Source organism: Fringilla coelebs, assembly GCF_963513975.1.
Source record: "Fringilla coelebs genome assembly, chromosome: 3".
Taxonomy (NCBI): Eukaryota; Metazoa; Chordata; class Aves; order Passeriformes; family Fringillidae; genus Fringilla; species Fringilla coelebs.
The window spans coordinates 39,658,480-39,802,658 of NC_140030.1; the positions used below are offsets into that span (position 1 = coordinate 39,658,480).

At 37.6% G+C, this 144,179-nt stretch overlaps 1 protein-coding gene across 3 annotated transcripts; it reads left to right on the forward strand.

The window, feature by feature from the left end:
- Window positions 1-10,314: 10,314 nt before the first annotated feature.
- FUT9 (fucosyltransferase 9) lies at window positions 10,315-114,485 on the forward strand (the record flags this gene model as incomplete). 3 transcript variants are annotated; one of them, XM_084202874.1, is made up of 3 exons in its annotated part: window positions 82,227-82,261; window positions 91,914-92,078; window positions 113,398-114,485. In XM_084202874.1, the coding sequence occupies one exon, from the start codon at window positions 113,406-113,408 to the stop codon at window positions 114,483-114,485; it is 1,080 nt and encodes a 359-aa protein (XP_084059000.1). The 3 variants fall into 3 exon arrangements, with proteins under 3 accessions (XP_084059001.1, XP_084059002.1, XP_084059000.1); XM_084202875.1 differs by lacking the exons at window positions 82,227-82,261; window positions 91,914-92,078 and adding an exon at window positions 10,315-10,459; XM_084202876.1 differs by lacking the exon at window positions 91,914-92,078 and having other exon boundaries at window positions 82,195-82,261.
- Window positions 114,486-144,179: the final 29,694 nt, after the last annotated feature.

Below are 144,179 nucleotides of genomic sequence, written 5' to 3' on the forward strand. Positions count from 1 at the left end.
AACTCTCTATCAGCATCCTCATGATCTTATCCCCCAGATGCAGAGGTTTTCACATACTGGAATACCCTCAGCATACAGGAAGGTTGCCATCAATAAAGAAAACTACTACATTCCACATGCAGCCCGGACAAGGGTACAAGTGGGAAGATTGTTGCTGATGGTCCTCCAAATCAAAGTCTTCACAGGGGTAACACACCAGAACACTGCACATATTGCTCATTTTTCACCTTCTAAAATGTTGCCGTGCTGGTGTAAATCACTACAAACTCTTAAACACTTTGGTTGACATGAAAAGGTGGAGACAGATACTGCCTACACCCAGACAAGCAGGAAACCACACAGATGTACCAGCGTGGCTTACACTTCTTCCTGCAAGTGGCCCAGCAAAGATCCTCCTTCTCTTGGTCTCATGGTCCAACCTGCATTTATCTAATAATTTATAGCAAAGCTTGGGCCAACGTTATCTGATGAAACGAATCATTCCTTAGAGTCATGAATTTAGTCCAAAAAAAAAAAAAGGAAATTAAAAAGTCAGTCTGGTTGGTGAGATGTAAATTCCACCTTGCGACTACTGCAGTAGGAGTTTCATTCTTGGAAATTCATAGGAAATTATTCAACTCTAGGAATTAAAATGTTGGAGAGCTCATAATATTTTTAAGATCACCAGCTATATTTGATTTCATGATTGGTACAACCCAAAGAGCTCTGAAACTGTATCTTTACCATGATTAGTATGTCAGGCTCAGGAACACACATTTTGCTCCTCACCATTGGTAGTAGCCTAATCCTAGACTAGTTGTAGCCTGGTCTCCAAAGCCTAGGTTCACCTAATCTAATTTTAGATTCTCAAGTAAGATAAATAGTAGTCAAGTACATGCAGTATCCCCATGGCTAGTGACAGGTTACAGGTTTTTAATAACTGCAAGGGCTCAGGATGGGGTTTTTCTGACTCCTCCTGTCTGCTCTTGCCTTTGCTGGTGAAAAGGTTTATTCCAGTTTATGCAGCTGAAACTGCAATTGCCTAATGACCAGGTGGACATCACCTAATTTATTTTGGCCTTTCTTAGTTCTGCATAATTTCCTGCTACAGCACTTATTGCTGTTATAATGTTGATATACATCCTGTAAATAGTAGATATTGGTTGGAGGTATCTATTTTGGTAGTTAGTCTGAGTAGAATAAAGCGTCTATGGCTCCAGAAAAACAATGTGGGCAATACAAGTGCAGGAGTGGCCACAGAAATGTGCCAGAGCACAGAGGCTTCAGGGCTCTGCATGGCTTGCCTTTTATCCACTTTTGAGCACTAAAGGAATGGCACTCTTGGAGCTCAATGACACTGGTTTCAGGAGTCACCAAGAGCACAAGTGGTGCACCATATAGAATTAAATTTAGAAGTAGTTTGAATTTGCAAGCTAAAGATGAAAGACCTAAGTGTAGGATTTCTTAGAAAGCCACAGTAGACCCAAATTTACACTTGGTTGAGGAGGAAGAAACTACCAACATCCCTCTTGTCATGGCAAAAGACTTGAGATGCTGCGTGTTCAAGTAATCTGACTATTGAAATAAAGAGGAAAAGCGATGGCATACAGTGACTGAGTGGGGTGGGGGGGGAAGAGTTAATGAGTAAAAGGTAACTTAAATAAAGAATTTTTTAAGTATTCAACCCGAGACATGTGGAGACTGATAACAGTACTGAGTGTTCACATCTAGAAGCAAAATATACTTGACCAATGTTGTATATATACAAAGTTCTGCAGTAAAGCTAAGTATTGTGACACTAAGGCTACAAGGGCGATATTTTAAAATATATTCAGGTACCAAAAATTATGCCTATAGGGATTTTCTCAGAAGACATGAGAAATTAAATCCCAAACACCCATGAGTCAGGGTTACAATATCCTTAGGATAATGATATCCACAAACTATTTTGCTTACCTACACCTTTAAAATTAAAAAAAAAAATCTGTCTCCAAGTATGTGAAAGTTAGGAGCTTGAATTTATGTTTTTGACAGTGCTGTCAGGAAGAAACATCAAACTAAAGGCTTTGAAACATTCAGAAAAAGAGTGAGAAAGCTATCAAAACATCTTAGCACCTGATCATGGGCAGGTTTACCCCACAGTAGAATGGATAATGCAGAAAAAACACAGCTCAAGCTATGGCTAGTCAGGAAGATCAAGCCTGTGAAGTGAATTTTGAGGGACAGGATATGTGATTTTCTTCTTCTTCTATTTTCTTAAGGACCTGCAAGTACAACTAAAAAAAAATTATGAAGAAATGTATGATATCCTTAAGAAATTCTTCCAAATGTCACGCAATTTTCTCAGGCAGAGTGACTTCAACATCTTGAGAGACATTGTCAAGTTTTCTATCTTGATTCACAAACTACTTAGTGTGTCAAACAGAAGCTTAAAAGGCAACTTGATCACAGTTCATAAGAACCCAGAGGAAAAGACTTCGGATATTTGAGACACTTTAATCTGAGAGACAATATCATAAAAAGATTCAGATTCTGGGTAAGTTGATGATAGAAAAGTAAAAATTAGGGAGAAGGGACAGATTTTAGGAAGAGCAGTAATTAATCATTGTTGCAGCTTGCCAAGGTAAGTGGCAAATTTATCATAACTGAGTCCTTAATTCAAGATTGAATGATTTTCCAAAGGATGGGAGGCAAACGATAAATTTTGGTGCTAGATAGCAAAAAGGAAAAAAACTTCCTGGGGGAGAATATTTTCTGTCCTGTGATATCCACACATCCAGGCTAAGTCCATGGCACCCCAGGCTGCCTTTGATGATGAACAAGAGATGGACACATACCACAGGATGTACAGCATGCTTTCACTGAACTCAGTGTGGAGCACTTATCTTTTCACCTTGCAGTGTGCCTTTGTGTTTTGGGGTTTTGGGGGTTTTGTTTTGTTTTGGCTTTCTTTGTTTATATTTTTGTTGTTGCTGCTGTTGTTTTTGGGGTTGTTTTGTTTTGTTGATTTTTTTCTCCAAAATTAATTACAGGTAAGTATTATGAATCCTTATTTTCAACATTATATATCTGCACTGTTTCTTAACATGTATATATGCATTGTTTCTTAATATGTATAAACTCAAACACTGTCCTAGACTTCTGTTCTATCATTAATTGAATTTAAAAACTTATCAAAGATTAAGGAAAACTAATGTGTAGTGTGAAAATTGTTTACATTCAAGAATATACAATGACATTCTTGTTTTTGCTTCTGCTGATATTTGCTTGCATTTGCCTTCACTGTCTTTATTTTCAAATATATGAATGTTTTAGATGTTCGAGAGACTGTATTTCTTATCAGGGGTAAAATTAATAATAATAGTTTTTATAATGGCCTTTTCTCCCCCAGAATTAAACATTAAAAAAAAATATATATATATATACACACATGTAGAAGTAAAAGAATGTGAGCCACTAGTTTGGAAAAGTTTGTATTATTTTGTATCAACCATAAATTTACATGTGAATTGTATGTTCCTAAAATTTGGTGAAGCTTAAAAGATAGTTAGGAAGCCTTGACAGAGAACAAGTCATTCTATATTGAACACTCCCTCAGGGATATTTTAGTCAAATAAGAGTGGTCATAATTGAGATGGTAGCAACTGAAGAAAGGGGAGGAGAAGGAGATATGGGAGTACCACTTCCCTTCCAAATCTGTCAGTTAGTTTTGCAAGAGACATTTCCTTTTTCCACAGACCTTGCCTCTCTTACATCCCTAGATTATCACAACAGTAATTCTGCAAATTAACGTGCTTTTTTCTTTTTTTTTTTAATATTCTGACTCATCTTGTGGTTTGAGGTTTAGTAGAACCTCCTAGGCTTTTGGAACATGTTTCCTCAGGAGAGAGAGTTAAGCTGGAATATTGACATCCAGTGTGACTGATCACGTTTTGAACACACGAATGAAGTTCTGAAGTTTGTCAATGCTCAAAATGCATTAATTACTGGATGGATTTTATTGGGGTAGGTCTTGGTGGAAAAAAAATTAATCACTGTCCAACTTGTTCTTCAATCTTACACACTCAAAAAATTAGAAACTTTTTCAAATGTACTTTCTTAAAAATTTCAATCTGTTATGTGCCAGCAGATTTTGTCCCTATTGTTTCTCTAATGATCCATAAAGCATACAAGTGATATTATGTATTTAACTTCAAACAACATTCAAAATATTATCTTACTTTCTCTGCAAATTTGCAAATAATATTTAAACAATAATTTACCATTATCTGTCATGAAAACCTTTGACACTATGTATACTGGAAGTGGAGGTTTCCTAAGCTCCAAGTTCTTTTTCACCACATCTCGTGCATCTCCAGTGGTCAGCACAAAGGCAGCTTTTCAAATCCCTCTGTGGGCTACTAGCTTTGGCTTGTCTACACACACAAACTTTTCACTGCTGCTTCCCAATCCATGGCATGTTTTGTCAACATCAAAGGAATTTGAGGCTTTCCATATGTCCCAGCTGTCTAGCCCAGGTGATTATGGAATTTGGAGCTGATGCATTGTTGTTATTACTAGCTACTAGCTGGAACCATAGAGTGGACCACGATCCTATTGTCCTAAATACTGTAAAAAGTGAGAACAAATTATGGTTTGTGATTCCAAGGACTTTATAGTCCTTCCAGAGAAATGAGAGAAGGCAGGGATCTGAGATAGCAGTGCAAAAGAAAAAGTCAGGTCTGTAATTAATTTTTAACAGTTGCAACTGATACTGAAGAAAAACACTGAGAGAATAGAGGATTAACTCTCACATGGGCAAGAAGACTTTTAAAGTTTAATATGTCCCTTCAAGGACACTGTAAAATGAGTTACCATGGAGTTAAATGTTTGTACTTCTCTCCTTTAGTTTGGTCACCTGTATAGAGATCAGCCTGTTCTAGTGGAAAATGGCCCTGCCCAGCCCAGGGAGGGTTGCAACAGATCTGCAAAGTCCCTCCCAGCCCAAATCATTCTATAACTGACTTTATGTTTCAAGTAGAAAACATGCCCATTTTTCTAACTGTAGGGTCTGCCCGAGCAGACTGGGCTGTCACATGAAAAGGCTGGATTTCTATTCCCCTCAGTGTTAGCAGTAAAAATGGCCAGACCAGCTGGGTCCTTATTTTCTTCCAGTAATGCACTCAATAGCAATTACTATATTCTGCTGCCAGTTGCAACTTGAAATTCAGCTATGCATACATTGCAGACTTCTGTGGGCATAGCCCTGTGATCCACTGATATGGAAATGTCCTGCAGAAGCTCCTGTTATAAGCATACTTGCATTAAAAAAAGAAAAGCTAAACAAAACCACCCACAAAAAAACCAGAGCTTTTACCTGTTAAGTTTGTCCAGCTGCTTAGCTTGTTTAATTCAGAAGTGGTCAAATCAAGTATGCAATACATAACTTTCACAAAAGAAGGTGAATCCTTATTTATAAAGAGTTACTGCTATGGCACATTACTGTAGGAATAACTTTAAATCATTCCTAGTGAAGACGTGGCCCTTAATGAACAATTCTGTTGATGATGCACAGAACAGACAGAGTTTGCAGTGTAGTTGTATTGACTTGGTAGCACTGGGTAATTTTCAAAGAAATTGGTAGATTCTTTGTTTCCAAAACTACCAGATTTAACACTGACCTAATATAGAAACAAGTCTGTTGAAGTTTTTGTGCTCTTTTTCCTGTATTAAGCTTCCATTTAGTGTACCACCACTGAAATATATATATATATATGAAGTATCAACAATATAATACTGGTGCACAAGATAAGAGTCAAGGCAGGAAAGAGCAGGAGAAATCTATAATTAGATTTTTCTCAGTGCATCCATCTTCATTTATCCAAGAGGCCAAAGTCATTATTATTTACTCAAGAATCTCCTTGGAGAGTAGAACTGTAAAGATTTACTGCATATTATGAGAATCTGTAAGTATATTGAAGTTCCTTAGTTCAATTATTTGTCCCTTTTAAACTTGATTAAAATGGGAAGAAAGTTATACCAGTTGTATGCCATATGTTTGGTTTCTGATTCTATCTTCCCTCTCCTATGTTGTTCCTGTGATAGAAAAGGGGTAGCTGTATTTCAATTCTTCTCTCGCACTTTTTTCACCAGCTGATATAAGCTTACCTTTAAAGGTCTTTGTGTTTGGTAAGAGAAGATGACCAAATCTGTTAAGAAATTCATGACAGAAAGTCTTAAGTAGAATGATTGTAGTTTTCACAGCCATCCTTTGAGCTCAGTGGAGTTTGAGGTTTAGATGCAGCATGGTCCCTTTAAAGATTGTGGTACCCCAGCCCATTCTGGATTCAAGAATTAAGTCCTTGCTTTGTCTTGGCCTGTTGGAGCAAAACACTTTTTCAGGATCAATCCTATGAGTCATAGTGCAGAGGCATTTAATTTTAAATTTTAAATCTGATTATCCTGTTTAATGTGGAACTGCTGCTTAGCAAACAGTTTTACTTAACAAAAATGGTACTATGCACATACCCCAAATACCCCAAACCCAAATCCCGTAGCACCCTACATCACAACAGGTTACTTAATCTTGAGCAAACAAAATTTCCTGTGAATAAAAGAAAGCTGTAATATAACCTATTATCTACCATTCCATATAGAAAACATTTTAATAATTTTATTTTCTCTAAAATAAAGACATTGACAGTATAAATGTGTCTAAAAAGAGAGACTTAAACCACTCAGATATCAGAGTGTGTTCTGAAAGCATACAGTTCTTTCTCAGATTCAAATATTAACAACATTTTGTGTTATTTGTTAAACTTAATCAAACCCAAAGCCTCACCCTGGGTTCAGTTCCCACTGTACAACACAATTCTGGTCCCAGTCTAGGATCCTACTCCTTGCCCACAACTTTGCAAACTGCATCAAGGTCATTAAGGCTGATTGCATAGCTCCAGGTGCTGGCATTAGGCAACCCAGCTACAGAAACAGGGCCAAGCCTCAGGCAAGCCATACCTAATGAATGTCAAGAACAGCAAGCCAAAGGGTGATAGATTTTTTAATGATGCACTTAACCCCCAATCAATTGCAAATAGTTAAATGCTCACGGGACTCCCACGAACATGGGTTCCGGGTCCTTTAAAATAAGTATGGACAAAAAGAGGAGTCCTATCCTTGCAAACCCTGATGGGATTAACTTTATGGAAACAGCACCAGTGGAAGAGCAGACATTTAGGTAGAGCATGTAAGAATTTCAGTAAGCTCTTAAATATTCTTCCCTTAAAAACATCTCATGTAAATATTCAGATCATGTTAGATAAAAAATAAATAATTTTCTTTTTCTCCATGATTCTACTTTTGCAGTTGGGGAACTGATTGAGAATGGAATTGTTTCTTTTGTTTAATTTTTGTAATATTGTCCTGTTTCTTTTGACCCTGACAGTATCATGCTTTTTTACTTTAAAAATATCTAATATCCACGTTTTCCATTATGTGGGTAAAACCTATTACTGTGCTCTCAGAAAATATTTTGGAACCTTCAGACAGAGGATGGCATAAGTGTGTTTCCAGTCTGAGGTGGCAAGCTCAGCAGCCAGCATTTGCAAAGGCAATTTATATAGCAACAATATAATCACAAAGGGCTTACATTTTATCTTAAATGAGTAAGAAAATATTTACTGCAATTACAAAGGTGTTATGGAGGAGATGAAACCTAGTATCTAAGAATAAACCAGTTCACTACAATGACTTTGAAATGTAAATGTTAATATTTGTATTCTTCATAAGCAAAATTCTGCTATAACTTAAAAACAGCTAAATGATTGTACATAAACATAAATCCTTACACAAATATATGGAGCATGCAAAAATCTGAAGAAAGCCCTGTAACTTCCTGAAGAATTGACCAATTGTCAACATAACAATTTTTTGTGAAAAAACTATTCAGTAGGCATATACAAGCTTGCTTTAATGTAAGTTAAATTTGTAGTCAAAGATAGGAGAGCTAAAGCCATTCTTCTGAGGAAAGACAGGACTTCAACGGTTCATTTCCTATTCTGAATCTCGGTGAAAAAAATGTTTACACTCAGTCTCTCATTTCTCAGGAATGACTCTAACTACCAGACTACTATTGTATTGTCCCTACTGAAGTCATTCATCAGCAACTGGAGAGCAAGTGAGAAACAGCAAAAAAACCTAACTATATTAAAAACTACATGAAATATTTTAAACCCCTATCTTAACAATGTTAAAAAATATAAGCCAATTTCTTTGCCTCTCATGCTAGATAAGATGGAGTCATTATCTATACAGAGCCCAAATCTTTCCCACTGCCCTATTTCCCTTCTCTGACTACCTCCATTTCTCTTAACAGCCTAGATCCTGCTCTGGAGAATGCAAAGAGGAGGGGTGGAGGGACAAATGCAGGCAAAATAGCAAAAATCTGCGAGTTAGAATAGTGCTTAGAGCCAATCCCAGACTGAGACCAGAGAAGAAAAAAAAAACAAAACACAGAGATTAATTTCTTGAGTTTCTTTGCAGGCTGCAGTGGTTCAAAATGAAACATTAAGTTCTTCTCCTACTGACTTTAGTGATGCCCAGTGCTGGACCTGTAAGTTCCCTCCCCTTTCATTTTTGTATTTGATAGCTTGGTTAAACCTACAGCGAAGACATCCTCTAGCCAGGGGCTGCAACCTGCCTTCTAGTACATATTTTTTGCCAACAGCTGCAGGGAAACAGAGATAGGTCCCTGACCTTCTCTCAATAATCTTATGAAACAGATGCATATTTTAGTACCTTTTCCTGGAACCTGGGAGTAATTTTTCTTGTTCCCAGGGAGTTCTCACTAGAATAGCTGCACTCAAAAATACCTTCATGCCAACTGCAGGCTCATGGGGGTTTGAACCAATTCCCACCATGGTTATAGAAATATTTGTATTTGAAAGAGAAGCCAGGCCTCTCTTTCTGAATAAACCTGCTAGAATACCAGACCTACTCTCTAAGTGACTCTAGCCCTTACAGCAAATCAGCAGTTTGTGGAGCTACGTGGAAATCTACCCAATCTCTCTCTTTGCTGGCTTCACAAGTGGGAGCTGTTGATACCTGCACAGCTCCTGGTACAAGGCAGAGCAGAAGAGCACAGTAAGTTAATCCACAAGCCATTCAGAAACGTCTAGGACAGAGACAGTGACACCAGGGAATCATATGTCTGCACTGAAAATCGAGTAAATTGTTTACTTGGAGGGTTGATGAGAAACGTGCAAATGAACCTCTGAAGCAACTACTTGTCAGGTAAGGATACTAATGTGCTCTAATAAAAAGCAGTATGTTCTCATCATTGCAGTATCTTTTCCCCAAACGTACTTGCAGCAGTTTGTCAACATTATATAATGCAGGGAGAGTTCAGGACAAGGATAAAGAGTTGATAGCCAGCTTTTGGTGTGCTTGTTTTTTTGACTCACTTGATTCATAGGTCTCATCTTTACACAATGTACTTTGAGCTGTTATTTTCTTTTATATTTAATGACCAGTATTATTTTCGATCCTAAATAAACATCCAAGAAATCCTTTAGGTTTCAGGAGCAGGCTTGAAAGGCTTTTAAGAACTAATCCAGTTGTATGGTTAGCTTCTCCTACAGTCAACGATTATTGTATTCTATGTTTCCCTCTTGTTTACCCCCTTTTTCCCTACCACAGAACCGTTTTTTTTAATCTCCTGCCGTGTAGGAGGAAAAAAAAAAAAAAAAAAGCAGAAGAAAGGAAGAGCATGATAGGAAAGCTCTAGCAGTGCTTTTTCTTTAGGGATTGTGGCGGGAGTGAGGGAGCGGGGCTGGGGACCTCCTGTCCTTCAGAGGAGCAGGTCGCCCTTCCCGGGGGCAGGAAGAGGGAAGGGGGAGTGTGAATGCCCCGCGGGGGCAGCATCACGCCTGCCGTGGCCCCGGGGAGCTCCGGGAACACCCTGCGGCGGAGATCGAGGGGAGGGGACGGCGGGGGGACGGCGGCTCCGCGGTCGGGGAAGCGGAGGGGCTGAGGAATGGAGGGATGGACGGATGGATGAGGGATAACGGGTGGAGGGATGGAGGGGTGAAGGACGGATGGATGGGAAGATGCGGGATGCAGGGATGAGAGATGGAGGGAGAAGGGGTAGAAAAATGAGAAAATAAAGGCTGGAGGATGAAGGGATGGAAACGCCGAAAGACAGAGCGAGAGCCCGAGCTTCCCAGCTTCTCTCCCTGCGCTGCGCGCCCCCGCGCCGCTCCCGGTCCCCCCCTCCCCGCTCCGCCGCTGCGCGTGCCCGCGCCCGGGGCTGACTCTCCTTCGCATCCTCCTCCGGCGGCGGCGACGGCGGCAGCGCCGGGGATGGGCAGCGAGAGCGCGCCCAGGAGCAGCCCGGGCCCCGCCGCTCGCCCCTGCTCCCGCGCCCGCTGCTGCTCCTGCCCCGCAGCCCCCCGCGCACCGGGGGCAGCGCCGCCGCCGCGCCATCCGCAGCCCGCGCCTCGGACGGGTGAGTGACCGGGCCCGGCGCCCTCTCCCCGAAAAGCACCTGCCCTGCATCCCCCCCGTTCCCGCTCCCGCGCCTCCCATCCCGGAGCGGCCCCGGGGGTGAGTGCTGGGGGAGCGGGGGCCGCGGGGGAGGCTCCGCGCTCCCGCCCTGCCCCCGCCCCGGGGGAACGGAGGGTCCCGGCCCGGCCCGCGCCCGCTCCGCCCGTGCGGAAGGTCCGCGGGGCAGCCGGGATGTCCCCGCCGCTCCGCCGGGATGTGAGCCACGGGGCTCCCGCCCTGCCGCCCCTCCCGGGCACCGCTGCCCGTTCCCACGGGGATCTCCCACAGGCGTACGCGGACACCCCGGCAGCGCCGCTCCCCAGCCGGGGCCAGGAGACCCCCGAGCCCCCCGAGCCCGCAGCCCCGGGCGCCCGGGGCGGCTCGGAGAGGGGGCAGCGCCTTAACTTTTGCGAGGGACCATTTGGAGGTGGGGAGGGAGGACCCAGCTCGGCAGAATTGGCGGCTTCCCCGGAGTGGCCCCGGCGGGAGGTGGCGGAGGGTCCCGGTCCCCCTCCCGGAGCCGCCGGGTGACGCCAAGCGCGGCCCTTCCCGCGGGGCTCGGGGGGCGGCTTCGGGCAGGGCTCAGCGCTCAAATGGACTTTTATAACACTCCCTCCAACAGCATAATTAAATAAATAAAGTGACGGGGGAGGTGGGGGGTGGGGGGTGGAGGGGCTAGAAGTCCCTGCTTGCTCTTCTTTCGCTGCCCAGAACCGCGAGTGCAAACGACGGGATGCTGCCTCTGAAAAGGGTTTTCTGGTTTTTATGTGTCATGATGCACACGGCTGGTGGTAGCTAGTATAGTAACTATCTGTATCCCAATAGTTCTCTGTCGAAGGGTTGTTATGGCAGCAGCGGTCCCCGATTCTTTTATTTTTTTTTTTTTTATCTCTGGCACAGGGTGATGTTAAAGACCTGGAAACTGCGTTAATTAAAAAGAAAAAGAAATAAGAAAGTAAGGACTAAAAAGATAAATAAAGCAGCCTCGTGCCTCTTTGCCAAATAGACAACAAGTACAAATATAAGATTCACACTCAATCTTCACTCCCTTGTCCAGAAGCTGGTGCTGTGATAACGCTAATGACTGGAGGAGGCTGGGGAAAAATGTCTTTCCCCCCCACACCTAATTCCTGCTTTTTGCTAAATTTTGTTGGAATTTTAGCTTGATTGTGGCTTGTGCTTTTTCATGTGTTTCACTGATACTTTTTCATAGTGTTTTTTCTTGTAGAAAATTTCTTTAGTCCTGCATTACACTGGGTGAAGGGATTCAAGTGTTCTTACATACAAGTAAAGCACATTATTTGCAAAATCTTGTAATTCTGTAGATTTTGCTTTTCTGTACAAGTCACAGGATGATAGTTTTCTCCTTGTAATGCAGAGAGGAATCTCTATGAGACTCATCTGAATGGTTTCAGCACATCTTACCTGCCACAGCTGGTAGCAGTCTGAAACAATAAGATTTAAAGGTTATTATGGAAGTAAGTTTCTCTATCACCTTTAATGGTCAGCCTATTCTTAGTCAAAACACATATAGTTCTAAGGGAAGCACTCTGATTCTGACTTCAGTTTAGTCAGAATTTTTTTGGGCACAGCGCTTAAATCCTGAAACCATTGAGGATGGATGTTAAAACTCATAAAATTGGTAGTGGGCCGTACTACTTTGACATTTTTACTCTGCACTTTTGTAGATACCATTTGTTGCCTTCCACCAGAGTTTGCTCCTGCATTTTTATTTCCATCAGAATGTTTGAAGAATGATATTGATATTGCAGAATGAAATGTTATTGAATTGTGATATCTTGTTTCCAATTGTACATTTTGAAATGTTTGGCTTATCAGTAGGAAAGCAACACAAATGTGTAAATGTTTATTTAAGGATGAAAAAATGCTGTCCCAGGGTGATTCATGTGTAGAAACAGGCTAGATTCAGGTTAAATAAGTGAACTAAAATAATGTAGTGTAGGTGATCCATAACTAATTTTCACTGCTAATCATGAAAACAGGCACTCTTATCTTTGAGTTGGAATTTAGAGATGCTGGAAGAGAGATGAAGAACAGCAAAATACATATATTTAATGACAGACGGAACTCTTGAATAAACACCAAGTATTTCTGAGGGAATGCAGCCCATTTCATAGTGTAACTATCATCATGATTCTGATCCCAGCCAAATCAGTATGAGATTCTCCCCAGGCACGGCTGTGAGCAGAATCAAAGACAACCCTGCTATCCATTTTTGAGGAATGGGGACGTGAAAAGATCATTTGTATTTTTCCCCATTATCATAGCTGGAAGGGTTTATTTTGTAACTCATATGGAATATTCCACACTTTACCCTCCTAAGCAGTAGTCAGGCCTACAGCTCTTACCTGCCCGGACAGCTCAGCTGAGATAATTCTTGTGAGAAAGAGTAATACATGTTTTGCTAGGGGCAGCTTTATTGTGACCAAATAATAGTCATGTTTACTGGAAAAAGGTTTGACTTTGAATGATATTTTCATATCTGATACCACTAAAATTTCATATTAGGGAGTGGGAATAACGCATTTCTTAAAATGGCATTATTTGCTTTAAGGTTCTGACACGAAAGGACTAGATTAATTTAATCAAGATGCAGGGTAGATGTTTCTATCTTTAGTGATTAAAAATATCCTTAGTGATTTAAAAATAACCTTAAGTCATAATGAAGAAAAGACAAATTTGGACACCCTGAAAAGGGTTACAAATAAAGTTATTTGATGCAAATGAACCAACAGATTGCACTTATTTAACACTAGACAGTAGTAAAATGGAACAAAAAAGAAAGCTGGCAAAAACAAGACGTCATGGGAAAAGCACAGTATAAATCCTAAAAGAGTTGCAAAAATTGCCCAAGAGACTCCAATGTTAACTGTTTGGCTCCCTTATGGCAGTCAAATGGAAAAAGCCCCACTGACTTCAGTAAACATTAATAGCATGAGTGTATGCTAAGAGGGGAGATGGGTAATTCAACTAAATACCACGAGGATTCACAGTGATAGTTGCTGAAATCAGATTAGAAATGTATGGGCAAAGGAAGTCCTGACTTGGCTGAAAATGAATTGGAGGCTTGCTATCTATTTCTCAGGGCCAAAATGTCAACCTGAGAATAATGTTTCAAGTGACTTTTAAAAAACGTGGCACATGACAGTTAATCTGCTTTTAATTTGTGTGATATTGTATTAAAATGATGTTACCTTTGCCAAGCTCAAGTTATTAATTAGTTATTGCTAACAATTTTCCCTTTCTTTTTACATTTTTTTAAATGTCAGTTTTTCAGAAATGGCAAGAAATACAAAACAGTCTTCTTGCAAGACTGCACTTATAAGCTGAATAATTCAAAGCCTGTACTGTCATAGTGCAATCAAATTTTTAATATGATGCTGTCAAAGTCATAAAAAAAGAAAATCAAATGTGACATCATAGAAGACAACATATATAGCTGACATGACATCCAAATGTTTTAATTTCCCCACGTTATATTTAGTGGTTAATGAAGATAGACTTTTCTTTCCTCCCTCTGAGGAAACTCCTAATACAAGGTATTAAAGGTTCATAAAAAAACTTCTTTTATTTTCATAAAAACATATGCAAGTTTTGTGAGGATAAGTCCTGAGCATAAAGGAAATGCAATTGATTAAGAGATAATGTAAAGCCTTCACTGGGAAAGAGAACTGAGATTATTTGTGGATGATGAAAAAAAAATATTGTCAGACAAATTTTCTATAATATGGTAGGTATAATCTCAATAAAGGACATTTTATTAACTGTTCCTAACTATGGCTGACCCTCTGTCTAAAGAAAAAGACAAAGTCATCCTTGCCCTCAAAAAATATAGTAATTTCTTTCTGCAGGAAGAAACATTTTTCTGCTGTTTTTCTCCCTAAATTAAGTATAACTAATGACAACTGAAACTACAAAGTACCAGATTACCAGAAATGTAAAGTGAAACTGTTTTCACCCAGCCTTTGTGGAGCACAGGAAGCAACAGTGCAGTGTGGTGACCCCAGAATGATCTGCCATTTCACTAGCCTGGTTTCACTAGCCTCTTGACAAGGACAAAACATTTGCCCACTGAGATCTTCCAGGTGGCTAAGGACCAATTTGTCCAAGGGATCAATGTACTGAGGAAATTTGTCTGGAAAGGGATTTTAGTTGATAACCTCAGCCCTGGTTGTGGCTCTGTGGGGACCCAACTGGATCCTGCAAGGAGCTCAGCATCAGTGCTTTCAGAAGTGCCAAGTGCCTGCTCAGAATCCTCTAAGAAATGGAGTGAAATACCAGCTCATTTCACAAGGCCACAAACCAGCTTTCAAATCTCAATGATTTTCCATCACTACTGCATGTTGGCTGTATTTGAATCAGTGAACTAGAGGTGAAAGGCTCCAAAAATGTGATTACCAGTCCCCTGAGACATTTAGTTCTTCAAGGAGAGCTTACTGGAAATATTCATTTGTATTTCAAAGACTGGGGTAGAGGGAAATGAATTAACTACACACAAATATTTTATTTTGTTTTAAAAAGTACTTTCACTTTTTTGTTGCTTTTTTTTTTTTTTTTTTTTAAATTTTGTAGAGGGACTGTCAATGCCAGATATTTGATTCTGGAATACATATATAATCTGTGAGCAAACAGTCTCATAGATTTGCATTTCTTTACCAAATAATGCTGCATGTTTGATCTGACAGTAGAAAATTATTTAACCATACACTCCCATACCTGGCTAAGTTGAAACATTCTAATACTAATGTTTGGAGGCTTGGGTTTTTCTCCCCATATCTGCCACTAAAAGATCAAATTAACACTAAATGTAATACCAAGCGTAGAGTAAATAGACATCTGTTATTTGTCATGGATTTTTATGTAAAATGGCTTATTTTGTCTAATTTAAGCCCTAGTACTCTTTTGGGGGAAAAATCAACTTAAAACTATTGTAACCATTTTATGCTACAGTCCAAACCTACTTTGTAAATAATGCTACTGAATTAAGGACTACTAGTCACTAACACTGAAAATGAATATTAAATTAATAATCCATCTGTTCAAAGATCTCTTGTCTTTTCTACAGATGTTTCCTTTGTCTTAGTTTATCCAGAACAGCTACTACAGGAATTTCAAACTGAGAAAGTGTGCTAGAACTGAAACTGCAGGAAAGCCTGTTTTCCCATTCCAGTGTAGAGCAGAGGTGAGAGGTAGGGATCCATAAGGTCTAAACTTTGAAGGTCACAATGACATAAAACATATACTTCCTTCAAAATTATTTTTCTCTTTGAGGCAGTGAGTATAGGCTTTTTAAAACATGGAATATAGGGGTGGGGAAGGGGGCAATTGATATTTGTCAAGAGCCTTTATTTTTAAAATTAAACAGCATTAACTCCCTGTATATTCAAAGACTTTCTTCAAATGAGTCACCACATCTTGTGAAGTCAGGTACCAACAGCAGTACCCAGAGCAGATTACTAACCAAGGACAGATGGACGCAGGTGGCAAGGAGACCATGCCAGACACCACGGGGTGAAGCAGGCTCACAAAGCAACAAAACCAGTTTTCTCTGTTTATCAGCATGACATTTCAAATTTCAAGCCTCTCCTTTTGAAATAAAAGGCACAAATTTAGAAGTCCTCAAAAAATGTTTTATTCACCAAAATGTTTTGGGCAGAATAAAAGGTATTGTATGTGTGTTGCAATACACATACCGGCATATCAGAAACAATTTAAATATTTATTTTTTAAAATCTTCTTTTTTTTTCCTTTCCAACTAAACCCAGCAAAGTTATTTCAATTTTGGGAAGCAAAATGAGTGGAACTCATATTCTGACAAGATAGGATTTCAGTAAATTTTCTTCCACGGCTTAAACAGGAAAGAAACACCTTCCTTAAAATTAAAGTTGTGGTGAATGAAGGCATTGATCCTAAAATTATTTGTGAGGATGCAGAGCACAGGGAGTGTGTACTCCAATAAATTGATTGTGTATATCAAGTTACTCATGTGGCAAGTACTTTGAATTTATCAGAATTGAACCCTTGTTGTTTGGCAAAGCAGTGAAAATCTTGTCTTAGAGGGAGAGGGTAGAACTTTCGGTAGAAATTGTTCTGGATTTCTCCATTAAGATTATTTTTCAATGGAAATAGTTCATGCCTTGAAATTAGAATTGGCATTAGTGTGGGTCAGTAATAGAAGATCACTAATTTATCTTGAAAAACAGAAAAACACAGAGCTTTGCAATTTAGAATTTGAAATGGCTTAAATAAAATATTTTACAGCCACTACTGCTGAGTATTACATTTAAATGGAATAAGAGGACACCAAACTACACTTAAAGCAATTAAATTATTGCCTGTATGTTATGTTTAGAATAAAATTTATCAGCCAAGGCTCTCAACCTAGGCTATACTGATTTTATGATTTATTTAGGCTGACAATGGAAGATTTTCACAAACTAGCTGCTTAAGACTGTTGTTCAGCAGTTCTAAATACCCATAGTTTAAAGGCCAGTGTTTAAGCATAATGAAGTAAGATTGCTCTGACACAAATGCTAATTAGTTTCTTGCAACTACTAGACTTAAAAAAGTTTTTAAGCAACCTCATTTAGATGAATGGGAAAAGAAAATGCAGCAGCATCCAACAAATGGCTTTTGGGAACCTAACAAGCTTGCTAATTCTAGAACTTGTAATAATTAGGAGAATTTCCAGTGAGAAGGTTTGCCACAAACAACATTCACCTCAACCAGCCCCACTGAGACAGCTGATGTCCGACATCCAGTATTAGGACTGGTATTAGAGTTGGAAGGTAGGAGCTCAGGGAAGGGACTGAGCCTCCCTGCTTGGATGGTCTCCATGGTTTCCCTCCAGATGCTTACCAGCCACCCTTTCTGGGCAGTATGCCTGGTGAGCATAGGAACCACCAGCTGAGCTTTCTGGGGAACACAGACAAAATTCCCAATTATTTGACCTCCCTGAGCCTCAGTACTGTGTACATGGCTTCCTGACCTGCTGGACCTCCAGCACTGGCCTGCAGGCACACCTGCCACAAGCAGGCAGTATTTGGGATTCAAACTAAAGAATATTTAGGGAGAAAGTTATGAGAAAGTTTAAAACATAATTTAAAATATTTTGGCAGTTAAAATGCATATTGCTAGAAGTATGTTTCCTCAAGGCCCCATTGAGATGAAAAGTCTTCTTTCCACAGACATACTAGAGAAGGCAAGTGCAAATAGATAAAAGCATCTGCATTTTTAAAACAATCATAACAGAAAAAAAAAATAACAGCAACAATTGCATCTGGTTTATAGAGCTTTCCAGACAATAGACATTTCAGCCTTGCATGGCAAGTGGTACAAATGTTCAATGGGAAGGAACTCCAAACTGCTTGCACTGGAGTGAAACACAGCAGCACTGCTACGAAACTCAAGGCTGAGAATTTTTATACAGTCGATAAAATTCAGCATGAGCTTGAAAATAATTTAATTTGATTCAATCAATGAAATAAATAGGAAGATGGCTGGTAAGTATGTGCACATGCAAACTACAGCATGAATGAATCAGCTCAATTCAATAAAAGGACAGAAGTAGAGTCTGCTATGTTATCAATGAAGCCCTCGGCCATTTGAAAACATGATTTCATTTATGAAAATTTTACAGTTTAACCAGTTCTCCAAAAGAACAAAAACATAAATTGAATGTTTAAGAAGTGGACCTTTTTTTCAGTCAGCAATTCTGGTTTAGATCAACTTAGTGGTAGATAAATTTAAAAGATTGATTTTGATAAAACCAAACCAATTTGTTACTTCTTTAAAATGGAAAAAGGCAGTGCAGAGGAAAGGTATTTCAGAAGAGAAACCTTACAAATATACCTCTTTCAAAACAATTTTTTCTCGAAATTTGCACAGTTCTAAGATTTTTTTTTTTTTTGTGTAAAAATACCAAGCTGTCTTTCATTCTTCCCAGATAAATTTCATGCAGTTGTAGATCTACAGGAATTATATCACGTCCTACTAGAAGTTAGTGGAAAGCCTGCAGCTTTCTGTGTTAAGGTGTAAAACAGCAGTAGTTTAATCTGATGAAGAGAATCACTGTGTCTTAACCATATAATTGGTTTATATATGTGTGTGTGTGTGCCTGTGTGTGTATACACATATATATGCATATATATAATTCTTTAGTGTATATATACATATATACACATACATACATACATATATATATATAAAAGTATATATGTGTGTGTGTGTGTGTGTATATATATATATATATATATATATATATATATAAATAAAAGTATATATATGTACATACACACAAATATATACTTCTGTTCTTGCTGGTCCACAATAGCAGCTGATCTCCTCAGGTACCCTACCTGGTTAAAAACCATCCTCCCTGAAACTCAGCAGTTTTGGTGTTTTTTGTTTCCCAATAGAGCAATCTGGTGTGGTGGATTTATGAAGTGATTTTTTTTCCTTGAACTTTTTTGGATTGGCCTAATTTGTATTTCTTTTTGCTCACATTACTATGCAGATATTTGTTCCTTTCTCTGGGTTGTTATAGAATAAGTAATTTTGATGTTTGTGCCCTGTTTTTGTCATAATGCCATGTAATGGTTATGGATTATCTATGGTTTTCAGGTAGGTATAAAAAAATAACTCCAGAATTATCCCTCCCTGGGAGTCAGAGAAGCACAGCTACAAATGGAAGCCAAGGCTCTAATTTCCTAATCCCCAGCTTCAGCCATGCCTCCTCATATAGTACAAAATTAGTTTAGCACAGATTTTCCCCAAAATATGGACAACAATTTTAGTGCCATGAAGGGGAGGTAATGTGTGATAATAATAGGCTATTTCACCAGCAATGAGTAAATGCTGGCATAGACTTGGGAAGATAGTCACTGATCAGTCTAGATAGCTGTCTACTGGTATGTACACATTTGAATGTATAAAAACCCAATCCATATCTATGTATATTATATGTATATTTTTTAAAGCTTTCCACAAACTATTGCTTCAAAATAACATTTTTATTCTGATTCATTACCACCTGTTTTTCTTTCTAGTTTGTTCCCTCTTAGTCATTACTTAACATTTCCTTAACTTCTGTGAAACTTTCTTTCTGCATTTTGTTCCTCGCATTTGTTTTATTTCAGTTCTTAATTTCCATCTTGTCCTTTGTATCATTTCCCCAATTATTCCTTCTTACTTAATTATTTAAAATTTATTTTATTTGCCCTTGGGAAAAAAAATGGGGGAGATTTGAAGCTTTCACTAACAACTCTCTGTGATGAATGAGAGCAAAATCCACAGACACTTACAGCTCTGTAGAGGTTTTTATGCAGCAGAAAAAGTGACTCGGATATTTTTATCTGTATTAGCAACTAATTCAGCACAATAGGAGCAGACCAGTAGATCAAAGCATCTGGTATGGAGGTCCTTATATTTAAGCATGATCAATATGTTTTTCCACAGACTAGATCCAGTTTGCTGTCTCAGACAAAATGCTATTACCCTGAAAGTAGTTTGAGGCTATCCCAAGGACTAATTAGTTCAGATCCTTTTGTCCCCACTACAGGTTACAGTACATTTGGTACAGACTGTAGGCAGAGCTTCCAGTTTTCTTTGCTTCAAGAGAAATCTAATCCATGCCCACCACAGCTGCTTCCAAACCTGACCACTTATGGCAATTGGGATTCACTGCAAACCAACACCGCGTCTGCCAGTCAAGTGTCAGTCTCCTAAGTTCCCAACAACAAACTCCACCACCTTGTCCTGAAATTTCACATTCCTAATTCAGTTTTTAGCCTCGAAATTGTTATTTGCTCCTGTCTCCAGAAGAGCCCTAAGTCTTCTGAAAAGTGAACAAGTCTGAGAACTGTAAATATTTCATTGTTCTGGCTCATGGACCAAGTACTGCAATAAGTTACTCATTCCTCGGGCAGCTGTGCCAGGCACTAGGCTAAAGAGCCATTCACCCCTACTGTGTGGGCAAATAAATATTTATTTCCCTCATTCTGGTCATGGTTCCTGCAGGTGTGGCCAAAGTTTTCTCTCTGTAGAGTCTCTGGGAGTAGTAGGTTCCAGTATCACAGCTGCAGCAGGGAATCAGCAAAATTGAACTCAGGCTGTCAATATTTTGGCTAGCAAATCTAATCACAATATCATTAGGAGAACATCAGCACATCTCTTATCCTTTTATTTTAAATGAAAACTTGTTTCCATTTCTTTTTTCCCTCCCTCCAGTTTCTAAAAATAAGTTTACTTGGCTAACAAAGTCTGAAGCCTGAACAGATAGATGCATCTCTTATTAGTCTTATGCAGGGTGCTTAATTTCTGGCTAGGTAAAATTTAAAACAGACCTTGTGATTAACACTCTCCTCTATATCAAAGCTCCTTTTCAGTGCTCTGGGTTTCCCACTACCCAGTGTGTACTGCTTACCTTCCTGAGGGATGCCCATACACCTCATAAACACTAAAATATGGATGCTCCATCCAGCATGGGGACAAGACATCAAAAGTGATGTAGTGGATCAGTCTGCTTTTAGCTCCCTAACACTTCTCTGAATGCAACCATCAAGCATTGCAATGTTGAACTGACAGGTGCTTTGTTTATAAAGACTTTCTCTACCCCGAGTCAGGCTTCCTGCACAAAGCACAGGAGATAAAAGGCTAAAAGGGGCAACCAGAGAAATAATCAAGCAGAAGGAAGAATAGCTTCAAGAAAATATGGTGGGACAGTAATATACATAAAACCTACATTTTTAAGGTATCTCCTTTCAGCACTAGGGAGGTCTCTACTGCACCCTGAAAATAAATATATAAGACCAATCTGCCTTTTCTCCAAAATTATTAGAACATGCTGCTAATTGCTGCCCAAATATCCAGTAATTAGAGCACCTACCACTGAGGTAGATGACCTTTTACACACATAAACTCACTCCTGAGTTGAGAAAAAATTTCACTCATAGGCACTTTCAGGTCAGAAATGTGCCCTAGCTACTCACTGAATGGTTATTTTGGGATGAAGTTACTGACTTTCTCCTCTTGAAACCTTGCCAATTTGGATAATTGATTAAATAGCTAATGGAGCAGGAACTTAAACCTGACCCCCTTTCTTCACAGAAGAGCAGACTAACATTGGTCTGTGCAGTGAATTGCTTGCTATTTGGCTGAATAAATATTTAAAAGCAAACCAGATAGTTCCAAGAGGGGAAAATTAAAAAGTTGTCTTGTCAAATAACAAATACTTTCTGGTTAATAGGAACCTCCTGGGAGGCAGACAATCTTAATTCTTAAACTCTCTGTAGATCAGACAAAGTGGGCTTGTCAGTTACCCGAGAGGGAATTTAATTTTCTGCAGTTTCAGAAAATTATCTTTTTTTTTTTCCTCCCATGCACGTGGTATCTGCTCTGGCAAGTGTGTTCTCAGAAAAGATTGTGCTTCTCTCTGTGGGGTTAGACTGTGAGACTGCTACATCTTGAAAACAGGTTTGGGGTCCAAGAACCTTGGCAGGGCCAGGGCTTGAGGGAGCTGGTGCACGAGCACCATGAGCTGGGACTGTGCTGCTGTTGTCTGGAGGATGGAAAGTGTTGGTGGCGTCTGAATGCTCAACTTGGTATTGAGCAAAGTGGCTGCTGAATCCCTTGATACAGCTGGTAGTCCATTTTCGGGCATTAAAAAGCAAGCTTACAAATACAGGAAGGTACTAATAGTGGAAACATTTAGTAAATGTGACATTTTAGAGCAAGATCTTAGTATCCAGTTTGGGGAACTAAAGATCTCTCTCCTTTCATGTAGGAGATGCAGTGTAGTGAGTGATAGTATAGCTTTCCATTATTACTTCACCACTTCGTCTCTATTTATTGTCAGAAGGTATTCAAGTGGCAAAAGCATAAAATAAGTTAATGTTCAAAGGAGTAGAAAAATGTTTTAGTTCAGGGAATTAGGCTTCCGATGAAACTTGATATCACTTCCCATAAATAGTCTATTTTGACAGACTATTTACTCAAAAAGATCTTTACCAATTCTTGACCAGTTGCTCTTCCTATTGAAGACTTTTAAGTCTGCATGGGTCCTGTGTCCCAGAAATCATCTCCAGATTAATTTGATAGTTCAACTTAATCTAATATAGCTTTGACATTTTTATTTTACACATTTCTGTAGCATTGAACTGATTTGCTGATGTCTTTAAAAATATAATTTATTCAAGTTCAGCTAGGCATTCATAGTTCCTAATGCTCCTTGAGGAATATTCAAATCATCAATATAATTCCAGAGAAAACTCTAATGTTTGTAGTAAGTCTTCCCTGATATGGAAAAGGGAAGAAAACAAACCCTTGATATTTATTATTCCCTGTTTAGAAGGAAACCTTTCTGAAGCAGGATTAAGTTGACAAGAGCATTAGATTTCCCCAAATACTTTTTTTGTCAATGTCTGCAAAAGTATCTGCAATCTGTTGGTGGTAGGCAGGCAGTAAGCTGCCTTCACCTATTAACCTTTTACAACTTCCTCTAACCAAATGCAATGTGATTTCATGCAAAAAAAAGTATCTATGTAAGTTTTAACAGGTTGGGAAATGTTATTTTTCTGATTATGACATGTAGCTTCATTGTTGCATATACAATTCTTGGATAGACCAATTATGACTTGTGCTCTTCCTGGACTTACAGTCCAGTGACTAGAATATATCTATTCCACAGTCTATTAATCTTTCAAATTATTCTTGGGTTTTTGTCTCTCTGTGAGTTCTGCAAAGTCTGTCTTTTCTTTCTGAAGCACAGGTGTGCCAGAACGGTCATTGTTTCCTGCTAGAGTCAAATCCTCAGCTATGGATTGGGTGCACATTAATAGGTGTGGGAAAGCCAACTTTAAATATTTGCATTTCGAAATCCCTGAGTTTTCTTTAAAGTCTGTGCATTAAGATAGAGGTGTGCCTCTGACAGTTAAGTATTTAATTAATTTGAAAGACAGCCTAACCTCCCATGTGAAGACGCCTAAATTTTAGGTTTAAGTATTTTAATCCCAGTATTTTTTTCCTCCTTTTTGTTGCTAGTAATCTGCACCTTTCTCTTTTATCTTCTGTACCTTCCCATCTTTTTTAGAAGTATTCTATCACTCAGGGTCATGATCTTACTTGTAATATTATATATAATTGACCCAAAGTTGCGAGCCTGGAGAGGTTCAAAATGCACTCATGAGTGGTTTTTCCCTCAGGTAACTTTAGCCACCAAGAAGTCAGCTAACCTTCAAGAGTTCTGTAGTTAGTAGAGAGAAAGCCATCCCAAGAGGGCAATTCACTGCACTTTCTGGACCTGACTCTTCTGTAAAGGAGAGAGACTTATACAGCACTAGAGAGGGGCTTCAGTGAATACCATGGAGAATACGTAGCATGGAGACTTCTTTTTAAAATACGACGGCATTATTGAAAACTATAAATTATACTTCTACAAGACTTTCAGTTTCCGGTGTGGTTGGTGTAGGTTGTGTGTAGAGAGCAGGAAAGGAAGCAGATGAGTTTGCTGTGGCTCCCCTGCAGTAGGGAAAGCGGAGGACTGTGGCACACAGAGATTTGAGCTGCCAGCACAGAAGCCATTGTGGAGCAGCACAGCTGTGTTCATGCAGCACTGCACACTGTGTAAAGAAACACTGCTGAAACCAGCCTAATTCATCGGCAGAATGCAAAAATTCATGTGAAATTTTTTAATAGCAAGCAGACTAGAAAAGTCCACATATTTAGAAAGTTTTTTCCAGATTACCACATTCTTTCAGTTTCTGACTTGGTTTTGGACAGACCATCACAAACCTTCAGAGACATCTTAGATATACAAGCCACTTGCTACTACAGAGTACATTCTCTCCTGAGAAGCAATTCCTTCACCCTCCAATTTCTACATGTATGCACATCTATATTAAAGAACATGTCAAGCAGGAAAAAAGTGAAAACATCGTGATATTCAGTTCTGGATGAGTAATTCAACTTCACTGAATTATGGAAAAGTCCAATAGTTATTTTTTGTTAATGAATTCAAGCTGAATGCTAGTAGACAAGTGCATGTCATTAATTGCTCCTAAACCAAAAGGATGCACAATGTAAATTTTGCAATAAATGCTCCTAGTGCCCTTCCAAATAAAATTTTCTGAAGCTTTTCATGATGTATCAATACTTCTTTTAGAACTGCAAGACTATGGAGGATAAAACTGCAATTTTTCTGAAAGTCTGAGGAGCAAGTCTGGCTTTCTGTACAGTTATTATCATTTTACCAGCTGAATCGATTTCATTTAAATTAGACCCTGTAGTATTAGTGCTTCATAGGTGAGAAAGTATTTTGACTGGATAGAGTAAAATATGTGTTTGCTGAGAAAAATGTCTTTACATTGGAATAGACTGGTCTCTCTTTTGGTTTACTACTCTTTGTCACAAGTGTAACTGTGCTGTTTCACCTAAAAGTATTTCTAGGTCAGGAAATGACAACCTGTGTGTAAAGAGATCCTAAAACGATAAAAACAAGGCCCAGCTAAATTTACAACTGACATTCTCAGCAGAGATGAGCTGGGAGCTGTCCTGCTCTGAGGGAATTGCTGGTGCCTCTCCCTGAGAACTGTCAGGACAGCATGAACATGTGAACTTCCTCTACTTCCCTAAGCTGCCTTTGCACCAGGAGAAGAACATGGAGTAACAGGTTTGAGATCCAGCTCTGTCTTCTTGGAGCAGAAAGTTTACTTTAATTCTTTCACATACACATTGGTTTCTTATTGACTTTTGATTTAAAAGTAACAAGGCACACAAAATAATGAAACTAAAACTGGTTTAATAGCAGCAATATCTTTGCACTGACTCTACTAAAATTTACTGCAGAGTTTTCCTACCACTTATGGGCACATGAGAGGGCTGGTGATACTTAATCTCATTATTCTGTGATATATTCTATGATTTTTTTCTCTTAATGCTCCAACTTGGAAAATTATAGCACTGCATGAAAATCTCAAATGCCATTAGACAGGAAAAAAAAATAAAAAGAGAGAAAGATAGAAATATACATGCACTAATAGTACACTTTTTATGCAAAATCCTTTCCAGCTGCTAAGCATATCGTTGTCTTCTCAGTTCTGTTAGCAAACAGATACTATATAAAGTGTTTAGGTTGCACTAGATGTTTTAGCCTCAATGACAAAACAAATTATGAGCATGTACTAATGTGAGAAATTGAACTTCCAGATCAGAGAAATTATAATTTTCAAGTGACAGGATGAGGGTAGGTAGAAGTTAATCAAGGTAATCATATCTGTAACCAGAGGATGATGAAGGATGATGTGTTTCTGAATCCTTACTTTCTAAATATCATGGATGTTGACAAAAGGCATCCCATAAGAAAAAAACCCAAGCAAATGGAACCAAAACAAAAAAGTAAAGTGTATTTTAAAAGCATTCATGGGTCTTTCTTTTTGATTAACATAATTTTTGGGCACATCTCATAGTCTCATATCATTTGAGCTATCATTTTGAGCTTTTTCAGTTCTATGAAAAAATCTATGCTACTGGGGTAATTCAGGTGGAGCCTGGAGAGTGATAAGAGTTTGAGTGAGTACACTGGAGTTGGATAAAACTGTGCTTCAAAAATGAGGAGGATTTTTTTTTCTACTTTATACATACTCTTTATGTCATTTCACACATTTTTTAGTAATTTTATTTTTCTTGACCCTTTTCAGACCTATGAAATTGTGCAGAACTAAAGGCGATGTTTTGGCTTATAAAAGTTTCACTTCTTGTAGTAAAAAGGACAGTAGGAATAAAATCAGTCCACTTCTATACAGAATAGTTTTCATAGGCAACCTGTTAAGAAATTATCTTTTTGATATATAATTTGAGCTATCTTAACCTTGGTGAATCCTAATCCAAATTTATCTCCCATACTTGGATGACCATATACCTAAGCAGGTAGTACTGTTGACATCAGTGTGCCTACTCACCAGTAGGAATTTAAATCAGCATGAGTAACCAGCATGGAAATATCTAATGTTAGGGTTATAATCTTTCACAAAGTAGTAGTCTCCCTGACTGTTCACCTTGCTTCATACCTGAAGATAAGCTTTATGCTTGAACCTTTGGTTAGTCTGTGTGGTTTTTTGTTGTGGGGTAGGATGTGGGGAATTGGTGATGATGACTCATTATGATTTGATGCAGTGAGCTGCAGCTCTCCCAGAGCAGCTGCTTTTTCTGATAAACATAATGCCCTACACTAGGCCTTTGATTTTCTGCATATTTTACTTGCCCATTAGGTCTTGCTCTTTATCTGTTCCTGCTTCATTCATCTCACCTATTCTACTGTACGTTCCAAGATGGTCAAGTATTTTCATCTGTGTTTTCTATTTTTCTCCAGCAGAAACTGCTGAAGGTTTTATAAGCATGAGTGAATGCAGTTTTAAATTATACCTCAAGAAAACAGGGGGAGAAAGGTGTGACTGTAACAAAAATAGCTGGGTGGGAGGCAGAATACCAGGGGTGTACCCTTTTCTACTGCAGTTTTGAGAGCTAAATCAGCTGTACAAAGAGCTAAAGGTCTGCTGCATCATGAGCACATGCCACTTCTTGGAAACTGTTCCTCTGACTATCACTTACCCTTGGAAAATACTCAGGTCCTTGGCTGCACGCTGCCAACATTCATTCTGGGCTCTCCATATGGACAGAGGAGGCATTGTTTAATATCTTCTGTATCTGATGCTTATCCACTTTCACGGGAGAGGTTCTGGTTTGAGTTCTGCCAAAGATAAAAGGTAGTAGTAATTCTATCACTTAACACTTCATGTTTACTAAGTAATTTCTTTTATCATTAATCACAATAGATTGTATCTGAAATTTAGCTTTATGTATTATTTACGTTTTAGGAACTGTTAACTCCGTAAGCATCTGGATTTTCTTCATGTATTATCAGCATTGTTCTGTAACAGATTAAATATATAATATAATGGGTATATATATAATGTGTATATATAATGTATATATATCATATATAACATATATAATGTATATATAAAATATAATGTATATTTTTATAAATTAATGCATTTTTCTACTTTCTTTGGTAATACTCACAAACAGTAATAATTTTCATTTTGAATTTTAATCCCAAACTAGATTCTAGACCATAGAATTCTAAAGAATTGTAACATCAGTGATTTAATGGCCATATGAAATACAGCATTTTGTTTCTAAAATTTTCAGGAAAACTTTTGTTTTGCTTTAGGTTATTGAATTTTAGGTCACACCGTGTTTAATTTTGGTTTGGGTTTTTTTCTTACAGTCCTATTAAGAAGGTGTCTAGTTCACAAACTTTTTCTTTTTTTTTTTTTTTTCTTTTTGGAAAATGGATTTTGGAAATGGAAACCCTCAGTTCAATTCATTTAATGTGATATGTAACTACTTTGTAGACCAACAGTGTATCCTCTACATGACTTAGGGATCATAGTCCTCTTGTCCTATGCAGATAAATATTGATTTCTAGCTGGATTTCACTCTTTTACTTCTAGTACAAGACTGAGAAAGTCCTTGAAGAATTTTGAGTATTGGGTTACCACCCTTAAGAACCAGTTCTTCTGTCACTGGATGAGATTGGGAAGACTTATACTGGAGCACAGACTTCAGAGAACATTCAGTTTAGATTAGATTTGTATTTTGGAAAGTTTTATCATCTGGATTGCTAGATGAGGTTTGCAGTTAACATAATTTTGCTCTAGACACTGGCATGTAGTATTAAAGGAAATGTTATTTCGCTTCACACTCTTTCTGTTGTTTTAGATTAGGAGTCTTCCATTTAGTGAGCCTCACAAACACCTAGAACAAGTGTCAGGCCTCCAGGGAACACCTTCACAGCATCACTCCCCCTGCTCTGTATGACCCAGTTGCCTTGTGTAAGGTCAGAACACCACAGATGTGTTGGAACATCCAGAGAAATAAACAATCCATGGTGTTCTAAGGATTTGCTCCTCCCTGCTGCTGTGAAGCTGGAAGTGCTGGGCTGCAGCAGCCAGCACAGCTCCCTGGGTACCCTCCAGGCTTGCCTCTCATCTGCTGGGGAACTGGCACAGGGAACTTACCACAAGGAGAAAGGGAAACAACCTCACAGTCCTTTACAACACTGCAAAAGGCTTCCAAAATAGTCTTGGAAGATCTGGAAAAAACAGAGACCACAGAACAAACCCTGCTTTCAAAGGAAATTAAAGGAGTTCTGTAACTCCTGTCCTCTGAGAAATCCTGAACATACACTGTTCACACCTGGTGAATAAAATTGTTTTGTAAACTCTTTTCTAATTAAGGAAATGTATTTTTTTTCCCTCCAAATAAAAGAAAACCTCATCCCACAATACTCCACCATTGGCATTTGTCATACTTGTTTAAAAGGACTTTTAAAAGACCTCAAGTGTTGCATTCAATGTAATTTGATTTCTGCCTATTATGGTCACTGTAGTGTTACCAGTCCATTCTCCAGAACTTGACAGTTCTTGGTAAAAGCAGTAAATTTCAGTCCTTGGAAGTGAGCTTAATTTTTAAAACTGTGTCAAGATGACTAAATTGAATCTAAAAAAATAGGTTTTCTTTATATAGATTCTAGTGATTCTAAATGAAACTGTATTATGCTGATTATACATATATTTATTTTAAATAATGTGAAACTGTATGCATATCATTAGATGTTTAATGCTAATTTTACAAAATTGCTTCAGTATGGTCAGCATAATCTATTTTTTATCAGCACTTAAATTTATTCTGGTTTTCAATCTTACTATCTCTTTACAGCATCAATCATTTTTATTTATTTAAGAAAGTAATTAAACACAGTTCAGCATATATTTTTGGAGGCAGTATAAAAAGCTCTTGCTGTGATACTAAATGTGAGACATCTTTCTGGGTGAAATTATTGCACTAATGATTAAGAATCTATTTTTTTATTCCACATTTAGAACTTTAATATCTATACAAATAGCATCATTAAAAAAACTAAAACAGTGTCTTAACAAGTTCCTTTGGAGAGGAGGAAACTTTATTCTGCTGTTCACACAGGCTGTTTTCCTAAAGATATTTGAACTCCATTGATCATTCAGAAGAATAAATAGAGTTCCAATGTTTAAAAGAATGAACATTTTCTTACTCTTTATCTGAGATTTGGGGGAGTAAATATGTGTTACCTTGGCTTAATTTCAAGGCACAGAATTTGTAGTGAATAAAAACAAGTTTAAGATGTGGCTTTTCAGGTCTCTGTAGCTAACCCTGAACTTCTCAAATCTTACTGTAGTTGAACGATTATGAGCATGCCTGCATTGCCATTTCTGCAAGGAGGGAGCATTTCCTTGTGAAACCAGCCTCATGAAGTTTTGGGTTGGTTTGTGTGTGGTTCTAACAAGATTGAGAAAAACTTTTTTAATGAATGATAACTTTCTGTCCAAGAGGATTTTTCTCTTTATGATTAAAGATTTTTATCTTTAGAAAGAAATTACAGTGAACCAATCATTCAGAGTGGGTGATTTAATGATCTTCCCAAGTTGTGCTAAGATGTAGGGAATAAAGCTTTTTTTAAAGACTAGAAATAGCAGCAGCATGTAACAAAGTGAAAATGTTCATCCAGAGAAGGGTCTTAAAGGAAATAGTTAAAGACTTTTACGCTGAGTAAAGACAGAGAAGGGGAAAAAAAAGTTGAGAACTGCAACAGCCACTGCAGATAAATTGTTGAAAACACAATATCTGCATTGCACAAATTATTTCTGAATGTGTTTCCAGTTAGAGAAATAGAAATTACCTTTAAAATTGGCAAGAAAGGGAAGCACACCTGTAAAAATTAAATATTTTAACAGAAATTCTAAGGGACCAGTGATTTACTAAGACAGGTGCAAAAAGCATGGTTTATGCAGCCTGATTTTTGAATTATCGAGGGGCAGTTTTCCCCCAAATTCCATCCAAAGGCTCCTTATGAGGGTAGTCACATATTAAGTACTTGAAAAGACTGAGCTGGACTTTACTAAAAATAAAAATCAGACTGGTGTGACTGGCAGCAAATGTGGTGATGTCCAAATCCATGACATTTATGGCAGTATCACCCAGGCTGCCTCGTTCTGCAAAGAAAATCACCTTCCCTTTCGCCTTTCCACTTCTGAGAATGGAATCATAATCTGCATGATAATCCCATTTTTCCTCCCCAGACATGAATGAGATGACACTTATTTCAAATATTAAAAAATGATTCCTTGCTAGCTACCTTGATTTGCATGTATTTGGTATTTCTCTTTTTCAAAGGGAAAAGTCGAATTAGTTTTATGCTAAAAGTGGGTTGTTCATCTTTAAGAAAACATGGAAGTGGGCACTGTCAGGCAATAGGACTATATATAATTCCCACTTAGATACCCTTCTTTCATGTCTGTAGGTATGGACTACTGCCAGTTTAAAATGAAGTCTGTTCTCTTGGCACGCATAGAGCTTGATTAGCTAAATACTCCACACCAAAACTGTAGGGACCTGCAATGTATGGAGTCCAATCATGGGCTTCAAAAGACCTTCCAAATTCAGGAACCCCAGCAATTTTCATTGCTCCAGAAAATTTGATAAATATTCTCTCTTCAAATGTGTTTAAATAAATCTGTTTATGATCTGGTTTAGGGGTTATCATCTTCAGGCAGCAGGTATACTGAAAGCTGTAATTCTTGTGTCCTGCTCATGAGCATAAGGAAAATTTTAGAGTGGCTGAAGAAAGCAGAACCAGAGGTAAAAGTCCAAACAATGGATGGTATTTGACCCCATGAGTTTTTATCTTTGAGCTCCTTACAACAGCACATAACCCTATTTGACTAAATGTGTACAAAATTTATAAATAATAAAATAGCTCTATTTAAAGCCAAATATAACAGGTGAAGAGTTGTTTCTTTTAAGTTCTAAGTAAGCAGCCAAATTGGCTCAAGATGGGGGCTGTATTTGGGTACCGAATTAAGAAAAATAGTGATTTCTAACTTTTAAATTTTTAGCAAAGGCACAAATTTTTTCATCCTCATTTGAGTCTTGCTGGTCTTCTATGAGAACTGTCTGCATAATGCCTCTTCTTCAGTTATGACATTTCCAATCCTCCTTGTTCTGTATCTTTTTTAATGACATGATCTTAAAAACAGAGGATATATCATCTCTCTGGACCCACCTTCTTTTTATTGTTTTATATTCAGCTTTATCATCTCCTACCTTTAAAGGGTCAATGCTGCAGCCTGCAACCAGTCTTTCAGCTTGGGAAATCTGAGGCTCTGTTAGAGCATTCAGTTTTGTTCTGTTTTGCTGCCCTTAGTTGTCACTAGGTAAAACTTTCCCCATTCCTGAGAAGCACAGAGCCTCCTGTGAATAGTTCCCTTATAAAAGCGCCCTTTGTCTAAGGCCTCCTCACTCAGCAGAATCAGCAGTATAATAAAAATGTCAGTTTAAGTTTTAGTAGGAAATGCTTGACTTTTTTAACAAGAGAGGAGCACTCACTGTTGAAGCAGTCGAGAAAGAAAATGTCTTTTCATGACCACTGGAAGTAGAGGGCAGGGACAGTGAGGGAGAGAGCAAAGGGTGGGAAACTGGCTTTTTTCCAAAATGGGAAAAAGCTACATTTAAGGACATAATTGAATGATTTGGCATTACTTTGAAGAAGTAATACAGCATATCCTTTTTTTAATTAATAAAACCTAAGTGTATAATAATCCTATGCATGTGAAAAATGCGTAAATGTTTGAAGCATCAATGGATGAATTTACAAATATTTTAAATGGAGAAAACAAGTGACAACAAAATTGCCATTTGCATTCAAAACTACAAGGCAAATTATCTTCAATGAAGTAGCATTAAAAAAAATAAATGAGGAAACTAAAAAAAATAACATCTTGTCAGCACACTGACTACACTGCTTGCTTAATAGAAAAGTCTGTTATCACTTTTATTTCCTTTGAGGATAGCGAAGAAGCTATTACAGTGTAAAATCCCTCGTGCCTATGAGAAAAGAGCTGAAAATAGATTGAAAAACGTGGGGGAAAAGCAGGCATAATCAAAACTAGTTACTCTGCAGGAACACTTCATTTTTCTATATCCCAGCTAATGATACATTTTGCACATTTTTCTGTTTACCTAAAGAAGATGCTTATAGTATTTTATGTAAGCACAGAAAGGAAAGAGACTGAATTATAGGTGGTTTGAAGAGAACACCAATAATTGCTGCATAAGGCGTACTTAAGCAAAGATATTCAAACCCAATAAAACTGGGCATAAATAAATACTAATGGTGTCTAATTAACAAAGAATCATAGCTGAATCTGTGACATACCACAAAGGCTAAATATTGTTTTGTGTGCCTAGAAACATGTGTGGGAGGAAAGAAAAATAGGAGCTGTTCATCACGGAGGCACAGTGAAACTTGTCAATAACAACCTCGCAAAGGGCACAACTTTCATCATCTTTGTACCCAAAGGCTGCATAATGCAGGATGATTAATGTAAGGCCTGTCTCCTGGGGACGGGGGTTTGTGCTTACGATAGGTAGAAGTGACTGTCAAGTGACTGGTAACATTTATCTTGTTCTAAGGAATGTTTTTTTTCTTTCCCTTTTCCTGAGCAGGCCCGGCATAGCTCTGTGCTCCCAAATATTGAAAGCCTGTGTGATGGCTAGATTTGAGAACAACAAAATTAAAATACATTTCAAGTGGTGGTCAGCACCAACATGGGAATTTGTGTCTATGTTGCCCGGGAGGCAGAGATGTCTCTGCTGCTATTTAGGGCTTTTTACAGCAAGAATAAGACTGGAATGTTGGAGGGTTATTTAGCAGGGAATGATAAGGGGAAAGATTTGGGATGTCATGAAAAGGCACATATACCAAGAATGCCAAATTCATTGTTCCCAACTAAGCCTTCTCACTTCTTCCTCCAGGGCTTCCTACATGAGGAAGTCAAACATAACAGCTGGCTTAATATCGATTTTTTGTACTATTGCCTCGGCTGCTTCCTTTGGCTGTTTTCTTCATCTCTTGTATTATAATGTGTTTTCACTGCAAAGTTCACAATACAGCAGGAAACAAAGCACAGAGGAATGTACAGCACAAAAATTGATTGAAAAGATGTTGGCAATGGAAAATGGAACAAGTCAAGCTAGCATAAATACAACAATAAGCAGGGAAAATTAGCCAGAGAGCTGATATCTGTCTTATCAACTGCTATTGAATAAAAACTTATTTTGATTGGAAGTGGCCAAGAAACCACCACCATTCCCCAGGGAAATTCCACTTTGTTTGCTCTCTTCCAAAGAAGAAAATATGAAAATACCACAAATTATTTCTACTTTCAACTTTTAATATTGCTTTGCAAGTGCTCAAAAGTTTCAAGCTAACACATGGTCAAGTTCTGCTTTAGTCGGTTACAGCAGAATGGCAGCATGCTCTTTTGGCTACCAAGCACAATAGGAGCCAAGCACATCATCTTTGACCCAAATTACAATTGCACAGTTTCTCTGAGCAAATAAAAACACTGCTGCATGTAATGGAATCACAGAATTGTGTAGGTTGGAAAACCTCTAGGATCAAGTCCAGCCGTGAACCCAGCACTGCCAAGTCCAACACTAAATCATGTCCCAAAATGTTGCATTTGCATGTCTTTCAAATACCTCCAGAGACTGACTCTACCACTTCCTCAGGAAGCTTGTTCCATAACGGAATTTTTTATAATACCCAATCTAAGTTTCCCCTGGCACAACATGCTGGTTGGACCTGATCCCCTGGTTGTCCCCCAAATGCCACGTGATGGCACTGAAGATCACCTTTTTGTGAAGAGAAGCTCCTTAAATAAACCAACAAAAATCCATAGTCTAAAACATATAAACAGATCAAAAAAAAAAAAAAAAAAACCCAAAACTATTTAACAGGCAAATATCTACTACAAAGGGACCTGAAACTTTCTTTTTCCATACTTTATAGAAGTCATCCCTAATTCACTTGAAATGAAAGCAATCACACCTTATACAGAATAAGATATATTCCCATTCATAAATATCTCTGTTCTACATTGCCAAACTTTTGGTGATTAGCGCATATTTTTAGGTTAATAATTTATAGTTTTGTTTTATTATAGCATAAAGATTAAAAAAAAATCTAAGACAAAAAATGGTATCTTTATTACTTAGTTTTCAATATCTTCTGCAGCAGAATGTTCCCAAAGATCCTGTTTTGCTACTGCAAGGACAGGGAGCAAGCATGGTGGCTTCCACGTATTTTAATAACTTAAGATTTCAGTTTTAGAGGAACCTGAATTCCATGTTAGATGTGTGACAAAAGGAAGGATAAGTACTCCTCAAAACCTGGAGAAGTATTGTTTGAGATAGAATGAAACAACCTAACCCTCGGCAACAATCTTTTTCTCTTTCCTTTTGCAAGATGAATTTTCTGACAGATTCATCTGCACTCCTTGCCTAATAATAGCAATTGTCTGTGTAATTGGGAGCATAAAAAGAGGTGGGTAAGCCTTTGAGGAAAGCCAGCTAAGCATGCAAATACTGCTTGTAATTGCTACATAAATTTAGATGGTCTAGTTGCATATGTATTTATGGCAATATTTAGAAACTTGATACTTGTTCTGCTTCCCAACTTTCCAGGCCCTAATCCTTCAATGCATTTGATTTAATATAGCTTTTATAAGACCCTACACCTAGAACTGGTTGTTAGAAATGATACATATTTCATCCATCTGCCTTTTGCACAAAACATAATAATGAAAAAGCAGGAACAATGTGTATGTATGGAATGATACTTGGCAGATCATTCACTGTTTTCTCTTGTGTTGTTTCAAATTTAGATTTGAGCCACTCAAACTGAGCTTTGTCTGGGCTGTCCTTTGCACAAAGTGGTTTTGAGGATAGACTTGACCACTTATAGACAATGTATCATTATTCTTTTCCAAAATACAGGTTCAAGCTTACTTCCTTCACCCATAACAAAAAGCAAACCTAAGTGGTTCACATGCTCAGATTTCAAGTTTCTTCAGGATTCTATCTTCACCAAAAAAAATATATTTCATTAGCCTCCATTGAACTCATCAGCATCTTCCAAAACCAGCTAATTTTTATTCTGATGCTAGCTTTGCTTTGTTCTTGCTATTGGAATCCCATTGCCTTCCATTCCATCCTTCCATTTATTAATTATTCTCTGTCCTTTTTATCTATCTCTTCCCTGCTCTTTCATATTTCTTCTAACTTCCCAGATTGTCTTCATATTGACTTCCTGTTTCTGCCAATACTATTTCCAGTTAATGCAGGTCATTGAATCCTGGTAAGTCCCAAACCAGGAGTGACAGTGAATCCTAGAACACTGATGACTAGTAACATCCTCACAAGGTCCAAGATGGTAGCACTATTTCTGAGGCAGTGACTGCAGGTTCTGGCTGAATTTCTGGGCTGCACAGGCAAAGCACTTTCTGTAGAATTTTGCAAGGAAAAGCAATTCTTTGGTGAAGCCAAACCCAAAAAAATATACCTGTCTGTTAGCCAGCAATCTGAAATTGTGTTCACACCTTTTCTTATTGAAACCAAAGCCCATATGTACAATAGGAGATTTGCAGAAGAAGTACTAAATTAGGATGCAGTAAATTGGTGACAGTGCTGATGACCATCTTTACCACCATTTTTACAGGGTGCAGCAGTTATATATTTAGTTCCCATTGTTATAATTCTTGACAGTGATTGTCCCATTCAGTTTACGTGCAGGTTTTAAATTGAGACATTATCAGTTGATGAGTACATGTTCCACTAACATCTCAATTATATCCACTGTCTCCACATGCAATCATGAATATAATTGTATGCATGAATACTGGCACTGACATTAAATTGTGTAAAAACTGGATAGCTTAGAAAAAGAACAGACTGCCTGTTGTTTTATTTTACTACTTTTCACAGCTATTGTCATTTTAGGATTCTGGACTCTGCTAGGGTTCATAGGAGTTTTATTTTTTGTAGCATACTGTGGCTGAACCATTCTATGTGCTTTCCACTTGATTTAAGAAATACTTTCATGTAACTTGATTGCAGCATAGATTTTAATTTTCTGAATAAATAATATAAATATATGATGTCTTTTAGAAAGAATATCTTTTTAATGTTGAGAAATGTGTAGGAGAAAGGAAGAAGACATGCAGGACTGATAAGACAACTCTATATTCATAAACTTAAGTGGAAAAAAAACTAAATTACATTATCATCTGTAATATTTGACTGAATTCTTCCAAGTGCTTTCATGCAGCACAAGGTCATGACTCAGGTCCAAAGTTAAAGCCCAGTTCTCAGCTGCACTGAGAAGAAACCTGGAACCCCAATTAACAGAAAAGTTTTTTATTATTTAATTGAGTATATGATATAGCTTCTTAGAGGAATTTATTGATTAAATTACCAATGGCTGTCACCTTTCAGTTTAAGTATTATCTCACTTTTTTTTTTCTCACTAAGATATATTTGTAAAAATTCACCACAAGCCCTCTTATTCTCATCTTTATTAGGCCACTTAACTTTTCCTAAAAAATAAATAACCTCCTTCAGGTTATCATAGAAGGGCTTTTTGCATCATTTTTCTGAATGAATAAATTTTACCTAAATGGGAGGAATGATAATTTCTGTTTATGAAAATTTAACAGGGAGAAATTTTTTTCCTGAGATATAAATATTTTCTGATAGTAATGGGGAAAAAAATAATTAATTGCTTTTTAAACTGGGACAACAAATATGATAGCAAATTTCCTGATGAAGGAATCTAACCCAAAGATGATAGACAAATAAACATGTAAGATTTATATGCTGTCAGATGTTATATAGACATTACAAAAGATGCTATCACAGGAAGATTTTGAAGGTGCCTGTTGTAAAACACACCCCAGTGCAGATAGATTTTTATGGGATTAGTCCTCTGAGACTCGTGTTGTTACAACTGGTATAAGTCAGCTGAGAAACATAAGAAAACTGAAACAAATTTGTTTTCGTTCATTCTACTGAGAATGCAGTTAAGTATAAAGGGGGATCAGAGAAGAGGATAGCCAGGTTAAGAAGAACAGCAGTAGATTGCCAATATTTTGGTTTTTTTTGAAGGTAGAGTACTTTTGACTTTTCCTCTTACATATTTTCCCAAGTAGCCATTTTTGCATTTGCTCTTTGGCAGTGAATTCTGCAGCACTGAAGTTTTCAACACTTCTGTTCAATCATAGTGCCCGCAGCAACATTATTTAATTAAACCATGGGACCCATCTGCTATACTGTAGGGAATGATAGGTCCTTCACTGTCATCATTTGATTTACTTGTAACTTACTGATGAGATGAGAAAAACTTCAGTCTTAGAGAAAAACATTTGCCAATATAAAAATGCATTTCATGGTACAAGAAGGTGTGCAAAGGAATCTTAATTTGTCTTTATATATCTTATTGATTACAGTTTTGTAAATGCAGGACATAAAAAACCCCACTATTTTTCTCTGTAGTATAGTATAACACACAAAGGTTTATTTTTATATCCTTTCAGAAAAGCAGGAATTTCAGATACAGTTTTGACAAACTATAATAAATATCTATTAAAATATAAAGGAAGAGCAGAGAAGAAAAAAAGTGTTAATCTCTTAGGATAGTCATAACTTTTTTCCCAAAAAATAGTTGTAAAAACCTGGTTGATCCATTACCTTCTCCTTTGTGTTTTGTAGATAATTGCAAGTTGCAAAGGAAAAAAAAAACAAAAAAAAAAAAAAATAAAACCATGAAAAGGTATTTGCCATCTGAAAAAGAAGACAAGAGCAATATGTATTAATGAACACTGATCCACTCACTGCTGCATGTAGGAAGTATTTTCGCTGAATTTGCTAACATCTGCTGAAACCTTTCATTTTCAGTTTCACTAATAAGCAAATATTGAGCCTTATGGCCATTCCAGATGTTTTAGCCTGGGCACATGGTCCTGATTGCTGTAAGGCTCATCTCCAGAAGTTATGCCATACCTTCAGGACTCTTTATGATACTGACTGTTACCAGGAAAGATGTTGTTATTGCTATGAGAAACATTATGTACTATGAAATATAAAATACACAGTAATGGCAGTAATACAACTTAAGTATAAAAATGCCATAAAGTGTGAAGTAAGAATTTTATGATGAAATTTTGCAATTTATATAGTACAAATAAAATAAAGATAAAACTGAAATCAATATCTCTTTTATACTTCCCATTTACAGATTTGCTTGCAGCTCACTACAGCTCACTCATTAATTATTAAACGATTCTGCATTGTATTGAAAACTTAACAAAGGTATTTCTTTCAATAGTTTCCTGCAATATATCAAAATAAACCAGACAACAAATCCCTTCTTTTCCTTCCCACCTATTTTTTTTTCACCAGCGATCTGATTTTCCTTTTGGGGCCTGTGTGCTGCAATCCTTGTATTTTTCCTATTCAGAAGCTTCCTGTACAAGCAAGAATTACTCCCAAAACACAGGCCATCAGAAAGCCCTTTTGCTAAAAGTGAGTCCTGGTCACCCTTGCAGGTCACAGCAACAGTATGTGGCAAGAGAAACAATCTTTGTGGTAGCAGCCTGGTGAGCTGTGGGGATTTCAGGCTCTTCCAGCTGACAAACAACTGCTGTGGTTTACAGAGGGTGATTTCCAGCCTCACCAGCTACTGAATTGGATTCTAGAGTTGCACAGCGTTTTTTTGTGACCAGGACCCAGGGTATCTAAACTGAAGTCCCAGAATGAAAGGAGTGATTGACGATTTTGTTCTACCGGCAAAGGGAAACCTTTCCAAGGACGGTAAATCTTATTAAACAGAAAAGAGTGTTTTTGCTGGGGCCAGGCTGAGATTGAGAAATCGACTCGTGCAGGAGGCAAGGTCCAGAACAAGTTGAGTGCCATCCTCCTTTCCAAGTTCAAATTAGATTTTCTTAACCTTTCCTTCTGCAACATAAACATTTAGACAAACAGTCAGACAAGCATTATATGTTGTATAACAAAACATTACACAGTAGACACATCTTCCCCTGGGGAGAGGAATGAAAGAATAAACATGTAACAAGCATTAGTCACATTGCTTAATGCACTACTGGAAAGCACTCAAATATTCATTGTGAGTATGCTATAAAGAGATATATGAAGTATAATAAGTGTGCCATATAACTTGTCAGATAATTTACTGCACTCTGGATCAGCCTGAACTGGAATAAATTTTAAGAGTTGTTCCATGTGCAGCTGAGAAAAGCATCAAAATCTTGTAAAAAAAATTTTTGCATTTGTCTTCCTATGTACAGGTGTGAAAAGCATTCCTGATTTTTTAAAAATGTAATTCTTTAGCAGCACCTGTAATTGATAAATTTTCAAAAGCCATCTAGATTGACAAACTGTAGAGAAATATCCTGAATAAGAGGATACTGTTCTCCTCATCACCATCATCTGACTGTTTCCTAGCAACCTTCCAGTATCATCTCAGTTTATTTCCATTTCCATAGGGACTGAGACAGCAGCAGTTAACAACTACAGCATGTAGATACAGCCTAGGAACAGAGAGCAGCCAGTGGAAGTTGAACAGAAGGAAATCAAAGTTACGGCTGTGCTCAGCAGAAAGTTTTGGGAAATACATGGGGATCCCTTCTAACTTTGAATATTTTATGATTCTGTTAGTCTACACATAGGTGAATCTTCCATCTCTAGTTGAAAGTTCATATTTTCAGTCAGTCACTTGCAGTCTATGGTGTATAAGCACTATTTTTTAGAAAAGAATAGACATTTCAATTGGAAACACAAATTAGTTCTTCATATGTGTGAACTGGAGACAGTAAAAAAAAAATCCCACTATCCTGAGTCATCCACACCAAGACAGTTGATAGTCTCAGGTATGGAATATTCAAGACAAGCATACTGAAAATTCATCAGCAGTCAGAGATACACTCTGTGATCTGCTCTGCTGCCAGAATTCAATTTTCTGACAGAACAAAAAAGTTTTTGATGAAAATAGCAGGTCTGCAGTAGATTCTAAATAGAAACAGTTTTCTAAATATTTTGATTTTCATGGGGGAGGTTGTTTTCCATTTGTTTGCCTATTTATTTTGCTTACATGGAATATTTCTCTGTTTCTCATCATGTCTTACCCCCAGCATGGGATTTTCAAACTGCATTAGAAGGAAGTCAGCCCTGTCACAATTCCTTCTTTAGACCAGTCAGTGGTGAAAGGTGAAGGATATCACGTCTTACCAGGAGTGAATCCAAACTGTCCTAGTTTTCTACTTTTCCTGTCACTTGCTCACATGTTGTCATCTTGAATAGACTTTAACTTCTAATGTGGATTCCACTGCAGTCACTGCAAGTTGTTCAGTATCTGATTGTGTAGGAGCAGCTGAGAGCATGAGCTGTGGCCAGAACTGGACAGCAGCTCCTTGTGGACAGGTCCAAAGGGTGCAGCTAAGCCTGCTTCTCTGAGCATTCCTGCACAGTCTGCAGCATGCAGGGAATGCAGACCTACCCTTTGGACTGCAGAGTCTAGGGAGCCACCTCTGTTTCCTAGGTCAGAATCACAGAATTTTACGTGGGCTCTCCAGGGCTCGTTTGATTCAGTTTATTTTGCTTTACTTAGTAGTTGAGGAGACCTGGAAGAGTTGCCATTGATGAGGAAGAATCTGGGTGTACCATGCAGCTGCAGTGCTTCTTTTCAATTCTGAGTTCTCTAAGCTGTGTGTTCAGTTAATTACTCAATATTGTGATGCTAATGGTGTTTTAGTGGTGACACAGGAGTTTGTACGGGCTGGGCAGAAACTTTTCTGAGACTATGGAAAAGAAAGAGTAGATCAGCAAGCACACTGCCTGCCAGGTAAGATGCACACACTAATAAGGCAACTTGAAAGTGGAGGGGAATGGGAGGAATCAATTCATTACAACATTTGCAGATGCACTATAGGAACTCCAACAGATATGTGTAATGACTCTTACACAGTAAATTATTTACTGTCTTGCGGAGAGTAAATTATGCAAAACTCTGCCAGTGTCTAACCTTACACAGACTTCAGTGGTTCCAGGATTTAATCAAGTCATCTCAAGCGCCACAAAATTAATGCTTCTCTTTGAAAAGCAGCAAATTGAGCTTTGAGTAACTAAAATGTTATATCTCTCACTCATAATGCATGAATTGAGGCACTAATTTTAGACTTAAGTTTATCTTTTCATTAGAGTTAAATCACTATTTATCTGTATATGTTATTTATATCAAAGATGCAATCCTGAGAGTGAGGTTTTGTGCAAAATTGTAGGCTAAAGTAAACAACCTTCAGCTTCTCTTGCAATTTGGTCAATTCTGGTTTTATTTCTCTCTTTCACTTTGGAGCAAAATTTGAGCAGCTTCTTGTATAGAATCACTGAATCTTTTAGATGAGAAGGGACCTCTTGAGAACACACAGTCCAATTCCCTTGCTCAGCTTCCCTTCCCTTTACTGTAGCCGTTATCACTTTCCACCTTCTGCTCCAAGTACATCATCCACAGCCATCTCTTCTGAGCATTCTTCCAATGTAAAGGTTTGTGGCTCAGTCACAGGCAGCCATTGACTCCACATAGGAGTTAATCCACTTTAGAGCCTTTCCTGGGAGGCAGGAGGGAATGGTGCTGCCACAGGCTGGTACCTGCAGTCCCCTGGTAAAGGCAGGCAGTATTAGGTGCATCAGATGGACAAACCACTGTACCATTTCTCAGTGGGTGTGGAAACATTGGAGGAGGTGTGAGGCAAGGGAAGCTCTGGGTGCAGAGCTGAAGTCTGGGAGCCATGGGATCTTTTGTCTTCTTGGTGCCCAGCTCAGGGCCCAAAAGATCTGGGCTCACTGACAGGGTGATGTGCAGGCCAGCATCTTCCTGCGAGCAGGGTGGCGATGACAGATTGATGAACACCAGCCAAAAACTGGGTAACAATTCAGAGCCAAGGACAGGCCAGGAAATCAAAATAATTGCTCAGAAACAGGGCTGGAGAGCCTGCAGCACCTCTGGAGGGTGCTAAACTGGAATCCTGGGCTGTGGCTTGGTTTAGGGTAGCTAGGCAAGGACTGTCAGGCCCACAGTTCTTTCACAGACCTGCAAAGGTCTCTTTTTAGTCCCCAGTCTACTTTAGGATGTGTTGTGAATAAAATTATAAATTGCTACTGCAAAGTAAAAAAGCATTCACTCAAGCTGAAAAAAAAATGAGCAATACCATTTCATATTTGTTAACCAAAAAAAACCAGCTGAGAAAACATAAATTATAAGAAAATGGTTATACTGACAAAGTAAGTGATATCACTGAAACTGCGAGGTGATCTCATTAGCAGCATGATATTCTACAAGTTTTGCAAAATAATTGCTTAAACACTCCCAATATTATTTAGAAAGTTCAAACATATCTCACTTAAAGCCTACTAGATTTTGCTCTGATAGTATATTCCCTAGGAAGCTAAATTATTTGTTGATTTTTTAAGGAGAAAAATTATCTAAATGTAAGAACTGAAGTGTATGAAATTGAGGTGGAAATGGAGGGTCATTTACCCACTCACTAAATTGTAGTGCAGACACTTAAATTGTTCCAAATATAAAAATAAACTCTTTTTCAGTTGGAGCCTTTCTCTGCCAGAAACTACATTTTAAGAATGAAAAAACTATGTTATGATTTTTTGTTTTAATATCTCATTCTGAAAGAGCAATAAAAACTACTTTTAGGATGACCCAATACTTGCTTACTTAAGATTATAATCTGAGGCTGTATTTTAAGTACTGCTATAGATATTATGATTGATTATTGCAGATTTTCCAGCATGTTACATTAGAGCAGAAGCTCCAAAGGAGTAAAGTGATGGACAAATTTCAAAGCCAGGGAAAATAATGTGAATCAGTATGTTTTGTAGTCTGAGCATTGGGAGAGTTCAGCACATTCTGACTTCCAGCAACAGTCAAGAAAGAAATTTATTGGAAATTATATGCTTTTAACCTTTGAAAGTAACTTTTCCTTTACAGGAGTATTCCACCAGCTCCTTATTATACTTTCACTTCCTCTGAGTAATTGAGAATGTTAAACTGCCTCTTAAAAATTAATTTCTCTTGCTAATAATGGGAGCATCCCTGGTCTCCAGAAGAATAAACTGTACTTGAATTGATTCAGCCTGGAAGTATTGCCTTCTTCCAGTGCTGTTTTTTGTGAGTAAATAATAAAAAGGTATTTGAGGTTTTAAAAATGAGAGGGTTCTCATTTGACTTCTGCAAGATGCAATTAATTGAATTGTAGTTTGAGGAATTTCCTTTCTTCATTTCTTCACTGTTTGCAGGATGGTATCCCTCTAAATTGTTTGTGATCCCCATAATGATGTCACTCCACAGTAATCATTAATTGTGGGCTGAAGTATGCTGTGCTGTATGTATCATTCATCTCTGTATTTTCATCTGCAATTCCGCAGGTCATAATTTTAAATATTCTATGAGGAAAAAGAAAGAACAAATACAAGCTCATGGTATGGTGTTATCAAAAGCTTCCCTGTTTCTAACACATATTCATTATCCTTCCATCCCCCTCCCTTTTCTGTTTCCCTTTTCAAATCTACCTCTTACTTTGTACTCTTGCGTGGCCTCCTTTTTCCTTTTCTCTTCATATGTTGTTTTCTCTGTTCTCTTTTCATTTTCTTTGTCTCTCTCCAGGTTATCTAGTGGGAATATTTATTAGCAGTGGAATTCAGACTTCCTCAGCTGATTTTGCTATAAGCTTGACAGACATACATGGAAATGCTCTCATCCATGATCACACAAGTGGTCATACTTCATTGTGGCAGCTCTGGCTGGTGTTTTTAAAGTACCAATCTCCTGTTTATTTGAGGAAAACCAAATGACAGTTAAATAGGAACTTGGGATTCCAACATTTCAGACCCAAATTAAAATATTCTTGTGTGTTAGCAGAGATTTTTATTGAGTTTTTCTTCCATTTATGATGGATCGATTGCATCCTGTAGGTCCTTTTCTTTTCTTTAGTAAAGGCTAAAACAACTGTATATTCCACAGGTTACAATTGTGTTTGATTGGTCAAAAAGTCCTGTGGTCTCAAAACTGGCTATAAGACTCCCATGTCTTTCTCACATGATTTTTTGTGGGTGTTGAGACAGGCACTAAACCAAGATATTACACATAATTTTAAGAAACATATTCTTAAAGATTAAAGAGGAAAAAAATTTCAAAACCAATTAGTCAATGATTTAATTTGTAGATATCTAGATATGGGGTATTTGCTTTATTTTACTTTATTTTTGCCTCTTTAACACACTCCTCCCAACATTAATTTTAAACACATGGGTTACAAAGGCAGTGTTGGATAATGACATTCTTAATTTTAAAAGCCAGTGGTTAAATGGTAATTGAAGCAAAAATGTTGTGACCTTGACATCCAGTATACAGTACAGTATTTTCAGTTTTGAGTGAGCATGGAATTCAGCCACAGGAACTGTCCTGTAATAGCTTGCTATCTGCAATACTTTGACCTTAGAAATATTTAAGCCTATCTTAAAGATTACATGAGAGCCTAGAACCTGAACTGCAATCATTTTTCCTTCCAACACTAAATTGTGTTAGTTGATGTGATCACCTTTCAGAAAGTGAGCTCACTTCTCTATTCTCCTTGATTCTCTGCTCAGCTTCTGCAGTTTCAGTACAGTAACAGAAAACCAGATAAAAAAGCCCAAGTCAGCAGTGACACTTCCATAGAGTAGCTAACTAACACCACCATTTACATTTTAGTGTGGGTAACAGGGGACATTGGGATTGCTGCCCTAAAGAAAAATATTTTGAAGATAAGAGTACAAAACTGCAAAGCATATAAGCAAACTGAGATTTTTTTTTTTTGCCATTTTTTTACTCTACTTTTATCTCCCATATCAAGATTATAAATTCCAACAGCCATGGCAGGAAAACAGGATTCAGCAATAAGAATTATAATTTATTAGGAATACATAAAAAAACATGCCTTCTGCAAAGATATGAAGAGCTTCCTCCAAACTACAGACCAGCTCTAGAAAATATATCTTCTTTCTTTCCAGCTTATTTTGCAAGCTGCTAGAGATTCCTTATCCTTCTCCATTCTAGAAGAACCACTCCTAAAAAATTACTTCTTCTGGCCAAACCTATGGAAAATGGAATAGTACCAGAAGAAAAAATTCAAATGGAAGTGATTAGTGAGGTCTCCTGATTTCTGGTGACATATTTTAAGAAATGGTCTTCCCTTTTTATCTGCTCCATAATTTTTCAGCCTTGGTAGAAGAAGTGAATGTATACTGTCTTCTGGGTCATGACACCCTGTGGTTCAGCATATCATTTGAAACTGAAATGTGTGGTTTCTGTGGGGGTGTCACAGGTTGTGAATAGTGGCAGCTCAGAGGTCAATGCCCTTTCACCTTTTTTATCAGCTACCAGGAGGCCAGTACCTATAGGAAGACATTAAGATCTTAAAAAGCCTTGGCTCCGTACTGGTAAAATGAAATTAAAATAAAGCTCACCCACCCATTGCAATGGCTGATTATTAACACAGAGAAGTCAGCATGAGCAGCAAAGCAGTAAAAGACCCTTCCCATGAATGATAAAAGAAAGGTATTGGGCATTTAAGACCAAAATTACCTAGAAAAGGAGAAGTGGTGTGTGTCTCACTAGCACAAAACCATAAAACAGACAGCTCAAGTAGCAAGACTAACAGAGAAATGTGGAGAAAGGGGCAGCTTTCAGACAGACATCCTTTGTCACCAGTGGGTTTCCTGTATCCTTGAGCATCTCAGCTGAACTGCTATTTTAGAGGGTACTGTTGCCAACTGCTTCCATGAGCTATCATAACACATATGCATATTAATTGCCAAAGGTGTTAAATAAATCTTTCTACATCTTGGCTTTCTTACACATGACAGCCTACACAAAAAGGCTTTTTGTTTTGTTGTAGCCTGCTATACTTCAAGTTAAATAATATACTGGACTTGTGCCATTGACTTACACCCTGTGCATCCTACTTATGCCAGTAGATTTATGTGTTGCTGACAGTAGAGACAGACCATAATCATATACTTCCCTCTTCCATCTTAGTGGAGAAAAATTAATACATCTGATTAAAATATCTTCACAGAATGACAGGAACAGCAGTATCCATACAAGGGAGATTCTCATTGTGTTTGAAAATTACCTGAGGGGTTTCGGATGGTCTTTTAATTAATTTATAATAACTTCTGAGTATTAATGACAATACAAAATCAAATCATTGAAACAAAATGCCTGAATGACATTTGAATTTTATTTGGTAATTCAACAGGCCTGCTGGATTGGGCTTGCCTCATCACATGGCAAAGATTCAAAGAAATTTTCACATGGAATAAATGACCGGGATGGCGCTTTGCACATTAGAGTACTCAAGACATTTATCTATTGGAACACATGCATTACTACAGGCCTAATTCTAAAGACTGTGTTCTTGCACTTGTTTCATCAGCACCTCTACATTTGAATGATAATGCCCAAATTACCATCTTGAGTACATTTGCTGGCAGGTCTTTACACCCATTTTGGACACACTGAAGGTGTCTTCACAGTGGTACCAGTATAATTATACACTTAAAGCAAATAGCGAAAATGTTACATGTGTAAATTTATTTTAAATTTAGATTTCTGGCAAGTACATGAGAAAAGATTCAGAGTATGTTAAAATATCTGAAAATAATTGCCACTAAGTTTAATCAGTTATGTGAAATGTGAAGTCAACCCAAGGTCACCTTAAAAAGGAAAAGAACGATTTCAGCAGCCATTGCACAGAACCAGATGGCATGACTGGGAGGATAAAAGCAAGAAAGGACAGAGTTCTTCAAAGCTGTGTAAACTTGTGAATGTATGCAGCTACAATCGTGTAAATGAAAGATTCACTGATTATTTACAAATTAAATTTACTAACTTTATAATTGATGATGAATTTAATGGAGATAAGAAGCTTAAGACACATACAATAATTTCCTATTCATATGAATAAAATGTCCATATATTTTCTTTAAAGACTTTTATATTGTTCATAAACATCTGCTCTTCAGGATCCCCCTACTCTTTTCAGAGTGTAAAGAAGGTCAGGCAGGCTGCATGTCTGCTCCTGCCAGCCTTTCTACAGACATCTTCAAGGTTATTTCTATTTTATGTTCATTTATCCTACATTTTAATAGAGATAGGAAAATAGTCATCTAATAATTAGGCATGTATAATTTATCCTAGGCTATCAAGTTTACCCTTCAGACTATCTGTTCCCCTCTCACATCTGTAGTTCAGATAATAACTCTACATACCTTTAAACTATTATTGACTTTACTGTTGCTTAAGACACTTGTCTTTCATGGTCAAAGGCCATTGCATTTTTAATTTAGCTACTATTGTATTAGTTAATGAATAGGTCATAGTCGTAAGCAGCTAAAAGCCAAATGTTCATCAGAGACATCTAACAGAGTACTTTGGAAGCAAGCATAGCCATACTAGATAAATAAGCACTGCTTGAATAAAGCATGACCAGCAGAACCATGGCTCTTAACTATTTAATCTGATTATAATGAGATGTAGGAGGACAATTTTCAAGGAAGACTCTATGATAAATATGAAGTCCAGTGTCTATAGAAAGCAGGACAGCAACATTGTTCTGGATCTCACATCCCCAGGCATAAACAGGGACTTAAAGTATCCTTCTGCTCTTTGAGATAAGTAAAATTGGCATAAATACAGCTCAGAAGCTAGTTGCAATGTGGCTTCATGGTTAGTGTGTGTGCGAATGTGTGGGTGAAGGAGGAAAATATCTAAATACTTATGACAGGAATTTACAGAAAATAGCTTCTCCAGGGGAAAAGACTTGGTCACTACTACAGGGGTGAGATTGAAGAAGTGGCTTGTCATTTGAGTCCTGTGCTATGATTAGCATTATGACTCCATTTTTTAGCACCATTTACATTCCTTGATAGGATGATATTCCTATTTCACAGGCACCTTAAAAACCAGGCATCTTAACCCAAGAAAGGCTCCTTCCATAGCAGTTTAGGCACCCTGTGTGGGGGGCAATTAGTTATTATGAAGAGTTAAAATCACAGGATCAAGGATGGAAGAGTCCTCAGAACGTTTCTCATACAACTCACTGTTTCCCAGGGCTTTACCCAGCTAGACCTGGGAAGCCTCCAAGGATGGAGACAGCACAACCTCTCCACACAACCTATTCCACTGATTCTGTGTACATCTAGTCTGAACATTTCATGTTTTAAGCTATGCCCACTGTCTGTCGCCCTTCCACTGTTCACAGCTGTGAGGGCCAGCTCCACTTTCCCAAAGACCACAAGCAGCTAACAGTGGGCTGCTGTTCAGTCTCCCCAAAGCTGCCTCTCCTCCTGCTGAACTCCCTCAATCTCTCCTCAGAGGACAAGTGCTCCAGCTCACTGAGCACCTTGGTTGCCCTTGCTGTGCTGCATCCCAGTTACTCATGCCTTTCCTGGACTTTGGGGGTTGAGGGGTGAGAATTGCCTCCTGGACTTTGAGGATTGAGGGATGAGAATTGCCTCCTCCAGGTCACAGACAAAAGTGTTGAGGAGAAGGGGTACCCAGTTAGACCCTGTGATGATCCCTGGTTACTCAACTTCATGCAGAGTATGACAGATTAATGCCAGCCCCTCAGTCTAACCCTTCTGTCGTCTTTCTACACTTAGATTTTCTACTCAGCCATAAAGTCCTCGCTTGCATGCACTAGCATTGAGAGAGGCAATCAAAAGCCTTGCTCAACCCCATGCTAATGACATCCACTGCTCTATCCTTGCCCACAGGTCCTTTCCCTTTACTGTAGAAGGCAATAAGGTCAGTCATATGGGTTACCACTTGTCTCCATGGACTAGAAGTTTACATGCACTACGGCCCCGACTAGATGCTTTTATGCTGCAAAAATAAGATTTTTAAAAATTCTAAAATTAGTCTTTCATGGTTCTAGGAAGTTTTTATTTATGATGTCCGTTGCAAGCACAAAACTGTTTCCATCACCAACTCTTTCAACACCATCTATGAGTTCTTGCAGCAAATTAAAAGGTTTCAAGTGGCAAAATCATGGCATTGCTGCCAAAAAGAAGGGCTTTTGACAGACAGGATGGTAATTGCAATATCAGGTATCCTGCTGTTTTAGGTTTGCTCCTCAGTACAGCTCAACTTGGCAGAGTTAACATTGACACAACAGCTGATTAGTTGTGGTTAGATTTTTTTGTCAAGTTTGCCGTTTAATCTCCCATTAGAACAATTGATAAATCTTCCATTGCCTTTTGTGGAAACTAGGCTATGCCATGGGAACAATCCAGAAAACCCAGTTGGTCTCATTTGGTTTTGAGATGCTGGAGAAGAGCGGCTTATACTGGAAATTGGGTTGCTCTGAAAGAAGAGAAAAAAAATTTTCTTAGAAAAAGAATGTTCAGAATCTAGAAACTAATTTCCATACCTAGAATACTTCATTGGTGCTAGTCAAATAGGACTTCTACAATACATTTCAGGAGCATGAAAGGACGTAAAATTAGCCAGTACATTTATCTGAGGAGTTCCTAAGAATATTTCAAGCTCAGACCTAATTTGTAATACTTAATAATAAAAACACCAACTATCCCAAGGAACAAACTAACTAACAAACCAACTAACTAACTAACCTTGCTAACCACACATTAACAAATCACACTTTTAAATTTAAAGTGTCTCCTACCCTAAATAAAAAAATATTTTGCATTTCTAGCAATGTTACATACCAATATTGCCAGTGCAGTAGGTATTATGGTCACGAAAACATTATGTATTTTGGCACTCTCTTACCTCTTTCCTCCTAGGAACCTCTCTTTCTGCAGCCCATTAGATAGTTCAGAGTGGCAAGGAAGCCCCTTCAGACTACATAACTTAAATATAGTTTATTTTCTTTGTACCTACACATCTGTAAGTGCTCTCCCATTTGCCAATCTGCAGGGGCTGTTTCCATGTGAAGACATAAAATTGCAAGATCCACTAGGATCTTCATAAGGCTGTTTGATACTCTTTTTTAATCATTTTTACATATGCAGCTAAGTGGTTAGCAAGACTCAAATCCTTATATTGTCTCCATGTGTGAACAGCTTCTAGTTCCCAGTTTCAAACAGTAGTCTGAGAACCCAAATTCTAGCTGTTACTCAGAATGAACCATGGGACTGAAAGGCCCCCTCACAGGGAAATAAGGAGGCAACCTATCCATGGGGAGGAAATAAAGAGACTGACCTACAACATAATAATAAGTTGGGAGTATGCAGTAGGAGAGGGCTAATGGATGCCATGTTATTTATAGCTACAACAAAACTCACTGCCTACAGTTTATAGACAGAAAAATTCAGAGTGGAAATATGAGACATGTGAGAGAAAATAGCCATTGGGCCACTTTATGAAGGAGAGTAGTAGATTTTCTGTCCATCATACAACATTTTAAAATCAATAACGGGTTTCTTTCCAGAGATGTACTGTGTTAAACCATAAATTATTGGATTTCATATGGATGTCATTGGGTGGGGTGTTGCTGCCGATGTCACATTATGTGTCAGACTAAATGAGTGCAGTGTTCTCTTCTGGCCTTAAAAGCTAGAAGTGATCAATGGCTGTTTCGTGGCCACAACCATGGGAAAAAACAATTATCACTTATGGATGAAAGAAAAAAAGAGACAGCATGTGACCTGATTGGTCTAGTCAGTCAACACCAAGTTATGGAGACTCCTGATACTCCTAAGACAAAAAGTAATCAAATATATCTGAACTGTGCTTTCTGCTTTTTAAAAAATCAGTAATTTATCATTTTTGCTCTCCTGCATAGGATGCAATGGGTTCTGTTAAGATTTCATTTCATGGAAAGATGCAAGTACTCAAATGAGAGTGGCATTCTAATGTATGTAAACAATGGCTGTCCTTCCTGTAATTGTCATCACTGCTCTATTTTACCCCTCTTCTGACCTGAATACCTCCTTTCCATCTGAATAACATTTCTCATGTTTTCTCCCTGCTTCCCCTAGCCAGCTTTGAACTAATGAATCATTTACACCTTTGCATTTATTTATGATTAAGTAAAAGATGGCTGAAAAAATAAAAGAAAAGGACTGATGATTGAATGATATAACTCAGCAGGAATGAAAGTGCATTAGAAATTCACTATTCTTTGCTTTCTTGATTATTTTGTATATATTGTGACACAGATAAATACTATTTTTTTAAAGAACAAAATTAAGAACTAATGCCTTGTTCAGACTGAAAAATTCTGGAAAGACCATAGTCTGATCTTGTATATTATCACAGTCACAGAATTACAGAATGGTTAGGGCTGGAAGGCACTTCTAGAGATCATCTGGTCCAATCCATCTGCTGAAGTAGGTTGCACAGGATCACGGCCAGACAGGTTTTGAATAACTCCAGAGAGGGAGACTAAAACTTCTTTTGGCAACTCTGTGAACCTCAAAATAAAACAGTTTTTTGTCATATTCAGATGGAAGTTGCTGTGTCTCAATTTGTGCCCACTGTCCCTTGTCCTGTCACTGTCCTGAAAATGTTCTGTCTTAATTTTTTTGCACTATTAATTATGTGCTATCTCAATTAATTTAGCTCCAAATTAACCTTCAGGATTCCTGTGCAGCCCGTCTAGGAGGTCACTAGAATACTAATGAATTCTCTTGTCTTCTTTAGCTATTCTGTGTACAGTAGGCTGTGTGGTCAGAAATTACTGAATTTTCTTTGAGGCATTTGCCTCAAAACAATTTTTCTTGTCAAAAATATGTATTACATGGTGTTCAAGGAAAGTACGTGGTTTAAAAATATGAATAAATTCTGGATACTACTTATGAGGAACCTTCATTTTGTTTTCATGATGAAAATCAATTTCTCCTATTGAGTGCAGAGGACTGTGACAAGATGCTAGTAGAAGATGGATCATGTATAGATAGATACAGATATATAGATATGGATATATAAATAGTTCCATGATCCAGAGAGAAAAGGACAGAGAAGGATAGAAGGAATATCTCATAGCTGTCTGTGATGTCATGTTGCTGGATGGGGAAGACTCTTCCTGTCCCAGTCTCATTCAAGTATTTTGTTTCAAAAATTGAGTGCCTGGGCTACACCTCTAAGTGTTTTGTACCTTACAAAAATGTTTCTCAAACAGCTGGGTAAAAGGTTCTTCTACATGCATGGGAATTTTGTGAAAGGAATTAGTTTCTTATGATGATGTACAGTTACAACAATCCCACCAAAATCCTATCCATCTTAAAAGAGCTGAAAATTCAAATTTATAGAAGTGCAGGTAAAATGCTACAGCTTTATTCTGTGTCATTCTATCAGCAATGTGTAAATTAAATGATTCTTAATATGCTTTGCTATAGTACAAAATGACAGGTTTTCTTCTAAGGATTACAAAGCATTGTATCACTGTGCTGTTCTGTCTATGTAGAGTGATATGCCTTTAAACTGCCAGAGTAAGATGTAGCTCATCTTTTGTACACCAAAAGAATTGATAAAACTCCATGAAAAGTTGAACAGCATCATTTGGCCTTCGTTTAGTTGTAAATTCCACAATATGTACTAGGAAAAAAAAATTTACGTAAAAATGTTGGTTTTGTTCTGGTTGATTATGAACCCATATAGTTCAAATTCTAAAGGACTAAATTAAAAAAAAAAAGCTTGAGAACATTATCTGATTAATTATTCTGAATTTCATCTAAGTTTCACTGGCAATTGTAATGTTACATAGCATCTGTAATAACAATTGGGGAAGAAAAATAGAACCAAAAGATATCTTCTTAGAGCAGTTGCTATCAAATATATTGAGAAATTTCAAGTCTGAAATTTGTGCAACTTTTGTAAAAAAGATCAAAACAAATTCCTCTTGGAAGAAAAAACAATTTAAGAAAACATCTTAACTTTTTTTTATTTAGTCATAAGGAAATATTTTAAAATTTGAGCAACCAAAATGCACACGTGGTTCAATAATTTGAATATATTTTGATATCGAGTTTTAAAAAGCAGTTTCAGATGTGGTCATATCTCAGGAAGTAGCACCTAAAGCCTAATTAGAAAACATTGCCTCACTGTGAGCAAGAGCACTAACATCAGCAACAGCAGTTTAAACCTTATAATTCATTAGATTTTAAAAGTTTATTAGTTATAAAAGCTTTAAAAATATAACTATATAATTTTATATATAGATATAAAAGCTTAAAACATATAACTCAAGCATCACTTTAAACCTTAAAAGCCTTATAATCTTAAAATTAAAAGTTCTTTCAGTCCTGAGTGCTTGGTTTTGAAGGCACTGGTACTCAAAGAAGAAAGCAGCATATGCATCCCAGCGCTGTAGGGGAGCCATCTGTAGAGGTTCTCTGCTCCAACAAGCAAGCTCTGGAATGGGAAGCATCAGAGAGGCCACATCCACGTTAGCCAAATGCCTGAGTAACCAGCACTGCAAATCAGGAAAGGAAAAGCACCTTGGGGTATTCTCTGCTATTTAAAGCATCATGGTAAGCCCACCAAGTAAAGGAGAGAGGTGAGTCACACAGATGTTTGGTGACTTGCCACAGATTTCTCTATAATTTCTTTTTCTGTGGAAAACTAAGCTGAGACCTTTCTCAGTCCTGACCTTATTGTGGTCAAAATGAACATGACAATCCTTCTCCCCCGCTTCAGATGCTCTGCAGCCAGTGCCTTTGTATTCGGGGATTCAGAGTGATTGTACTGAAAGGCTGAGCTGATCTTCTCATGCCCTTTTCTATTGAGTGGAAATATCTACATTTTGCTGAACTTCTGAAAATTATAGCCCCAAAAATGAAGGGAAGACTGGAATGTAGGACACTAAGGCTACATCAGCATTACTAAACAAGCAAGTCATTATCATCATCTTATACTGTTTAGTTTTTAACATGTTCCCTGCCTTAATTTTCTCTGGAGCTAAGAAATGTTGAAACAAGGTTTGGAGTCTGGCAAAATGCACAGAGTCAATTCAGCCAGCAGTATTGAAAAATCTGCCCCACTTCAGGAGAAAGAGGTTTGTCCCTGGCCATGTGGCATAAGTCATCCTCTGGCCCTGCCTTGGGTTTTGACCTATAAGTGTGATCCTAAATTCATTGCCATCAGCCATCGTTCTTTAATCAAATAATTGAACTGGGCTTCAATATCTGACCTCAGCTCTCTCCAATCCTGGGTTAAAGGTCATTCATACAGGAGGAATCTGGTCATGCTAATGGCTCTGACCAGAATTTTCATTAGAGATTGCAAAGAATTTCATGAAAAGCAAAACAAAACAAAGCAAAATAATAATTGAATGTGTTGTTTCACCAATTTTGATTCTTAAAACTCATGATTTTATATTAAAATATTTAATCCAAATTTGCTCCAAAGAACTTCCTTTGGTTTATTTGCTTCCTTACCTTTGTTTCCTTCTTTGTTTTGTTTCAAGAGCAGAATTTTTTTTTACTTTTGAAATACAGGTTTATTTCTTCTCCCTGTATATATTTACACCAATTTTATTGTGAACAGAAAGTAAGAATTAATTTTACACTGTTTTGATTTTTCAATCATGGATTACAATATTCTAAGTATTACTGATCAGTCACGGCTCATAATTTTGAAAATGAGACAAAATATATAAAGTCTTGACTAATGTTATTTTAGGACTTTGCATTTATACACACTCAACAGTCAGAACCTGGCTTTCAAAGCTTTTGCAAAACTACCATATCTTAACATAAGACTCTATTGAAGCCATAGATGTATGTTTACATGTTTACTGCCAAACATTACTCTAACATAAGAAATACTAGTCCAGTCCATCAGCTGCTTTCATTAATCTCCTATACTAAATTTAGAGCTCATTCCTCTCAACATCCCTGGTGCTGAGAAAGTGTGTAAGGAGAGCATGTTTATCTGTCAGTACTAGCAACAGACAGCATCCAAAACAAAGTAGAGCATTCAGCATAGCTCAGCAGGGCAGAACACAGAATAGAAACAGAACCTTATGGGCTTTCATATCTTCATGACTTTTAGCTCTGATACTTCCTGTCCAAATATTGTGGAATTTATACAGGGCTCAAGGCCTCGGAAAATACCCAAAAATGGAGAATTATTAACAAATCCTCACATTCAAACCCAAATTGCATTTTCATATTCAAATGGTACCTAGCAGCACACATACTTTATTTTCATATTCATGTCTTTTATCAGTACACACCTTTAGAAGGAGTGTATCTCAAGCATAAGAGATCAGTTCAGAAACTGAAGTTCTTAAACAAATTTGTTATTTTAACACTGCTAGGAATTTACCATGTCTACTGAAGCAAAAGATTTGCCTTAGAGTGTCCTTAAAGCAATTCTGTAGGCTGTGTCAGTTAGTAACTGGGGAAAATGAGGAGAATTCAACTTACAAATCAGAACAAGCCAAAGATTTAAATGAGACTGAGATGAAATAATAAATAATACATTTTAATTCATCAGGCATGGCAGTAGCTTAATTCACATCATATTCATACAACTAGAGCATTCTGCAGCCTCAGAAGTATTGATCTCAAAGTTTTAAGATGCAGAACTTATATTTTACTTATTTAGAACCTAAATTCTATTTATTTCTCAGGCAGCTAGTTTATTTGTAATTTACTGGTAATATTGCAGGAGAAAGTAGCAGCTGATAATTGTATGCTGAAACAGATTATTTTAATAAAAAAATATTTATGAAAATAAATGTTACAAAATGCAGTGTAAATTAATCAAGATCAGTTACACTTATAGCTGTTGGCTCTGAACTGGAAAAGAACTTCAATAACTGTAAAAAGAACAGCACTGAATATAGAATACACAGCACACACACTGCAATTTAATTTTAAAGGATGAGTGGTTTCTCTCTCTGTTGGTTACCCTTTGGCATGTTCAACTAATGCACTTCCCTCTCTGCCTGACCCTTTTGCTGTTCAGGCTTTTTCTCCTGATGCAGAATGAAAACTGCAAGGCTTTTTGAATAGTTAAGTGAGTCTGTTCGACAACAAGTCTAAAATAATTCCCAAAAATACACATTATAAAGGAGTCTGCTTCTTTTAAAGTAGAAACACATATTTTGTATTCTAAGCCAAATGGAATTAATTTCTGATATTTCATCCAATGCACGGAATTTAGTAGGAATTTAGCTTAGTGGGTACTGGGCTATTAACCTAAAGAACTTCAATTTTGATCCAAAATTAAACTGTCTAAAGGGAAGGTCTTCTTCTCCCCTCACCTTTATTAACATGTGTTTACCACCACAAAGTAAAAAAAACAAACAAAAAACCAAAAAAAACCCAGACCAACAAAACCAATGGACATAAACCAGCAAGGCTCTGATGTTTTTATACCAACTTAGCAGACTTACATGAGATACAGTATAGTGAGAACAATCCTGAGATTATCAGACTGGCATCATATCTTGCGTCATACAGTAAAAAGGGAATAAAAAACAAGACCTGCCATCATTATTACCATTGCTACTTAGAAACATTATGAAAAGTACTGACACTTTGTGTTTTCATGTTTTGAGGCTCAAACAAGTCTCTGTGAGATCTGGACAAAACACCTAACTGAGAAAATCACATATATTATGAAAGAAAAAAAAAAAAGAGAGAGCATTTCTAGAATATTTCTCTAAGCCCTATAGCACTGGCTAAAAAGAGGCAAGAGATTGCCTAGCAGAGTTCCTAGAAATCTGCTATAGAACATCAATTCCTGGTTCGTCTGTAAGTGCTTTAAATTAAAAAGGTTTTTTTTGCAACTTTACTCTTATAAATGAATAGCCTGAATAGGTAAAGAACATAAATGTGAATAAAAGTACAGATGTGAATGGAAGATGAAGGACTGGCCCCTTATTTAATGAGCACTAAGCTAAATGAAGCCACAAAATATAAAAGATCATTTTGGAGTAAAAATGCAGCAACAGATTGATGACACATGACAGCAAAGTAGAGATGTTAAAAGGTGAAAAAGGAAACCCATCTTTTCCAGTTGAATTGCAAAAGCAATACAGACAGGAATTACCCACATGTAAATTGGTCAAGAGACCGATATTACATTCATAAAACTCAGCTTAAATTGAACCTCTTCTGGGTACACCTTTGTCTTTACTCGTTATTGAGGCACTTGAGAAAATTTATACTCTCTAATTAAGTGCTCAGTAAACTGTGACATGTTGTGGTCCAGAATTTGACTTAAAGAGGAAATATAATTTCAGAGATGTAAAACAAAAATAAAATTTGCTCTTGACTTATTTATAAGTGTTGTTTCAATTAATAGGTCTTGCTTGCTGGAACCAAAGTTTTGGGGCAGGTGCAGAGAAGGGCTGGGACAGAGACCAGGCATTCACTCCACATTTGGGATTCACTGAGCAGGTGAATAAATTCATCCTCATTACAGCAGCAAAGCAGAGTTGATTGCAGAGTTCAGATAGGTATGAAGAGGCCTGTTTGCCTCCACAAGATCAGGCTTTTGACCTGAAAGAACACAGGAAATAGGACTGGCCTAGATAAAGTTTTTTCTTTGTGTACTTTTTAGGTTACTGTGTCCTGTTAAAAAAAAACTGAAACAACTAAATTATTTGAAATTAAATATTACAGTTGTAGAGATTCCATGCACTGAAAACTACTCATCCATGACAGAATAAATACATTGCAAGGTTTGTGTGTATTCTTGTAATGTTTTGCTTTAGAATAAGAATGCTCAAATCAAACATTATTTCAGGCACTATTTCATCTTCATCATATTGGCAGTCATTTATGATGCCTGCTCTTAGGGGAAAATTTTATTCCATTCCCAGTAAACCATTTCTGTGAAAAACCTCAATAATCAGTCTGAAAGTGAAGCACAGCTCCAAGTCACTACATAGAGCTGTACAGAGTATCTATATGACAGCACACTTTAACTACAGAGAGCAATATGTTTGGAAATAAACTGTATCTTCTCCAGAAGCTATTTTCTTTGACAGAGCTGTCTTCTTAAAACATGAAAATTAAATAATGCTGTGTCTTTGCACCATTCCTTTCTGTTTCTGTTTTTGTCATACAGATTAAAAATCTACCAGTGCTTGTCACTGTATTTATTGTTACTCCTTCAGTTCTAATTCCTCTTTGCCATTGCAAGGTTTGTGCCCTTTTTCACTGCCATTAGGATTGTGCACACTGTCCATTCTGCTAGGCAATCCTTCAGGTGCAGATTGTAGTGGTGTTTCTGCTGGCACTCTCTGCAGGCACCTCAGCTGCTTCCAGGTGGGTACTTTACCCTCAAGTTCTCCTTTCTCCCATGACCCCTTCTTTCCTTTATGATCTCCTTTTGCATCATTCAAAAACACCTACAGGACTCCTACTCTTTTCTTTAAAACCCTTCTGATCAGCCTATTCTTCTGTGATGTCTGCAAGAATCTCATCAGTCATTTATCTACTTAGATATGTTGTATCTATTTATCTAGATAGCATAATAAATAATCCTGACTTGGATCTATCCTTCCAAGCATTGGCATAGTTGTGATAAAATAGGATCCTGTTATGCAGGGAACTCCTCTGCTGTTACTGTACTGTCCTTCTGCCTTCATTCCTTAGTCTTATCCTCATTATGTTACATGTAGTATAATTTGGCATATTTTCTTTGGGTAAGGATCTTTGTGGTTCAGCACAAATATTTGATCATTACTGAGAATCAAATTACAATATTATTTAAGTTTTTGCAATTGAAGACAAAAACATATTTTAGCTTGCAAAGGCAAAAATGCATTTTCACTTATTTGAATTACTCTAATTATAAATATCGTGGTAAGTGTATTTCAAAATACATTTCACTCATTAAATAGTTTAACACTTATTGGGTACTTGGAGAAAGCTAATATTTTCAGTCTAGAAAATAGATAGCAAAGAAAAAAAAAGCAACTATATTCAGGCTTTGAACCAAACAAAAAAGAGTTATCAAATGTTATATTAATAGGTTAAAAAACAGATATAGTTTTACTACTAAAGCAAAATATTTTCTGCTAATGGTGTAATAAATGTACACACTGACAATCACTGAAACACAGGCATGAGAACTAAAGGATGACTGCATAAAAGCATGATCAATATAAATCACAAAAAATGTGATTTGAATGTACTTTGAATTTACTTTTCAATGTACATTGAATAATGAAAGATAGCAACATCCTAAAAAAGTAGGGATAAAAGGAACTAAGAAAAATAAATGACATAATTACAAGGTCAACTAGCAGACTTGCAGGTATAGTAGCATTTTATCTGGGAAATGGCATGTGATTTTACAAAAGAAGACACAAATTATGGTATACTTCAAAGGGCACAGTGAGAATTTTAGTATTGAAACCCAAGAAAACAATTCAAAATCTAAAAGCACTTTTGAACTACTGCTTTATCTCATGGAGAATTTTCCCTTTTGGGATCACAAATTTTAATCAAAATGTCTGTGCCTGCACATACTCCAAAATGTGTTAGGAATACAATTTCAAGGAGGACTTTTCATTTTAGTGAAGCATGTGTTGAGTTATACAACAAATGTGTCTTTCCTTACTCTCTGTCTGCTTTTTATTAGCATGCATCATCAGTGGAGCATGTCTACCAAAATCTCTTATTCAGGAGGACAGAACCTGCCCCCTCCTCCCCTACATTGTCAAAAGTCCTTGTGACCCCCAGTGACTTTGAGGGAAGAAACATATGGAAAGAAAGAAAGGGAAATTGAGATATTTTCGACCACCACCACATCAGCAGTAGCCCCTGCCAAAATACCAGAACCCCATGCACAAACTGAAAGTGAAGAGGCTACTGAGAGTCTGGGATATTTTGTTTATGACAGTACACACTGATGTCTCATCCTCCTCTTCTTTAAAGATGTTCATAGAATATTAATGAAGGGAAAAAGGAAAAGATGACTGTTAGAGGTCTTAAAAACAAGAGCTGAACAGCATATATGATTAAGGTCTTTTGTGCAGGGCAGTTGCTTGCAAGTGTCTCTGTGGAGCTGTATTGTGTTTTTCTATTCTGAGCTGTAACTTTCTCATTATTCTGAGAATTTTGTGTTTAAAAAGCTTTCTGTTCATGGTACATTATCCCAAACCCTATCATGTTGTTCTTTTTTAAAACCAAATTATATTCCTGCTGTGAAATTTCAGTATCATATGGCCTAAACAGTGTACCTGTTTTGGGCAGTATTTCTTTCTTTCAGATATGTGCCTGTCACTTTATTTTTGTTGAAGCATGTTCCCAAATTCTCCTGGGGAGCTGGGCTAATACAAGACCATCAGAAATAAGAGTTTATATTGCACCCATGGCAATAGGGCATTATCACCTATTCTAAAAAATTGGCAAAAGAGTCAAAGCTTTTTGCCTGAACATCAAACTTGGAAAAAGACACATCTTGTTTTAAAATTACAGCAGGTCACTCTTTTAGAAACCACCAGTCTGAGACAAATCACACATGGTGACTTAGACCAATAAAATCTGTGTTTCTCTAACTTGGTTTATTTCAATGTTTTCAAGAGAAAGCATCCAGTATTTCTATAATATTTTATATGTGACATATAAGTACTTTAAGTCCTCATTAAAAGTATCCTTTATTTTACACTCCCTAGAAAAAAAATCAGTTCTTCCTATACTGACTAAATCTTAGTAAATTTTTATATTTTTATGTCAAAATATCTTCATTATTTGTGACATTTATGCACATTATCCTTGATTGCTTGATATATTTTTTTTTTTTTAATCTCAAGTTATATAGTTGGGAAACTTCCCACTTTTAAAAAAATAGATGTTGCCATCTTTAATTCTTGAATGTGATACAAAATTAATTTCAGTCTCAGGGAAGTGATAGCTTTTGTCATTCTACAGTCCAGGAGATAACTATTCTGATGTAATTATATATATATATATATATATGTATATATATATCTATATCTATAAAACTCCTCTGATAAAGCATATATATTCTTGTATTTGAATATAATTCCAGAATCAGAGTTTTACTGTGACTTCTGAAGATAGTTTGATATCTGGCTTTTTTTGTAACTTGCAAAGAATTACAGTCTTGTTCTTAGAATGAAACTAAGCAGCGCTCTGATTTGTGTACTTTTATGATTTCATATTCCAAGGGGATGCATTCCCCAATTAGAAATTTTTAGCATCTTCCACAGGCAATTTAATTTGCACATTTCTCATTACTTTAGGATAGTCACAGTAGTTTCTTAATTATGCAGACTGTGGTGAAAGCATGCAGTTGTTAATGGAGACAGTGTTTAAAAAGAGATCAATTCTCATATCAAAATACATTGAAAGGAATAATAGAGATTTTCCAGCTCTGAAAACAGAAACACAAAAAAGGGAAATATAACAGCAATGATAGTACATGTATATGTATATACATGTAACTTTTTTGTTATAATATGACATTGCCTTTCTCCTCCTTCTCTTGAACATGACCACCACAACAGCTGCACTTTGCTGATGATGTTTGATTGCACTGCTCTTTCATCTATCACTCTTAGGCTCCTGATATCTAAGGGGCAGTGAGGACTGTCACCCTCCCATACTGAATTTTTTCACTTCCTCTTTCAATAGGTTGTGTGCTTCTGCCTCATGTCTCATGAGATATTACAGATTCCACGAGGTGCTCTTTTAAGAGGAACAAATGTCAAGTCATGGGTTGGAATAGAAAGGGAGACAAATATGTAACAAGGAAGGAGAAGGAAGAAGGGAGTTAGAGAATAATTAGAGAAGAAATGTGCGGTTCAAACATAGTGACAACTTGGAGAACTTCCACAAGGTAGAAGGAGGAAGGAAGACAGAAAGGAAATATTCACAATGTAAAAGGAAAATTAATAGACCAAGAATATAATTTTAAACCATGTTTATTAGTGGTATGGAGACTCATGACCCAGCACAACAAACATAAATGGAAACATGCATCCACTCCAAATTAATCCAATTCATATAAACTTTATAAGCTTTGTTATAATAATAATGTATAATAATATAGATAGTGTGTACAGATTTTAAAACTAAATTTTCCAGGTACACCATAACTGTCTTTCATTTCAAACATAATATTTTTTCAGTAGAGAATACAACAGGAAAAAAAAATCAGTCGGCTAGGTATAAAATCGGTAACCTTGACAAAAATAATTATAGGACAAAAGTGATGTCTTTCTATTTTAAATAATTTTTGAATGGCAAAGCAAGCAAAAAATCCATAACATTTATAGTTTCTGTAGTATGTAGTTTCTTTACCTCCAAATATTTACTTAAACTGGAAAAGACTGCCTTGCTTGCTGCATGGCTGGGCTTTTTGGGTTAAATTAATTAGACTCTAAATGAAGCCCAAGGATAGTGCTGCTGTATTGTCAGTCACTTGAACATTATTAACTTGCTTTTTAAAATGTTTTGGTAGCATATCCAGAATTCTGTATCCCTTGATTAAATAATAAATTGAATTATTGGAATTAATCTTGTTCTAGGGTTCAATCCATTAAAAAGTTTTTGTGGGTTTTTTTTTTTTCTTTTTGCTAAGACTTTTTGTTTGGGGATTTTTATAGATTTTATAAATTATACACATAAACAAGAAGAGAACTATATGAATTCCATGCGCAGTTCATTTTCCCTTGGCTGAGCACTGAATCATTATATTTTATTTGTTAGTGTTATGGGACATCAGTGAATGTACTCATCTTTGCACATGAAAAAATGTGAAAAAGCAGTAAGTCACTGTAACTGCGAGCAGAAACTGGCTTACTCTTTTTTTTCCCCCTTTGAGTAGGTAGTACTGAAGTATTTACGAAGTCTGTGACAATTTAAACAGATTTGATATTAGGCATTAAACCTAGTGCTCCAGTAAATTTGTTAGCTACAGTGCCCTCTGATTTCAGTTCAATTTAGTGCTCTCACTTAATTCCTTCAGTAGATTACAGTTGCCTAGACCATGCAAGACCACCCAACTGAACTGGCAGTGTCATTCGGTAAGAATCCAAGAGTAATTGAGGCAGGAATGGACCTTGTGACATTTCTACTCCAATGTCCTGCTCATAGTCTCAGATCTGAGATCAGACCAGGTGCTCAGGTTTGTGTCCAGCTGAGTTTTGTAAATCTCCAAGGACAGAGACTACTTGACATCTCTGACCAGCTTGGCTGTCTTCAGAATGAAAAATTTTCTCTTTTTTATGTTTATGTCCATCATGTCTTGCTCTCTCTCCATGTACCACTAGAGAGGATCATGGCTTGGTTTTTTCTGGGACCACCTTGTAGGTTTGAAGAGCTGTTAAGTGTCCTCAGACCTTCTCCAGGCTCAAAAGCACTGGTGCCTCAGCTTCTCCTCACAGGGCATTCTCCAGCCCCCTGAGCATCTTGGTGGTCCTTCACTGATTTGACTCCAGTTTATCAGTCTTGTTGGGGGACCCAGTACCTTGCCACAGGGTCTGGGTGTCATCTGAGCAGTGAATAATGGGGGTTAATAATTTCCCTTGATCTGCTGGCTGGATCCCCAGATGCTGCTGGCCTTTCCTGCCAGGGCACAGAGATGGCTCACATTCAGCTTCCTGTCTGCCAAGATCTTCAGTTCCTTTTCAGCAGACCTGTTCCCCAGTCATGACAGGGGGTCTTCTTCCCAGCTTCAGGACTTGGCATTTATTGCTGAAGTTTACAACCTTTCTTCTCGCCCATTCCTCCAGCCTGCTTAAATCACTCTGAATCACAGCCCTGGCAATCAGCCCTTACTATCTTACTTGGTCACCAAGGCAAAAAAATTCTTACCAAAAACACTTTTTACCAAGAAACATCTCAGCTATCTAAAGACAAAAGCCTATGTAAGTCGACCTAGCAGTGAGACAGAGGAGCTCATGAAAGCTAAGCCATTCTTACTCCAAATTAACATAAATTTTTATTGAAATGATCATTTTTGGTGCCCTCATGTGACCTTCACTGCTCATTTAGTGCAACTTTGGCATTTTCTTGGCTTCTGAATAGGTCTTCTTGAGAAGAACACATGATCTAAACCACCTTTGTTGAAAGCAGTACCAAGCTTGTTTGAATTTTCAAATAATACCTTTTTCACTCTTTCCTTATATACTAAATCCCACTCATAGTTTTTTTAAGTGTCAGAAATCCTGAAGCCAGGATTATCTTTAGCAGACAGGTACATTCATAGACATGCTGTGCTTTTTTTTCTTCACTAGACTATACAGGGATTTTTGTGTCATTAAAAAGAGAAAAAAGTAAACATATTTCTGGCTTTCTTCCCCTCCAGATGTACCAATCAAACTCTGTAAAGTATATGTTAAACTCAGGGATGCCCTTTTGGAGGTTGATCTTAAAACCTTTTCATCAACTCACACACCAGAAATTTCAGTATTTCATTTATATATTCATTTATAAATATGAATATATTTCATTTCAGGTCAACAAAAGAGTTTCTTTCCAATTGGATGGCAGTGTGTGTGTGTTCACTAGGGTGACAGGTCATTCATCTGTCCTCACACAATGGCAGATGAGTCAGTCACCATTAAGAGTGATCAAGGTTCAATACTTTCCACAGCCCCATGCACTGAATTTAGGCTGAATTAATATCTTGAATGTATCCTGCCCCATAAGCTACTTAGCTCCATAGACATACATGATCTTTACATTTTCCTTGCCCAGAGTGATAGGGATAACCATGGAAAAAGAGGAGAGGATATAGGCTGAGGACAGCCACTATAGCAGTCAGCACGGCCAATTCTTTCTCCCAGCTCTGGTTTGGCATTAATATGCTCTGAATTTGAAATTAAAAATCTAGTTGTGTTGACTCTATCACCTGTATTCAATTACTGCCTTTTCTATTGCCTTGCTTTCAAATGTTAGTCAGCCTACTGAGCTCTTTTAGATCATCTTGGAATGAGATCACTGGGCTGCCAATCCCCAAAATCCTCTATTATTCCAGAACATTTCCCATCATGACTATAAAGCATGCCCACATCCATTGCTGTCTTTCATCCTCAGTCACTGATTAGCAATAGATTTCTTTTACCTTTTTGATCTTTCTCATAAATCAATGCCTCCAGGACTCCTTATCACTTTGTTTCCATTTCATGGTCTTGCTCTCTTTTCATCAATATCCTCTGAAGCCTTCCTGTCCAGAACTGTGTCCTCCCACAACTGCTACAAAGAGGCATTGTATTTTTTTTTCTATCTGATGATGCCTTTACAAAAACAGCCCATGTTATTTTACTTTAATTTAGTTTATTTATGACTACCTTAGTCTGAAAAGAGACAACTCTGAACAAATACTGAACTGGAACATATTTCTGTAGTCCTCTGGTAACCCTGGCAGTTTGTAATCTCTTCACCATGGATTGCAACCTTGCTATTTTCTTTTCAAAGTAAACACTTTATTTGCTTTATTTGTTTGTTGACTGGTCAAGTATGTTAATAGCAACTCAGGAGAACATTGCCACAGTAAGCAGATTTATACAGATTGAGAGCTGTGATAGCAGAGCTGATTTTGCCACAAACAATCTAACCTGAATTTTGCAGTAGCTCTATATCAGATTCTAGAGGCCCTAGACAAACATCTAACACTTGCTCACAAAACTCAAGCAAACCGAAAAAGAAACCTGAGACTTTTTTCCATTCAGATTTGGAGGAGTGGCTGGAATTTTCCAAGTATTTTTCATTTCATAGATTTGCAATTAATTTTTTTGTTAAACTCAATTTAAAAAAAATTAAAAGCTCAAGTTAAAAATTTCAAGGGTCTCTATCATCTTTAGATGATCCCTCTTCTCTGTGATCAAAAAGAAGACTGTGTTAAAGATCCGAATAGAAATCAGAACAGCTAGTTCTCTATTTTGTTCAAAACACTATTCCTCTTAATATGAATCTCCTGGTCACAGCAATGTTTTTCTAAATCTACTCGTTCTTTGTTCACTTTTTTTATGTTTGGAACACATTGTATAGGAAAGTCTGAGACTGTTCTTGCTGCAGCTTTGAGCAGATGAGAGAAAGTGTACCTCATTAGTTCCCACTGACAACACAACATTCTCAGGCACTCGAATACAGTAAAGGTAAATTTTATGCAGTGCCTCACAAAATGAAATATAAATGCCATATATTCACTTGTTGTCAATTCTCTAAGAAAGGTAGTAATTTTACAAAAATTTCTTCCTAAAGTCTCACATTCGTACTCCTGTTTTTAGAGCTGCTCTCCATTTTACATATGCCACCAGTATCTTTTCATCTTTTTCACAGTCTCCATGCCTCACAGCCACCTGAGTTCCTCTCAGGCAGGACAATTTCTCATAAAACCACAAGGGACCTCAATGTGGTTGATGAGGAGTTCAACAACATATTTACTGCGTTTAAGTGTTTGAAATCACAGCCTTAATATTACTCCTTTGTTATGCATTGTGAAATTTTAGTGATTTTTTTTAAATCAAATATCCTTTATATATGTTAATATTTCTTTCCTTATGTTTGGTGCTCTATTTTTATCTTCTCCTTTGTGTTTCCTCACTGCGCCGTGTTTTACTGCACATCAGACCCAAAAATGTTCATATGCTTCATACCTGACTATTTCTATGCTCAAATTTGCTGGAATATTTACTGGAAAGTTTCCAAAATCACAAGGGTAACAAATAATCTTCATCAAACAGAACAGATGGCAGAAACCTTTGCATTCATTATGGCATTGTTGCTTTACAAATCTACAGGTCCAGATGCTAAGAAAAAGATGGAGCTTTGTTCACTGAGACCAATATCTGCTGCTTGTTTCACACTGTGTTAAAATTATGGTAAATATGTCATCTTTATATGACCCAGTAACTTGGGTTTATATGTGCAATTGCCTGTGGGCCTTTGTTTCCCTACTTCATATTAATAAGAAAATTGTGGGCTCAAATGCAATCTCAGAATTGTAGCAGTCAGAAAAATCACATCCTATTCATTCTGTTCTTAGCTGATGAATTTGTATTGAGTTCATCTCCATCAAGCTGGGCTAAGTGCTGAGAACTGAGCAAGAGTTCTCACCACTCATACCTTGAGGTCTCAGATACAATGGCAGAATTGAAAAAGAAATGGAAGATTATATGATTCCTAGGATCTTGTTTCCACAGGTATTTTTAGGGGAATGTTTTTTACTTCAGCAAAGTTTCACCTGACAGTCTCTTTTCTACAAAAGCTGAGTAAAAGCATATAAGAATCCCTCTAAAGTTGCTGTTGGCCTGTTTTTAAACTACAGGATCCAAATACTGATCTACTGTAGACTAACTCCTCTTTCCTTTACCTGCAGACTGAAGATATAGATAGCTGTAGATAAACTTACCTGGGAGGAAGATAAATATTATATGCAATGATAAAGAGCAGAGGAGCTGCCTCAGAGGCATGAAAAGATATAGAATAACATGATGATGTCAAGTCAATGCTTTCTGAAAGCAAAGTAGGAAAAGCTGCTCAGTCTACTTGATGCACAATGAATTCACTTTTTTTGGAAAGCTGTGCAACACTTGAATTTAGTTCAGACTATTCCTTTCTTTACTTGAATCACACTTCCTACAAATGTTAACTCACATAAACCAGTACTTCACCCACAAAAACAGGGTTGAAGAATATTACTTGGGTTGGAAAGCCAAAACACAGAGCTGGGAAGTGTCAGAGTCAAGGTTTGTCACTGTCGGTCTACCCTTGTGTGAATGTGTGTGTTATATCTTTAATTGCACTGGTTTTCCCAAAGCACCTTGCCTCACTGGTCACAAAAGTTTGAAAATTCTCAGTGAATGGCAAGAAAAGGGCTCAGCTATTCAAAAGACACTTCTACTAAAGGAAAGAGGAAGACTTTTTGGCTGATAGAACAAAACTGATAAAAAAGGAAATTACTTTCACTTTATAGAGGTGAAGCAGATTAATAGATAGGGTTGGCATCAAAGTGTCTAAATACTGGTAAGTTTTTGACGTGGAAGTCAATTGGAAGTATCCTGTTTCCTTCCACAATTTTTAGAATATTTAAGTATTTGAATGCCAACAAACTTTAAAAGGATCAAGCTGTTTGACTTCTACTCACATTAATAATAGCTGCCCAGCAGCTACTATTCTTCAGCAGCAGCACAAGTTTTCCTCCATATTGCATTTTATAATAGAGTTTATAATGTACAGTTTGAAACAAACTATAAAGCAGCCCGTTTGCACAGATAAATTATAAAGTAAGGAAAAGTTTTTAGTTGCATTTAATTGCTAGTCAGTAGAGGTACTGGAGGAAAAAAAGTTATGCTAATTTCAGTACCAGAAAGATAGCAACGGAAGGATAAGAATATTGTGGATGATCAGGTAGTTCCAGCATGGGGAGCATAGGTGGAAGACCATTAAGAACAGGAAACCACACTGCTCCCACTCAGCCTCAGTCTGCAGTGTTTCTCTTTTTTTATAATTTATTATCTTAATTAATTATAATTTATTGTCTTTCCCTATGATTATTCACCTTATGACAAGAGGCAATACCTGAGGAAGAATGCCAAGTACTTAGCTCACATACTCCAGAAGAAAAGTTAGATAAATCAAAAGCAATCAGTACCATCACTCTGGACTTTTCACCAAGTTCTGAAGACAAAAAAAAAAAAAGAAGTAAAGCAATGGCCTAAAAGTCATCTTCCAAATGATCAAGGCCATATTATTTATGATATCCAGAGTAAAAAGCACAAAGGCAGTCTCTTTTGCACATATTGTTTTCTAGGTAAACAATAAGTTGAAGGCTGATGAGAATAAACAAAGACAAGATTAGTCCACCTTCTATTGTTATATCCATTCCATAAACTGGTGACTTCCAAGCTATTAGACACTGTGTCATCCAATAAAGCTCACTTCTATCTCTAGCTAATCAGCAGCTTAAGCTTCACCATAGACAGGCCTGGTCAAATTGATCCATGAGCGCCTGATATAAAATCTGACTACTTTGCCCTCTATCTGCAAAGCAAAACTCCCAAATCAGAAAGTCAGTTTTAAAGGCATTTACATTACTGTTCCACCTAGCAAACCAGTATGGTATGATTGCACAAAATAGGTGTAAATGAAAGGAAGAAAAATCTTCAGAGGAAATAGAGTCATGTGGTAATATTCATGCAAATAATTTGAAATCTAAAGGGCATAAGACTCATTGGGTTGCCTGCACTTTAAAACTCTGTCAGAGAAACACAAACATTTTCCCTGCATGTCACTCCATTACTTATTTTATGTCCGGTTATGGAGCTATTACAGGCTTTAACAAATAGCTATTTTATGCTTTAAATTGAAATATCTGGGCAATCTTTTTTGTGCAATTCATAGGCACCTAATCTGCAAGAAAACAATTTTATTTCAGCCTTTCCGGTCTCATTCTAAGATTTCTTATGTGTGTGTGTTTAAATAAGTCTCAGTTTTTATTAATTTCTACCTGACCTGTTGGTTTGACTTTATTTTCCCTGAAAAAAAGTTTTACCTACTTTATTTAGTCTGTGGGGTTTTTTTGTCAAAAGCAGCATAGCTAACTTCAGTTTTATTTTGATAAATTGCTAAATAAATATAGGTTTGAACTACAAATTCAATTACAGAAGGTAGGATGAAAAACAGAGCACTTAACAAAAGCAATTACAGAAACAGATTATTAAAACAGAAAAGAAACTTGACCTAGGTATGTCATGTTTTTACTGAAGCTTGAAGTTTGAAGCAGCTAAGCTTTGATCCTGCTAAGGCATGCTCAGAGGCTTGCTTTAGCTCACTAAAATCAAGTGGGCTTTTTGCAATGCAAAAGAGCAAGCAGGTGCATCCATCTTTCTAGCGCCATAGCATAAATGTGCCAGTAATGAAAAGCGTGCATGAAAGCCCACAGTCTCACTGTTTAGCAGTTTTTAGAGAAAGTAATGGAAATTATGTTAATCTGAACTCCACATTGTTCTTGATTTACATTGTATTTGCTAAAGATAAAAAAAGACTGAGTCTGAAGAACAAAAAAAAAAGAATACAGTACTAAAGAGAAGGAATATGATACTAAAGAGACAATCACCTTCATGATGTGCTTCCACACAAGAATTGCTCACCACAATATGGCTTTTGATTTTTTCCTTTTTTTGAGGCATTGTCATTACACAGAAATTCATGCAAAACTAATTTAAGTCAGGCAAATCATTTACTCTTGCAAACTTTGCATCACTGAGAAAAAATTAACAGATCCACTTCCAAGAAAAGGAGCCTTTCATATTGTTAAGAACTTTAGTGAAAATAGGGCAATGATTGTCACAGGCTTGATTCTGACCATGCTTCATTTCTGCAGTCCTTTTTTCCATCTGATCAATTCTGAGCACCTTAATGGTAGCAGGTAGCTTAGTAGATAAGACAAAAGATTTTCTCACTCAAGTCTGTGGGAAACTGCACACTCTTGCTAGTGAAATAGGGCTTTGTTTTGGTTTTTAACTTTCTCTTAACTTCTGGCCCAAGTGTAAAGGGATGATCTTGGTTTAGGGAGACAATGAGACTCGGGTGGTGTGGTTACAGAGGTCCAAACCAGCTTTTCATGCATCTGCCCAACATTTTAGACAGTTAATTTGCAGTTTAACAGTACACCATGAATACTGGTGAGTTTAAAGATATGAAGAGATTATTTGTAATCTAACAGATTATCTATAAACTAACTATAAACTAACAGATTACCTATAAACAACAAAATTAATTATCTGTAACTAACAAACTACATTTTTTAAAAATGTATTTCATTATTTTATTTAAAACCAAGTATTCTGTCTCTAAATGATTTGGTAGACACAGAGAAGTGCTGTTTATTGGTGGAATTGCTAACCTGAGTCATAGAAATATTTACTGCTAGTTCTTGTAACTGATGTTTTCATTATTTTGCAATTTTAAAAGTGAGTTGATGATTTTTAAAAATATTTTCACTTAAATATAAAGTGGTTTATATATTCATTTGATTTATTTCACTATTCATTTTCCCATGCTCTGCTACCAGATGAAAATTAGATACCAATTCAGTTCTTTGTCCAAAAGATTGGGCAAAGAACCCTTTGGTGTGGCCTTTTTTGATGGTTTGGTTTTTGTTTTAATTATGGCTAATCTCCCTTACCCATTTTATTCCTATATTTGAATTTGGATCCTTCTACAAGGCAACAGTGTCTTCTTTGGTAGTGCAGTAGTGTCAGTAGGACAACTGCACAGGTTCTTTTTCAGTTTTCATAGTGGATATTCTAATTCCTGTGCAGAGACAATAAAAACATTTTTGCAGTGAAAGTATTTTGATTAGATAAATATTCAATTCTAAACTAGCTGTAACACTCTTGGTGGCATAAATCACCCCTATGTGAAGGACACATCAACAAAAGGACAAAAATGAGCTGGTTAGAACTCCCAATTTGCAACATTAAGGACATTTCACTTCAGAGAAAAATTCTATACAAATGGATTTAAATATTTTATAATTCTCTGAAAGAGAAGTCTTCTGCATACAAAATCTATGCTACATCACTTAATTTTCTTAAGTGGATGAGGGGGAAATGCAGCAAAAAGTCACTTATCTTGTGCTAGTTCAACTATTGCCAACTCATGTGTGTCAGTTTTAGAAATAATAACTGGAAAGAGCAAGCAGGGAATAGCTCCAAGGTACATAGTTTGCCCTAATACATACAGATGGAAATTCTAGGGCCAACACAGGTCAGGCTTGTATGATCTAGCACTGCAGAAATACAGTGAAAATATAAAGTTGCCATATATTCCCAAGACAGGAGTTCTCAAATTGTAAAATATTTTACCCTAAATTTCAGCTTGTCTTCCCTCTTTGTGTATTCTTTCCCTCTAAGGACTTGTAACCTTGGGCACTTGCCAGCCTGCTAGTAACAATCCTGGTCTTGCAATCCTTATTCAAACAAATCTGCTGTTGATTTTTATTAAGCCTGTTCTGCTCTCTCATATTTACCTACACATTGCTACAGTGCCTCCAAAGGACACAGGATATAGACATATATGCTGGGGAAAATATAACTCTCGATTTGGGAATTGATCATGAACTTTTCAATCAAGCAGAACTTACAGAAGAAAAAAAAAATTTTTTTTAATCTATTGGCCAAGCTACTGTGTTATTGTCCCACTTTAAAGCTGTTGAAGGTAATGTTCACTTTTTTAGATTGAGGTACCAAAAATTTTGTACTCATATGTAGGTGTAAGGAATCATGTGCATGTGTCTTAGTCTTGCCTTTTTCAAACCAAAAATAGGGCACTTGAATCCAAATTGCTTCAGTACAATATTCTCTAAATAACTACCCAAGATGATCATTATCTTAAAATTATTCCTGGAAAATGCTTTTGCATGTGCTTAACTCTTTACATGTGAGTAACAGCTCTATAGAATTATCAACATACATTAATGAAAATTACTTTTATAGCTCCTTTAGAAAGTTAGTACAATAAGGAATACCAACATCCTTAGAATATTTTGAGTTTTGGAGAAACAGAGAGTGAATCCAGTGTAATACAAAATGTTTGGCTTATATTGAAAATTATATTAAAATCTATTTTGTGTCTTGAAGTAGGTCAATTAATGAAGTATAAACTGCCCTTTTTGTGAGTGAAATAAATTTATATCGCAGCTAGTTAGACAAGAGCATAAGAAATAGTTCAAGAAAAATTATGTTGTCAACTAAGAGAAATAGCAAAAAAATAACTTCTAGGAAAAAAAATCACAGGGTCAGATTAAATTGGGACAATGAAAAAGAGGCAGAAAACTGACAAAAAGAAAAAGTCAAATTAAGATAACCTGTGGATTACAAACACACAAAAAAAGCCCCTGAGATACAGTGAATGCCATTTCATCTAGAAAGATAAAGGAAGTTATCTGATGTTTTAAAAGTAACAGAGAAGAACTTGTGGTGGAAATGGCTTCCTCAAATCTTTTGAGGAACAAAGTGGATTGACTGTCAATCAACTTAATAATGCAGGAAGAGAAACTACTTGAGGCTGAAGCAGCAGATTTGTATTATAAAAAGACTAGATATTCACTTTAATAATTTTTTTAAATTAATTTTATATATTAGTTGAATTTACAGTCAGCAAAAGGAGATAAAATGTGAAATAGTTGTGAAACATTTTAGTTCTAAAGACAATTATGTAGTATTTTGTACCTTTTTGTAATGGAACACCAGTAAATTTTAATCCATTTTTCAATATTATTTAGACACACACTAGTATTTTTGTGCATATGTGAACCAAGAAAGAAACTATCAACAAGCAGCACTTTAATGTAGGAAGGCTTTGAGGTCTCAGGAGACTAGCTCTGTTCTAGAAAGTATCATGCTGCCTAATTCCCAAGAGGACAACTTACCTAGTGTAAACATCAGTAACAAATGGTATTGCAACAGACTACAACAAAATGGGCTTTCTTGGGGGAAGCTGGAGAAAGTTTAAAAAGACTTTCAAGATTTGCAAAATTCTTTCCCAAAGAGAAGAGGGCTTTCCCATCAGATCAGAAACAGCTAACCACCTTGTAATTTGGAACCAAAGTAGCCATTCTGGTCATATATATGAGTTGGCAGATAAGAGAGACAAGTTTGTACTAACCCAGAGAGGAACTTGGAAAATCCCACTTCCATTATTAAGCATCATATATCTTACTTCGTGTCCATCACCATCCCAATACTTTGTCTGTCATGAGCAATTCTGCTTTGTTTAAGTGTGAACATTCAGGAGGTTCAAATGGAAAAAATAATAATTTCCAAGTCTAAATTAAAAGCAGCATCCAAGCTTCACGGGTGAAGGTTCTGTTTTGAAGATGACTGTTTTAAGGCAGCTATAACTATTCTGCCTTTATGCCCCCTCAGCACAGGAAGAATTTGCTTCTTATCTTTTCAATTATCTCCAGGTCAAACATTATATTTACTGAGGACCTACAACTGAGCATATTGGCAGGATTCCTCTAGAACGCTTTATCTTAGGTAACAAAAAAGTTCTGCACTGGTGAGATGTGAAAAAACACAAGCCTTATGGCCTCCATTTCTTTCACATTCTTGGCTGAAAAAATGCAATGCAACAGGGGGAAAAAGGAAAAAATAGAAATTGTTTCACCAGCATATTTCCACAATGAACTTGTTGGTTTGTTGGCTAGGTCACTCTTCTGAAAATACTTGCTCTTACTTGGATTTGATGTTCTTGAAGGTCTTTTCCAACCTTAACAATTCTGAGTGCTGTACTCTACATCATGTATCCTTCACAACATCTGAGGAAGGAAAGGTCATTTAAGACCTTATTTGGTAGCCAAGGTCAGGGGCTGGGCTTCAGGACCCATATTCCAGTTTAAGAGACATGACATCTACCATCCAAAGATGCCTGCTTGTAAGGAAAATGGAGTTGTAGATTGACCCTGCTCTGGACTGGTTTAGGCATCAAATTGTTTCAGCTGCTGATAAGTGCAAATCCCTCTTGTACACCTCTAGATGTCCCATTCATTCAAGGGAACAGGGGCACCTGACTTTATATTGCAAACCCAACTCCAAGTGCTCCCCTTCTCAGCAGCACAGTGCACTCCTCAGTGCAAACATTACACTTGGCTCCAAGTGTGGAAGTTTTAGGCACTGCAGCATTAAACTGTAACTGCATGAACCCTTTTCTAGTTCTCAAGACAAGTGACTCTGAGCACTGTATTCTCCCATTCTTCAATTTCCTTTCATTAGAAAAAAGTTATAAAAATTGCCACAAGATTTGGATTATAAGAAAAGGCAGAAAAGTCAGAAAAAAGTGGCCACTCTGCTGCCTGCACAAATGAATAGAAGATGCATATGAGCTCAGAGCAGAGGAAATTATTCCTAACACCTGTGAAGGATGTATTTCAAAGAGTGTTTAGGATGATTTCACTATGGAGATTAATGTTAAAAGGGAAGTGAGTGGTTGCAGGATGGAAAGATGATTTGTGAGTGTTATCTGGGATGGAATCTTTCAGTTCGGGAAAGAATGGTAGATGCCAGGGCAATCTTAGGGCTATTTTGCACTCAGATATCATACTTGTAATTTGATGGAGAAAAGATGATAGAAAAATGGGTAAGGAAATTATTTAACTCAGGAGCAATGCAATTATTGAGACATAATTCATACAAACAGCATCCCTGTTATTGGCTATAAATGCCTTTTGGCTTCTCCTTGTGAAGTATAAATGCATTTTATAAACCTCCCTCCTCACCTGTGTTCTGAGAGGACATATCCTGTAGAAAAGGCCTCTTCTTTGAAAGGATTAAGGGGACAGTACTTTCATTGTGGTAGTCACGCTGCAAAAGGAGAAAGAGAAGTCAATGCTGGCCTCTGTGGCAACAAAGACAGCATCCACTCAAGTTCTAACATCTCAGAGGCTAAGTGCAGAGTTAGTTGTCTACTCAAAAAGATAATAAATAATGCAATTAGATTTAAAGATTTCAGATTATTCATTCAGAGTATTCAGCAAGCACCAAACAAACAGAAATCAGCCTGAAGAGACAGAAGACCATGCTGGAAAATATTTGCTATATAGAATTTAGTAAAGTACACTGGAAAGAAAAGGAATAAAATGAAGATCAGCAATAACACTTAGTGTGTGGACATAGGAATACTCTGTGTTTTACTCTAGATGTTCCATCCCTTCCCACCATTATACTGGATTGCCATGAGGCAGTGCTTGCAGATTGTTCAGATAATCCAACATTAAAAAACTAGTGATGCCTTAACTTGCAAGAGAAAATTTTCAATTCCTCTTTCCCATTGCCTTTATTGACATCATAAAGCCATGTGGTCCCTTCAGATGAGCTTACACCATGTTTTCTTTTATTGCTGCTGAAGGCTTCCTCTGCTCTCTTGGGTTTTTAACCAGGCTCCTCACTGCACTGCACTGCTCATATAAAATACAGCTGCCAAAATAGCCATGTCAGTTGATATGACAGGCTTGCTTCTGTTCTGAAGCTCTCTCTTTATCCTGTTTCCTACTACATCAGAGTCAGCCTTTATGCTTTTGCCATTGTACTCACCTTGGAACCTGTCCATCTTTACACACTTAGCTGCTGTGGTAGCAAACACCTTTCAAGTTCCCTCTAGGTTGCCCTTTAATGCTGCAATAGGCTCCTCAAGTTGATCTTGCCATTAACAACTAAGGAAAGAAAAGTTAAAAAACACCAAGAAGAAAAAGACAGCGCAGAAAAAAAAAAAAGGGAGAACTCATAGCAAATAGGATGTTTGATATAGATCAGATACTTAAAGTTTTCTAAAGCTATCGAGACCTGCATACTTAAATGCATGATCTTCCTTGCTCTATTTTTGCCTTATCATTCTTCTCCTCTTTTGCTGCCATCATTTACTGTATCTTGGCTTGGGCAAAATATTTCTTGCAGCAAGTTTTCCACCTGCAAGGGAATGTTGATAATACAAACACAATGAAATTTTTATTTGATGGGGCCCTCCATGAACTTGACAAAAGATATGTTATTACTATAATATTTTAGAAGCTACAACTAAGTGTTACATAAACCAGTTAAACTACATCTTTATAAAGAAGCAGGTTCTGTGGTCATCTAGTTTTGCAAAATGTTAAAAATAATTTGAGCTATTTGATAACCCAAATTGATTCAGTTTGAGATAGGCTCTGTCCCTCATCTATTAAGCAAGACATCACTCCTAACAAAGTGCAAGTCAAATTCTACTGAATAATGAAGTGTTTTGCATACAAACAGAAGTTCTTCAGGTTTTCAGTTTGAGCAAAAGTGGCAATTTTTCTCATGATATATATCATAGTTTAGAGCCATCAGGAAATAACAGCTTCCTTTTGTAGTCTTAACTTAATTATTTTCCACACAGGTTTTATAGTCCAGCTACCATTTACGTGGATTTAAGCATTTCTCAGATAATGTAATACACTCTAACACTATCTTTTCTATTTGTAATAGCTAAAATTTTAAAATAGTCTTTAAAACAACAGCAAAAAAACATTTTAAAGCTGAAAACCCAGTTTTGCAGATGTAAGAACCTTACACTGAATTATTCCATTTAGGATCTCTAGGAGCATTGAGTAAGCTCGCTCAGTCCCCAAGCTCACATTTGCAGGAGGAAATTCAAAAAGAGCTGAACAAATGCATATGTTAAGCAACCTGACCTTGACTCTGCACTCTGTACATGATGCTAGTGATGTCTTTGTAAGCTGTGCTTTCAGCTGAGCTAACGAGTACAATTCCTAGACAAGATCAGACCGAGAGCTCAGGAGAATGCAGGTGACTCAGAGCTAATGCGATATCAGACGGAGCAAAAAAAAGGAAAAAAAAAGAGCAAAGACGCACACTCACTTTTGATTTCTCTGAGGGGGTAAACAGAAACACTGAAAAAAAAAAGTCTATTGGAAGAGAAGGAGTGGGAAAAAAATGCCTCTGGTAAGTGTAGGGAGTTAAGAGGTTTTGTGCTGCAATTCATTTTCAATATTTTGCGAAAAAAAACTGCTCAGAGCATCCTGAAGAGTCTCTCACTGGGAAATCTCACTGTAGCAAGTAGCTGCTAATTCCAGTTTAAATTAGTATGTGTTCCTGAAGTACAGCTTTGGCCTTTTAAGAACACATCTACCGAATGCTTTAAGCCAAGTGTTCTTCAGCTGCTTGAAGGTAAGGGTGTGCAGCATGCTGGTTGGTTATCCCCTGGAGCTCTTCTCCAAGGCCTGCTGTGTGTTTGGTGCAAGCCTAGTTTTATCCTTAGCACACCAGACAGTTTTAATGCAAGCTACAAAACTCAGCTGAAATCCATACCCTACGCACCAGTAAGTTGGGAATATTCAAAAGGCTTTGACCCAGCTTTAAAAGAGAATTTGGCATACCTCAGAGAAAACCAGGGGCTAATCAAGAGGCATTTTACTGAGAAAGTCAATGAAAGTGAACTAAGAGAAATCTTTTAGTGTATGAACCAGATAAAAATCAATTTTTTTTCACATTTTTTACCTTTAAAAACACAAGAAACTCTTCTATTTAGGTCTGAAAATAGCCAAACTAGAACTGAAATATTTAATGGATTGGAAATAGCTAGGAAAGGATAAAAAAGGCTATGAGTACAAAATAAGAAACCTCATGATTTGCATGTTTGGTTCTTTACCCTGAAGGTCAGACTGGAGAGGTGTGACAAACACATGGGAAAGTTGGACAGCAGTAATTCACAAAAGAATAAACATATTGCACCTTTTTGATATTCTAATTGCATTTCTTCCTTCTGCTTTTTCAAATCACATCTAACACTAATATAGTTAGATTAATCTGATAGATTGCAAATGTATTCCAGAGTTGTAAATGTATTTGGCACATTAAAAATATGATCATATTGGTCAAAAATATCTGCATCTTGTCCTTCTAAGAGCATTCAAAATTTTTTTACCAGTAAATCATAAAGTTTGCACTCTTACTTTGCTCCAAACATTATTTAACATACTTGCTACATGGTTTAGATCATTTTCACTTGTCATGCCCAGTAGCTCTGTTGTCCTTAGCATTTAATAATATGAAATAGTATTTTTTGCATCCCTGTATAATTTTCTGTGAATTTAAGAACTGTCATACTGACAAATGTTTAGTTCTCTTCAAGTCTGATAGAAGAGACTATGATTCTGTCCTGAAAAGACTGGTTTTCCCCATCACAGTAAAACTTATTATATTTTTACATGTTATTAATACCATTTTAAGTTACAAATATTAAATTATAATTTCAAATAATAAATAAAATAAATAAGCAAATAATTAAACAGAAAACTTTATTCCATGCTTTCTATTTATTTTATTGTGTTATTTTATAATTATTTTATTGTGTAATTTTCTTTACCACAACACTTTCATAAACCATTTTTGGATCTGTGTTTATTGTGGGCAGATTTTATTTTCTTTTGGGGTTTTTTTTGTTTGTTGGATTCATTTCATGTTTGTAATGGCATGATGGAATTTATATCCTGAGATGCTGCTTGCAGTTTTCAAATAAAATGCTCTTCACAGTCTGCAACATCCTAGGTAGTGACACTGCCCTTCAGATTTTTATTTTAAAAGAATGTAGACAAAACATGTACAGACAAGATTTTTATATACACTGTTTTGCACCCTGTTTATAACAGTTCAGGATCTATAGTTCAACTTAGTCTATAGTCAAGATAAAGAATGTTTCTGATGCCATTGCATTTTATATTACTGTTCATGAGAATACACATATGCAAACTCCACAGAGAAGGATTAAATGTAGATAGAAAGTGTACTAATCCCCTGGTTTTGTTGTCTTGTTGCATATTTTGTGTGAAAGCATTAGAATTTTCTCCGTGCAAAATAAAATTATTTTTTATAAACAGAAAGGATACATGCACCCTCTCCTAGCTTATGCTGACAAATATATCAGGTAGGAAGTTTCACTTGCTTAGCTGCATCAGATATTTAAAGATGAAGATCTTTGTCCACACACCCCAATCCAATGTAACAATACAAGAAGTAAGACCAAAAACGATAAGAAAATGTTTTCATAAAAAGACCACTAACCTCTTTCAGTAGAACTATCTAGGAAATTTTTGAAGATATCTGTTGGCAATTACTTGTTGCTTCAAAGTAGCAGTACTTGTTCATCACAAGTACTACTCTGCAATTTCTCTGAGCAATTCATCAACCCCTGGAGCGCCTTTGGTACCTATGTAGCCTTTTTCTTGTAACTGCTGCCTGGGAGGTTTGCTTAGTGCTCTGTCTGGGGTACCCAGATCCAGCAACTGTGTGGGCCAGACCTGTGCTTCAAGAGCTCATCACCTGCAAAACAAATTTTGTCTGTTGCCCATGAGTGCATTCACCAGCTCCATCAGAAGCAGAAAGTTGAGGTTTTTTCCGTTCTCCAGGATCTGCATGATAAGCCTGAAGACAATGAGTTCTGTGCTGATTTGGGGCGAGGGGGGAATTTAAACAATTAAATTACAGTAAATATATTTTACCTGGAAGACACTCTACTCATCTTCCTATGGAACTGGCAGGTACAATCAGTGGAGGTAGACTTGAACATTATTGTTCTCGTGGAGGTAGACTTGAACATTATTGTTCTCTATTGCTTTTGAGAGTAATTTGGACATTAATGACATTTAAGAAGTGTGAGAAGGACTTCACATTTGTTGCTCAATACATTTCAGTCAGGGTAGTTGTTGGATACAGGGCTATAAAAAGTAAAGATTTTTGTATGATAAAATAGCTGGGCAAAAAATATCAGAGCATGGTAATAGCAAAGGAATGTTAATCATTCATCACACTCTGCAATCCTATCTATATTCTCTCAGAAGATATAAATACTAAATAATTAAGGCCCACAATCTCTCCGCAAGTTGACTCTTGTTATTTCCATTTTATAGAAAAACTGCAGGGCACAAAAATGAAACACTTTGGTTAAGGTCACAGAGTAAGCCTGCTGAAAATGTGCAAATAGATTCAAACTCTGCTGATTCTCATTTTGTTTTTTTAACTGAAGAGCAGTTTTTTTCTGCAACGTTTCTCTCACTCATTAAACATCTCTTGCATAGTTTAAATTAAGAGCATCATTAGGAAGTGAAGTTAATTACCTTCTCTCCTTTTAAAAACTATTTGCTGATTTCTATATTGAATAGATTCAAGCAGGTTTTCTCATGTGTTTATAATGATAAAATATCTAAACACAAATATGAAAATAATCACGCTGCTTTGCCATGTTTTCATGGTATAAACAGCCAATAACACCCACAGTAACTTTATTAGGACAAAGATTAGCAAGTATAGGAGTTTAATTGGATTCTGTTTTCAAACATATCAAAGCCCTAAAAGACTAGTATTCGCTCTCTCCTTTATTTCTTCTTTATAGGCAAACCCGATGTTGTGAAAATTAAGTCAGTGTTTGAACCAACAAAATTTCTGCATTTTTCTAGTGAAATGGGAGGGTAGTTTATCACAGTATGTTATGAAAGAATTTCTAAAATCTCATTTTCAAAAGCATGTACAAGTCATGGAGAGGGCAGAATTTGAAAGTAGGAATGTTAACTGCCCAATATAATACCCAGAATCTTTAGTAAATTCCTTCTGGTGTATTATTTGAATTTTCAGGTCCTTACATAAAAGTAAAACATTTAACCTACAGGCACTTATGGAAATATTTCATATAGAGCCTAGAGAGTCAAAGTCTCATTGAAGAGGACTTAGGCAACAGCTTCATGTTCCTAAGCTCAAGTGTTAAGGCACCTGTGGGACATTCTGCACTCCCAGCTGCCATGTAGGCTTCCTGTCTCTGGAGATCTCTTCGTCCAAATTGTTGGTGAAGTCTCCAGCATGAAAATCCAGACTGGCTGCTTGGCTCTGAGGAAGCCACAGACCTTTCTACTGTGACTGAGCTACCAAAAGCCTGGGGACATGCCATTACCCTCCTAGGATTGTCAAATCAAAATGTGCTCTCCCTATAGTATGTCTCACCCCCTCAGGATTTTGGGAGCATGACTGAACTTCACATAAATCAGCATGGAGAGAGAGAGAGGAAGGATACCTAATTGACATGTAGCTGAAAGCACTGACTTATGATGTCACAAGATGTCCTTAAAATGTGTTTTGTTTCATTTTAAAACAGATATTTGCCCATTCTGCAATCTGTCACATGAAGCTGCTGTATTCTAGGATGCATCACAGATGGAAGATTTTGTCTCCACAGCCACAATGTTCTGGTGAGAATCACATTCTGTTACAGTAGTCAAGTATTTAAGTCTCACCTGTGATGCACAAAGACCTTTATTTCTGAATTCCTCCTTATAGCTTAGTTGTTAGATTTCTTTCCTGGAAGTTAAGAACCCAAATCAAACACAGAAAGTATTTGGATTTTATTCTCCTATTTTCTGGAACAGCATTTAAGACATGCTCCTTACATTCCCCACCCACCAACCCAGAAAGATTCTACTACTTCATCCACCTGACTCCAAAAGAGGATAAATAACTACTTCCCTAGAGGAAATAAGAAATAAACATCTAGTCTCCCCAAAAGACAGCTATTTTGTGAATTACTTGCTTAGTAGTCTCTCTCCTCAAATATGAAAATAGATTAAACACCCAATTTAGAAAATATGCCTAACTCTTAGAAGATTGAAGTCCCAATCAAAATGTCTAGGTTATTTTTGAAAGCAGCGATGGATTTCTAACGCATATGGTTGTCAGGCAATTTTTAAAAGTGGGACCTTATTCCTTCCACAAATAGGATGCATTTCACCAAGCTTACTGTTTTCACTCAGGACTTTGTAGAATTCTGCAACATATAGCTCAAGCTCAAATTGCACTTGTTCTCAAAACCATTAGTATGTACTAAATCAGGAATTTAATGTGGCCATCATCATTAGACTCACAGAGTAAGAGTTAACAGGTTTTTTGTGTGTAAAAGAGTTAATTTCTTTAAGATTCTTTATCTTTATTAAATGGCTAGTCCAAAATTGGGTGATTTATTTGTATTCCATGTAAAACAGTTATAAAGTATTCTGTAAGAAGCTTTAAAAAGCTAATTTTATATATGTCTTTGCAGAGAAATGGAAACACTTGCTGACACTTAATATTTAATCTTCTTATTGTCACACCACCTTTTTTTAGCTCTTTTTTTCTTTAGAATCCCTTTGAGAAGGAATTCTGAAAGAAAATAGAAATAAGTCTTCATTCATCCTTATTATTCTTCTATCTAAGTTTATAAAACAATATTGTGAGCTTACTAAGAGCATATTAAAGTTATAATACAGAAAAAAATATCTGTGATCACTGCTGTAATTCATATGTCATTAAAAAGATATCTCTGAAGTGAAAATCATGTTTTAGGGAAATAATCTGAAGTCGCTGAGGAAGGAATTTGGGGTAAATTTTGCCTCAGAGACAATGGCACAACCGAAAACTTTGAAACTTTTAAACTTTCCAAAAATAACCTTTGTTAATGAATTTTGATAGCAATGTGCTACAATGGTATAACTGCACTGATAATGCAGTAAGAAAGAAGTTAACATGGGACAGAACTCCTTAAATACTTTTGTTTTCTTTTTGTTAATGTGTAACTGCTGTAGTCTACTTCTTATTGATTTCTTTGGGTTTAGATCTATGCCAGCTAAAAAAGTATTTGAAATATCTCTGAAAGTAATGAATAGATTAACAGAGAGTGCTAATTCTACTCTACTACCAAGCCTTTAAATATACTGTATATAAAGGCAGACAAAATGTAATAATAAGAATAGCTGTAGTGCATATCAGCTTGGGGTATATTTACCTAGTCTGCTTTTCCTCTGTGCCCATCAGTGTTATCCTTCTTCATATCACCTTGAGGCTAAAAACTGCTTTTTCCAGGCTTCGAAGTCATACTAGAATAGAAACTGTATTTTCTCAACTTAAAAAACTTGGTGTCAATAAAAGAAAGTGCGTGACAATCTTTCAAACAGAAAACCCTTTACACACAAGACCCATGCAGTGCATTACTATTACCTGTCCCTGCCTCCTGGGAGCAAAGTTCTGACCCCATTGCCCTTTGGTGCACAGTAGTAGGAGTGCTAATGCACTGTGATTCATAAGTCTGTGCTGTGTAAGATCTTTGCTGCAGTGGATCTGGCCATACTCAAGAAGTGCAGGGTATCAGTGCAGTCAGCTCCCCCAAAGCCATGCTGAAAGGTTGGATACATCAGCTCAGGTAAATTACAGCTGGTGCTCCCATGATATCCGAATGAAAATTATTTCTTTTGGTCTCATTTGGAAAGCAAACACATTGAGGCTAAAATCTGGTGATCTGGACCTACAAGAAATGCAAATCAGAGTTTCTTCTGCAATTACTACAACCTACTATGTGCACTTGACATGACACTGAGATTAGGCAGTAATCTGATAGATCACTTTTTGATTTTTGCTTTTCCAGTCTGCTGAATCTCATCTGCGCTGATTTGCAAGCCCAAAGCTGTCACAGATCCCAATTACTCACTTAACAGAGGATTCAGGCAGTACAAGAGAAACAGTTACACGATATTAGTTACATGATAATTTCTGTACCTACTTTCAGAATGCTGTACAAAGAAGGTGAGTCTCTTTAACTCCATTTTTTGTTTGAGGAAACTAAATCAAGGATAAGATCTGACTTGCCAGTGTCCCTGTCAGCTCTTTCAACATTCAAGCAGACCAGGTAAAATGTCATCATGACTCAAACTTATAATAGGTTGCTCTCATTTCTAATTTCTGTCAGAAGGGCCATCACAGCTTCTCTTTAATGGCAATCTGAAGTATAGTTGTATATGTGAAGGAATTAAACGATTCTTTTAAAGTGTAAAAAAGTTTACAGGAAAATAAACCCGTTCCTTTTGGTGTAGAGGGAGATTATATGTATGTAATAAAAATCTTTACAGCAAAATTAAATACCAGACTAGTAGTTATGCTTTTCACAGTTTCTTGAAAAAACAGCTTTGTTTACAGGTAACATATCTGGCTATACCAGGATTTCCAAAGCCAGGCAATTGCTGTAACACTCAGCTATCCTTTGGGAGCAATGCTGAAAACTGATGGCTTGATTAAGTAGTAAGATTGACAATTTGAGGAAAAAACTATGGAAGAGACTAGAATGTGAATGGGAACTCCACATGCATTTGGAAAGACTCACTGCAGATCAGACAGCTTTGATGGTTCAGGATGAAGTTTTTCGCCCAAGAACAGATTCGAGATCTGAGAGCTCTGCACAGGTCCTAACCTTTTTATTTTTTTTTCTTTAATAACAGAATAAGGAAAGAGACACTTTTAGTTATTTATAGCATAAGTAGCTCTGAAAACTTTTTTTAGTCTTCAGTATATATTTCCCCACCAGAATAAAAGTTTCATTTATATTTTGCACAAAATAAACATCTTCTTCATGTTTCTTCATATTTTAGGAGCAAGGACAGTGCTGGCAAACCACAGTCTTTGCTTTCTTCAGCAAATGTGCAGACAGCAATGTGTATAGCATTATTGGGGAAGAGGAAAACATTTTTGTTTCACTAGTGCTCCCACTGGTAGAGATGTCAACAGAGGATAGGAGTGTAGAATTCATGGATCATTTTAGGAGAAAAGCAAAAAAAAAAACCAAACGCAATTTGCAAAAGATACTTCACCACACATGCTAACTAACATAGACCTACCCTGCAGTGAAACAGGACAGGACCATCCAATCAGTGGCAAAATTTTTCAAGTTAGAGCAGTTTTTCTGTTACAGGAATAGAGCTAGAGCTATCCAGGCTGTATTCATTCCACACCTCTGATGAGTTCCAAGTCACAGAGAGCATCACTCAAATATTTTTCTACTCTGGGTCTACGCAATTGCTAAACCAGTTCCTAATGATGCATTGCAGCCAAGTGTATCTAGCATAACTTCTGCTCCTGACACAAAATAGTCTGCCGTCATGGTTCAAACCCATGTGTCAACAAAAGAAGAAAAAAACATCAGAAAAGGTAGAAAAGAGCGTTTGTTCGAGGCTTTTTCAAGCTTTCCACGTTAAGGGCTCTCTGCCTTGAGAGAACAAGCAGCAAGTCCTTTATACTCTATTGGAAGTAGCAGTGAAACTCAGGAGCTGCTTTCCTACAGTCTCCTAATAGGATTTTTTGCAATCAGCACTGTATTTTTTGCGTCTTAGTTTTTGGGGTAGAGCACATTATTTTTTAAAGCTTTGCAGCACTGCTGTGATTCCTAGAAATATATCTCCTTGGGAAAATGAATCTCTGTATATTCACAGTGCTGCGGAACCCAGGAACCTCAGGCTTCCTGATTTAAGTTTACCATGAAATTGAATCAAAACCAATGGTGAAAACATTTTGAGTAATTTTATGGTGTGGGACTTTTTCTGTGTGTGAATTCATGTGCATGTATGCAAGCACGCAGGAAAGATACTAAGAGGCAGAAATTACATTGGTTATGCTCTTTCTTTACCATCCTTCAATGTTATAGGGGCCCAGGAGTGAGGTGCACTGAAGTCTGGCAGTTCTCATCCATGTTTAACTGCTCCTCAGCAGCTGTCTAAGCCAGAGCAGTTCACAGCACAGGTGTACTTTCCTGCCATGTTTAGCTGTTCAGATCTACGTTCTGTAGTGTGTCTGGGAAGTTGAACAAGCTAGGATTAAAGATGTTGTTCAGCTGTTTGATTGCAATAATGCTACTTCCCTCATCACAGACATTTTGATTGGAAATCTGCAGTGAGAGTCACAAAGGACAATGTTGATGTAATTAAGATGCTAAAATGACAGTGACAGCATGTTAGTTGAGCTGTGGGAGTGACATCCAAATAGTGGGTTTCATACTCTGTATTTACCACCGAAATACACCTTCAGACTTATGACGCACGATAGCAAACATCTGCCACCCGTATTACAGAGAAAGTGGAGTAACAACAAAGGGGTTATTTAGGGAGTAACAACAGCTTTCAAAGCAAAAGGCAAAGTGCTGATCAGCGAAGACAAGGAAAGTCCATATTTGTGCTTCCCCTATCTTTTTTGCTCTTAGAAAAGCATCTATCTATTTCCCTATCTCAAGCAGCTGTTTGGAATTATTCTCCTTAGGAAACTTTTCCATTAAAGTTAAAAGGGAGAGGGCTAAGAATTGCCTTCCCTGTATAATTTATTTATTAAGCTTCCCTTGCTTTGCTTTGTCAAAGTGATTTTCTTCCCTGGCAGCTACAGAAGAAATTACTTTAGTTGTACTCAGTTTGATAATAGTTATACTCTATATCATTCTGTGTTTTTTTTTTTTTATTATGCTGCTTTTAGTGGCATCATAACTTGACCAGTTTGGTGTATGGATATCTTTATAGCTTAGTGGTCATATTTATACTGTGGCCAATCAAAAGGGCAATTTGAGAACAGTGATTCCCAAATGCATGCACATATCGAAAGCTTACAAATGTATATATAGGCATATTAAAAGTGAAGTCCAGTATAGAACTTCACTAAAGATCAGAACAGGATCAGGTAGATGTTGGGCCAGATGCAGGCTCTGGATCAGACATGTTGAGGAACATGGGAAAAAGAAGCTTGGTTCAGAGCATCATCACTGGTCACAGTGCTGTCACCTGCAGCCAGAGCCTTCCAGAAGATCTGAGAAGCAGGACAGTGAGGAAACTGGGTTTGGGAACAGACAGAGCTGGACACAGACAGAACATAATGCCTCTTATTTCAAACAAGGTATTTGTGATGCCTTAAATTTTAGCTTTCATATTTTTTTGATTCTGTACTGCCTTAGTGTGTGACTCTGAACTTTATATAAAGTGTTAGCAAGTTCTTATCACAGTTCAGTTAGACAAAACAATCCTTTTCCAGCTTGAGAACCAGACACCATTAGAGCTTTAGGCTCAAGAAGTGTGAACAATGATGAATTGAGGAGAGCAATCTGGGAGGATGGGACTTCATAACCTGAAGCTGTAATTGGACAATTGACCCCAATATGTAAATGGACCAAAACTTATAAAAGCGTGAAAACTCATGACAGGTTGCGCATCTTGCGTCCATCTTGGGTCCATTTTGGGCAGAGCCATGGCCGGGCTCTTGTACTGCCCAAGGTGTATCCCTTGAAGGCCTTTTAATAAATACCTACTTTATTCCTTTAACTCTGTCTACCCTCTGTTCCAGGTCAACCTCTTTAGGCATCATTTCCATGGCAATCTACACAAAGCCTGCAATCACAGGTCCAGAAAGTGTGTGAAAAATAAAGTGTTATAACCAAATTAATGGGATTTTTAATCCATGCTCATTAACTGGGTAAAGATTACACCTGAAAGTGCCAGTGATTAGATCCTGCAGTCATTTTTAATTTGGAGTGTCTGCTGCTGGGGTAACAAGGTGCAACTCTAGTAATGAAATAGTAGAGTGAAGTGGTGTGAAATGCATGTAAGATTAAGAGCCTACATGAAATGTCAGGGATGTAATTCACCCTGCACCTTGTCTCCATGAAAGTAACTGTAGCACCCTTAGTGTAAACATGCATAGGCATGGAAATTAATTATGCATAATAAATAACATAGCAAAGCCACGATTCTTAATTTTGATTCAGTAATACAGAATAAAAGGTACAGTAGGACATATATATGTTATGTCTTTAACAGAAAAATAGCTATCAAGAAACTGCCTCTGTTCTGCCATCTTTACTCTGGATGAGTCTGGAGATCCTGTGTCTCCTGCATACTCTTGAAGTCTTAAGGCATCCAGTTCTTTAACGTTCCTTGTCTGACCACTGATAATCTTTCCCCTTTCTCAGCAGAACAGTACGCAAAGGAAAAAAAGTTCTTTTCTCCCAGTCTTTTCATAGATCTTCATTCCACCAATTTCCACCAATTTTCCACCAATTCTTGTTGCATTAACATGCTGGACCCTATTAAGAACAATCAAAGTTCCAAAGTTCTGCTAATATGTCTTAAAATATGTAAATGCTCAGTAAATAAAAACCCTCTAAATTATGACAAAGGCTAGGAAAAGAGGCATTGGCAGTGTTATTTGGGTACTTCAGTGAAGTGGTTTGTATGGTGCTGGAGCTGACAGATTTCCCTAGTTGTTTCTAATTCTGAGAAATTGAAAGGTTCCGACATCGCCCCAAAAAGAAAAGGAGCAAAGATGAAAACAGGGTCAGAAGAATTATGAAAAGGGAACAGTAGAAGGGAAAAAAATAATAGAGAAGCAGCTAAGAGAGCAGGTCAATCTGTTAGTAGGATGATAATATCTGAGGTTATGACCATAAGGAGAAGCATTGCCTTGTAGAAGCATTGCACATGCGCATGTTCAGGTGCAAGCTCTTTAAGACAGGTACTCTGAGGTGCCCTTACCTGAAATCTTAGGGGACACTGGTACTCCTGTGGAGGCTTGCTGCTAGAGCAACAATTGCTGGATTGTCTCCTATAGGACTACTAATTACTCAGGTTTTGTCTATATCAAGGTGAGATACATTTCTTCCCCTCTTGCTTTCTTTTTAGAAGGTAATTCAGTCTTACAGGTCATGAGAGGGATGTGATGCTGTTGTCATATCCCATCCTGACAGCATCCTGAGTTGTGTATCTCTCTGCCAAGCTTGACAGCAGAAGAAATCTTCCAGCCATTATGGGAACCTTAATGATAGCTGGGATGACTTTTTGTCCTCTGCAAAATTTTGTGATACTGAAATGTTCCCTTTTTTGTTCCAAGCAAAACTGAAATATTTCAAACAAATCTCTCCCTAGTGAGGTACACTGACATTAAAGCATGTTTTCTCTTCCCTTAAAATTTCTTTCAAATATGACAAAAAAAATCCCTGAGAAAATGTTAGCAAACTCAGCTTTCCCAGCTTTTGTGCTGACTGACTTATAACAAAAAAAAAAAACCAAAAAACCAAACATTTTGTGGTCGAGTCTCTTTGAAATTTCATAGATCAAAATATAGTTTTGTGCACAATGCATCAAAAAATCATTTTAGAAGCAGTTTATGAAGAGAGAATAGGGAACAAAGGACACAATTCATCTTGTCCAATGAAAATAAGAAATTCATTTCCACCATAGTTTATAGCTTCTGTCCAGTAAATCTGAGTTTGTCCTTCACTGGCAGAAAACAGATTATAAACTGCAGGATTTTGGAAAATAAATTTTAAAAATTGACTCTTCACTTCAAATAATTATAGCAGTGGAAAAGTTTTTATTGTTCTTAAATATTGTAAGTCAATCTATTCCAAAGCAAAATTCTGATCCACATTTTCCTGCATGCTGTTATTTTTATCTAATTTTCCTTATATGCAGCAGATAAATAAAACAGTGATTTAAAATCTGAAAGGGAAAATAAATCTAGCTGGAGTAATCATATTATCAACACATCAGCTCTGCAAAACTCTGTCGTGCTTCCTTGCATAAAATGACAATTTAAAAGTATCTTTCCAGAAGTCTCATGGAGATTATTGTATTTTATCCTCTATTTAGGTTAAAAAAAAATCTTAGACAACCTATTTGAAGTCTCCTAGTGAAATACTTACAGTTCAGTTCAGCATTACATGCCAGATTCAGAGAGGTTGAAGTGTAATTTATTTCATTTTACTTTCATCAGCAAGTCAAGTTCATCCATCCAAAACCAGCTTTTCTGGATGCACACATTTCATTTGTAATCATTTTAAGCAGCACAGAGTGCAGTCAAATTCCAATATCTGTCAATCGCACACAAGTACTGTTAAGTAATCTTTTACTTTCTATTTAAATGCTTACACCATAAACATTGAATAAATGCTTGCTTGGCACTCAAACAAACAGCTTAAAGCAGCAAAACTGCCTTTAAACTGTATGGAATTTTCTAACTATTTGATGGGTACCTGAAAACTCTATTTTCCAGTTAACATTAAATTATTTTGAATCTATAAAAAAGTTTTCTGCAGTGTAGTTACACCTCAAAAAATCCAAAATAACTCACTTTTTTAAATACTCCTCTGATCATCATAGCCTTTCTCTTGATTTGTTGTATCAAATTCTACTTACATTTTAATCTTCCCTTTTGGCATTGCAGAGCATAATTTCAGAACAATAAATAACAAAAGCAGATGCTAAAGTGTTGAACATGACACAGGAACCTGAATAACTAAAAAAAAAAAAATCCAGAAGATATGTAGAAAGAGCCTTTAAAAGGCTTTATTCTAATATGTTCTTAGAATTTTTTATTAATTTTTTAAACATGCTCATAAATCTTAGACATCTGTATTGGCACCTAAAATTAATCCACTAAAAATAGCTTGTTGAAAACAAATGTGTTTCTCTTATTCATAACCCAAAACCTTAAAGAACAGAAGCCTTGAAAGAAATTGACTGATAATAAAAAAGAAGTTGATAATAATTGCTGATGCTGAAAATGCAAAAAGGGACAGAATATGAATGAAACTTAAATTGGAATTCAAGAATCGTTTATCTTTAAAGTTTTCTATTCATATCAACTGTATCAATAAACATGCTTGCTTGCTTAATGGGGAGTAAATTCACCCAATTCCCCCATGACATATTTCATCAGAATTCTAGTCTAAGCAGCTGCCTTCTGTTCCTTGCTACACTTTTTCCAGAAATCTAAAGGCAGATTTCCCATCTCCAGCAATTTATACAGGGGTCTCATGTATCTCATGCTTTAAATAATCTTCGGGATTGCAGGATTCAGCCTGCTGTTGTGTTTCCTGATGAAATAATTGTTTCAGAGCAATAAGTTCTTTTATGTCATCTCTGACAAAAAGAGTTATGGCACATAAGAATCAAAAATATTTTATTTCTCCTATAATAATATTACCTGTCTCTACTTTCTGCCTCCTTTTCCCATCCATCCCCCCGGCTCAGTGCCCCAGTGAATTCAGTGCTCTCTTTTCCCCTTCCTATTCACCAGCACGGCAGTGGTAGTGACTCCATTGCCTTCTGCACTCACTGACTGTCACTTTGCAGCACATCCCACAAGGACAACACAACAGTAGCACTTCCCACTGGAACACAGCCTCCATCCAGGGCCAGCAGCTTGGGCAGGGGTGCCTAAGCATTCATAAGTTCATCACGTGTGGATTTGTTTGCATACTACATATGTAGAGAGGTAAGGGTATGGATACAAAGAAATATAAACCATAATTGATAAATCACAATTCAGGGAATCGAAGGAATTAAGTGTGCTACAAATACCACATGAACACTGTGTGTACGTGTATGTGTATGTGTATATATATATATATATATATATATATATATATATATATATATGTATTCATAGAAGCATGTATTTGTAAAATACAGCAGGTGTGAAAACAGAAACACCAGAAACACTTCAAAAAGGGGATTAAATCTTTCCTGAAGTTCCAGATTGTGGGTATGTGCGTGTGTAAGGGAGGGTGTTCATTATTTGCACCTTGTTCCAAATTTTAGATTCCCTGTGCTCTAACTTACATCTGTCTCGTTGTCTCCTGAGTTGCCTTAGGATTTTTATTTCTAAGTTAACTTTAAGGATTACAAAGGAATAGCTTTTGAGCTCTCTTTTTTTCTCTTCTTACATGTTGCTGCAATCCACTGAAAGAACAAGACCCCAACCATACTGAAATTAATAGGTTTTACAGTGTTTCTGTGAGCAAGATTTCATCTCTGATACTTCTTGTCTTTCAGCAAATCCAGCTATGCTTGTAGAATTTCAACTATAGTTCTGCAAAATGGTTGGGTTTTTCTTATTCTAAAGATCAGGGGGTCATTGACTTTAATCTGACTAAATCTTCCATTTCTCTGTACTAATTTACCTCAATCAAGAAAATTTGGATGTGTTTTCAGAGATTTGAAAAAAAGATGCATAAAAAAGATATCTGATCTGAATAAATGTGATGTGACTACCTTCAGGTAAAGTTTGAAGAAAAAATTCTAACCCACAGATTCAACTCTTTCAATGCAAATTTAAGTCATAGTTGCCAAATACTTGTTCAAATTTTCATGATATTGCGAAAATTATTTATCTTTCCTGGGCTTGATTTCCAGCCCTCCTTTACTCCACATAGAACTGTTTCAGTAATAATTTTCTGACTGTGCTGTGATTAAAACTTACTGCTTGCAAAAGTCCAAAAGATTCTTTAGGGAAAGGCATTTCAATGTGAATGTATTGTTATTACTAGAGCAGCATTTATTTTGCTTCTATAGTACTCTTAATTGGTAGATTTGAAAGTATTTTATTAAAGGAAAATAGTCTTACACTTTAGGTATCTATGAGACAGAAAGTGATTAGTGCCTAACTCAAATTAAATTCTGCTCAACTAAACTCAGGTTAAGCTGATAAAAGAATCACTTTGTTCTATGACCTGTGTATGAGACTTGTCAGGGCATCAGCAGGCTCTAATTGCCCTGGTAAAACAGTGCTGTCCAGCAGACCAATGTGCCTGTCAGTGAAATAATGATTTCCTAACATTATTATCATTGCTTTTGATTAAGCTTCCTTTAAGAGGACTTACAATAGACATATATTCTAGCAGAAATTCCATTTAATTTGACTGGGAAGAAGGGCTTTGTGGTGCTTTAAAATTTGTTTTGTGTGGCATTTGACCACAACTAACCACAGAGATCAAAGGCTGTCCTCAACACCCACCACCTGCTGACCATTAGCAGGTCTGGTTGTTAGCCCAAAAGCTTCCTTAGGATTCCTGGAGCACCTACCTACTGCAATCTGTTGGGCACCTACAAGTGCAACACACCACAAACAGGGAAAGAGGCTGCCCAGGACAGAACTGGGGTGTGTCTTCCTCCATCCTTCACCAACATACTTCCAGTGCTCTAAAGGACTGGGTCCTTCTTGGGATTCAGAGCTGGGAATGCTCCATCAAGAGCAGGGATCTAGTCCCTTCCTTTATGAAGAAGTTAGGAAATGACACCTTTTGAAAAACAGACAGAAAATTATTCACCCAAAATAAAGACCAGTTTTTGTGATCTTCACAACAGTGGAGATTTAAAGCCTCTCTTTAGCCTTCTCCTTACAGGAGAGGGGAAAGGAAGCTGCCTCTACCTTCTACTGCTGCAGATGTGCCCCTGGGCATAAATCATTAGGGAGTCAATAGGCAGGAGACAGAAAGAGGTCAAAAGAAAAGAGTATGATCTTTGATTAGCACCTAGGCCTCCAGTGAGGGGAAAAGGATTGCTCACCTCTATTCCTAAAGCTCTTCACAGGTTGTAAAATTCACAGACATTGTTGTCTAGGAGCTAAAAAGCCTTTAAAGAACTTGAAATATCGAGATCTAAATCACTTGAGATTGAAGAAAGATTCATATCTAATAGGTCATAGCTTCAATTTCTGCATAAAGGGACTTCATCCTTTGCCTGTTTCCTTTAAATTCAAACAAACAAAAAGCAGCTGTTACCATTGCATTTAAGATGGAGTCTGCTCTTGTAGGCACATCTATTTCCTTAGGGCTCAGAGCTGGGGTAATAGCTGGTTTATCGATTTTGAGTGGCCCTTCCTCGAGAAGAATGAGCCCCTTCTGGGGACGTGCTGGCACCAGGCAGCTAAGAGCACAGGAGTCTGAAAGGCAGAGGGTCAGAGAGAGTTTAAGCATGACCAGCAGTAAAAGACAAATGAACAGAGGTTTTCAGGGTTGCAGGATTGCAACATGTCCCCCTGATCCCTACTAGTAGAGACTGTTTCTAGTCTGGGGCTTCTTAGGACTTGGGATAGCTAATCAGCTAGGGATTTAGGTTCCTCTTAACATTTTGTCATCAAATTAGTCCTACCCACATTTGCTAAACTGAATTAACTGCAAGGATTCTCGGTCTGTTTGAAAAGGCAACTGCTCGCCATCACTTTTTTTACACCAATTTCCTTGAAGTAAAGGAATCTAGCATTAAGTGCTGACCTCTTATCTAGACCCCTTTTTTAAATCTTTTACAGCTTATTTCCCTTGCTCTTTTTCTTTCTCTCTGTGTTTTCTCCAACCTATCTCTCCAGAGTTTCTTTAGAAAGTTACTTTCTGATTAAGATTGCTATATGAAGTCTTCCTTGCATTGTAGGAACAAAGGAAATCTCTTTCTTTCCACTTTTTAGTTTTAATAAGCAGTCAAGTTATGCCAGAGAAAGACTATGGGTTGCAAACCTTAAGATGGGAAAAAGACTACTTGGCAAATTGTATTTCTAAGACACAGTAAATAATTGTACATTGAATTGTTACTCTAGTGGCAAAACATTCATTACTTCATTATGGAATTTTTTTGTCTATTAAGAGTAGAATAATGTATGACACTAAAATCCAGTAATTGAATATTAGAATCAAGGGCAAATTAAATATTAGAATTAAACTTAGACTGTAAACTTTAACTTTTCTTTTTAGGAGGCTTAAAAGGAAGACAATATGCTAAGAAATAGCAAATAGCTTGAGCCTTTTCAAAAGAGATATGATCTCTGGACTAACTGCTGGCTTTGGGCAGTTTTTTGTCAGCAGCCTATGCAGAATATTCTTCATTGACATGTTCTAACCTCGAGTTGCTCTCAGAGGCATCAGTGTCTGTGTTAACCTGGACAGTAAGTAGTAAAAAGAAAACATCACCTTAGAACATGTCGGTGTTTGCGGCTGCTGGAGGTTTTTTTCAGACAATTGTTCCTTCAACCCATTCCTCTTGTGTATTTGCTATTTCTTCACTGAAGAACTTCAGGTTTTTCCTTTTCTACAGAAAAAGTCTCTTCAGTGACTTTGTTAAGCTTTGTATTCTCAGCTTGTTATACTTGTAGTTCCAGCTATCTGCTCTTCCTTTTGTTGTGCACACAAAGAGAAAGTTATGCACGCTCCAAGAAATTAACGACTGCTTTCTCTCAACTGCAATTTTGTTTTCTCAGAAGAGTGTGCCGTTTGAGAGGTTTAGGGACTGCTAGTTTTGCAGGGTTTATAGTATACACTATCTAAAATATATATTGTTTTTTAAATATGCTTTCATTCTGGTTTTATCTGGTTTTATTTTTGGGTGATTAAGTTTTTGTTTCAGTTTGTGTGCATGCATATGTTTAAATTTCTTAATAGGAAAGTTCCTGAATTTGCTTTTTTGTGGATCTTGCTCTTTCTCTCTGTGTTTGAGTAAAAAAGGCACTTGTATCAGATCTTTTCTGTTCATGTTTTCAGTGTCCAAACTTTACAGTAATCTTTATAGTGAATTACTAATCTTGCTACAGCAAGACACGTGTCTCATTCAAGAGTCTTGTTTTATAATCACCTTCAATCTTACAATTAACAGCTTATTCTATTGAAATATTAGGTACTACCAACACAAGTAATCTTGAGAACATAGTCATTGGTGCACAATGAAAATGATTGGTGCTGTTTTTCTTTTCTTCCAATTAGTGCTGGTGTCCTTACACACACAAGTACTCTATAATCCATCAATTATTTGAATTGCACTTTTCCCAGATGGAAAATAAGCAGCCATTATTTTTGGCACTCAGTATATTACAATATGAAGGATTTGTATTCTCTATGCCCAGAATCTAACCCGAAGTTTTGAGTCACTGATGGGCTTTTAAGAAAGCTGGATCAGTGAGGAGTTCTGCTTAAGGCATCTAGACAACTAGCAGAACCTGGATGAGGTGTCTTGGCTATCCTGAATCCTCTTGATTCACTTCATTACGTCTTAGCTCAGAAAGTCAAGAAAACCAATTCTGTTGATTGTATTTGTAAAACAAATGCCCATCCTTCCATTCTGTGAGGGAAAAAAGTCTCATTTGCAAAGAATATGGATGGACATATTTTTAAAGGTAAGCCTATAAATTGTCACCTCTATTCTCTATTAACATAGTAGTAAATGGCATTCTCCAATTCAGCCACAGAGCAGATTGCAACTGATTTCAGCACTTCAGTAGCTTTCTTTTCTCTCTAGGGCAGTTGTTGTCTCACTGGCAACTCAAATGCACAGCACAGAAGATTTTTCAAATTAAAGCAAGAACACCTGCATCCTAACAAAACCAGTTATATCAGTACAGATCCCAAACCTAGAGGTATAACAAGTCTCTTAAGGAAAAGGTGCTAGGCAAGCAGAGAAGTGAAATGTTAAGCAGAGATCAGATTATGGGGAATTTATGGTATTTCTTAAAGGCCTCTCAGGCTTTCTTTCCTGGCTACAGAGCTATCTCACAAGTTGTGTTGCCACTGGCAAAATCCTCAGATCTATGAAGGTTTATCTGCAAAAAAGGCAGCATTAAATCTCAATTAAATTTTTTGAGCTTGCTTATGCAGCAAGATAGGGCAGTGTAACTGTTAGCACTCAGGAACACATAATCAGAGAATGATTATATGCAGGTGCTTTTATTGAAGAGCTCTGGGTGTCAGGGGTGCACAGACCCAAATCTGACCTGACATGGTTTCAAGCCAAACATGTTTTATATTCTATTGTGATATAACTTACATATTAATTATTAAACTTACATTGTTCTATTGTATACATTGATTTTATTCAAGCAGGGATTTCCCTTGATCCCCCTCAAAACACTAACATAGTTTCTCATGATTCTTTAAACAAGAATTATATCTAATCACATCTAACAATTATATCATTTATCATATACTGTCAACACAGGTGCAGTTTCATGTGATCTAGCAAATACAAGGCCTAACATTTCCCAGGGCCTACTAAGCCCAACTTTCTTTCTAAATCCCTGAATTTTCTATGATTTTAAAATCTTTTACTATCATTTCCCCCCTTCAATTCACTAAATTGCAAATGCTTTCACTTGATACAGTGATACACCTTTGTTTCTGAGTTTATACTTGAAGTTCTTCAAATCCATGATTGATGTAAACATTGTCATGGATATTGTCCTGAAATGCAGAACTAGAAGATAATGGGTGTGGATCTCCTGTCAGTGTCTTTATTATTTTTCAGTTCTAGGGCGTTTTCTTCTGTATTTCTCCCTTTAAGATGATATAAACTAACCAAATTGCTAAGAATACAATTAGTAAGATTATCACCCTCTCAATGACAGATTTAATCCATGAACTCACATTCCACCCTAACCCTTTGAAGATTTTGCCTAACCAGCTCGTAGTCAAATCCTTTTGCTCTTCTTGTGCTTCATGCTCCATTTGTTTCAACTGATTGATGTCATATTCTGCATCTGCAGTTACATTTGGGATGTGGACTCAGCAATGATCAATCCATCCCTTTAGAAATCCACACACTCCATGCTCTTTCAGGAGTAACAAACCTAAGTCAAATCCATTTTGTAAAGTAATTTTTGTGGTGGCTTGTAATTTTAAACTTAGTTCTTTAAATCCTTCCCGGGTGACTCTTGCTAGTCTATCTACCTGACCTGTAAGTTTGTACAACATTTCTCTATTCTGGTAGTTTGCTATAGGACTGAGCAAAGACTCTATGGCCCACCCAAATTTCACTCCACTAGAGGGCTCTTTCTAAGTGTCATCCTGATTTTCATTGTCTAGAATTTCTCATCTTATTCTCATCTGCAGTAGTTCATGTTTTCCATTCCATGGACTTTTTCCAAATTGGACATAAAGTAGGGAGGCCCAAAGTTTCCCGTCTACAGGCAGATGTGTTGTCCAGGTACCATCACTTGTTGCCCATACAAATTGTCTTGGACTTTGGATTGTATTCCTGGTACATCCTATGACTATTTTGTAATTCACTTTACCTTGTTTATGTTTGATCCCTCTGCAGGCACAACCAATTGGTAGGGCTATTACCAAGGGTGGCATCTCTTTTATCTCTATATCATCAGAAGTGTAGTCATAAGTTTTATTACATGCCCACCAACTTACTTTGTCTGCCTTTGCTCTGCTGCTAGTGGCAGTGTACGTTACTGCTGGGTGTGTTTCATTCTCAGAGCCTTCCCATTTAATACACCAAGGGGTGTTTGTCATATATTGGAATTTTTGAAGTATACTTATGGACCACGCACCGTCCCAAGGTTCTATCTGACCTTTCTGATCCTTGGCCTCACACTTCCATATCAGAGTGGTTTCTGTAACATTCTCTGCAATCTTTTTATAGTGTGTCAGAAAGCATTCCCAATTTGCAATGTCTTGATCTTTAACCCACCACTCTATGATTTGTCTTACCCTGCCATGACTTAAATGACAATCCTGTTTCCTCAGAGGCCTCATCCACTCTCCTGTTATTTTCCGGGTTTCTCTGACTATTTGCTTCAACTCTGGTACCTGTTTACATACAATTGTTTTGTTCTTTTGTATTTCAGGTAATTTTGATGTTATGATTCCCCAACTTATTGGGTCTCCTGCTGTCTTCGGTATTGGCAGACAGGCAGTTATTCTGCCAGTGTTGTGCATTTTGGTGAAGTCTTTGACTAATCCAATCATTACATTCTCAGCCCAAATTGCATTAGAAACTTTTATCACCTGTGTTTCTGCTTGTACCTCTCTTTTCATTTTAGAATGAAGAGTGGTTAGTTGATCTTTTTGCATTCCACATCTCAAAGACAATAACCATAAAATGAGCACTGACACTCTTACTGATAACATTCTTGAAGCAATTAAACACATCTTATCTCAGCTTTGTTGGTTCCATAATTTACACAGTCCGTGATCTGGGATGGATTTTCTTCACTCGGGTATAGTGAATCCAGAGATCCACACTGTCTACTTTCACTGCTGTAAAGGTTGTCAACAGTACCTGATGGGGTCCACTCCACTTTTCTTTCAGCAGTTCTTCGTTCCAATTTTTAATGCACACCTCATCTCCCGGATGTATCTCCCGGAACTGGATTCTCAAGAGTCAGTGGTCTATTCCACACAAGGGCGTTCCGAAGCCGAGGTAAACTTTTCCCAAGAAACAGAACATAATTATACACTTCCTGCTTTCCCGTGGCATGTATGTTTGGGTTAGGTTCAGGAGATTTGTATGGTTTCCCATACAATGTCTCATAAGGACTGACTGACATCCGACTCTTAGACTTTATCCAAATCTTCAACAGTGCTGTCGGCAAAACTGGGGCCACTGCAGTTTGGCTTCTTGGCATATTTTACTGATTTGCCTCTTTAGCGTCTGATTCATCCTCTCTACCTGTCTGCTTGACTGGGGTCTCCATGGTGTGTGGAGGTCCTAAGTTATTCCTAGCAATCTACTTACTTCTCTTACTACTGTGGCTATAAAATGGGGCCCCGTGTCCGATGATATCCCTGGGGTACCTCGAACCTGGGAGTGATCTCCTGTTGTAACCACTTAACTGCTTCCTTTGCTTGGTTTGTGCGACAGGGAAGGGCTTCTGGCCACCCAGAGAATGTCAACCCCCACTACCAGGTATTTGTATCCTTGAGTTCTTGGCAATTCTACAAAATCCACCTGCCAATATCTCCTGGCTCTATTCCTATTCCGAATCCTTCCTAGCTGTGCCTGCCGTCTAGACACTGGGTAGTTTTTCAAGCAGCTCTCACATTTTGACATTACTGATTTTGCCATTATTAACATCCATACCAAGATTAAACTTCGCTTTAGCAATTTTACCAATGCCTCTGCACTCCTATGACATTCGTAATGTTTAATTTGTAGAATTTCCCTCATTATCAAGGGAGGTACCACTATCTATCCTTGTCCAGTCACATACCACCCTTCTGAATTCTTTTCAGCATTTAGCAAATGTCCCAATCTTTCATCTTCTACTGAGTATTTTGGTTTTGGAGTAAATTGAATTGATATATATTAAGTTTTAAGGGTATCAATGCCATTGTTGTTTGCACTTCTCATGCAATCTGTTGGGCTGTCCAGTCTGCCTTTCAATTTCCCTCACAAATTTTGGAGTTCCTGATTGGTGTGCTTTACAGTGTATAATTGCCCTTGTTCAGGTTTTTGTACTGCTTTTATCAATTGCAGGACTGCATCTTGACGTTTAATGTGCGCACCTTGAGAAGATAGTAGTCCTCTTTCTTCCACAGTGCTACGTGTACACGCACTACTCCAAAATCATACTTTGAGTCAGCCCAGTTTACTCTTTTCCTTTCACTTAATTCTAGTGCTCTCCCCCCTGGGCAGATGTATTTGGTGGTAATGCTTTTGCCTCCACTACTATACTGACTGTTGTTACTGCATATCCAGTGTATGTGGTTCCATTCTCCACAAAGCTGCTTCCATCTGTGAATAACTCCCACTCTGGTTGCTCTAGCAGGATGTCTTTCAGGTCTTCTCTCACTGAATAGGTGTGCTCTATTACTTCTACACAGTCATGTTCTAATGGGCCTTCTTCAGTTGGGGTACCTAGAAACAAAGCTGGATTCAAAAGCTTAGTTGTCTTTAATGTGACCATGCTGCTCAGTCAGGATTACCTGGAATTTTATCATCTTGCTTGGAGATAGCCAATGACCTCCTTTCTGCTCTAAGACAGTGGTTACTATGCGTGGTACGTAGACATCTATGTGCCTTCCCAGAGTGAGCTTCTTGGCCTCTTGTATCAGCATCACAGTGGCTGCGACTGCTCGTAGACATGAAGGCCATCCAGCACTTATGTTGTCAAGTTGTTTGGAAAAATAGCCCACTGGCCTTTTCCAGCTTCCCAAACATTGCGTCAGAACGCCCAGCGCAGCCTTTCATGTACAAATACCTGAAAATCTTTAGACAGATCAGGTAACCCAAATGCTGGAGCAGTTGTCAGTGCTTCTTTTGATTTTAGGAAGTCTTCTTTCTGTGGTTTGCACCCCGTGAATGCCTGCGTCACCTGGGCTTTGTACAGGGGTTATGCAATCAGTCCATAGTCCATGATGCACAGGCGGCACCACCCTGCCATCCTGAGGAAGACTCACAGCTCGTGTAGATTCTGGGGCTCTGGAATAGCACAAATAGCTTGGATACAGTGAGTACCTAGTTTTCATTGCCTTTGAGAAATTTCACATCCCAGGTAGATCACAGTCTGTTGGGCAATTTGTGCCTTTTCCCTGGATATTTTATAACCTTACTTTATGAACTTTTTAACTTTACTTACAACCTCCCATTCCCAGTGAATTTATAATCTTGATTGTTACCTTTATGCAGGTTGCTTTTTCTTCTGTAGCAATCGGTATATCACCAACATACTGCGACAACAGGTATTGGTCTCTCGGCCCTTGCCCATTCTCAGTCCAAGTCTCCAGCTCCTTCGCCAGTTGGTTTCCGAATAGTGTCGGACTGCTCTTGTATCCTTGCGGAAGTCGTCTCCAGGTGAGCTGGGTTTTTCTTCCATTCCCTGGATTTTGCCACTCAAAGGCAAACAGTTTCCTACTTTCTTTGTCAATGGGTATGCAGAAAATGGCATCTTTTAGATCAATTATCATAAACCATTTATATATCTCTTTTACAGATGTCAGCATGTGTAGGGATTGGCTACTACTGGATAAATGTCCTTTGTTATTTCACTTATTGCTCTCAAATCTTGCACTCATCTATACCCATCATTTGGTTTCTTCACTGGAAATATTGGTGTATTAAATTCTGATTCACATTCCTCTAGAATTTTGTATTTCAAGAATTTATCAATAATCTTTTCTGTTCCTTGTCGTACTTCTGGTTCTATGGGATACTCTTTGACCTGTAGAGCCCTTGCTCCTTCCTTTAACTCTACATGCACTGGCTGCACCAATTTAGATTTTCCTGGTATATCTGTTTCCCATACAGAGAGAATTCCTGCATTTTCTACTTCCTTAGGGACAGAGGGGACTGGTTTTTCTTTGATCATTAAAATTTGTCCCGTCTTTGATTCAGGTATTTTCATTAGAATTTCCCCATTCTCAAAGGTTATTAGCACATCAAGTTTCGCCAACAAATCCCTCCCTAAAAGTGAAACTAGACACTCAGGTACATATAAGAATTCATGCATTAAAACCTTGCCAAAACACAAATCTAAGGGTTGCAAGAATGGCTGATTTTCCTCCTTCCCTGGGGCCCCAACTATTGTTGTTTGCTTGCCTCCAATTTGCCTTTGCAAATCATTTAGTACAGACTGCGTGGCACCTGCATCCACCAGGAACTTCACCTCTCTATCGCCTAACAGTAAAATTACCAAAGGTTCCTTTGTGGATTGTTTTGTTTCTAGTCAGCTATGATATTCTCCTAGTATTATAGCCTTGGACATGTCTTCCTGCTGGAACAGATTGCCCTGGTTAAACCGGTTGTTCTGGTTGTTCCGGTTGTTCCCTTGTTCCCGTTGTTCAGGTGCCTTGGGTATTGTCTCTTCCAATGCCCCTCCTGCTTGTAATACCCACTCTTATTTAAGCTTAACCCTTGTATGACTGGTCCCCAGCCCCTGCCAAATTTGCCTCAACTCAGTCCACAACCACCTCTGCCACATCCTCTGAAATCTGGGTTCCTTTTTCCTTGTATTACTGCCAAAAGATTTTGCTGCTCTCTTTTACCAGCCTCCTTTTCCCTATTATTGTATACCTTCTAGGCTACTTTAAGTAGTTTATCCAGATTCCTTAATTCCTCCCCTTCTAATTTTTGCAATTTCCTTCTGATATCATCCTGTGACTGCCCCAGGAATATGAGAGTGAGCTGAACCTCCACTTGTGCTGTGTCTATTTGGAGATCTGTATATTTTCTTGCTGCCTTCTTAAGGCTTTCCAAAAACACAGTAGGGGATTCTTTCTTTTCCTGTTGGACCTCATACAGTTTAGACCAATTCATAGTCTTAGGCACAGTGTTCTGAGCTCCTATCTGGATCCACTCCTGATATTTCTTCAGCCTCCGCGTATGCCCAGGTGCATTAGGATCCCACCCTGGATCCTCCATTGGAAAATTATCATCTAGGGTTCCTGTTATGAGTCCATTTCTGATATCCTCCCTTGCCCTCTCCTTGGCTGCCTTAAGTACCATTTCTTTCTCAGTAGAATCCATTAAAGTATCTAATATTACTTGTATATGGTCCCAGTCCAGATTCTCAGTTTTCATAACCATTTTTACCACTCACACCACCTTATCAGGATTTTTCCTATAAGTCCCAGCCGATTGTTTCCAAATGACTAAATCTGCAGGAGAAAAAGGCACTTTTACAAACACTGATCCCTCCACTCCTACTCCTTGTTGCAAGGGAGAAATCATGGTCTCCTTTTGTCTGCCCAGGTCATTTCTAGCCAAGATCAGGGCAAGCTTTGACAAATTTTGAGTCCTGTGAGATACTGGTGTCACTGATTCACCTCCACTATCACTATCTCCTTCACTTACATTCCCCCCCCACCCCCGCTTCTTAGTATCACGGTTAGATTTTGATCATCTCCCGAGGAAGAGAGATCAGGTGACGGTGGGAGAGGAGGATAAAGAGAGAAGGGTGAAGAAGGACTAGACAAGATAGAATTAGGTGAAGTAGGAGCAGACGGTGAAATAGGGGCAGATGAAGCAGGCAGGATAGGATTAGGTTCTCTTCGTCTGGTTGGAGCTACCTGTAAATCAACATCTGTATCGTTTTTTCTACTCAGAATTTCTTTCAACGCGAAGTGTTATAGACAATGTTTCTCTTTTACACAAACCTCACACTTATCACTTGCAGATGCTCTAACCACCATTAACCCACATTCAACCTGCCATTCTGGCTTACCTTGCAAATAGAAAAACAAATCAACATACGGAACCTCGTCCCATTTTCCTTCTTGCTTACAAAACTACATCAACAGCAAAATGGGGTTATATTGCAAAGACCCATTCTTTGGCCATTTTTCGCTATCCTCCAAGACATATTCTGGCCACCATGTATTACAACAATCAATCAACTTAACTTTATGTAACTCTTTCTCAAAATTACCCTGTTTCCAATGTGCTAATAAGCACCCCAAAGGAGAAGTTCGAGGTATGGGGGCATTGCTGCCCAAAATCTCTTTACACTTCTCCACATTACAAATGCAATACACCACAAATGCCGAGCCTGCAATGCTTTTGCGATTGTCTAAAGGACAGCACCTAGGCAATACCACCAGGAATTCCTTAGCCTGGTGTAGCTTTCACTGTGTCTTACTGGCAGGCAACCAGAGTAAAAGCACCTTGCCTGTCTCCCAGGGACATTGTGGGCTGTGGAGATGGTCACGGCCGATGGGCTCCCCAAGAATCCCTCGGTGCCATCTGGAGCATGATCAGGTCGCAAACTTGCTCAGCAGCGCTCACAAGGTCCCATCGAGGGTCTCCAAAAATGTTAGCGTTCAGGAACACATAATCACAGAATGATTATATGCAGGTGTTTCTATTGAAGAGCTCTGGGTGTCAGGGGTGCACAGACCCAAATCTGACCCGACATGGTTTCAAGCCGAACGTGTTTTATATTCTATTGTGATATAACTTACATATTAATTATTAAACTTACGTTGTTCTATTGTATACATTGATTTTACCCAAGCATGGATTTCCTGTGATCCCCCTCAACAACCTAACATAGTTTCTCATGATTCTTTAAACAGGAATTATATCTAATCGCATCTAACAATTATATCATTTATCATATATTGACTGCACAGGCACAGTTTCACATGATCTAGCAAATACAAGGCCTAACATTTCCCAGGGCCTCCTAAGCCTAACTTTCTTTCTAAATCCCTGAATTTTCTATGATTTTAAAATCTTTTACTATCATAACTACTGTACCTAGCCTCTAATCATATCTGCACAAACAGCTGGTGCTCAGAGCTCCAAAAGCCTTGCTTTGCCACAGAACTAATATACCCTAGAGTGAGTTCAATATTATAAGTAGGCACCCTCTGCTTTTTCCTGATTCTGATTTATCTTCTTCTTCAGAGGAGGTGTTTTTCCACTATACAGGGGAAGTACATATTAGGAAATCAGTCAGAAGCAACCATGATTTTTTGATGGGGAGTTTAACTTATGTGCACATGAATGCCTATGTTTCTTCTCCTGCCACTTCCTGCTCCCCCTCTGTTTGGCTTTGCTCACATCATTTTCACAGCCAGTGTGAGTCAATCAGGGCTTTCTGGTGGGCAGGTGGCCATCACAAGCACATAGTTTGTGCAGGTATGTTATTCATATTTCTGCTGGCTGGCTGCAGTTTTACAAGCCAGTCACAAAGCTGCTGAAGAGCTCTTTCTGCAATTCTGGCAGAATCAGAGAGAACAGCAGTTTGCTGTTCCCAAACCACATGGAAAGAGGGGAGGAAGAGACCACTTGCTTTTGGAGCGCTTTTCTTTGATCAGCTTCATTTTGTGCAGAGCCTTTTCAGGGCTTTTGAAAGAGGCAGGGACTGGCTTGTTCTGCATAACTAGGATGAGCTTTATATTCAGAAAGATAAAAAGCTCTTCTCTAGCAAGGCAGATAAAATTTGCTACTAAGCTACAGTGGTGGAGAACTCCATTTTCTATACCTAGCACAGTATGGAAGGCCATCACCCCTTTCACAGATTGCTGTCGGTCATAAACTAGCTGTGATGTGGACAAGCAAACGTGGAAGTTAAGGTAAAAAAAGGTTCTGTCTGCATGCTACCAAGGCTGGCAACACTGCTGAGATTCTGATCACTTTGCATGCCATTTTTTTTCAAGTTGTGCCAAGGGAAGGAAAGGGTACCTCCAGTACCCTCTGAAACAAGCTCATAAGCTCATGATTAGAAAGCTGCCATGTGGAGTGTCCTGACACTAACTGTGGATTGTCTGGAAAAGTTTCTTGCTGATAGGACTGTATCTTTTCTTTTATATGTGGTAGTGTTGGTGGACATAAAGTCACTCTGGTATGGACAGCAGTGCTTTAGCCATTTCCCCCTGCTGTTCTGAGAGACTCTGTGTCCCTGGCTAATGTCTTTTGCTGTACAGTTGGATCACAGTAAGAAACCACTGAGCTGTTGCATAAGCAGCTGGAGAGTGACAGTGTGTGACTGCCATGGAGAGAAGGAGAGGATAGATGACAATCAGGGGGAAGGCTGGGGGCTGCTGAGCCGTAGCAGGATGCTGTGCATTGCACAGCAATTTGGAGAAGGAAGCTGAGAATAGGATTTTCTTCAGCAAGGGGATCAAGATTCAGACATTCACAAAAAAAAACAGCTGTACCCCATCTAGCAGTTGACAGGAAGATTTAGGTTTAGCCCTTAAAAATAGGGACTTTGTAGTTCCTGTTTTCCATATAATTTTTTATTTTCCTTCACATTTTTACTCTGTGCCATGTGGCTACTTCATAGTTTGCAAGACAACTTTGAGGATGGGGGTGGTTTTACTCATTTATTCTGCAATTCTTTGCCATTTTAGACCACCAGCTTGTATTCTTATCAGGTTCATTTTGTAAGAATCTGTGTTTAATGTCATGAGAACAAGGCTGGAAGGAACCAAGTAAGGTCATTCTAGCCCAGCCCTAGGACCTGGGGGCACAATCTGATCTCTCATTGCTTAGTGGTGCTTGTGTAACTTTGTTCTTGCCAGTCTCCAGTGATAGCTTCTGCACCATTCTGAAGCAATCTATCTTAATGGCTACCTGTCCTCGGGGTGCTTTTAGGTCATTTTTTTTAAACTGTTCGAAGTAAAATTTACCGCCACTGAAGGAAATGATTCTATACTGTTCTCAGAGCGCAAATACACAAAACTGGAATCTGTGGAATTAACAAATAATTCGAAAACAAAAGAGGTGGAGAGGGGAAGAAAAAGAATGTTGTAAACAGTAGAATAAAAATATGCAGTCTGAGATCAGCAGTTCATTCAGTTTTCAGCCTTTTAACTCTGTGCAGCTCTGTTGTGCCTTTTCATGCTGGGCTGTTTTCAGAAATCTGTGGACAGGCATGGAAATGTGTGGAAACAAGCCTGTGTTTAAATGTTGGGGGGGGAAATCCACTATTCCAGTTGCAACAGAAGAAGCTTAACTGGGAGCAGTGAGAGTTAATTCCAATAAAAGGAGCACTCTTCAGTTTCAGAGCTAAAGCAAAAGCACTTGGGGGCATGTCCATACAGCAGTGACTTGGAGATAAGGAGTTACACACTGGCTATCCCGAGGCAATCAGGTTTTCTTCAATGCTGCAGGTGGAAAAGCTCCAGCTAATTGGAAGTGTGCTTTAAGAAAATCCAGCTTTTAGCATAAATGCAAATATGCCATGGCCAAGTCTGGTAAAACATGCCAGAGGACAGGGAGAACAATCTCAGATGAGCTTTCTTTCTAGCAATACAATTGTTTGCTTGTGATTCCTATCAGTTCCCACTGCATTCCACTGTCCTTTCATAGCCCTGAAGTATCTACCTAGATTGTCTGCTTCTAGAAGTACCTACCTCTGACACCTTTGTTAATCTCAAAATCTTTCTGCTCTTCACCCACTCTGATGCCAGGAGTGATCCTCACAGACTATCTTGAGGCTAAGTATTTCTACCTGAGGAATCCTGAGACCAACTGGTGGTGAACACAAGAGTTAGCCCCAAACACTTAAGAATTCTAAGGTGTGAAAAGTATTGTGATTTTTTTTCATGATCCACTGTCCATGCTTTGAAGAATCTTTGCTTCATTTTTATTTTAAAATACTGGCCTTTTCATTTGGAAAATCTCAGTACTAGACTAGTAATGAAAGTTATACCTCTGCAAATAATGATATATTTTGGGCTACTGGCAAAACCCTGAGAAACTGGAGAAATTGTTGCAAAAAATGCTGGAGAAATAGGCATCAATACTATTGGCAAGAAAGTTTATATTTTCTCCCCCCTGCATTATTGCATAATCAGAAAAAAACCAAAACATATCTGTCCCTTCTGGAATGACTGAGAAATCCCAGTTGCAAGGAAAATATGATAAAACAGTTCACATAAAATTCAATTTTATTTCTTAATAAACATAATGCATTCAAAACCATGGGGTTTTTTTGCAAACATTGCCTGGTAAACTTGGGGTTAAAAGGGCTGATGCCCCATTACTATCTCCCTGTTTGTGTTGCTGCTAAATGCAGTTGCTTGTTGATGGAATGCCAAGATTTCCACTTAAAAAGAAGCCTTGCTAAGTTTTGCACCGAGAAAAACAATCTTGTACTGATAAAATACTACACTTTCAACTTGGGAAAAAAAGCACCTAGAAAATACTTTCTACTCCACAACACTCAGAAACGTACTTTATAACAAAACTATCAAAAGTACAGAATTCTTCCAGCTGGCAAAAATCTCAGTAAACACATCTCTTTGACAAAGTTCTCCTTTCAGACTCTGACATGCATGGGGGAGGGAATCCACAGAAAGGAAATTTGTGATTCTGTGGTGGAAGAAAAGCCATGAAAGGGGAAGGGTGAACTAAGGTGACTTGCCGAAATGGCTTGTAACAAACATCTTGTAAGTGTCACCTTTATAGTGAGAATTACAGTGAGATGTTAATGGTTATCTTGGGTACAAAAATGAAGGACATAAATAAATATGGAAAAGAATCCCCATTTTGGAAATTATTATGGAAAAAATAGTCTATGAATTCTAGTGCACCGTAACCTTTATGTCCTAGTAGTACACACAAGCTGCTTCTCAAAAAAATCCCTTCCAACCCAAGCCATTTTATGATGCTATGCAAATAATATGTGTCAACAAGTGCTTAACACATCTTCACTCTACTTAATGCTGCCTGACTGTGCCCAGGACTCAGTTCCAAAAGCCATGAAAGCCATGTTGGCTGGTCCATTCCATAGGTTCCCTAATCTGCTCTGTGAAGCACAGAAATTATTGATTCTGTCAGTACTTCATCATGAAAAATCATCACTATTCCCAGTATACATCTTAATAGTTATTACTGTATTCCACAAACTGGAATACAAAAATAGAATTCCATGAAAAAAAATCCTGTCCAGCTCCTCAGGGTATAGCTAAGTGGTATTTTTAGGAGTCTGCTCAGGTCCTCTGCTTCCTTGTAAGACTCTCATTCTATTTTTACGGGTCTTGCTATTAGACCCTTTTTCCACCATCCCATTAGCAGTAGTTTCAGAGCAAAGTATGCCAGAGATGCCAATATATCTAATGGATCTGCATAATGAATGGTTAGTTCTCTGAATCCAAAAGATGAAGGACTATACAGCCTGAATGTATGTTAGTGTTTTGGTAAAAAGGCAAAAACTAAAAACCATGATCCCACATCAGAAGGGGGACACACCTTCACAGGACAGCAAAACCAGGAGAGGAAATGTGCCCAGAAGAGATAAAAATTGGCAAACTCATCTGTTTACCATGGTCAGATGTTAATATTGGTACTTGGGGTGGCACAAACCACAAGTGATTATCCTCACATTGTCTCTACACTTCAAAAGCTTCCTACACAAATGCAAGATTCTGGACAAACTGGAATTTCAGGCAGAGGACAGAAGACATAATATCTGGTCATTTCCCTTGTAGTAAGAATTGTCATATGATGATGCAGAGGTTTGTTATTAGTTAGCAGAAGAGCTTAGTGTAAAATAATCCCTGTCAGAAACTTGAGTCAAAAGGCTTTTAACTGGAGGGTGACTATGTTACAAGGCACAATGTTAAAATCCTTTTCCGATTTTTCATCATCCTTTTTAATCCCTAGAAAATTATCAGCTCCTGTGAATGAACCTGTCCCAATCTATTGTTCAAACTCAGCTCACACTCTCTGTTCAGTGATAAGTTTTACCTGTGCTGTGTATCGCTTTCAAAAGCACAGAAACAAAGAGCAGCTTTACATGAATATCAGCTCAGCCTCTTGCTTTTTCCTTGAGCTGCATCTCCTAGAGCTGTTCAACCCAAATCCTTTCTTCCTTAGAGGTCCTATTCTCACTTTCCTGGTAGTAAGGCAAGGAGGCAGTCTTGGGCTCACATAGGTCACATCCTTCCTTCTAGTCATAATTTCCAGCAACAATCAACGCAGGCTAAAAAAAGCCAATGTAATGTTGCTAATGTTGCTGTAAAACCTCTTTTTAATTTCAGAGGGATTTAAACTGATGAGGATAAGTGAAAAAGCCACGGATACATTGTCCCACCCCTTTACTCCCCTCAGGATCATTTTGCTGAAATCAGAGAGGGCCTGCTTAATTATGTCCTTCAGAAAAAGGGCCTAGACAAAAGCCCCAGACTCGGCAGGCCATATAATTCATATAATTATTGGAGATGTTTGTGCCCAGGCACTGGCAGCAGGGACTGCCTGACAGCCTCACCAAGGAGCAGCCAGGGCCACCCCATGCCAATTCTAGCATATCCCAACACACCCACTGCAGGGCATGGTTAAACCCTGCAGCCAAGGCGCTGGCACCTCTGGGAAAGTGCATTTAAGAAAGGCACAATCAGTGGAGAATGAGGGGGAAAACGTGAGAAACAACCTTGTGAGCACCAAGGTCAGAGAAGGAGGATAGGAGGATGTACTCCGAACACTAGAGCAAAAATTCCCCTGCAGCCCATGGTGGCCTGGGAAGGACCCCACAGGAAGCTGTGTCCTGAAGCATCCCACAGACAGCCCACTCAGTAGCTAAGTTTTTTTTTCCCTGAAGGAATTGCATCTTATAGGAAGGACTCATTTAGGAGGAAGGAAAATGTATAATGAGGAAGGAGCAGCTAAGAGGAATAGTTGCGGAATGATCACAAACCTGCATTCCTATGCCCCTGCACTGCTCAGGAGTGGGTAGGAGGTATAGGAGTTGGGAATGAAGGAGGAAGCTGAGCCTGGGAAGAAGAGGGAGAAAATTTATTTTAATATCTGTCTTTGTTTCTCACTATAGAAATCTATTTTAAATGGCAATAAATTTTGCCCCAAGATGAGCCTGTTTAGCCTATGAAAGTAACTTGTAAGTGACCTTCCCATCCTTACTTCAACCCATGAGACTTCCATCTTATTTTCTTCCCATATTTTGTTGAGGAGAGATAGTGAGAGAGTGGCTGGGTGGGTCTGACAGCCAGACAAGGTTAACCCACCACTATAACTAAAACCAGAATTAAGACCATCCATCTTCCCAAAACCAGGAGATATTGTGACAAATTCCCTTTTCTTCAAGATACAGTGTAAGAGTAAAGCTAAACTAAGGGATGTTCCCTCCTTCTTCCTTTCCTCAACAACGAATGTGAAAACATTTCTGTTGTAACTGTAGTGCTATACTCACTGCACATCAGTTTTTGCACTCACAAAGCTGCAAAGTTATGAGCTATTAGTGGACCTCTGAACATGTTCTACCATGTCTTCATTCTGAATTTAATTATTTATTTCATAGTAGGAAGAGATGAGCTGTGGAAGTAGTTTTAAAGGCCTGAAATTCACTTTCTGCTTTCTTTGAGTGTGTGTGTGTGTGTATATATATACACACATTTATACATCATATATAAGATAATATATTTTTCTATTTATATGGGTGGGGTTTTTATAAAAATTTTTGTGGCACTATCTAGCCAAGAAAATAAAACACAACAAATTGAAAGACGTGCAGAATACAAAGGTCAGACAACATTTACAGGAATTGTAACACATTGTAGAATCTACAGTGTGTCAGTATGTTCAGACTACTTTTTCCTGGTAATTGACTTCCCCTCCTTTTCCCTTGTGTGACATGGTGCTGCATGGTTAACTTTTTCAGTTTTAGTTCTAATCTTAGAACATCTGTGAGTTCTAGGGCTATGTTCAGGATCAAAGGTTAGCAATTAACAACCCCTAATTAGGGTTGTTAGGTTTGCAAGAACCATATGGTAGAGTAGTTATGGAAGGAGATTGATCACTACTCTCAGGAGGAAACAACAGGAGCAAGGACAAAGGAGGCTATATGAACTTCTCAGCCCTATCTCCCCATGGAAAAAAAAGGATACCTCATAACAATGCAGCATATCTCTACTTTTCCTCATTTTAAACACATAAAAACATAATGAAATACACAAGAACATGTTTTATATTAATTTCTCTTTATTTTTCTTTATGTGGGAAATATATGAGATATGTGGCTGTACCCTCTATTGGTGCTTCCTCCCGTAGGTATTTTAAGAGTCCCCTGGAGAAGGCATGAATGTTCATCTCTATGTAGCCACCAGACATGAACTAGTTTTCTAATAAGTCTTATTGATTACAGAGTTAAAGTTCTAGTCCCTTCCTTTTTCAATCCTCCAATCCTATGTCCTCCACATTCACACAAATACAAATGCAACAAATCTGCAGCATGTTATCCTTTATGTTATCCAGACACAGGGATAGAATTGTAGGGTAATTTTGTCTGTCTTCTGTGTTCCAAAAGCTTGGTCTAGGTTCTGAGGAAAAAACCTTCTCAATATGTACTGATTCACCAAGTATCAGACATATTAAAATCCCGCTTTTAATTTGTCAGTGAGCTTTTAATGTGAAGAACAGAAATATTGTCACTTTGTCACAGAGTGCAAGAGACCATGCCCTCTCCATTCAAAAGAAATTTCTGAGGTTGCAGTTCAGTGTTATTGAAGTTCTGTCTATTGTGATGTCTGATTATGACTATTTTAACAAGACATGTATATGTATTTTAATACCTGATATTATTTTCTCTCTTTCTCTTCCTCTTTTTTTCTCAGAGCAAATTATGACATCGACATCTAAAGGAATTTTCCGGTCATTTTTTATTATCTTCATTATCCTTGGTTGTTTCATGGCATTTATATTAATTTATATCAAACCAACAAATAGCTGGATTTCTGGTCCTATAGAATCAGCCAGTTCAGTGCTGAAAATGAATAACTTCTTTTCTCCCAAAACTGATAATCTCAGTGAAACTACTGTTTTGATCTGGGTTTGGCCGTTTGGTCAGATATTTGATCTCACGTCCTGCCAGACGATGTTCAACATCCCCGGGTGCCATCTGACCACTGACCGCTCGCTCTATAACAGATCCCACGCCGTCCTCATTCATCACAGAGACATTAGCTGGGATCTGGCCAATTTACCTCAGCAAGCCAGGCCACCATTCCAGAAGTGGATTTGGATGAACTTGGAGTCTCCAACTCATACTCCACAAAAGAGTGGCATTGAACACCTTTTTAACTTGACCCTGACTTACCGGCGTGATTCGGATATCCAGGTGCCTTATGGCTTCATGATGGTTGGCACCAGCTCCTTGACACTTGAAGTACCAAGTAAGGAAAACTTGGTCTGTTGGGTTGTGAGTAACTGGAACCCTGAGCACGCTCGAGTCAAGTATTACAACGAGCTTAGCAAACACATTGAAATCCACACCTACGGACAAGCCTTTGGAGACTACGTCAACGCCAAAAACTTGATTCCGACTATCTCCACGTGCAAATTCTACCTTTCCTTTGAAAATTCAATCCACAAAGATTACATTACTGAGAAACTCTACAATGCTCTTCTGGCTGGATCAGTACCAGTTGTACTGGGCCCTTCCAGAGAAAATTATGAGAATTACATTCCAGCAGACTCTTTCATACATGTGGATGATTTTCTCTCCCCCAAAGAGCTGGCAGAATACCTTCTGATGCTTGACAAAAATAACAAGATGTATCTTAGTTATTTCAACTGGAAGAAGGATTTTTCAGTGCATCTTTCTAGGTTCTGGGAATCACATGCATGTCTCGCTTGTGATCACGTGAAAAGACACCAGGAATACAAGTCCATTGGAAATTTAGAAAAATGGTTTTGGAATTAATTTGTGGGGGGTGTGTGTGGGTGTGTGTGGGTGTGTGTGTGTGTGCATTTTTTTGAAGAAGCCGGAAAGGACTTCAGTCCAAGTGGAGAGGAAAGGAAAAGAGAAAAAGAAGGAAGGAAAAGAAAATCTCACATCATGGTTTATCAGTTATTCTCTTTTGGCTATCCTATTTATATTTTGTAAGAGATTTTAAAAGATCAGCAGCAGCAGTCATCAGTACTCAGTTTCAAATTATAATATACTAATTATGTGCACTGAAGAGTATTTGATTGCTTATTATAAATTTAAAACAAGATTTTCCACATTTTCTGTGAAACATGTCCCAGTCTTTCACTTCAACTAGTAATTTTTAACTTTTTTTTATTTTTAACATTATCTTTGTTGTTCAACCTATTTGGAAAATGAGGAAACAATTTTTAAATGTCAGAGAAAATTTTAAGAACATAATTTGTTGTTCCAGACAGAAATGTGTGTAACCCTTCAAAAGACAGTAAAGTTTCATATGTTCATCTTGCATTTAAGAGCACAGTAGAGAACAATACCTAACATTATGAAAGTGGGGTTATTTGTCCCCTTTTTAAGGGTAATGAACCTAGAACTATAGTTTTTTAAATGTACTAGAATAGTGGATAGTCTTTGTTTCTAAAAAGGTTTCCTAACAATGGTCCCATTATGTTGCTTTAGGAATACATCTCTTCTTACCCTCTGAAGAAAACAGAAGTCAGATTTAGAGAAAATTACCTATCCTGGTGACCAAAGCCCAGATTCATCCAATTTTTGAGTGTACTCAAATGCAGCACACCCTTGGCCTTCAATATGTCTCAAGTATTTTTAACCTGAACCAGGGCTTTGAGTAGTGTTACACTGAGATAAACAGATTTTAAAAAATGTGTTTGATTATATCAGCCTTATGCACTGAATTCAGCTGGTAATAATGGATTTTTAGAAACAGTTTGCTGAGAAATTTTAGAAAGTTCTCTCATATAATTCCTTGAATAATAGTGATTTTCCCCCAATTCTGTAAATATCTGATGAATTTTAACTGTAGCTGGACAACTTGATGTTATGACACATAAGTGTGGGGAAAAATTGCTAAGCAGTCAATTTTCTGAGAGAAATATGCTGAAATTCAGTAAATAGGTTATCAAGCTGCTACATAAACTTTCAACTTACCAAGCAAATGAATTTGGGGGGTTGAAAATATTTTGTATGAGAGGTATTAAAAATGAACTCTTCAGAGCAACAACTGCTATCAATATTTGATAATATAAGTAGGTTTTTAAGTATCAAATTTGCTCTAATAGCAAATATAAAATTGCCATGATTGTCACAACTGTTTAAAATGTCTGCTTCAAACATGTATCATTTGATTTTAATACTTCTTTCTATCAGCTAAGACAAATTCCTGATTTCCATATATATTCATATGTACAAGGTTGGTTTAATGACATAAATGTATGGGTATGTTTTGATTTCAAATGAAAGCAAATCACCTTGCATTTTCAGATCAAAGTGCTGCAAATCACATCTGCTACTGGAAAAAAGAAATAAAAAAGTTAAACTGGAAGGATTTCTACTTATGAGATGTATAAGACCCTGATCAAGCAAAGTCGTTCAATCAAGTAACTGAGATTAAATATACAGACAAAAAAGTTGCTGCAATAAGGAAATGAGAGATAAATTATAAATATTTAGCAAATGACAGTGGGAATAGAAACACAAAAGGCTATAAGATTAATTAGTTAAATTTATAGAACTCAAAATCCCATGGAAAATTATAGAATTACTTCTGCTCTGCCTATGGTTTCAAAAGCTGTATTCTGGTCCAGCTAGCTTTCAATATACTGTGAACCACCTTAACTCACCAGCATTCTAGTATGCAGCAAGATAAGCTTACCTTGAAAATTAATGCAATACAAGGAAACAGAGTCTTCTAAAAACAAACTTCTGATGTGCATGTAACATGAGTAGTATCTTATCATTGTGAAGGCAAGTTGCTACAGCTTATAGTCTGTCCTACAGGCCAGCACAAGCTTTTGTTTGTGAAAGTCTCAGTGACTGAGCATACCAGTGGTTTGGCTCAATAACCTGATTCCCTCCGTGCTGGAGGTTGGAAGTCCTTTGCATTGACCTCAGTAAAAGGTGATTGTGTACAACCATTCCTCACTTCAAATTGTGAGAGCTGTTCTGTGTGTTAGAAGGCCTTGGGTGGATTCAAACCGGTTCCTTGGCAGCAAGCTCAGCTAATTCCTTATAGTAATAACAAGCAAGAATATATATGAAGTATGAAATATTGGTCAGTGTATACACAGGAAATTTTTGAAATATACATTGAATTTTAAATCTGTAAGTAATGTCTTTACCTCTGTAAGCACAGGATCTAGCCAGCATGGCTAATCTTAGGCTGAATTTTAAGGAGTGAAGAGTGTTGTTCTCTTCACAAGAAGAAAAGCTCCACACGAGGCTTGTATATATTTCATTCAGGAAATGTTGCCAAAATTGCTTCAAAGATTAATAAAACAGGAGGGAAATCTAATCCAGAATTATGCATAAGAATCACTACCAAGTCCTAAAAAATATACATTACCCTAATGCCTCACTGGCACTCTGGAAGAGTAAGCGCTGGAACAAAATTCAGCCAATTTTTTAAGAAGTTTTTAAGGTGATCTGCAAGTATCAGGCCTTAAGCAGTTCTGGATAGAAACATCTTTGTTGAGAGAAGGTGAAGCATTTTTGGGCATGCTCAGCCCATGTAGTAAATGATGTGAAGCAATGGATACAAAACATCTGTGCTGCATGCATTCATAAAGGCTGCCTACCTAGACCTAGACACTTAACTCACCTAAGGCTGCTTCCAGTCTGTATCTGACATTCAGCTTTGTAAGGCCTGTGCTTCTTTTGTGATCTACTCTACAGGAGCAGAAAGCATAGATAGCCTCAAATAACAAATCACTGTGAAAGAAAATGAGGAAACTCTACAACTGTGGAAGGGACTACACAAAATAGCTATTGTGCTTTGGTACCACTGGCAAAAGATAATTATCCCAGAAAAGTGAACTAGAAGTTGGGAAATCACAACAGTCCTAGCTGTTTTCTCAAGAAATTTCTTTCAGACACTCAGTTTCTTTTGTTTGCTAGCCCACAACAATCTTGAGTGGCACTCATCCCAAATTAACTAAGCAGGCAGTAAGACAGAGAGTAATCACTATTCTTTCTTTTACAGTGGCTTGCTTTGGATGTTTTAGGCTCTCTGTTATGCACTGAGCTATCAACACTACTGCTTTTCTCAGTGTGGAAAGTATGACCCAAACCAGATAAAATACCAACTGCACATGCATTGCTACCCCCCTGAATGTGGACAGGTCTAAGACAAAACTGGGAGCAGATCCCTCTAAAGCAGTTTTGCTTCCATTTCATAGACAATGTCCACAGCAGACCTTGCTTTGTATGAGGTCCCCATTCCTTAGTGAATCCTGTTGCCAGTTTCTTTGAATGCCTCACTCCATATTCTATACCACAGTGAGCAAGCAGCCTGAATGAGGCCCAGTGAAAGTGTGAGACATCCAGCAACATATTTGTCTTTTAAGAAAGAGATTAAATAAAATGGAAGTTGAGAGAGAGCATACATGTGGGGATTTGAAGAGTTCATGCAGGCTGAGCAAGACATGGGAAATGGACACCGCTGAACACAAGAACTACATGCCCTCTCTGGACACTCATGTTTTTTCCTCAAATTAGGCTTAAAAAACCCACATAATTGTCTCCCATCTCTAAACAAGCAGTTAAGTAACCAATAACTGCGCCTTTTTATCAAGAATGGGACTCCTGTTAGCCTTGTATTATCTTTTTTATTAGATGCAGAATAACATTCAGGAGAAGAGAGAGGTTAGTCAGTAAGATAATTCTATTTCTTATCTAGATTCGATGATCTTTATTCTTATTTTCTCATTTGATTTATAAGTCCTCATGCAGCAACACTTTCTGGGCATGACACAAAAAGACCTTAAGAGTGTGCAGATGACCATGAGACTTAATTAAGCATGTGCTTAATTTTAAGAGCATCTTAAATGCTTTAATGCACTGGGGCTCCAGAGAATGTGTTTTCATTGCCTTTAGGAATAGTGCCAAAGACTGCAATCTATAGACATCAGAGACCAACTTGTGTGACCTTTTTTGTATCATGCCCATGGAGAGTAAGGGCTGGCTGGGTACTAAGTGAGTAGTCCACCCTGAAACCTTGGCTTCATTCTGATTTGGTGTCTAACCAATAAATCTTGGTCCAACTCTTCTGCTCCTCCACCACCTCAGGCCATCCCCTGAGCGCAGCACCTCAGCTTACAGCCTGCCTGTGCTTTGCAGGGTCACTGAACTTCCCTGTGCCATGAAGAAGCCAGAGTGGCTGAGGATGCTGAGATAGTATTTCGAGGTTTTTCTGAGGATGAAAGCATGAAACCTGGTGGTGTCCTGAAATCTAGACTCACTGTGCCCTACAGAGAGTCAGTCTCAGCCACACCTGATTTTCCTCTGAGGAAAGTATTTGGTTCATTCTAGGTGAGACTGTGAGTAATCACTGTGTGTGCAAAGTGGGAACAAAAGGTGTCTCTGTGTAGGCTGACAAGGAAGTTTCTGACTTATTTAAACCTAGCAGTAAAAATTTAACAAATATTCAAGTGTTTCCTTGGTCAAAACTAGTATGTTATTGAGAACAGACTCCAGGGGAAGTATTTGCATACCTACAAGCTGGTGGGGTTTTTCATTAATTTTGGCTCACAGTTCTGTTTTAGCTTTTTTGTTTGTTTTTAATAAAAATTATTTGAAAATGTTATAAACCAATCAATGTGATTCATACAAGATAGTTATTTCATCTTTATCTTCTGCTTCTTGCTTGGGCAAATCTTCTACCAGAGCTGGCAGGTGATTTGGGAGATTCCTATGCTAGTAACAAAGGACTGAGCCAAGGGTGAAATGGCTTAGGTAGAAAAACCCTGTCTTAACCATGGATATTTCCCTTCTAATTTTTGAATATGCAGTTAGTGCTATGGACAAAAATTCTACGTTCAGAGAATCAATGTAAAAAGCATACTGGTTAGATATGCTCATAAAAAAGTACAGAAATGCCAATAAATTGATTAAATAAACCATGCAGTGGCAATTTTAATTCACAGCACTATTGCTACAGGGTGGTACAGATGATAAAACCATCAATTTGTGAGAAATAACTTCGCCTGGAGACATCATCCAGCAGTTTTTGTACTGGAGGAAGTCACTTCATTACTCCACAGCAAATGTAATTAATTGGCCATCTTTTGTGTCACCAATTGACTGAAAGCAACAGTCTCTGTGCAGTGAACAGCTCAGAGGTTTGCTCACATGGGAGGGAGCCTCTCACCCCCAGGTTAACAGCCTGAATTATGGGTTGGTTGGTACAGGTCACTGTTTGGCAGCCTCCAGCAGGCGGTTCTGCGGTCACAGGTTTTGCATTGCTGCTTTCAGCCAAGGAAGGCAAAGCACGAAGCTGAGACTCATCTGACACCCTCTGTGCATTTCATGGCATGCTCACAGGGGGGCTTAAGACACTCTCACTCCTCTAGCCTATATCCTGCCTGTTTATGAGAATGCAGAAGACCTTGCTGTTCCAAGTAATAAGAGAATTTGCATTTTTTTGAGGTGTGGTGCCAGTCTGTACGAATGAATTATTGATACTTGAGGGAACTGCTCATTAACATTCTTAAGTAATTAATTAGCAAGAAAATAATTTAATCATTGTAAATTGGCAGCAAAAGCAATTGTTTGTTATTCTTTATCATGAATTAGTCCAGTGGAAAAGAGAATTTGATGAAACTTTATCCTCCTGGCTTGATATAGCCTGGTTAGATCCAGATATAGAAACATGTTTGATAGCAAAATTTGAAAGATATATGGTAAACCAACATATATATATAAAGTTGGGACAAATTTCCTGCAGAACCTTGAAACTATAAATAAGCACTTTAGCAGTCACCAGACGGAAAATGTTTCCATCAATCCATTTATTTATAACATCATAAGAAAAGCCAGCCTGATATATGCTGTTTGGCAAATAAATTAATTACAAAACCTACATTTTCTTTTTGCTTTGTAACACACAAAAGAGCTGAGATTAAAAAGTTTGGAAAGTTAACTCCCTTGGTGTAATTTAATGTTTTAAAGGATCTGTGGACACACTGAAAAGAAGTGAGAAGCTTTTCCATCTATACAAAATCCTAATGTGCCAAACTGTTTCCAGTGAATGAACAACACAGTTAAGCATACTGACTTTTTATTAGGATTTACAAAATCTTCTATTAACGCACTGTAATTTTGCACTATTTTGTAAGAAAATTTTAAAAAAAGGAAAAAATAAAAAAGGAACTGAAAAAGAAACAGGAAAAAAAAAACCTAAAAATAGATGCCAAATGTATAGTTTGTAAAATACTATTTTTCTGATATAAGGTGTCATTACATTGTGAATCTAACTGTGTTATTGTAAACTGTGAAAAATGTGATGTTCTGTTGTGACACAGCCTATGAAGGGCCATTTCTAACACAGATAATTCACCTGGACTTGTTTATATGAAACATATTCATAAATCTGAGATCACTTTTATACTTATTTTTTGTAGACTATTTTTCCACATTTGCAACACAACTGTTATTTTATATCAAACATTAATTTTGCTTTAAAATATTATTTGAATAGGTGGGTGAGTGTCTTTAATGTGCCAGAAATTCAGATCTATAACAGAGATAATTCAGAAACTATTCTTTGCCAAACTGTAATGCTACTAAAATCAATGATGTTTTGTTGAAAAATAGGCACACTGTCAATAAACATAAGTTTCTAGTCCAATAACGATGACAATGTCACATTTTCTAGGAAAAATGCCCAGTAGTTATGAGCTGCATTTCCCTGCTGTCTTTGTGTATGTTGAGGAAACAAAACTGTGTGCCATAGCTGAACGTCATGGATATTCAGTCACTTAAATAATGTGTCATGAATTTTACCTCTGAGGTACATTAATGAGGATAAGAGGAAAAAACAAGCTGTTTGTCCTGATTCAAACTCAGCTTCTGCGAGGGGTCACATGAAAATGGGGGGGTTGTCAAGGCAGGACTGGGACAACCTCAGCAGGGAGAGTAAGTTCTGTGCATAGAAACATGTGGGGACTACATTTATGGTGTTAGTCCAAGATCAGGATCAAAGTCCCTTTCTTTTACACTTGAATTTACACACATAACACTGAGTGAGATCTGATAGGAACCCGTTCTTCGTGTTCTCAGCTAATGATATTCCTTGTCCTGACAACTTTTATGTGTTTTATATAATATATATATAGTGCATAAATTCATGTGTAAGAAAGAGCAACCATGGCAAATTGAATCTTAATAAAAATAATATAAACCATTCTTACCTGCAGGCACATTCTAAGATGCCATGTTGAAAGATCTTGTAAAAAGTGTATTTTTTATTTATTAGTGATTGTATATTTTGCCCCATGATCTAGACATTTTATATCAGGGAGTCTACCAAAAAGCATTTTTTTCTTCCCTTTGAACACTACCATCACCCTGAAATGCATCTGGAAACTGTAGAGGTCAACCACTGATGTTTTGTGGTATTTTTTTATTATGATGTTGTTGTTGAACTTTCTTCTGATTACCTATGGCTATGTTCAGAGTTTTCAGCATATTTTAACTGCAGACTGAAGATACCTACTGAATGAAACTACAGGTAACCATAATTATTTCAAAGACTTTCACCATCTTTGTGAAATTAATATTTCAGAACACTGATTCCAAGACGGTTAACGAGCAGCTCATTGACTCTTATTTATTGAGCACTGGAATTCTCCCTAAAGTATAAACACTGAATCATGTAAATAATAGTGCTCTATATAAGCCTAACAAAATATTGTAATAGGTATATTTAAAATAAAAAGAGAACATTCCAAGTGTACTATAGTCTCTGATCATTATTTTTTAGTCTGATGTCGCACTTTTTCTTCTTGTGATACTTCTCATTAAGAGCCTGATCTGAAGATTGCTGCTACTCATAACCATGACTTCTGGCAGACATCTCACAAACAGAATTTTGGTTCTTTTTAAGCTGTTGCACATGAAATTGCTGTAAGTGCTCAAGGTCAGACTAAATTCATACAGACTGTCATGTGAGATACTATGTACAGTAACCAGCACAGATGAATTCATATGATACTGTTATTGAGGTTACTTTGCCTTGTTTTTAACAGTAATCTTTAAAATTTTTCCGAGGAGTGGAATAGTACTTTACATGGCCATATTTCATTGTTTTATCTACTGTACAAATAACCTACCCTTACAGAGATTAACTGTACCTAAAAAAACAAATGGTTAAAACAATGGTGTCAGATTTATTTCTAACGATGTATGCAAACAATGGAATAGCTGCCACTGAAATAAATGTGATAAATAATGCAGTATTTCCAGTAGAAAAGATCATCTGGTTACAGCAACTGCAGGTTATCCAAGACATAATATTACATCTGACTGCTGTGCACCTTGAAGAATAGGTTAGAGGTCTTCAAAGATCCTTTTCCTTTCTATCAGACAGGTAAATTTACTTTACTTCTCAGCTAACAAACCTTTGTTAATTTGGATACATTCTTTCAAAGTTTATTTAACTCTTGTCATTTACTTAAAGCAAACTTATCATCATCTTGAGCTCATCCTTGACAAGTACTGAGACAGACTGGCTTTTCAATAGTATCTGTGACAGAAGAAGTCCCTGCCACATTTCACTCACACACACAACCCTTTCACATTCTTACATTCAAAATCCACTTTGAAAATTCAATCTAGGGCAGAACACATAATTTTCTGTCTTTAAAACAGTCCTTTTTTCTTAAATTATCCACTTCTACTTCCTCTCACAAACTTCCCCTGGATTTGCCAACAAAGCCTTGTGTGTTTGGAAAGCCAGGTCTCTGCCCTGAATGTCAGAAGCAGTCAGCTTAATGATATGCTTCTGAAAGCACAGCACTGCAGTGAAATCTGAGAGAGGAAAGGGTCAGGCACAGAAGGTGTGCAGGTTTCTAACCCTGCCAGCAATAGTGGGCTATTACAGATGCTGAAACTGCATCTCTGGGTGATGAGGCTGCTGCTGGCACAACTTCTTCATGCAGTGAAACAGGCGATGAGCTCCACATAAGCTCTACACAGGCTGATACCACAGCACAAAACTCTTCATTGAAACAAGTGTGCTGCCAGTGAGCCTGAGAGTAGGCTGCTACCACCACCACTCAAAATACAAAATAATTCATGTCAATTCTCACACAGACTAAAACAGAGCTTCCTTTCAAGAAATATACAATCTCAACATATATTTTTGTTCTGGTAAACCCTTTGGATGCAATAACAAATCTTTAGACCAAAGACCTGGTGGCAGTTTAAGATACTTCAGAACAGGTTTCTACAGGTAGGCGTTCAGAGGAGCATTGAATTCCTAAATTTCCAGTATACATAAGGTAGTCACAAGTTTGAAAAAGTAAATGGAGTCTGAGAGTAACTCAGCTCACCTACTCAGAGTGTTTTCATCTTTAATCCTATCTACGATCCCATTAAAAAAACATTTAATGACTTGCAGTTCAATAACAATTGTTATTACAATTGATTTTGATGTACAATAAGTCAGAAGAAGGAATGAAAATAAAACTGCTTGTGTTGAAACGTGAAAAATTATCAGGTTTCATTTTCCAATCAAAATTAGTTGTTTGTGATGTTATGATTTATGGTTTTTTGAAAGATCAAAATTACTGTCAAAATTCCTGTCTTTAATCAGGAACCTAAGATTTAGGAATTGCTAAATGAAATTAATTTGAGAAATTTCACAAAAATGTTAACACTTTTTCTGAAATGGTTCTTTTTCCTGAAGGAGTCTGTTTTTCTATGACAGGATTCTTGAATGAGGAAAATATCACTAACTGCATTTTCATTCTTCTCTTGGCTTCTGTCATCTGAATTCTCTCATGTGTGAAGAACACATACTCAGTGGGATATGGTTAATCAATATGGAAAGTTGCAAATGGTTTCAAATAATTTCTATATAGTTACAGACTGTTGCCATACCACAATTATGTTATTCCTGCAACAGGAGCAATCATTTAAAGGCTGATTTCCAGCTTTCAGACATACACACTGACAAGTTATGAACTTCACTCTGCTTTTTAAGCTGCCCAGTCCTGTTACCACAGTTTCTGATATTTGTTGACATTTTGTTCATCTTATATCCATGTGGTTTCCTCAGATATATCATGCTCTGTCCTTCTAGACTAACTGTTTATCTTTACATTCTCTGCCTGCATTTTGACATTTTAAAAAAATCTATTTCCAGCTACAAATACATGGCTCTGTAACCTTAAAGTAGTGAGCCCGACACTCTCTTGCCGCTGCCCCTTCCTTGTCACTGAATTAGATTTAATCCACATTAAGTTTAATGCACTGAAATGAAATGTAATGAGGTACATGGGCAATTGGGTGATTTTTAATCAGTTCTGCTTGTCAAACAAATATATTGCACTGCAATCTGCTGGATGTAACAATTACATCCAGAGTGGTGGCTTTACCCTTGAAACCTTTTACTCAAATGTAGATCCAGGATGTGATGTGGTTGTACCACACCAGTCCTGAGCTCAAAGGCAGCAAGACCAATACCACAGGATAATAATTTAGACAGTTTTCCAATATTCCCTGATTAATAAAAGAAAAAGCAACCAAAATACATCTAGACATACCATAATATTTACTACAGTCATGTCATCCTGCACAGGCTCAGTTTGTGTACAGCAGAGTTCACCAGCTCTGTCTCAGCACAGCCCTTGAGTCTCAGCCTAGGATCTACCTGGCACTTCTGGCTTCTTTGAGTCCATGGAACCCTCCAGCACCCTGGACAAGCTTCCCAGAAATAATAAAGTGCAGATGCATCTCCAAGCATTCCTGAGAGCTGGATAGCACTGCCTGGTGTGCAGGATTAATCCTGTAGGCCACCTACTAGCCGTACAAGAGCTAAATCAACAAGAGAATGTGTTCAAAAGTGCAGCTTTCTTTGTTTCCATTATTTTTCAAGTCTTTCATGTTGGATGTCTGAAAAATTCTTTTATCTTCTATTTGTTTGATATTAAAAAAGCTCTGTAAGCAATGGCACTTAATATGAACACTCAAAAGCTCTTGCAAAAATTACAGTATAAAACCTGTAATCTTTGTAGTGATTTTACATGACTCTGATGCAGTAAATTTAAGTTTGTGTTCAAGATGAATGCATTTATAGATAAACATATTGTGTAGCAAGGCAGAGCTTATTTACCTTTTTTTAAGGATCAAATATGTATTTGTAAATCAAAATATAGTATATGAGCTCTATCTTATCAGCAAAAATATGCAGGAATGTGCACCAAAATAATAATTCTTGCAGCCACCAGTCCCATTCAACCAAGGAGATCAAAGAGTTGGTGAATTAGATCTGACCCTTCAGCATCTATAAAAATGTTTTCCTTTGATGTTGCAAATTGTAGGCTTAAGTGGTTTTCAGACTCTTTCCCCACTTATGTAAAGCATCTGCACAAGTGTTTTCAGAATTATGGCCTTTACTTGCCAGAAAAACTAGTGCCTTGCATAAATATTTTATTTTATAAATATATTTTATTTTTATATAAAATGTGTTACATCATATTTTCATCTTTGCATTAAAGAACTGAGGCAGAGTTGATGACTGACATTACACTTGAGCTATCTGGGTTGTCTGCAGAGCCCACTGCAGGGTGAAGGAGCTCAGCTGTTGTACAGCATGGCTGTACAAAAATACAAACCCCTGTCTGTACTGGCCCAGCAGCTGAGCAAGCTCACTTCAAACCATTGCACTTCTGCAGGGGATCTGCTAAACCTTTCAACTCAGAAATATCTAGAATCCTGCAGGAAAGTTAGTGACAAAACAGGCCTTAGGCACTTTTCTAAATTTTTTAATCCATAGTGAAAGGTGTGACTAAGTCACCTGGGAGCACCTTCCTGGGGTGGATATTAATGTATACTTTTACAGTTCAGCACAACTTTAACAAAGACATCTCAAAGATTCTTCTCCTAAACTCTCAGCACAGTCCTTTTAAGGCAACTCTAACCTGTCCTCAGTGAAACATTAAAGGTTTTGGAAAAGACTCACTGAAGAGAGACTTGTTTTCTTCCTACCAATTGGTTTTCTAGCAGTCTTCTGTCTTTTTTATACAGTTGCTGGCAACATGATATGGAAGATTTAAGACTTGACTGGAAAGGACACATTCTAGGCCAGGGCACCCAGAATTAGCAATTCTTAGCAAATCTGAGTGTACAATTCATACTTATGCCAAAAAATTTACCTTTGAAGGTGTTTTGCTGCTCTCAAAGCTCAGTTCCTTAAGTCAGAGCATTGCTTCTTGCGAAAGTCCATCTCATCTTGTGGGAGCACTGTGCTTTATCTTACGAGGGAAAATACTTTTCTCCTCCCTTAAGTTTAGGCTCATGATGTGTTTCTGTAGTGTTGCAATCCATCTCCATTTTTAGTTTGTTCTTCCATTTGCTTTCCACATCACGGGTTTGCCATCCCCTGATATTCTTAGCTGCTAGGAGGAATTTATCCTTTCTGAATCTGAGTGGCTAGACATCTGCAGAGTGCTTGAGATGCTTGGCCATACCAACTTCAAAATTTCAAAAGTAGTTGATAACTTTTCCATCTTCCTCCCCAAGGGAGACCCTTATTGGCGGTGTCTTGGGTATTGTAGTGGTTTATTCTGTTCTCCCAGTGGCTGATTGCTTAGTCTGAGGGCATTTCCCAATTACATTCCCTTAAGAGTTTCTCAGTCACTTATTCCCACTACAGGAGAATTCCTCCCATTCATTTATCAGCTCAGCACCCCAATGTTGTCTAAAGGTCTTACATAGCTTTTGTTTTCCCAATTTAACATATTAGCATAATATAATTGAAATTGCTTGTGAAGTCCAGAAATGTTAATTTCAAGGCATTGTTGATTTCATTGTTCTAATATCTCCATTGTATGACACTACACCCCATGGACAGAAGAATACATGCTTAATAAGCTTTGTTATCTCCTCTGAAGCTAATTGCTTCTGTGGGTTTTCCTTCACAATGTGTTCTGGTTTTAAAAAGTTTCTCAAAACACTTCACCATCATTTTTTTAACCCAGACAATATGGTGCTCTTCCTCACTCTGTTTACCAAAACCAAAAATTTACCTCCACAGCAGTCTTTCAGCAAAGCTGATCAGCAGCCCCATTCTCTTAACAGATATATATTCCTTTTAAGATCCTCTAGCAGAGGAAGCAGTGAAGCCTAGTTTATGAATTCAGGTCTTGTAGTTGGATTCTCTAGCATATAATTAGGCATGATAACTGATTAAAGCTTTACTCACAATTAGGACACTCAAAATAGTTCTCAGTTGTGGATTCCCTCATGTCTCTGGGGGGTTGCATTCATAAATCAGATTCTCTTTCAGAAAGAGGACTTTACAGGTCTGCTTGGACTATTCCATTATCCATTTTGATGAACATCATGCGAACATATTATCCTTGCATCTACTAACACTGCAAAATCAGCTGATATGCTGGTAAATTAGGAAGTGTGACAGAAGGTGGCAGAAAGGGAAACAGGTAGAGACAAGAAGAGAAGGAGAGAAATTAGTCAGTTTAGCTTCATATCCTTAGGGGATATGTAATATGTCTAATTCTGATACATATCTCCTTCTACCATACATCAGTATAAATATGTGCCATTTTTACACACTTAGAGAAATGCAGGTTCAATCTTTCACCTTCCATGCAACACGGAAGACAAAGCCAGGCTCTGTGCTGAAACGACTGCTGCTTCACTTTTAACCCAATTTCAAACCTTTTCCTTCTCCTTCAGACTGTCTTGAATTTGTAAGTTTCACATAAAGCTCTTTTCACACAATGTTTTTCTTGTCTCACATACAAAAACTCTGTTTCTCAAATGTCCAGATAAAATGTTTTAAACATGAGAATGACAGCTAAGAATTTTTGCTAAAGGACAACCATTTCCCAACTGTTCACTCAAACACAAGCTGCTCACAAATAAGCATTAAGCCAAACAGCCATTAAAAAATGATTCTTCGGCTGCCTACGCTATTGCACATTTGGACATCTGCTTGTGTCTGCTCTTGGAGACAGACCACTGGGCTGGACAGACTCCCAGTCTACCCAGTCTGATCCTTCTTATGCCCTCACACAAAAGTGCCATGGTGAGTTTCCCATGAGAGCATCTCAGAACTGCCCCACAGGTGGCCAGTGCTTTTCATTCTAGAGACCGATGCCAGCACCACCTTCACCGGACCACTTCTAAAATCCCTGTCGTAGATATTTAACAGTGTGCAAACCCAGCAGCATGCACCTCTTTTGGCCAGCCTCAGACATGGCAGCAGCTGGCAGACCTGTGTAACAGCACCACTTATCTCAAAGTCTCTTGAGTGAGTCAATTGAAAGCTTACCTGTCTGCACCTGCAGAAGTGCTCAGCCATGTGCTGCCAGGGACAAGCCAGCTGCACACCTTAGAGACAGCAGTGTGTGGATAGAGCTGCCTCACTACTCCTGTCAGCACCATGACATTGTTGGTGGAATCACTAGCAGAATTCTTGGTCTCTTTCCGTGAAATATAGTCTGGTTTCTGTTAACTAATTCCAGAGCCAGCATTAGCTTCCTGGAGTCACAGATAAGTGAAAGATGCCATTCTCTCAGTCCTCACATAATTGTCAGAAGGCTCATCCTTGCTTGGCTCTATGGACTTCCACAGCTTTTGACCCCATAGAATTTCTTTCCCAACCTGCCCCTAAAGCGACTGAGGAATGCACAACTCTCTCTTAAATCTGCTTTTGGTGAAACTATGGGCCAAATATTCAAATGCAGACACAGACTGTGGGAATCAGGTATTCAAGGTAACTTTTTCCATCACATCCCAGGCTTTGCTATCTGATGTAGCATGTTAAATCTAGATAACTACATTATTAGAATGAACCCTGCTCCCACTTATACTTCAGACCACCTGCTGCCCTCCCAGTACCTTCCTAGCACATTTCAGAGGTCATGTCATGCCAAGAAGCACTTAATATGTGACTATTCTACTATTCTGTTCTGGAGGATAGATTTGACTGGTGTGGACACATGTGGCTACTGTAGCTTGTCCCAGAGAATGGTCATGGACATATTCCACTCGTAAAATGCAGCTAAATGTCAAGTATAGATTTAAGCATTTAATACTAGGTACCTATTTAAATTCACGAACAGTCTTTCTCATGAACTAAAACAGTATCACATCCCACCACCTGCAAAAGGCATTGTCATATTCTCTGAGAATGGTAATCACGTTATGCTAAAAGAGCCATAAACTCAATTTAGGAAAAATCTTTTTCTGTTACAGTTCAATGCATGATCAGTTTGGCAGAGTTCTAACAATTTACTCTCCTGTATTTAACGAGATTTACCCCTTTTTAGTGGCAATTCCTCCTTAATGAAATCAAAATTTCTTACAACTGGTGTGACATAGAATGTGAACCTAATCTATGTCTAAATTTTGTGCTGTTTGATGACCTCCCTCCCCTTGATTACTATGAAAGCCCTCCTGCAGAGTTCAACTGTGTAAGAGTGAACTCAATCTTTTTCAGGTATTTGGAGAATTGATAGCTCTTGATTAAATAGTCCATTCATTAAACCACAGGACAATTTCTATTCAGACAAAAAGGATACCTTCCTTATAATTGAAATAGAAGGCAAGATTCTGCACATATTTCCAAATATGAGCTGCACAGAACAAGATCAAGAGAAACATCAAAGTAAGCAGAAGAAATTTGGCTCTTCTGATAAGCATCTGCTAAAATTCCTTGAATTTCAGGACACATTTTTCACCAAACTGGGACTGAATGTATTATTAGAAATGTAAGAGAAATTCACCATGGCAAATCAGATGCCCGGCATGGAAGAATTTTAATGAATCAAATGAACATCTGCATGTGTGTAAACACAACTAAATAGATGTTCCAAATTTCACACATATTGCATTTCTCTTTTCAAAAGGAAATTAGGATATTAATTCATTACTTAGGTCAACATGCTTCAAAAAGTCCATACCATTCAGATAAAAATCCCAAACAGAAAAATTTTATATACATTGTTTTGGCTTGTTTGGATTTTGAGGTTTTGAGTAAGGAATGTGGAACCCAGCAGATCTAAAATTTAAGATCTAAAAGCCACACAGATAAGATAAACCAGTCCTAGCATATTTACAACCCCGTCACTATTTTCTTGTGTTCTAATTTTCACTACAGTACAAGAAAATAACATTCTCCACCCAAACTCTTGACTGGTACAGCATTTCTCTCTAAAGTAATAGGTTATGACCTCATCATCAAAACTCGGTAAAGCAAATTTGTATAACAACACAGCTTACACATAAATGTGAGAGATGGTTAGAACCAGCTGAATGAACAACATTTCTTACCAAGAAAAATCAGGTTATGCTTAGGTGAATTTATGTCCAATATCCCAAGCTAGTCTGAATTAACCTCATGGCAGCAAGATGATACCATCAGATATTTTGGCTGAGTGTCGAACGAAAGGTGTATACTTTGCAATGTCATCTATTCTTTTTGTTTCTGCCTCAGATCCTCTCTTTCTTCCTCCTGTTTCTGGCAGAAACTTCAATAAGCTGACAAACCCCTTCTATTTCATTCTTGGGATGGCAACACTCAATTGTTCCCATGCTACTCATAGACTTTGACTGTAGGGATATGTTCCTTTTTTCCTGAATGGACCTTATTGACTGCAACAGGATTATACCTCTGCACAACATTAAACCCTCATACAACTGTAGTCAAAACTGATTATTCTAATAAAGCTTGCTTACTTTTTAATATCTCTTGGATTATCAAGGAAAATACCCTATCCCTCTTTTGTATTTTTCCATGTACAGTTTCCAGGTATAGTTTGTGTCTGAACTCACTGGTAATACCTACAAACAGAATTCTTTATCAAAATATTGTGGCCCAACAGCCCTTTTAGGTGAATGTCTGGTTTGTTCACTGAAAAGCATCACTAATATAGCACACAATTTACACACACAAGATTATTCTGTAACAACACCAGATCCATGAGGCACAACAAAGAGTCTGCTGGAGAAAAAGTCTATTTTAGTTCCAAAATTACACAAAGCTAATTTCACTGGAATTTGTTCTAAAATTATGTCAGTATATCTTTTGATTTTAGTCTGTTTTCTAAGTTCTTCTGTGTTGCTTTTCGATTGATACCCACTGACTTACCTACTAAGCACATAATCTGTTACTAGTACTGAATCTGCATATGTGTGGGTTCCCAGCTGGACAAAGCTCATAGGCTGGTAGGCATAAATTATAATTTAATAGACACATACCAAGAAAAAATCCCTGCCCATCTGTTTCATCCTTCAACTAAATATTTTGGAAGGAAGTAATTCACCTTGGCAAGATTCCACAGTAAATCATGAATAGAATAAATAAGCTTTCGTGTATTTCTGTTTGTACTGGCATTGTTTCTCAAGTTAGGACAATTTATATTTATCTATTTTAAACCATTTTCCCAGTAAATGAATAAAACAGCCACTGTTCTTAAAGGCTGACTGGTTGCAGAGACCATGTTATAGAAACAAAAGCCTTTTTGTCAGGGAGAGAAATTCAGGACTGAACATGGTATCTAGAGGTAAACTGGTTTTAACTACAATATCTCTGGCCAGTGAGGTTCCAGAAACCTCCCAGGAAGGACCTTCTCATACTATAAAGGAGGGACAAAAGTGTTTTTCCTCTGAGTAGTTGCCTTGAATCTTCCTTGCTGCAAAGTAACTTTTCTCTCACCTCTGGTCACTGTGTGGAATGTCCTTATACTTACATTTTGGTAGCCACAGCCTGCTGCCATCTTCCCATCTGTTCTGTTTTCTAGATCAAATAAACCCAACTGCTTCCCAAGTGCTTTTGCTTTAATTTCAGTGGTCTTTATCTAGGTTTTTATAGATTTTTCTTTAAATTTGTTGCCCAGGTTCCAGTTTCTCAGCAGTCCTTAAGAGAGGAAGTAACTTGTTCCTTTATACACCACTCTTGCTAATAAAACCCAGAATGAGAGATACTTTTTCTTTCATTATAATATCCCAGCAGTGAATCATGTTTCATTTGGGATCTGCTACAATTCTCACAGCCTTCACTGCAGTATCTCTGACAACTCAGTTACTACCCATTTTGTACTTACACCTTTGATTTTGCCTTCCTGATTGCTGAACCTGTATTTAGTGAATTTTGCCTTTTCAATTTTAGATTATTTCTTCCATTTACCATTGTATTCTGATCTTCCCAGTTTCTCTTTGAAGTTATTTGGCTGATAAGATGGTGATCTGGCCTGGATTGCTGTACAACACATACATTGATCAAAGGATTTATCCAGTGAAGTGACCGATATTGCGTGGTGGGAGGAGCAAAGCAGAATTGTCACCCACCACTGTCAGTTTGCTCCAGGAAAGCACATGAGCCCAAACTCAAAGCCCAGGAATTTTTCAAAAGTGTACTGGTAGCAGAAATGTGGATGAGGTGGAATGGCTCAGCTGTGTAAGGTACACGGAATTTTCTCTCCTGAAGTCCCACCAAGCGCCGAGGGAGCGCTTCCACCTGCCACGTCCTTCCCCACATGTGTGGGGCTGTGATGCATGGCTGCAGATAAACAAAAGACACCTCTTCCTGCAGCACCACAGCTCTGCACCAGCTCCCTGCTGCTGGCATGGCAAAAAAGTGCATCGCTTTGGGCTGGAAACACAACAATTTCAGTGTCATAAAAGCAAAGCAGGAGATGAGACAGAATTTCACTGCTGTTCTAGAAGAACTATCAGCAGAAGGAAGCAACACTGGGAAATTGGGTTTTATTACATAAGAGATGGGAGTGAAAATGGTTGAAAGCCTGAGAGGTTCAAAAAGAAGCAACTGTCAGGGAAGTGTAAAGCAAATAAAACATTTCTTAGAAATTACAATTCAAAATCCACAAAATTGGCTATGGTAAATTTATGGATTCAGCTTGAAAAAAAAAAAGGAAGCAAATGAAAAAAATACTTCAAGAGAGGGGGAAAAAAAGAAATACTTTTACTGATTTGTATTGTGCTGTCCAGACTCTCACATTTTTATTAATCTATTTCCATTTATTTTCAAGGAAAAAATAATAAAGGGCCAGCCCAGTGTCTTTTATTGTATTCCACACATTTGTCCTTCACACAAGAATTCTAGGGGTATTGAGATATCAACTATTTCTGAAGTTAAAGATCTCAAAAATAAAAAATCTAGTTCATAAGCAGTGTGAAACAGCTGGGTAGGTCTAAGCAGCTCTGAAGAGATCACTTTTTCTAAAACCATTACTACTTTTTCATGTTATTTCACAGCAAGTTAACTATTCTAACACATCCTCAGTTATATCATCTGATGTGGATTTGACTGCCTACCATCTCAATATCCAGCAAAAGATTGGCTGGATATATGCTTACACAAACTGATTTGGCTTGGAAGAAAAGAAAATATAAGAAGCAGGAAATAATTTGGAGATGTACAGGGATGAGTAGGCTCACAGCTGGAATGAGCCAACCAGATTTATGGTAAAAGTTATTTTATGTCACCTAAGTTCAGCTGTCTCAAGGCTGGGTGTATAGTTCAACATTTAAATCCTGACACCTAGGCTTTCTCCTTTCAAGTATCTCCACGGAATGAATAATAAGATATGTATTTTAGATATTTAAGATCAATATATACTTGAAGATGCCTGTCTCTCTCTACTAACTGTAAATGAAGTTTAGCTAAATGGCTCGAAGTGTAACATATAAATATATAAATAATTTATTTATATAAATACCTAAATCCTGGGGACATAAATTGTATCAAGCATGTACTACCTTAGAAGTCCAGCATGAAATAACATCATTTTGATTTGCACCGACTTTTCAGTCTTGAATGATCAAAGAACTGTTTTAGTGTGCAGAGAGCATTAATGAGTGTAAAGGGAGGGGAAAGGATTACGGTGTGTGTAAAACATAGAGTAAATTGTAGAGGAAGAATTTCTGTGGGAATGTTAATTTTCTGGAGCAAGGGCTAGAATCCAGATGCAAACAGCTTTCTGCTTGTTAGTTTTGAAGGGTAAACATGAAATAGCTAGTTATACCTGAGGGCTGTTTGGAAACTAGGAGAAACCTCAATTGCAGTTGTAAAGTTTAAGACTAGGCTGAAAGGAGTTATTACAAAATGAAACATTTTTGTGTTTCGCCTTGACACTACATCACATACTCCAAATAAAATGGGGTTGGAGTTTTGCTTTGGATCTCAGACAAACACAGCATGGGAATTTGAAAGCCAATGTGTACTATCACTAGGGATACTAGAAAAGGCAGGAAGGCATTGTGATAACCAAAATACTCTATCTCTGGTGGCTGAAATCATACAAGTATCTCTTCCAGGACCTGCACTGAGTTTTAGAGAACTGACTTCTGCCATTGCTATATAATCAGTGATAAAATGTCACCTAACGTTATAATCCAGGTTCTGTGTTTAAATTCTTACCAAAGACCACTGAGTTTTCAGAACTTATATCCAAATAAATTAATGGTGATGAAAAGGAAACCTAGCTGACGTGCTGTACCATTTTTGCAAGGCAAATCAATTCTTTCCAAGTTTATTCCTCCTAGCTTTTTTTTTTTTTTTTTTTTTTTTTACATTGGCTTGATCTCTAAAACATCTTTGAGATACAAAACTGAATGGGTGCAAATCTGTCCATAATTTGTACATTTCCTCCAGACTTCTAAAACTGCAAACAGCTGCAAGCTGTACAGAACAATCCCATTTTGAAGAGCTATTTAAAAAGTTTGAGTGGCAATATCCTTCATATGGCATACGAAGCAATAAACACAGAACAGTTGATTTTTGTGTACTTTGCTCTTAAATTATAAAGCACTTTTCTTGCAGAGATGGTTTCTATTTCATTCTCTGTGCTCTGAAGTCTATGCAAAGAAAAGCTGCCTGATGGACACTTGACTTTTATTTTTTTCTTCTTGTTCTTCTTTAACTTAAAATAAAGGTAATCAGTAGGGAAAGACTGTATGTGGGGAAAGATAATTCCAACTGCATTAAAATAAATAATACTATAATCCCTATTTAATTCCTTTGGTTGAAAGGAAGTGGTTATAGCTGCTTCTAACTTGAATGATTTTTGTTTTAGCAGCATTTAAAACTTATCACTGTTTTTAAAGTGCATTTATGAATAAAACTCCAATTTAGAATTGGAGTTCTAAAAACAGTCTGGCTTTGCAGTGTTATGAATTGAGAAGAAAAAAAATAACAATTAATCGGTATGATAGAATTTCACCTGATATTTTATGGGTAGAAATCTTACAGCTGATTTAATAACTGAATCATCTTAACTGGAGGGGTAGCCTTGAGAATGACGTCAATAGTTTTGAATGGGCCTGATTTAATTCCTATCTTTCAGTTTAATGTAGCAAGACTTTCCATGGCCCCAGTTCAAAATACTATACTGTTAGCAGGAGTATTTACAAATGGATTGCAAGGAGGGCGAGAGATAGTAGATACAAATTAGATATTACAAAAAAACCCATAAATTAGATATTACAAAAAAAGGCACCACTGTTCTTTCAAAAGAATTACTAACTCTAGAAACAGGCAACATTAAGTCTAATATGGAGTTTCTTTTCTCTTTATGGGAGATATTATGCTCTACTTTTTCAGTCTTGGACTAGCCTGAATGCCTTCAACTTTGATTGACTTTGAGATGAGATACAGACATCCAACACATCACAAGATTTAACCCTTGTTAGCATGTGGAAGTAAATCTCTCCCTCAGTCTGCTACACATGTGCCTGTGGGTTTAGGGAAAGGTGCAGGTTGCAATTAGCTTCACTAAATGCTCAGGATTTCTGAACTCTGCAGAAAAGATATGGAATCACTATCAGATACAGAATTCACCTCCAAAGGGGCCCCTTGTGTGGTCTTAGAGAGATCATTAGGTTTGCACCAACACCCCTACAGCTCATGGCAAGGTCCTAACAGCAAAAAGGAAAGGCTAATTCAAACTCAACAAGGCCAATTTCATGCTGTTTTCTGGTCCAGCCTGAGCTACTGTCACTACCAGTTGTTGCTTTTCATTTCACTTTCAGACCCACACATAAGCAACCTAAGTAACTGCTTCCTGCTTTCAGAAACAGAGCCTGTAAGTAATCCTATCCACCCTCAAGCACCTGGTATTATGGGATAACCAGTGCATATACTACAAGAAGTGAAAGCATGGTCTAAACAACATCCCAAGACACAGCTCCCCAGCTCATATATACATGAGTATTAGAAACGTGGTGGGTAATTCTAAATAGATCTCCTGTCTACATAGAGTTTCACTTAAGAGATTAATCCTTGTGTGCTGGAGTCTGTGATGAAAGTTAAGTTTCACAAAACAGTCAGGTTTTCTTTGCAAGTCCTCCTTTTAAGAACTGGCATGAAATTCCAGGGAGACACAGAGTGAAATATTCTCCCAAATCTGTAAATACCAGCACGGAGAATAGGAAAGCTGTGTATCAGAAAATCCAGGGGCTACTCAACAGCAGAAATTAATTTCTGTCTAATGCAGCAGTTTTCTTTTCAGGTGAAGCCACCATGGAGACTAACACACCTGCCAAAGCTGCACTGAGGTCTCTCCTCTTCTGCAGCCACTGTGGGCTGCACAACCAGCAACAGGAAAAGCACTGGACAGGCCCTGCTCTCAATTAGAGCCAGCATGAGATTGGACCTCCAAGCTTCAAGGTTTGGCGTCCTCCAGGTACGCTGTCAGTCCTCGTGCCTAGAAACAATGGGCACTGAGATGAGGCAGGATCCTATTCCTGAAGTGCATACTCTCACATAACCCTTCTGCTACCCAAAAAACATTCACAGATTCATCTTGCCCACTCCTCCCCTCAAGTAATGTTTTCATTCCCTGGCAAAAAGCTCACCCCTTGGTCCTCAAAAATGCCATTGTGTTCTTTTCAGAAATGCTGTGGGCTCTGTCCTATGTGGCAGGGATTTCTGTCTGATTTTCATGCACTTTACTCTGTGAAAGAAGATTCTCCTTCTCAGAAGGAGAATTTCAAGACTAAACATTAGGAGAAGGAAAATGAGGCAGCAAAATGCAAGGCAGCAAGAGAGTTCTTGCCACAGTTTGTTTTTACTGCTTTATTGACCACCAGTGTCAAATAGTTAAGCAGGGAACCTGTGGCTCATTTTCTTTTTCATTCTTTGTGATGCTTTAATACAGGAACATCCCTGTGGAGCCTCCTCAGCTGGACCTCAGCTTCTCCAAGCTCAAAGGTAATGTCTCTTGAAGAATTAAATGCCCTGTTACACAGAGGTATTGTAGGATGTCCTAATCTCCATACCTTCCACTTATGTTGATGCAAATGTGGCATTTCCTCTAACACATGGTCCCATGTGCAGGAATACAAATGAATAGGAAAAGTTTCATTTAATTATATATGAAAAAGCAGTAGTCAAAAGCAGCTGTCTACAGTCTCCACTGTGGTGGTGGTTTTGCAAACAGTTTACAATCAGTGTTGAATATGCAAACAGTTCATTTAATCTGAGACTATTTAATGTTTCAAAGTTAAGCAGATGCCTAATTGCAACGTTCACAGAGCAGTAACAATGCCTGAAGTTAATGGTCCCTGACAGTTTTTATTACAATACTTATTTTAGATAAGTTTTTCTTTCCCATACATGATTTATAGCTGGTAGTTTCTTATAAACTCAGCAATTTATAGATTATAAAGTCAAATTATTCTATCCCATTTCTTCAAGTAATGAGTGGACGAGGTCAAGCAAGTGTTAGGTACATACAGGAAATAATTTAATTGGCCTTTTTAATAAGTTCTTTGTTTCCCTGGCCATCTAGCTCACAGTGCAGGTAAGTTTGTGGAACCTTTCTCAGCCCTGATCCCTCATTGTCCAAAATGAAGAATGTGGGAAAATTCACCATGGGTCTTCACCTCAGTAGTACAAACCTTCATTTAATGGAAACCAGGGTCAGGTAGGTGTATAAATGTGGTTCATGCCTCCTTTGCCAACAGGCAGTGAGGTTGTGGCTTGGATGTGCACAGCAATGAGGAGCTGTGAACCTGCCCCAGATCTCACAATATTCATATAATGAAGTGTGAACTATTTTGGTGAGAGAAGAGGAGATTTTCTGGCACAGCCTGTCTCTTATCCCCCAACCACATTTCATGCTATTTTGGTTTTTAAAGGGTTTTGTGAAACCTCAATGTATTGCATAATTGTGTTAATGATAATGCAAAAATTAAAGCACACAAATTCTGAATTCAGAATCAAAGCAGCCTAATATTTAATGGCTTATAAGCTTTGACATTTCATAGGTCTTCTGGGACACTTATGAAATATCCATCTTCTTTTGTGAAACTCAGCTGAGTATTTCACTGCTATTCTGTATTAACATTTGGTACTATTTGAAGATTTCCTCAAAGGATTTCAAAGGATTTCTGGTAGGCTGCACATATAATAATACTTCCTCCCCCATCCTTGTGTTTTATAGCTGTAGTATAGACAGGCTGCTTACAAGTTTACACTAAAGGACATAGTCATCATAAAAAGTAATGAGCCAAAATTCAGAATTCCTCCCTGCATAGAATCAAGTGCCTATAGCCTAGTAATTACTCCAATGCAAGCCATTAAGACAAAGCTTCTGAGAGCTCCTTCTTGTAGCAGCTGCTAAATGATTAATATCACGTTGGTAGATTTCACAGGAGAATCTGTTAAATAAAGGAAAGTTCAGCGTGTACGCAAAGTTTCAATTCCGCACAATTTGGTTTAGAGTCAACACACAATATTGCATATTTCATGGTTCCAGGAGGAGTGCAGCATTCATTAAGAAAATGCAGATGGTTTTCAGATAGCTAACAAGATTTCACAACCATTTCTTTTTTCCCTGCCATGAAACCTGGATAGAAAATAACAGGAACAGTGAACTTACTATGGCTGAAACCTCAAGGCTCATTTCTGCCAAAATATCAAAATCCTGAACTGATATTAGCAGTCAAGTTCCACCAAGTTCAACACTGCTAAGCTATTTACAGGACTTTGAAATGTGTCCCTCTTTTCTCCAGCAGTACTTTTCTCACTTTGAGAAAATCCAGCATTTTTGAGGGTGAGACTGTCAATTTATTGTGAGCCCTGAATAGCCAGCAGTGTGCAGTTGTACTGCCCCAGAAGCACAGCAGTCTGAATCTTCAGGCTCAGGAAATGAGAATTCAGTCCTTGGGAGATGCCAAATCTGCAGCACAGTCACACAGACTCTGCCTTGCCCTGCCATGCACTGCCCTGCACTAATGTGGGGTGGAGGGAGGAGTGAAGAGATGAAGGTCAAACCCCCTCTGCTGCACTTCTCTGCACAGCAGGACCCAGTCATGCCCAAAATCTGCATTCAGCAGGCTAGTATCCTGTAGAATTTGGGGAAAACAACAGATAACAAGCATGGTTTGCTGGTCTGAATCCACTCAGGAATAACTGATTTCTCTCACAGTTTTCTTGGCTAAAAAATAAGGATTTCAGGATTTCTTCCCACATGATTTCTGCCTGCAGAAAGAGAGTATTTGATGAATGATGCAAGTTTGAGCACTGAAAAACAAACAATGGACTATCAGAATTTACATCAGGAAGTTAGTTTTACCTTCACCTTATACTCTTAAGAATACTATGCCTTCTGCCTCCAGGGTCTATGTTTGACTTACCCTCTGTTATTCTAATGCATTCACTATTTTTCTCCTGGAGCATCTAAGAATAAGAACAAATACATCCATTGTATATGCACACAAAGACAGATAGATATTGTTACTGCCCCAAAAGATCTTCTACATTAAAATAAAATTGGGATATGGATATATAAAAACTTGAAAAATATTTGAAAAATTATGCTAGTTAAATCAAAGACTCTTCACCACTGTGGTGAGCTGGTTTTGACTGGAATGGCGTTAATTTTCCTTGTAGCAGCTAGTATGGACCTATATTTTGAATTTGTGCTGGAAAGACTGTTGATAAGACAGGAATGCTTTCATTATTGCTGAGCAGTGCTTGCACAGAGCCAAGGCATTTTCTGCTTTTCACCCCACCCCACCTCACCAGTGAGGAGGCTGGGGGTGCACAAGAAGCTGGGAATGGACCCAGCTGAGATAGCTGACCCCAGCTGACCACAGGCATATCCACTGCCATAGGGTGTCATGCTCAGCTTATAAATCTGGGGGGGAAAGGAAGGGGTAGGGGACATTTGGAACGATGGTGTTTGTCTTTCCAAGTCACTGCTATGCTTGATGGAGCCCTGCTTCCCTGGGGGTGGCTGAACACCTGCCTGTCCATGGAAAATGCTGAATAAATTCCTTGTTTTGCTATGCTTTTGTGCGTGGCTTTTGCTTTACCTGTTAAACTGTTTTTATCTCAGCTCATGGGGTTTCTCACTTTTACCCTTCCAATTCTGTCCCCTGTTTCACCAGGGGGGAGTGAGGGAGCAGCTGCACGGGGTGAGTTGGCAGCTGAGACCAAGCCATGAACAGCACCCTCAGGTACACCTATGCTTTATTCACCCTCTAGGAGTAAGTTTTCAGTGAAAAGATTGTAATCTGTTTATTTTCAGAATCCACCAAATCTTTTGCAGCCAGCCCTGAGCTTGCTCTGCCTGTACTTGGAGCTGGCAGAATGCAAGCACGGTCTCATTCAGAATTCCCACAGCTTCCTTAGGCAGCACTTTGCTCTGGGCAAGGCTTACTGTATTACTCCAGGCATGGTGCTTTCAGTTTAAAGCTGGTGAGTACGTTGCTGAATTAGAGTACAGGTGAAACAAGCTTCTGTAAAAGTGCAAAAACATCTCTGCAAAAGTATATGTTCATAAATATTTATGGTCTGACACTATTAGCCAGGATGTCAGGCTGCAGGCTCTTGCTGATATTTTAAAATCCTACTTGGAGCTCAAGCTTAGGGCTATAGCTGTTGTACAGAGTCTCACACATGCAAATGCAGAACTTGCACTGCAGACAACTTTTTCCACAAAAACAAAATCAAAATCACTGTCTACTTTGTATTTATTCTATCTGAGTACAATGGCTGTCTCTACATTACCAGGCTGATGTCCACATCTGCATTTATCCATATTGCTAACCTAGGGGAACATTCTTGCAGTGCTTCTGCAGGAGGTATCTCAAGAGGCAGGATGAGTTTTGAAATATGGCACAGATTTATTGAGTGTCTGCGTGGACCTTGAGGCTCTGGACCCCATTGACTTAGGCCAGAGGATTGTGTAGGGAGATTGTCAGATCATCTTGCCAGCCATGTCAGCTTCTGTGTTCTACTGTAGGTTAACATGCAAACCCTATATTCTTATCAGGCATTCCTATTTTGCTATGATATCTCCAGACTGAAAGAGTGAGTGAAGGGCTACTGCAGACTCTCTGACAACTGGCTATACATTAGTTATAGTTCAGGTGAAATCTCTATAGAGATTTCTCTGTAGAGATGAAACCTGTCTTGCAAGACTTCTGCTGCAGTATTAATGGAATATTTTATGTAAAATATTAATTTTATATATAATACGAATGGAATATTTTATATGCATCATATATATAGAATATACTTCAGATGTGGTTCAAGATTGTAGTGGAATTTTATCATATAACTTTAAAGCCTTCTACTCGAAAGCAACTGTATTGTACTGGAAGAAAAAAAAAATATTACCATAATGTTTAAATCTAAATATTCAGTGAATTCTTCATTGGTTACAGTGAATCACATTTTCCATCTCTCTAACATACACATGCAAGGTTACTATGGTTAAAACTTCCTTGATGAAATATCCAAGATTATTATATGCCTGAGAGTGAGTGTTGCTTTTGGACATTTTTTTAATAAATTTTTGTCTTTTTGCAGTTTCTTTTTGAATTATTAGTTTGCACGGCTTGACTGTGAAGATAGCTACACAAGTGGCAACCACAAGTCTTCTTAGAACTCCTTAAAATCTTTGAAGCTTTTGCTTCTCTGTGTGGTGTATTTTAACTCAGTGTGACCTGAGTGATTGACTTTTAGTCTGATTGCTTATGTGGGACTCAAACACTAACGTTGCTAAAACCTTTAGACCTCATCATGCTACCATGCAGACTCCTTACACACTTTTTTTCTGATCTAGATGTAAGAAAAACCCTTTCAAAGAATAAAAATCCAATCATTTGTTGCCATGTCAAGCAGTCATGTTGTTAAAACTTTCCTTATCAAGCCATGACAGGAATTGTGCCTTTGTAAAAAGGAAATTGAGACCCAGAATGAAGCCAGAACTGCCAACAGAAATCTGGTGTTTTAAAGGGAACCTGTCATGAAGTCTAACTATGCTGAATGAAATCACCCTCAGCCTCTCTTGCTTATGAAGCACTCCACTTACCCAGAAAAATTCTTAGCTGTGTTCAACAGGTGTGCCAGGTTTTTTCATCCATTTGTCTCTCCATTCTAAACAAACAAATCATCTTGTAATTGCAGTAAACATTCTTCTCAAATGGACCCAAATCCTTAAAAAAAAAAGGAGTTTGATCTTAATAAATCCCAATAAAGGAGACTAACCCCAACTCAACTTTTGAAAATTACCCAATGAATAATGGCACAGAAGTGGCCTGGAATAAAGTAAGTAAAGTCACAGATTTTTCAAGATCAACTTTGTGTTACCATAATTTTTTATTGATATGAAAAAAAATAACAAAACAACGACAAGTGAAAACACCTACAAACAACTAGAGTCCAAACCAAAAACAAAACAGTAATAGATGTTGAACTTTTTAATTTAGCTCTTACATGTCTAGCTAGCTCAATGAGTTCAACTAGTATTAGATTTATTAATATTTGCTATTCAACAAATTGTGCAAGCAGAAATCATTATCAGAAAACCTGAAATAATTACAATACATAGCAATTGCAAAAATATATTCCTTGGTTTTATTTTCCAAATTTATAATATAAGAACTCTATTGAAGTGCAAGATACATTGATTATGTTCTGAAAGGACAGTGAGGTTAAAGAACCTGCATACATGTGCCAATAAATAATAAAGAAAACTATTAACCTCTTTTGGTTATGGGTCAGTTTTTTCTGCAGTGATATCATCTGTGCATTTTTATTATGGCAGTTATGCTATTGCCACTGGATTTAAAATCCTATATGCCTCCTATCGTTGATTATTTTTAATAACAATTAAATAAATATACATGAAGTTAAAATTACCAGTTTGCACAACCACAGCACTAACCATCCAGATTAAATAACTAACATTGTGAGTATGAAAATTTAAGCTTCCAACAAAGGACAATTAATTTATATAACTAATTAATTCTCCCTCAGTTTTACATGTGCATGAATACCACATAAGGCATGTGCTGTTCAACCTTCACAGGTTTTTTCTATACCCACACACATTGTCCAATGTAAATAGACTGTAGCCTGAAATAATTATGGACAAGAGGCTGTAATAGCAGTCTGCTCATCACTGTGTTATTTTTGTCAAGAGCAAAGAAATTGAAACTGAGCAGTCC